We start from the raw sequence: 144,179 nt of genomic DNA, 5'->3' as shown, positions 1-144,179 counted from the left end.
TTATATAACGGATTGATGTAAGTAAAGGTCCAGAAATATGTCCAGTCAGTTTAGACAGGTGTTATGTTTGGCCATAACATACATTGTTTGATCTTTAACTAAATAAAAAAATTACGTTGCTCCTTTAACCATGTTAACCTTTCCAAATTTTTCTTTCTTACATGTCTTATATTAAGTTATTCAGCTAAAGATTGAATGTTTACCTACATAACTCTTCATATTATTATGGTTATACACCTACATACCTTTAACAAAAAAAAATGTGGAACGAATAATTGACTAGTTTATCTTCACAGTACACATCATATATATCTAAATAATATTCAAAAATTTCATGTGAAAAATGTTACTGTGCATAACTTGTCCACAGTCATGTCAATTGTCTTTCTCAATTGTTTAAAATGGAATTTGAAAACAAACCAAAAATCAGGATCATTGATAATTTTGAATACAAAAGTTTGATTTTGTTTCTGAATACAAGTTTGATTTTGTTTCAACTTTTGCTCTTACATTAACATTTTCCCAAATGTCATAAACTATCAGTCAAACTTTAGTCTTACAGATCATGCCAATAGGCATGTACAAGATAAATATATAAGATGAAATTAACTACCAACAAACACTGATTAGTCTAGAGGAAAGAACTTTTAACAGTACTGTACTTTGAAAATCAGCGGTTGAAAATCTTACAAATATTAACCCTTTCTCAGCACTACATGTACATGTATATTGATTTTACAAATAATAAGTCTGCCCTACGTCAATGCACTGTAGAAACACGACTGATGAAGTTAATTAAACACTTCTGATCAATCTTATCATTGTTGTATGATTATTTTCTGTAGTATATATCTTAATAATGATTTACATGTATCTTATCATACAAGTACTTTATTACTCAAGTTTTTTATAATGTCTTGAAAACTATATGCTTCCTTATCCTGAAATAGGTATATATACCGAGATAGCTGGCATTGTTCAATCATACAAACATAATGATCTACATGTATGTATAGTATACAAATGTTCTTTAAAAAAAAACATATACATGTATACCCTTTTTCAAATCTGACACATGAAATGAGTTAAAGAACTGCTGAGAATTGCAAAATATAAATTATCCTTGTTCAACCAATTCACATTTTAAATTTCAAACCAAACAATATCTCAGACATTGTACCTGAAAATACATAAGTCACAATATGTTTCTATTAAAATTTTGATATGAACATAATCAGAACTGCCAATCAGTTAAGTGCTAATTCTGAATTAATAAACTGTTTCAGTCGATCTAGATACTGTCCATACAGCTCAACATCATTGTGTCCAGCTCCTTCCACCCACAATGGTTCAACAGCTCGTGGACATCGTTCATGTATTTGTAAACCATGTGAGAAATCTATGACCTCATCTTCTGTTCCATGAATCACAAGCACTGGAGAGGTTATCTTTGGAACTTTTTCTATACTGAAATATAGAATTAAAAAAAAACCTGTAACTTAAATTTAAAAAAAAATGAGATGTACAATGTCCAAGAAACAGGCCGATGGATATCCAGTAAAAATTGAACAAAAGAAATGGAACTCTTCGATAGAGAAGGTAAAGAAGTCAAAAACAGTTTAATAAATCATTTGCTAAAATTTATGACTTTATGTGTCTTCTACATGTAAAATTATAGGCATTTATATTATGGAGATTTTAGATAGTTGTAAATTATAAACAATTTTTTTCATAAAACAGTCGATTGTTGTACCAAAAGGTGCAAATACAAGTAACAGACTTTTATTTAAACTTGGAACTATTTTTAATTATGGAATTTGCATAATTTCTTGTGTTTAAAATTTTTAATAAATTCCATGTTTATTTGGTATTATAATCTTTTGAGTGGTTAATAACACTTTCCATACAACAATGTACAATGTATTTTGGTTATATAGTGTTGTGCGCGGCACAGTACATTCTATTGAAAATATGCTATTTTCTTTGTAAAAGAAAGTGTTGTGCGCAGCACAGAACATTTCAGTACAGAATAAACATGGAAATTATTCAAAATTTCAATAACAAGAAATCAAGCAAATTCCATAATTAAAAATAATTCCAAGTTCAAATAATAGCCTATTAAGTGGATTTTTTTTTTTTGCATACATGTATATGTCATGTATATAAAATATGTGTGATTCTGCTGAAAAACAAATTACATTAAGATAATTATATGCAATAGATTGATCTTTTTAAAAAGTATTAATTTGCATCCCTGCTCCCAGACCAGTGACAGTGTTTTTTTGTTTTTTTTAAAACCTAAAAATGGGCAATAATTTCATCAAAACAAAAAAAGTTAAATGCACGTTTACAATGTATATATATATATTTATGTTCAGGCTTGTTTGAGTTGACTATCTGTCTTGAAAACATTTAAATTATACATATTCACTTCAGATTCTGTTATTCTATATTTATGCAACATTTTGTTTTAAAAACATTTAACTGTACAAAAATTGAAATACGTGTATAAATGAGTCACAACAGAGTTGCATGGGCCTTCATGTAGGTGTGTTTGAATAAAAAAAAATCTTAAAGTACTTGACAACAGTCAGGTGGATCTAAAAATACAAATTACTTCAAACTTTCAATGATAAGTGTGTGTTGTCTAAAGTTATTTATAAGTCTTCAACCTCTGAATTTTTTTTAACAAGTACAGGAAAAAGTAATAAGATTGTCTTTATGAAATACATTGTAACATGCAACCAACTTTAAAGTCAATGCATTAATTATAACCTCTTTTCTAAAGTTCTTAAGAAAACACATTGTTTACATAGTAAATTTCTTTATTTGTAAATGATAAAATTGCTGTTTCAATGACTTGGTGAAAATTGCTGATGAAGAAAGTGACTGAAAGAAAGCCAATTTTTTAACATCAGTGACATCACTTCTGATGGTCGGAAAAGCACAAAGAAAAGACAGGAAATGGACTTTATAGACAGTTGTCTACTAGAGTAAGCCCCGGTAATGGCCGGTATTATATTTTTTTTATTTATGTATATAGCTGTTTTGAATTGATAATAATTACCGTTTGAAACTTCTCAACTCAAAAGCTTGAACAGGGTACATGTGTACCTTTTCCTAAAGCTGTGGTCACACCTAACCAAAAGCTCAAACAACCCTGAACGGATGAAAATAAAGTTTTCTGTTGACAAAATTTTATCCATTGGGAGTCTGTTGATTTACTGACCTAATAAAAAGGATGCGGAATGAATGGCTAAGGGACACACACAGCATATGCAACATACGAGATACGAAAAACGTACCCCACAGAACAGACATTAAACGTAAATTCAACCGATGAGTACTGCATAAAACGGACACATAATTGAAGCGTACCGGATAAAACAAATGTACATATCATGCATATTAGACTATACAAGATGAGCAGAAAACTAAAGGCGGCAATAATAATACATGTAAATCACACACACACATGACTAAAATAATTTAAAAGTTTTTGTTTAACTGATTTCAGTTTAATTCTTCAACATGCCACCAAAGGCATGAAAGGGTAGGGGTGGAAAAGGAAGAGGAAAAATGTGTCAGACAAAAATATCAATAATGGTGCCTGAACTGTGATTCTAAAGTCGAGCCCAAAATATCCATGACACTAACATGACAAAAGAAATCTCTGACTCATGAATTACCAATTATTTCTAAGGCAACATTTTTAACCGACATCTATTCACTAAGAACATTCGGTAATTATCCAGTAGAAGTCTGTTGGTCAATTTGTCTACCAGACTTTTAAGGTATATAATTATGGACATGTAACAGATACAAAACGGAAACATAACCGATGACTACCTTACATGTTTGTTCTACGCCAGTACAGACACTTCATCACTTCAACAGTTGGATGTCAGTTCAAAGTTTTGAACATGCTAAAAATTTTCCACTGGACTGAAAGACATAAACGGATATAACAGACGGAAATGAAACAGATATGGACGAACATCTAATGGACCTGAATGGATTGAAGAAAAAATATTCTTTTAGCTTACATGTACATTCAGGCTTCCTGGTAAGGTGTGACTGTGGTTTAAGCTTCATGTAGATATTTGATATGATTTGAGTAATGTGTTTATCTTGCAAGTCCTTAAATATTTCATTAAAATAGCGTTATATCATGTATATGAAAGGCCAAATCAGACAAACAAAATAACCAGCCAGCATCTTCAGGGAAAATGCTAAATTTTAACTTATCCTACCTTGGAAATGCATCAAAAAACCAAGTTCTTTTCGTATCAGGAAATGCAACTCTCATTCCTGACGTCAGTGGTGAATGAAGAACAGCTGCACCAACTTCATATCGGGATGCCAAATCTATTGTTGGTACAGTGCCTATACTTTGTCCATATAAAACAACATTCTGGGGGTTAATGCCAAATCTGGTTCTTAAAGCATTCCACGCTGCATCAACATCAGCATACAGGTTTTTCTCTGATGGTTTCCCAGAACTTCCACCATAACCAGAATAATCATAACTAAATATATTACAGTTTATGCGAGAACCAAGTCCTATGTAAAAGCTGCTCATCTGTCCCAAATCTACTGCATTACCATGACTGAATAATAATGTGTACTTAGCATTTGGTGAGCATTTAGCAAACATACAAGCAATACGGTTTCCTTTTGTGGTTCTAGTGTAGAACACTTCTATACAGTCTAATTCACGCTGTGAATATTGCCACTCAGCTTTTTCTGTTAAGTGTAGACTGAATTTTGAGCCTGTTTCATCAGGAACTAATGAATATGTTGGTTCAGGAGGCAAAAAAGCCAGTTTAGCTGCGATTCGTGAGGGACATGGTGGACAGCAGAACAAACAGCACAGTTCGCTTAATGACAGACTATTCATGTCTATCTGTGAACACTGGGTAATCTAATGAAGAGAGAAGTCTGTTTAGTTCACTCTGACCATGAACTCGGCTTAATTGTGTTTAAAATCGTTACTTTGTGAAGAGCAGAAAACAGATTGTCTTTCTTTCCTTTTAATTTTCGTGACGTCATTCACACCGGATATCAATAACTTTTCAGGGGAGGGTTTTTAAAAACAAGACTGCAAAAATAGATTATTATTTGTAATTTTTTATTAAAATAAAACAGGACAATCTTATGAACAAGTCGTTCACATATAATCATTATTTGTTATTTCTAATTCATTGAAATGAAATATAACTGTTTACCAAAAACACTTTGATTATACAAAGCACCACAATTTCCTTTTGACCCTTTTTAATATTATACACATGGAAAAAAGTATTGCAACACCGAATTGTCTGAAGTTCAAATTAAAAACACAGCCTTTATTGTTTTGTGATATAAATTATTGAAATAGAACTAGTTAAACATTACTTAAATATCACCTGAGTTTAATCCATAAAGCCGAACCGATAAGTTCTAATCTGCACATATGTACTGCAAAATAGTGTCCTGGGAAATTGTGTCCACATAGACACTATTTCCTAGAATTTAGGTATTCAATAATGTCCATTGCTATGGATAATTGTCCCCTAAATGGACAGATTGTCATAGCAATATCTATGAAATAGTGTCCACTTGACTTCAGAATGCTATGAAATAGACTCGGAAATAGAGGACATTATTAAATCCTACTATTATTAACAAATTATGTCCTCCAAGGGAAGTAATACAATGGTCATTATAATGTTTTATTATGCTTGAATTTTAATAAAATAAGAAAGTTAAAAGAAATTGATTATTATAAACAAAATAAAAAATGGATGGAAAGGAATACAGAGAAATTTACAACTATATAAGTTATAAGAAATATCCTGATAATACAAATCGAAATAAAAGAAGAACTATAAGAAGGAAATGTGAAAAGTTTAAAATCAAATTTGAAGAACTGTATATATGTACTATGACAAGAAGGCAAAAGAAAATGTGGAAAAACTAGTGGTACACTGTGACAAGCTAGATGCTGTTTTATTCATATGTCATAATCAAGTAATTCCTGTCAAAGTAACAAAATTAGTGTATTAAAAATTAGCAGGTATAGATTAGAATACATTTAAATTAGTAATATAACTTAGCAATGAATGTTATTTAATCATATATATAAAAAAAAGTCCAGGAGGACAAAAATGTCCTGTGAAAAAATGTCCAGGTGGACATCTTATCACTCAAGTATAGTATTTAATTATGTCCACTTTCAGGGACACTTTTTCATACCTGAGGACAGTTTTTCATAGAAAAATGTGTCCAGAACACATATAAATAACTAAATAGTGTCCCAAGACCGTATTTACTAGGAAATAATGTCCGGTGGACACTTTTTCATTGGGGACATTATTAAATCCTACACATATAGCTAATATACCCGTAAACCAGAAAACAGGTGTTTTTATCCTCATCGATTTCAACTCTTCAAATAACTAAGTTTGAAAATTTAAATTGACAACATGTAATGGATCCTTCACAGCCGGTTCGATGCAACATCCATACAATCAAAGGAAGCATCGATGACCCCCTCCCCCCCCCCCCCCCATCGATCATCATTGTTTAAAGCATGTACTATGTCACTTTACAATGTTTTGAAATACACTCAGAAATCCGTGCAAATTATTTGCATACGCCATATTGAAAACAGTTAATGAAAAACGCTACAAATGTTGTTAAAGTTTACAGGAATAATGTTTATAGCCTGTAATTAAAAGAGGTGGTGATAATTTTAGAAATGGGCGGAGTCTCAAGTAAAAATAAATAACAAGTCGTTTCCATAATTCTTGACAATTTAAATAATTTGCAGTATTTATTATAGCATTTGCACTAATTATATAGCATTTGCAAAATTTAATATAGCATTTGCAATTTGCGGTTATTCGTGTGAATGGAGGCTACACAAAGTATTGAGTCTTTGGCCTATTACGATCAACCATGACGTGAACAATCATTTTGAGGTTTATTTTGAACTGTCTGACATTCGATTACAGATAAATTTGTAAAATGCTTTTTTATAGTGCAAAAAAATACTTCATTTTGTGATCAAAATTGTTGTTGATTAAAATCTTTTTTTTATACATTTTTTAATTTGTTTTATTCACAATGTTATCATTAACAATGTTTCAATATCATTATACAAATAGTTTATAATATTCTATTCAAAAAATGAAGCTCATTTTCCAAGGTTTAAAAAATCCAGGTGTTGCAATACTTTTTTTCCATGTGTATATATAATAATAATAATTCTTTATTCCGTAAGCAAATATACAGCTCATAGGATTAAATACATACACAAATTATACAGTTTACATAAACATATACATAAACATATACAGCATTACTATATATAGCGGAGTTTGGCATATAATTTACATTGGTAATAAAGGTACAAAACAAAAATCAAGTGTTACGAATTTTCTCTGCCTCGTACAGATATTTACCCAGATTATTTAATTCTTTAATATTTCTTACAGATAGTAATTGAACTAATTTGAAGGTAGATGGGTTTCTGTAATAATATATCTTAATATATTTACTTCTGACATTTACATATTTATCACACTCTAATATAAAATGATATTCGTCTTCGATGACTTTCTTATTACACATATTACAAACACGCTCATTTCTGGAAATATTAAAGTATCTTCCAGTTTCTACATTAAGTGAATGTGAATTTATTCTATATTTAGTTACATATGACTGATATAAACTGTTCAATGGTCGATTCAAATAAAATTGCAAAGTATGTCCATCATGTATATATTGATATAAATAACATTTTGAAGTGTTTTCAAAAAATGACAAGGCTTCGGCTATATAATTATCAACAATTCTTTTTTTAAATTCATGCAAAAATAATTGACTATTTCCAACACTTTGTGCTAACCATATATCATTAAATCCATACCTGTTTAGTATGTCTCTTATTTTACAACTCCAATTGAGTTTATCATTCGGTTTGACAAAACTAGATTCGTACATATCTTCATAAATACTATTCAATATACAATTATTAGATTCTAATAGCTTCAACCAATAACGTACCATTCTTACATATCTATTAACATACAATGGTAAACGACCAAGTTCAAAATACACCATATGGCTCACAGTCGTTTTTCTCACTTTCAAAATTCTTTTTAAGTAATACAAATGAAGCGTTTCTATATCAGCTCCTTTATGGAAACCCCATATTTCACAACCGTAATTCACAATACTTGTTACATATGTATCAAAAAGGGACATCAAAGTCTCAGTGTTATAACAATCATCATAAATCTTACTCAATAAACAAAATGTAGCCTTTCTACCCTGTTCAGATAGTGTTTTCTGTGTTACAGTAAAAGTACCGTTATAGTTTAATAACAAACCAAGATATACAAACTGATCACACATTTCTATCATTTTACCATTCAAATACCATTTTTCGCTCTCTTTCAGTACACCTTTGTTACGAAAAACAACTATTTTGGTTTTTCTTAAATTAATATCAAGACCATTTTTGTATGAACTATCATATACAGTGACTATCATTTTTTGTAAATCAGAAATACTTTCGCTGAAGAGAACTGTATCATCAGCATACATAAAAAGATAAAGATTTAACAATTTTACTTCATATGGTTCTATTCCTTGTTTAATTAACTCAATTTCTATGTCATTTACATAAATTGCATATAAAAATGGTGATAATGATTCGCCTTGTATTAGGCCAACATTACAATGAAAGAAATCTGAAAATTCACCATCTAATTTAACACAAGTTTTTAACTTAGAATACATTGATTTAATAAGATTCAGTAAATTTCCACTAATACCGCATTTTAACATTTTTTGCCATAAAACATAATGTGACACACTGTCGAAAGCTTTGACAAAATCAATGAAACAACAATAGAGACGCTTTCCTTTACGTAAACTTTTTGATACAATAGAATGATGGGCAAAAATCGCGTCGTGTGTACCATATCCAGGGACAAATCCAAATTGCGCATCAGTCAATATACTGTATTCTTTGCACCATTTCAATAGTCTTGTATTAATGACAGAAGTAAACAATTTCCCAACATGAGACACAAGCGAAATTCCTCTGTAATTTCCTGTATCATCAACTTGATCTTTTTTAAATAGCGGAACTAAAACACTCTTGACCCATATTTCTGGAAACCAACCGGTAATAAGTATTACGTTAAAAAGTTTACATAACAATGGCAGTAGGACTAATTTACACTCCTTCAAAAATTCATTTAATAGATTGTCATAGCCTGTTGCTTTTTCAGTTTTCAATTTTTTAACGCAAACATCAATTTCTTGTTCCGTAAAAGGTCGGCCCAATTCTTCGTAAATTACTTCATTGTTGACTTCTTCTTCCGGTCCGTCGTCAATTTCTTCTTTAGAAACTAAGTTTTTAAAATGAGTCACAAAATCGTTTAATTTTATGTTGCTTTGTTTGGCCTTTTTTCGTTTCCTGAATTTTCGATAAAAGTACTTTGGATTCGTTTTTCTCATAGAACTCAACATGTTTCCTCTCTGTTTTTTATATCGTCTTTTTAAACTATTCTCACTTCGTTTAAATCTTAGAATATATTCGTATAACCAGATGTCCATTTATACTAGTTATGGACTTCTGGTATAACCAAGGATTTGCATATAGAAACTATAAAATCCTTGGTAAAACTGACTTTTATCTCCTGATTATAAAAAATCGACACGCTCCATAGCTATGGTAGAACATCTTGAATATTATATAACCTTCTTCTTCCAGGTAAGGAACTTAGTATTCATCAAGGAGGTTATATTAGATAACCTCCTTGGTATTCATATACAAGTATAAAACATTTTTATTTATGGTCAGCTGTAGCGGTATTGGGTCCGTTCGTCCGGCTGCGGGATTTTTCATCTGCATTGAAGACCCATTTGTGGACTTCGACTGTTATCTATTCTTTGATAGCTATTAGGGTTGTTGTCTCTTTGACACATCCCCTCATTTACATCCTCAATTTTATTTCAAAACCAATATTCACAAATCTATAGCTATTGGTTAGAATATTTCAACAAAAAGCGTTAGTAATAAACGGAAACTACATTGGGTAAATAACCAATTGAAAAACTGGTCAACAAACAAAACAAACTCACGGTATAAAAAGAATAAAGGGAAATCTCCAGTTTAAAAAAAATAATACCAAGAAATTAAACTCGAAACTTCAGAAAGGAATGAGAAACTCGTACTGGCAGTATATAGAAAATATGATTTTTTTTTATATTAAAATAAAGGGGCCACAATTTCACTCTATATTCTTATATCAAAAGCCATAAAAATGAAAACATCGACATAGATTCTGTATGAAGTAAATGTACACTACACTCAAGTTCATCTGAGAAGGCGAACATACTACGACAAACAATTCCTGTCGGATTTTACATCTGAAGCAAATGCTAACATAAGAATCCATGTTGTATTTTAAAATTCCAAAATGAAACCCATTACAACACATAGGGATGGTGTTTTTAAATTTATCAAAAACATAAATCCTAAAATAAATGCTACTGGTCTTGGCACCATCGCAGGCAGGGTACTAAAACAAAACATTGAAATATGTACAAACATCCTCACCTTAATATTCATCAGATCATTAGAAACAGACAAAGTATCATCTGATATCACCACACAAACGTCACGCCTGTATTCAAAATAGGGGATACACATAAACCAGGTATAACAGACCTTTAGGTCATAGGTATATCTTTTAGATTCTTGAGAAAGAATTTCATTAAACTTAGCCAAAATGAAGATTTACTATGCTTTTTTTTAATATAATAAAAAGTATGGGTCACTGTGCTATTTTCCAAGCCATGAATCGTTGAGAAATACCTAAATTTGGTTAGATTGTTCATGAAAAAAACACATATATGTGCTTAAAAAAATCTATGTGATAGAATTTGAGCTAAATTGTAATACTAGGTTTTATAATAAGTTTTAAGGAAATAAAAATAAAAAATGGTGACACCGAACTAGTTTTCTTGCTACAAGTAAAAATTAAAAATTTCCATATTAGACCAGTATATAATATTTACTAAAAGAGTTATATCCCCTTAAATGACTTATTTGAAAATAATAAGTAAAAAAAAGGCATATTTCCAAAACTTATAAAATTCTTTTTATTTTTTATAGTTTTTTTTAAACAAAACAAAAAACGTGCCAATGTTAAATAAATGTAAGAAAAATCTAGACAGAATTATTTCCCGCCAAATTTTCAACGCCTCATATCTCGAAAACAAGCACACGGACCCATCATTTATTTCTGCTTTTATATTTTCTTTATTTATGTACTATCAATTTATAGATGTCTTTTAAAAAGCTTGTTATTTTTAAACAGAGTAGCGAACCTCCTTAAAACAATTATAGGTAGGTGTTAATATAAGAAATTTTTAGATCACCATGCAAGTCTAACCAATATATTGGTAAACACGGATGTGTATTTTTGTAATATATCCGTTTTTATTCTGTAGCTTAGACTTACTACAATTCCCTTTCTATTATTTTTCTCTTACTAATTTATATGTTTACTGATAAGTACCAGCCTACTGATTGTCCTTGGAGAATTTAGTTCAAATTCTATCACATAGATTTTTTAAGCACACATATGTGTTTTTTCATGAACAATCTAACCAAATTTAGGTAATTTTCACACCTTCCTCCTGCAGATGTCAGTATAATTGTAATCTCCTAGTTATAGCAGTAAAATTATTAAAGGGGCAAAATAGAAAAAAAAGAGAAAAAACATAATTAGGAAGGGACATGTAGCAAGTCTATCTGTAATTAGTCACCAGTTCATTTTAATCATGTATATAGATATAGGAAGATGTGGTGTGAGTGCCAATGAGACAACTCTCCATCCAAACAACAATTCAAAAATTAAACCATTATAGGTTAAAGTACGGCCTTCAACACGGAGCCTTGGCTCACACCGAACAACAAGCTATAAAGGGCCCCAAAATAACTAGTGTAAAACCATTCAAACGGGAAAACCAACGGTCTAATCAATATAAACAAAACGAGAAACGAGAAACACGTATATATTACATAAACAAACGACAACTACTGTACATCAGATTCCTGACTTAGGACAGGTGCAAACATTTGCAGCGGGATTAAACGTTTTAATGGGCCCAAACCTTCTCCCTTTTTCTGAAACAATAGCATAACATCACAACATATAAAAACATATCTATTATATTGTCATTTAATAAAATTTATAAGGATGTCCTTGTCCCAGGCGGATCACCTTGGCCGTATTGGTCACAACTTTTTGGAACTTTTGGTACTCGGTTATGATCAACTTTGTTTTTGTTTTTGGCTTTCAAACTTTTTTTCATTTGAACGTCGTTGGTTAGTCTTATCGTGTTGACGTGGCGGCTCGTCCTCAGTCAATAAACTTCTTTCATGTCAAAATATCCTTGTATCGACCTCATACAAAGGCTATATTTGTATAATGTTGTGTTTCTATTGTGTCGTAGTTCGCTTGTATAATTTGATATCTTCCCTCAGTTTTAGTTTGTAACCCGGATTTGTTTTTTCTCTTTCGAACAGCGGTATACTACTGTTGCCTTCATTTCTTCTTCTTCTTCTTCCAGGTAAGGAACCGGATTCATTGCTGAATGTTAATGGTTCCGCGCGAAAACTTTACGCAGTGTCGGGCAACACAGAAAGATTTCTCTTGGCTATTTACAAATTACATTTAAAACGTTCGCAAAAAAATATACAATTAAAATTATTTACAACTGGTTTTCCTACTTCCTTTCAGAGCATGCCTTCAGGGCAGCTCTGAATCCCTCAACGGTGTTGGTCGCTGTAACTGATGTTGGTAGGTTGTTCCAGTCCCTGATTGTCCTCGGGAAGAAAGATTGGCCGTAGGTGTCTGTACTTGTTCTTTCTTGGAAGAAGCGGTTTTTACCTCTGGTCCGGTTATCATTCGGGGTCAAATATTGGTGACGGTCTATATCTATAAGTTCATGCTGGATCTTAAATAGCATGCACAATCTATTTGTTTTCCTCCGTTCTTCGAGGCTTTCCCACTTTAGATTTTTAACCATATTTGTGACACAGCCAGGTGTTCGGTCTGTGTAGTTGTTATTCACAAATCGTGCTGCTCTTTTCTGCACCTGTTCAATTGCCTTGATTTTAGTTTGGGCGGTTGGGTCCCATACTGTGCTTGCATATTCCACTGCAGGTCTTACCATGGACACATATGCAGCTGCTTTTACAGGTTTTGTACAGCCTTTGATGTTTCTACGTATAAACCCCAACGTTCTGTTTCCTTTGCCTACTGTATTGTCTATGTGTTTATCCCATGTAAGGTTGTTGCTGATGGTTACTCCAAGATATTTACTTGCTTCCTCTGTGTCTAGAGTATGACCGTGAAGATGGTACGATGTTTGTATCACTGGTCTATTTTTGGGGGATATTCTAATGACAAGGCATTTTTTGGCATTAAAACTCATCTGCCATTTGTTTTCCCAGTCTTCCAATGCTGTTAAGTCCTTTTGTAGAAGTTCACTGTCAGCTTGGTTGGTGATGGTACGAAAGAGAAGGCTGTCATCCGCGAACAATTTGGTCTCTGATGTAGATGCTGGCATGTCATTAATGTAGGCCAGGAACAGTAATGGACCAATGACTGTGCCTTGGGGTACACCAGAGAGTACTGGTACTTGTGAAGAGACGGCACCCTCTAATATCACACTCTGCTTTCTGTTATGTAGGAAGGAGCGAATCCATTTATTGGTTTTGGGGTTGACGCCGTAGTATTCCAACTTGTGTAGGAGGCGGTGATGTGGTACCTTGTCAAATGCTTTTGCAAAGTCAAGCAGGATGATGTCTACTTGGCCGCTACTTTTTAATTTCGATGCAATGTCGTTGATGGTTACGATTAGTTGGGATTCGCATGATCGTCTTTTGCGGAATCCGTGTTGTGCATCAGTTAGTATTTTATTTTTGTCAAAGTGGTCCATGATGTTGCTATGTACAATATGTTCTAAGACCTTACATGTGATGGAAGTTAGAGATCATATGTTGATGCTTTTTCATGTCAAATTTATCATGCTGTCAATTTTGTTTTATGATATATCTCTGTTTTAAGAACACAATGCATATTATTGCAACCGCTTTGTTAAAACAATCATCGGATTGAAAAATACATATCTAAGAAATTGGACTGAAAGGAAAATGTGATATGGATGCATCATGTTTCTGGTAAAACAATTTCTCTTATTCTCTTACCCTTCATCCATTTTCTCAAATTTTGGCTAAAAAGACTGATTTGATTAATAATAACATTTGAAAATGTAAAGCTTGCAAATTACTTGAACCAGAGACGTATAGTATATGTCTTTGCTTGAACATATCTTTGCGAGCAGCATGATGATATGGAAATCAATAACACACCATTTATGATTTACACATGATTTTAGGGCAAAGCGATCATGTGCAATATGAAATACTTTAACATATCAAAGTTTGTGTGGCACCAAGGATTTGTATAGTTAGACTATACAAATCCTTGGTGGCACTGACTTCAACTTTTATTATAAACTATCTTGACCTGATACGTGGTGGCGTATTTTTTCCTTTCTTTCTTACCGGTTTTAAGACATAATTTGCTCCGTAGCGCCAAATTTCACAACATTTCCGGTCGTGCCACATTTGTGTTGTAAATAACATATCGTAAATAATGAGCACGCAACGAGGGAATCACAAGAAAGGCACACAAAAACATCAGAATAGAACTGTTTTTAAAAATAACTTACATGACACTTCCAAACGAACAAAAGAAATAAATGAATTAGACCGAAATGGATTATGTGAAAGATGTAAAGAAATTATAGACTGGAAAGTAAAATACAAAAAGTATAAACCTCTAACAACTCCGAAGAAGTGGTAAGAAAAACACATAAAAGATATTGGAAACAAACATTCTGGTCTCTTTTAAGTTCACCTTAACAAATGGACAAATATGTCTGTATTTTCACTACTCAGTGTACAAACTAGTCCAAATAATTATGACGTCTTGAAAGGCTATTATAATTTTTTTCTTTGACGCCTTACATCGACGATTTTTCTTTGACGCCTTACATCGACGATTTTTCTTTGACGCCTTACATCTTAAATCGTTGATGTAAGGCTTCAAAGAAAAAAATTATAATAGCCTTTCAAGACGTCATAATTATTTGGACTATGTACAAACTTACCTATGATGTTTGGAAGTTTTAACAGGTCAGGAATAACCACCAATTTGTGGATAATACCTCAATTGACATATATGGGTATAGACCAATTGACGTATAATGCAGGTTTTTTTGTAATAAAATGCTAGTGTGAGACAGGAGCATGATTTTGCAACTTGCAATCTATTTTATGGCCCTTATTGAGTCCTCCAAAAGTTTCGGTTTTGTCAAAGCCTGCTGCATCTCTTGAGAATGCATGTGTACAACAATTCTTTTGTTGAAACATTTGTATTATTGACCATGATTGACTTTTGATAATGAAAAAAGAGCTCCATTCACCTGTGGAGTTGTACTCATGATCACATGAGTGCACACAGTATTGGTGTCCATTGACAGGTGATAAGTGGTTAATTTACCAATCAAGAATTGACAAGATAACAATAGAAGAAACTGCAAATACAATTATTGATTAAATGCAATATGTTATGGAACTATACTAAACTAGGAATGTTTGACAAGTTTTCATACCATAATATGGTTTTAAGAAAACAATGCTCCATTTTGGTGGAATAATTTGCTTTGAAAAACATAGAATTATACATACACCAATTGGTCTATATCAATCATTATATGTCAATCGGTGGATTATACGTCAAATTGAGGTTCAATGTATAATCCACCAATATACCACTTTCGAGTTCATCCGTCACCGGCAAAAACTCGTCAATTATACACGCCTTTATGACGTCATTTACCAGATAGAGGGGCTCGCCTGTATCCCTGCACAATTTACGTTCATCAAGCGTCTTAGTGATCATCTTTTTGCAGGATTAACTAGAAATAATGGTTGCTCTGTAGGTACTTACTGACATTTCCCTAATGACAGCAGTGTTGATTGTCAATTTTGAGAATTCAATTTGCCGAATAATTCGTACAATATAGAATTATAGTTTTCCAACCACTCGCTCAACATTGGAAGGAAGTGACGACGCCCCTAAATGCACAAATGACGATGATAAAGGCGCGTATAATTGACGAGTTTTTTCCGGTGACGGATGAACTCGAAATTGGTCTATTGGTGGTTATTCCTGACCTGGAACTGGACTTCAGACTGAATATATGTATTAAATACTGCTTAATAAATCAAAACTGCATTGAAAAATAAAACCTTTATCATATATTCATGCCAAAATACTTTTAGGCTTTCCGAATGTAAGTGTCAGAGTAAATTCATTTGAAATACTTTTGTCCTATTAAAAACCGTTTTTTTTTAAAAGAAAATCAACTGACTTTATGAGCAATTTAAGTGTGCCAACTCTTTATCTTTATTGTTGTTTTTTTTAAATTATAGAATCTTAGCACATTTCAGTTTGAAAATGTATGTTATTCTATTTCAGCACTAGATGTGAACAGAAAACTGTAAAGAAAGCCTATTACATAGTGTGTATGCCTTGTATTAGTGCACTGAATGTATGTGGAAAATGTGGAAGTAAAAAAGAACTTGTGGCACAGTGAGTACAATAGAAAATGAAAAAATAAATCTTTAAAAATCATGTGTCTGAAGCTTTGCCAAGAGTTGAGATATTTTATTAATTACCAGCAAAGCCATGAGTCATTTTTTTATCATAAAAATATCTGCATTTTTCAGGAAGCCAAGAGCTAACTACATGTACATGCTATTTTGCCACAGAAATATGAAAAAATGTAATTATTATTGCATGATAGTCATGTCACTTTTAAGTTTAAAAATGTCATTGGATATGACACTGACTTCTTTTAAACATGTACATGTATTGTACATGTCAAATTAACATATATGACCTAAAATGTAATTATAATTAGTTGAAAACTTTTTCGTCGTATATTGCTATCACTTCTGCGTTGTCGTCGTCATCCGAATACTTTTAGTTTTCGCACTCTAACTTTGGTAAAAGTGAATAGAAATCTATGAAATTTTAACACAAGGTTTATGACCACAAAAGGAAGGTTGGGACCAATTTTGGGAGTTTTGATCCCAACAGTTTAGGAATTAGGGGCCAAAAAAGGGCCCAAATAAGCATTATTCTTGGTTTTGCACAATAACTTCAGTTTAAGGTAATAGAAATCAATGAAATTTAAACACAAGGTTTATGACCACAAAGGGAAGGTTGGTATTGATTTTGGGAGTTAAGGTCCCAACAGTTTAGGAATTAGGGGCCAAAAAGGGACCCAAATAAGCATTTTTCTTGGTTTTCGCTATTAACTTTAGTATAAGTAAATAGAAATCTATGAAATTAAAGCACAAGGTTTATGACCATAAAAGGAAGGTTGGTATTGATTTTGGGAGTTTTGGTCCCAACAGTTTAGGAATAAGTGGCCCAAAGGGTCCAAAATTAAACTTTGTTTGATTTCATCGAAGATTGAAAAAAATGGGGTTTTGATATGCTAAATCTAACTGTGTATGTAGATACATTTAAGTCTAAAGGGTACAAAATTAAACTTAGTTTGATTTTAACAAAAATTGAATTCTTGGGGTTCTTTGATATGCTGAATCCAAACATGTAATTAGAATTTGATTATGGGCCCAGTTTTCAAGTTGGTCCAAATCAGGATCCAAAATTATTATGTTAAGTATTGTGCAATAGCAAGAAATTTTCAATAGCACAGTACTCAGCTATAACAGGAAATCTTCAATTTTTCAGTATTGTGCAATAGCAAGTATTTTCCATTGCACAGTATTGCGCAATAGCAAGAAATATCTAATTGCACAATATTGTGCAATAACAAGAAATTTCAATTGGAGTTATCTTTCTTTGTCCAGAATAGTAGTTGAATAAACTTAAATCATTGTTTTATACAATAAACAATATATATTCACTTTTACTACCAACTGATAAATTAAAACAATCTTTACCATTCAGTGATAACAAGCACTTTTTTTACATTTTAATATTTTAGGATGTATTTAAATGAGTAGTTATTGTTGCAAACTCCATTGGAAATTGGAATTGAGATTGGTTTTGGATTAAAGGAAAGGGGGATGTGAAAAAAAATTGAGGGGGGGGGGGTCAATTTTTTTCATTTGAAATTTCATAAATAAAAAGAAAAATTTCTTCAAACATTTTTTTGAGAGGATTAATATTCAACAGCATAGTAAATTGCTCAAAGGCAAGACAAAAAATTTAAGTTCATGAGACCACATTCATTCTGTGTCAGAAACCTATGCTGTGTCAACTATTTAATCACAATCCAAATTTAGAGCTGAATCCAGCTTGAATGTTGTGTCCATACTTGTCCCAACCGTTCAGGGTTCAACCTCTGCAGTCGTATAAAACTGCGCCCTGCGGAGCATCTGGTTGTTAAAACTGTTTTGGTAAAATTTAAATGAGTAACAGTCTTACACAAATATACAAGTTTACACACATCAACATCATTATAGCTGTTAATGTAAATAAAATCATCTAAGACACCAGGATTAAATTGTGTACACCAGACATTGATTGAATTTACAAAAGACTCATCAGTGCTGCTTCAATAAAAAAGATAATAAAAAGTTGAAGAACAATTGAAGACCCAAACAAAATTCTGAAAGTTTTTGCCAAAATATCATTTTATTCCAGACATTTTTAAATAAGATAATATTTGCAGTGTTTCATTTACAGCAAAAATGTAAAATCTAGATGCAAATTTTATACAAATGTTAAAGCTAGAACTGAAAAGGAAGATATGACTTAAATGTTTACTTATACAGATATTGTTATGAGGATACTCTGATAATGTTCATGATAATAAGTTTTATAGTAAAATAACTTGGATGAAGGCTTTACTTAACAATAATCATGATAATATACATGTATGTGGGCTTCATTGTGAAATTGTGAATCAATTCAATGGACCCTCAAGGAAATACTGATTTAGAAAAGAAACATGCTTATGTTTTACACATTTTTTCTAACTTTTTTCAGACCAGGTCCCTCTGCTTCAGAACAGATGTCTTTAGACAACCAGCTTAAACAAGACTTGGAAATGTTATCTGAAAGAAAGAGGAGTATGTTTATATAATTTGTAAATCAGAATACTAAGAAGGATTTGGCCTACATTAAAGTTGTAATATTTTGTTCAATCTGTGTTGTAAACATTCTTCCATCGTCAGAAGTACATGTAGATTCAAAACATATCAATATTTTTTCTTCATCCGGGGTAGATGCATATGTGGCAGCCATGTTCCGCACTATAACCTAACTGAACAAACATCTAAAAAAACACATTTCCATTGAATGAAACTATAACAGACATGTCAGTTTTTACTCCCCTTTCAAGGATTTGCAGCCAATTTAAGCTCTTACCAAAACATTAATTCCTGATCTTTTCTTAATATCAGATTCCGTTGTTGTAACTATTTAATGTATAACCATTAATCTTCATTTCTGCATTTCACTGAAACCAGTTTGTTTTGTACAGATATAATACAATGATCAACTGCAATGATGTTAAAGAGTTTAAATCGATAAATTAAGAATCTCAGCGCATTTTAACCCAGTCTTACTTTTGCAGCGATATCCTTGTCTTTTTGCAAAACCTATCCTATTACATATTGGTAGTAATAAAAACAATTTGAAATTTCTGAATTTACATTTTAGAAAGATGTATTTTATATATGTCACTTGACTTCAGCTAACTAATGAGTTTCTGTTTTAGGATCATTTCTCAGACTTCAAGCTCAAGGCAAACTTACAGCTGAAGAAATAGAAGAAAAAATGAAGGAAGAATTAACTAAATTTGATGATGATTCATTTGGAGAATCAAGTGAAGAAGATGAAGAAGAATTAAGTGATAACAATGCTGATGAGAAAACATGTACAACAGTTAATAAGGACATTATTGAACGGGTTTCAAAAGTAACATTTAGTACTACTGATGTTAAAGCATCTTAATAATAAAGCAGTTTCTCATTTACATATATCTTTGTTTTTCAAAACTATTATGATTTAATTTTATGGGAATAATGTTGTTACCCTTGAAAGTTTATTTGGTGTGTTCAAGAACTATCAAGTTATTACATATTTCAATATTTGTCTTGTAAGAATAATCCTAGTCTTTCCCATTGATCAACCAATTTGGTGTGTTCAAGAATTATCAAGCTATTACATATTTCCAGATTGCCCCCAAAGAATATTCCTTGCAAAGTTATCTGATTTGTTATGTTCACTGCAAGCAATGCCAGTCACAGATCTTCATTCATAAATGTGAGGATGGTTTGTCCTTTTATGTTGTTTGTTACAAAATAATTACCAGTACTTTTAACAAAAGTGCACAAGCTTAAATGTCTCACCCTCTTGACTAACCATTGATTTCAAGTTGATAGTCCTAAATATAAACGCTTTACTTCAACTATCACACAAACTTAACATGATCCAAGAAAATGAGATCAAGGTCATATAAACCAAACAAGAAATACAAGTACACCTAACAATCATTCAATACACTTAATATAGTTGACCTTTTGCTTATAGTTTCTAAGAGATAGACTTAACTTAGAAAAGTAAACATTGAGCACTGAACAATGAAAACGAGGTCAAGGTCAGATGATTTATGAACCGTGCCAGACAGACATGTACACCTTAAATCAATCTGCATTAAATAAAGTTGCCCTATTGCTTATAGTATCTAAGAGACAAACTTTACAATGAAAACTAAACCTTGACCAATGAACCATGAAATGAGGTTAAGGTGAGATGATACATTTCAGACAGACATATACTGTGGATTCATTAATATACGTTGGATACCAATTTTCAGGATTTCATGGGTACAGGAGAACAACGAATTCAAATGTTCAACGAATAACAAATGTTCTAAAGGAATGAGTGTAGACTTTGCCAAAACCACAAAATTAAATATCCACAAATATGTAAATTTTCCACAAACCAGGAAAATTTGTATCCACGAAAATAAATGAATCCACAGTACACCTTACAATCATACCATACAACAAATATATATGACCTAAAAAAGGAGACAAAATCACAAAAACTGAACGGACGCTTGAGTAATGAACTGAAAATAATGTTAAGGTCAAATAAAACCTGTGCAACTGAAAAATAACTGACATGTACATCATAAAAAATTTCCAGACGGTTAAATATAGTTGACCTATTGCATATAGTATTAGAACAAGAGTTCACACGCTGAAATGTCTCTACTTCTTTACTTACCCTTTATATTATGTTGATAAATATAAAGCTTTACTACAACTATCACATTTATAAATTTAACATGATTTAAAAAGATGAGGTCATGGAGCTTACAATCATTTAATAAACTAAATATAGAACTATTACCTTTATTTTCTAAGAAAGAGACTTAAACAAAAAAACTAAACATTGACCAATGAACCATGAAAATGAGGTCAGGGTCAGATGAACCATACTAGGCAGACATGTACACCTTATACTATCCCAAGAAACAAAATGAGGCCAAAGTCAGATGATACATACCAGACAGACACATCCAGCTTACACTCCTTCTATACAACAAATATAGTTGACCTATTGCTTATAGTTGAAGAAAAACAGACCAAAACACAAAAACTTAACACTGAGCAATGAACCATGAAAAGGAGGTCAAGGACATATAAAACCTGTGAGACTGACTTGTACATCATAAAATATTACCATACACCAAATATAGTAGACCTATTACATACAGTATAAGAAAAACAGACTAATACACAAAAAGTTAAACTAATCCCTGACAGGGCCGTAGCGTAATGGAGGCAAATGAGGCAAATGCCTCACTTTTGAAACGACGATCAAACTTTAGAAGTGTCATTTTTTTTTTAATTTCATGTATTTTACATTATCAATATGCGAGTTTCGAGTTTCAAACTATCTACCGACACACTTCATACAGTGTTTCCAATCCGCAGCACCGATTTTGAATATAATTATTTTACCATAGCGGTGACGGTAAAAAAAAAATAAGTGTCCCGATTACAAATCAAAATACAAAAATTGAAACATTTTTATGTCGTTACAAAACTGGTTGAAGACGGGTTATTTAAAGAGAAAAAAGATGAAAAGGGAAACTCATGAGTATGCTGGCTTATAACTTTCTTGGTTTATTTTTGAATCTACCAATGTTTACACACTGAACAACAAACATGCTGCAAATGCAAATCGATAAAATAATTCATTGAGGTGTAATACCACCAAATCATGGTACGTCACATCCAGTTACATACGAAAGTAGGTCTTAAAAAAATATTCCCTTGAATTTGACCGTTGCAGGTAATTAATCCTACATTTTATTGCAGTAAAACTATTTCTGTGTCATAAACATATGTCTTGGGTATTTTAAAACACCATTATTTTTTTTTTGTGATTTCTATAGAAAAGTTTGTAATCTTGAGGTTACATGGTGACTAAACCTTGTACACAGATAGAATAAGGGGAGAAATTTGTTTGGTTAACTTTCAATGATGGTTATTTTCTTATATGCAATGAAATGTTATGTGAAACTTTTTCTATAGAACTGGACAGGATAAAACTTTATTCATGCCAAGTATTTCTTTATTTGAAACAAAGATAAATTCGCACAATTTTTTGAAAAGTGCAAATTTAACAAAGACTAATAGGGGAAAATCAATGGTGGTATTACACCTTGACCAAAAAATATAATGATTATTTATAATTGATTTACTGAACAAAATCATGAAGCGCCATTTTCATACATATGGAAGTCTGTAATGTATAAGGCAATTCATGATTTTTATTTATCTTTAATAAAAGTATGAAATATATTTTTGGTATTGTTTGAAAATATTGTTTTCGTGTTTCTTTTTTTTCTATTATTATTATTAACATTGTTTGGTTGTATGCTAGCGTGTTCCATTGATTCTATTGTGGTAGTCCGTGGGTTCGAACCCCGAAACGGTAGGTCAGACCAATGACTTAAAAATTGGTAGAATATTAATGTGTCCAGGTAGGTTGACATGTCTTCCAGCGGAATGTTTACATTTTTACAGATAACTTGTGATCACTTGTGACATTAGAACGTCAAACATCTGGTTTAGTAACAATGTTGGTCTAGTCTTCTCTGTACCTATTCTTATGGTTAATGATTATGTATAATAAATGTATCCTAATTGATGCTTATAATATGTTCTCGTCTTTTAGAAGCTTATAACTTGCTGTTGGAGATAAATATATAATGTATATACATTAGAAGGTGTGTTGAAGCTGTTTAATAGTACAAATCACAGGAGAATCTTAAAGTTTTTGTTGACTAACAGATATTAACTTTAATATTGAAACTCGTTTTGTTACTTACTAGGCTAGCTAATAAAAAAAATCCGCATTTCTGTTATATTTTTTTTTTTTTTTTTTTATTATAGACAGTAATGCTGAAATAAGCTTCTTCCGTTTCATGCATCCGAACCCCCCTAAAAAAAAAGGGCCCAAAAATTTTTCGCCTCGCTCCGCTCGGCAGAATGCCTCACTTTAAAAGGACATGCGCTACGGCCTTGCCTGAACAATGAAAATGAGTTCAAGGTCATATGACACCTGCCAGTTGTACATGTTCACCTTACCATCATTCCATACACCAAATATACTAGACATATTGTTTACAGTATCTGAGATATGGACTTGACCACCAAAACTTAACCTTGTTCACTGATCCATGAAATGAAGTTAAAGTCAAGAGAACACTGACAGCCATAAGGACCTTGCAAGGTATGCACATACCAAATATAACCAGTTGCTTCGCAGGGCGCAGCATTATACGACCGCAGATGTAGAACCCTGAACAGATGGGACAAGTATGGACACAACTTTTAAGTTTGATACAGCTTTAAATGTGGATTGTGATTAAATAGTTGACACAACATAGGTTTATGTCACATTATGATTTGGACCCTTTGGACCTTAATGTAGACCAATTTGAAAACTGGACCAAAAATTAAGAATCTACATACACAGTTAGATTTGGAATATCAAAGAACCCCATTTATTCAATTTTTGGACCCCGATTTGGACCAACTTGAAAACTGGGCCAATAATTAAAAATCTAAGTACATTTTTAGATTCAGCATATTAAAGAACCCCAAGGATTCAATTTTTGTCAAAATCAAACAAAGTTTAAGTTTGGACCCTTTGGACCTTAATGTAAACCAATTTGAAAACGGGACCAAAAATTAAGAATCTACATACACAGTTAGATTTGGCATATCAAAGAACCCCAATTATTCATTTTTTGATGAAATCAAACAAAGTTTAATTTTGGACCCTTTGGGCCGGGCCCCAAGTTCCTAAACTGTTGGGACAAAAACTCCCAAAATCAATACCAACCTTCCTTTTATGGTCATAAACCTTGTGTTTAAATTTCATAGATTTCTATTCACTTATACTAAAGTTATAATGTACTGATTTCAATTCAAAATTCTAATGAAGTTTGCAACAATAACTGCTGATTTAAATACATCATACAATATTAAAATGTAATAAAAAGTGCTTGTTATCACTGAATGGTAAAGATTGTTTTAATTTATTAGTTGGTAGTAAAAATGAAAATACATTGTATATTGTATAAAACTATGATTAAAGTTGATTCAACTACTATTCTATACAAAGAAAGATAACTCCAATTGAAAAAATTAATTGCTATTTCACAATATTGTGCAATTAGATATTTCTTGCTATTGTGCAATACTGTGCAATTGAAAATTTCTTGCTATTGCACAATACTTAATATGATAATTTTGAATCCTGATTTGGACCAACTTGAAAACTGGGCCCATAATCAAAAATCAAAGTACATATTTAGATAAAGCATATCAAAGAAGCCAAAGAATTTAATTTTGTTAAAATCAAACTTAGTTTAATTTTGGACCCTTTGGACCTTAATGTAGACCAATTTGAAAACTGGACCAAAAATTAAGAATCTACATACACAGTTAGATTTGGAATATCAAAGAACCCCATTTATTCAATTTTTGATGAAATCAAACAAAGTTTAATTTTGGACCCCAATTTGGACCAACTTGAAAACTGGGCCAATAATTAAAAATCTAAGTACATTTTTAGATTCAGCATATCAACAAACCCCAAGGATTCAATTCTTGTCAAAATCAAACAAAGTTTAAGTTTGGACCCTTTGGACCTTAATGTAAACCAATTTGAAAACGGGACCAAAAATTAAGAATCTACATACACAGTTAGATTCGGCATATCAAAGAACCCCAATTATTCAATTTTTGATGAAATTAAACAAAGTTTAATTTTGGACCCTTTGGGCCCCAAATTCCTAAACTGTTGGGACCAAAACTCCCAAAATCAATACCAACCTTCTTTTTATGGTCATAAACCTTTTGTTTAAATTTCATAGATTTCTATTCACTTATACTAAAGTTATAATGAGAAGACCAAGAAAAATGTTTATTTAGGCCCCTTTTTGGCCCCAAATTCCTAAACTGTTGGGATCTCAACTCCCCAAATCAATACCAACCTTCCTTTTGTGGTCATAAACCTTGTGTTTAAATTTCATAGATTTCTATTTACTTAAACTAAAGTTATTGTGCAAAAACCAAGAATAATGCTTATTTTGGTCCTTTTGTGGCCCCTAATTCCTAAACTGTTAGAACCAAAACTCCCAAAATCAATCCCAACCTTCCTTTTGTGGTCATAAACCTTGTGTCAAAATTTCATAGATTTCTATTTACTTAAACTAAAGTTACTGTGCGAAAACCAAGAAAAAGCTTATTTGGGCCCTTTTTGGCCCCTAATTCCTAAAATGTTGGGATCAAAACTCCCAAAATCAATCCCAACCTTCCTTTTGTTGTCATAAACCTTGCGTTAAAATTTCATAGATTTCTATACATTTTTACTAAAGTTAGAGTGGGAAAACTAAAAGTATTCGGACGACGACGACGCCAAAGTGATAGCAATATACGACGAAAAAAATTTCAAATTTTGCGGTCATATAATTATCCTATAAATCATTATAAGAGAGAAATTTACATACCAAACAATCTTTACTTTTTTTAAAGTGAGGTCTAGGACAATGGAAACATGACAGACTGAAACTTAGTAACATATGACATCTATATATAAAGTATGAAGCATCCAAGTCTTCCACCTTCTAAAATATAAAGTTTTTTAATAAGAGGTGAACTGATTTTTATACAGAAGTTGAAAGAACAGAAAAGAAAAAAAATCAGCAATATTTCCATTTGTGTAAAGGGGCATAACCCTAGAATGGTAATCAAAGTGCTTGAAAGCACTGAATGGTTTCTTCAATTTATCAGTTGGTAGTAAAATTGAATATGGCATTGTATAAAGCATTGGTTTTAGTTGATTCAAGGAGGTTATATTAGAAGGAGAGTGAACACTCTGCTTGATACAAAATTAGCATCCCAAGGATAGCAGTTGGATCAGAGAAAAATGATGAAATTATAAAGAAACCGACATGTTTATCACCCACTTGACATGGCCTCTGATGTACCGGGCTGTTACCGCAAGTAGTTCAGGCTATTAGATAAATCCCATATGTCACGTTTGATCAGCAACTGGGTTATTAAAGTTCAGGTGTATTTTCGGTAAAAATGCAGTGTATAATTATGTGTTTGTGATATGTAAAAAGATCAGACGCGCAATTTCAAAATCAATCGTCTGTCTACGGTGAAAAAAGATAAAGAAATGACAAAGTTATGAGGGTTCAAAGGAATGTTAGTGAGAGATTTTTATTCAACACTACATTGTTTTAAACAAAGATTTTCGCTTCACCTGTCAATTTCTGCTTATGAGAATTGGCAGGTAACAATCATAGAAAAAAACATAGCCCCCCCCCCCCCCGAAAATCAAATGATTGCTGCCTAAGTTTACTTTTAACATAAAATTTTAATTTTTAATTACTTAATAAAAAATATCACAAAAAATCTGATTAACATTTCAATAATTGTATATTCGGTCAGTTTATGACACCTCGGATGTTTCTGTTCTTACTCGGGTATGTAATTAGGACAAAATCTCCCTCTGTGAGTCACAGTTAATAGCAATATGTATTCGGGTTTAGTTTTCTGTAATTAGTTTTTACTTCAGTTTCATTATGTTTATCTCTTTCATATTCATTTGTTAAAATTTACTGTTTGCAATAGTGTGAATTGTTTTATATAATATGAATGTTCTTATCCTGGTCATACAAACAATGCCGTATTTGGCAAAACCTTTTCAACTTTTGATCTTCAGTGCTGTACAATTTTGTATTTTTTTCGTCACTGGTGAGTAGACACGTTTTTGGCGTATTGAATTTTAAACCTGATGCTTTTTGTTATCTATTAATCATGCTTTTCTTTGTCTAATATGTTCTGCTTTTTATTTGTATTGTAGTCCTGTAATATTTTGTTTTCATTTCAATGTTATATTTAACTGTGCCATTAAAGTGCGAGGTTTGGCATGCCTTAAAACCAGGTTCAACCCACCACTTTTATTCCCCTTTAAAAGTGTCCTGTACCAAGTCAGGAAGAATGGCCATTGTTATAATATTGTTCGTTTCTGTGTGTGTGTTGCATTTTAACGTTGAGTCATTTCTGTTTTCTCTTATTTTTGAGATAAGACGTGGCAAGGTACTTGTCTATCCCATATTCATGTATTTGGTTATGATGTTATATTTGTTATTCTCGTGGTGTATTGTCTGTTGCTTGGTCCGTTTTTGTGTGCTGTTGCGTTTCGGTGTTGTGTCGTTGTTCTCCTCTTATATTTAATGCGTTTTCCGTCGGTTTTGGTTTGTTGCCCCGATTTTGTTTTTTGTCCATGGATTAATGAGTTTTGAACAGCGGTATACTACTGTTGCCTTTATTTAATATAATTATCCTAATTATATTAACTGTTTAATATAATTATCCTAATTTTTAATTACTTAATAAAAAATATCACAAAAAATCTGATTAACATTTCAATAATTGTATATTCGGTCAGTTTATGACACCTCGGGTGTTTCCGTTCTTACTGGGGTATGTAATTAGGACAAAATCTCCCTCTGTGACCAGAGATGGGTCCGATTGCTTTCAATGTAATTGATTAAATTACAATTACTTTGTCATTTGTACGATTAAATTAAATCAATGATTACATCATTTCTGAAAGTGTCTGATTAAATTAATGATTGCATTGGCAAAGTAATCATGATTACATTTGATTACAATGAATTAAAAAAAAAAAATTTTGCATGACAATGCATGATGTGAATGAATAAACGTTTAATATATAACTATATCATTTTTTCGAAAGTATTGTGTTTGCTTAGTATAATATGATAACTTCAAACTTCATCTATTTAATAAACCTCAAAAGTTCACTTCATACATACATGAACATTGTGTCACTGGTTATGACCCATTGCACTTTATCATCATCATCTGTGACAGAGTCGATCTCAACTAATTAACACCTACTTACAGAAAAGTCGATAACATTTTATGTGTAATTATCGTCTTTCGTCATTTCCCCTTCTAATATAACCTCCTTGGTTGATTCAACTACAATCATGGACAAAGGAATCTGTATTTAGTGATAATAAGCATTGTTCATAAGTTTCATAACATTTGGTTGAGGTAAACTAAATTTAGAGAACGAAAACCAACTATGAGATGTACGTATGTACAGGTGGATAAGGGTAAAACTTTGATGCTCCCTCCTCAATGGCGGGGGCATAAAAAAGAAGCACAATCCACCACTTATCATTACACAGTAAATTCAATATTGGGGAATACTTTTAAACCAGGGATAATATGCTCTGGTATTCAATACCGGTACTACAAATATCACAGCAAAAGCCTCCAGATCTGTTGGATCTACGTAGGAACCTCAGGAGTTATCCTCAGGAAGTTAAAAGTCAAGCCTACACAACTTTAGTGAGGCCTGTCCTTGCGTATGCCAGTGCTGTATTGGATCCCTACCATCAACAGCAAATCCAACGACTCGAAAATGTACAACGCCAGGCTGTCATATTTGCAATGGGGGACTACTTCTCAAGGTAATCTGGTTGCATAACGAAAATGACCCAGCAACTAGGTTGGAAACCACTGGAACACAGAAGAGCCAGGAACAGAGTTATCATGTTCTACAAATTTATAAATCATGTTGAAGAAGTATCTGTTCACACACCTGCTCAACCACTGTGGTTCCTAGTCCTAATTACATCAGGCAGATCAGGGCCAAACTGGATTGCTTCAAGTACTCATTCATTCCTGCCACCATCATATCCTGGAATAACATACCTCCAGACAGCCAAGCTTCCCAGCCTGGGGATCATTTTTGACACGCTATCCAATGTCAGCGTGTCGACACAGATCTCATTTTAACTAAATACTTGAAGGTTTTAGCTGTTCACTCACACTGCAGTATTTACACTCAAAAATAAGTCCACTCATTGACTAGAAGATAGATAAATATACTATTAAACCTTTCATTGACACATGCTGAAATTGCCTTTGAAGTAGTTACCCGCTTATTGTTACTCCAAGCAAACAAGTTTTTTGCTCTTTTTCCATGTTTTGTGCTTGGGTGTAGAACAGCATATACCAATAGTAAAATTTGACAATTGAGGTAAGCACACATCATTAAAGCATTTAGCTTTCATGTACTTATATAAAACTTCTCATGATTATTTTTCAAACAATGAACAAAAAATACATTTTCCTTACAAAAGTACATAGTATGAACTGATATCTTCTCCATGTGAATTGTTTTCAAACTGTTACTATGATACACTCACAAAATTTAGTGGATACAAACTTGGTCAATCATATTAATTTTATTTGTTGCATTTCTATATTTCATATAATAGTACATACATAAATACATCATTATTGTTTTAGTTATCACAGCACAGACTATAAAATAATTCCTAGATTGAATCAATGCTATAAAAATTGTGAACCAGTTACGGCAGAAATGTCTAATAGTTTCCATGCTGCTCTTGGATTGAATTCTTCTTGATCTCTACATAAAGCCCAAACATAGGTTACTCTCATTATTTTGTCCTGAAAAAAGAATTGTAAAGGAAAATTAATACATCATCAAGTTTATCAAGTTCTACGAATTTCATATTACAAGTTTTATTACTTCTAGTTCTACTTTTTAGTGACCGCCTTCAACACGTTGAAGTTTATGTCACTTGGACTTGACCTTAACTTCAAAGTTCAATTAACTTAAGAATAACTGTAATAATAAAGTCTTGAACGATCAACCAATCTATTAAGTGCCATAAAGATGTTGAAAATTGCAGCAGCAGAGTCGTGTTAATATTTCATCTCATATCTACTGTAATGTGTATAAATAGAAGAGAACAAAATTTAAATTAAACAATTGTTTGTTGTACAACTTAAAAACATGTTTGTATTTTATGAAGAAAGTACCTTCTATCTCCAGTTTATAAAAACTAGGATCTAATTATCAAATCAAGTTTTATTTTGTTATGTTTTAACCCTAAGCCAGTTTTGTTTTCTCTTAAATCTACAGGAAACGATTTATATTTGTCCCTATGTCTGTTCAACTTCACTAAATATTATGTTATACCAATTATTTATTCTACAGGTCAACAGTGAGTTCCTGCTTATACCAGTATCCTTCACACAATTTTCAATTCAATTATGTAAATGCTTAATAATATTTCAATACCATATTTATCCTTGGACTCAGATGTAAACCAATCATAATACTGAATTTGATGTTTCGAGCTAAAATTAAGTACTCTGACAGCGTACTGTTTTATGAAGGGCAGGCAAGATTTCTGTCATTTTCGGGATATGAAGGCAGTTTCAGGTCTGAAGTATGGTAAAATTTTGGTGTTTTTCTGTCTGGTTGTAGAATCACAAATGTACTTACTGGATCCCCTTCAACAACATTGCCTTTCTGATCTTTAACTACTATAATCTGTTGTGATTGAAACATTATAACTAATACTGGTCCTTGTTCCATCATCTTTCCAGCAGCTAACTACAAAACAAACTTTAGATTATATAAGGATCAATATCTCTTTATTCTAGCATAACAATTGCTTTTTCTCTCAGCTTCTTTTAGATGTATATCAATAATTTATAGAAGACATACTACAACTGACTTTTCTTTACTTGTAACTAAATTTGTTTGAATGCAACCCTTGATATTCTTTCCTTGCTTGCTATGAAATCTTTTTTGTATGTCTCTGAATTTGCTTTCAGGCCCCAAAACAACAACACGTTTGTTTATCATAAAGCATGACTGAAAATTTTCAGAATTTCTCCACCATCTACTGTCATTTTAAAATTCAAATGCTGCCAAAGATTTCACATATTTTTCTCTAGAACAGGCATATATTTCAATACAAAACATAAAGTGCCATTTTCTTTTTGTCAATGGTCAATCCCGAAATCCTGAGCTTAAAAACATTCGATCCTGACGTCCCAAAAAAGGTCCTGTCGTTCTTATCAATAATTGTATATCACTTAGGTCTGTCTAATACTTTCTAATGTGATGCTTAATAAAATACAGAAAATGCTTCATTTCCTGCAAAGGCAGACAATCTAAAATTAGTGTACTGATGAGGGCTACTTACATCAAGGTTATTTATATCTAATACTCTAGAACACATTACATATTTAGCTTTCTTTACTTCTTTAATTGGTGCTGCTAATGCATTGAATGGCTGAAAAAAAAAGCAGGGTTAAATTTATAAATATTACAAACACATTCCTTTCATTACCTTTTCATATCAAAGAAGCTAACTTCAACTTTTTACATGGATATCACTTTCTCAAATCTCTCTACATCTACATACTTAAACACATTATAAATTACTAAACTAAATTGTTTCTTGAACATATGCAAATGACCTTTAACTTGATGACAAACAGTAATGGACTTTTTCAGTTAAGGAGGTTCGAGATCTTACAAAACATGTTTAACCCTGCCACTGTTTTGTGTCTGTCCCAAGTCCAGAGCCTCTGGCCTTTGTTAGTCTTGTATGTTCTTTAAATTTAGTTCATTTTTATGTTTAGGAGTTTGGTGTTCAAGATCTTCTCTGTATAAACTTTAGAATGGAAATGGGGAATATGTCAAAGAGACAACAACCCGACCAAAGAGCAGACAACAGCAGAAGGTCAGCAGTAGGCACCAACCCAGAAAGAAAATCCAGCACCCAGAGGTGGTCCTCAGCTGGCCCCATAATAAAATTGTATACTAGTCGCTCAATTAATGTGAAAAGAAATAAATGTCAATTTTGTTTTGAACTAGTATACAATTTTATTATGGGGCCAGCTGAGGACCACCTCTGGGTGCTGGATTTTCTTTCTGGGTTGGTGCCTACTGGTGATCTTCTGCTGTTGTCTGCTCTTTGGTCGGGTTATTGACTCTTTGACATATTCCCCATTTCCATTCTAAAGTTTATACAGAGAAGATCTTGAAAGGGGTTGCTTGTCGGTCAATTAATATGAAAAGAAATAATCAAAAATAGGTAAAAAATAGTTCTAGCTAAAATTTTCAGGTGGTAATGGAATGCATTTTAGAAGGGTAAACAAAAGTGATATCAACTATTTAATGAAAAGAAAATAGATCATTTAATGTTATAACATACTGTAGCTTATAATAAAATACCAGCATACTTACTGCTTCATAGCACCAATCTTTTAATATTGTTAAGTCACCTCTGACAATTGCCTACAATGAACAGGATATTATTAGAACTTAGAATTATCAATACCAAGGCAAGTTACATTGTTCTTCAGCCAAAAAAATAATAATACAGTATTGATTTAGTAACAACAAAATTAGAGTGCTTTGAGCTAACTCTCATCATTTTGTGGGTAATCTGTTGCATTAAACACATTTATTTCCTTAGTGTGTCTTAAATATCAATGGAATAAAGTGCTTTTTCTTGGCTGACTTTTATTGTATGTATTTCTTGTATTTTTTTGTCTATTGATAATTCAAAAGATGTCACAACTATACAGTACTCATAGAAAGTTTTAAGAGTTAGTCATACCTTGTCCATCATTTAGGACAGTAGGATGACCCATATAAAAGTTCACTTTTGTTGACTTCTGTTGCTGTAAGTCTGTGTCAGAGATGTTTACAATAAATCTCCTTAATTCAAACTTACCTCTAAAATATTAGGAATTATTTCTTTTTCACACATTTTTAAAAATCTTTCTTTATCAAAATCTTGTTCAACTTTACAAATTTCTGTTAATACATCAGACAGTTCTGTTTTACTAAATACACCACCTAGAACAACAACAAAAAAGATAAATCAAATTACTGGTTGACAACATCTGTAAGGTGCACATGTAATGTAACTTCACTCTGACATTTAACCTGACAAATGGGAGAGCAACATTTAGGTGGTGGCCAGGTGACAATGACCTGCTGACAAATGGGAGAGCAACATTTAGGTGGTGGCCAGGTGACAATGACCTGCTGACAAATGGGAGAGCAACATTTAGGTGGTGGCCAGGTGACAATGACCTGCTATATACCCTGTTATATTTTGGTTTCTAGAACAATATGCTGACATAGCGTTAAAAGGACAATACACAAAAAAAACAAGTTTTCTGCATATATGCTATTGAAAAGTATATATGAGTACATATTTCGGGTTATAGGTGGATTTCTAGCTATTTCAATAAACTAAAACTTACCAAATAATTGACCCATTTTATCTGTAAAAAATCTTGTTCCTCTGACTAATAAATGATCACTTTCATCATATTTCATCTTTAAATCAAACACCTCTGTGAAAAGAAAAGAAAAACAGTTTAATACATTATAAAATTAATACATGTTGAATATATCTCAAACACTTATGAGCAAATATAACTATTTTGGTTCTATGGTTCTTCTAAAAATTGTGACAAAACTTTTTTTTTAAAAACATATATTAAAATAAGAATGTGTCCATAGTACATGGATGCCACAATTATCAATTTTTATATTCCATGGACTGTAAAATTGGATTTATTTGGCATTAAAAATTAGAAAGATCATATCATAGGGAACATGTGTACTACGATTCAAGTTGATTGGACTTCAACTTCATAAAAAACTACATTTACCTAAAACTTTAACCAAAAGTTTTAACCTGAAGTGGGACAGGCGGACAAACGTAATGGACGCAAAGACCAATACATAATTCCACTAGGTAAGGCATAAAAAATACATATAAATATCTTTAAACAGGAAGGAGATGGAGTCTGGTTGAAATATATTTGAATTATCTGCTTCACCCAGCGCAAATGGATACCACCACAGAGGTCCAATCCTGAACAGTTGAGGCCAAAATTGACACAATATTTGCACTTGATACAGGTCTGAATTTGAATTGTAATTAAAAATATATGACACTTTACAGTTTTCTGACACAGATTGAGAATAAATTTAGTCTGTTTAACTGTTTCAACAATTTTCAATACATACTATTCATATAAGCATTATTATCTTTAAAATTCTCCCAACTTTGATACCATTTAGAATCTTTATGGAGAACCACACCAGTTGACTCACTGAAATTATAATAAATGGTGGCCACAGTTAGGGTTTATTTTCTAGCATTCAGCAGTAAATAATGACAAAAACACAAAAGATTACAAAAAGATTCCATTACTCACCTCACTTTGTTTACCTTGAACTCGTGAGGGACAATTCAGGTAGGAATGAATTGATGAAATGTCTCAAAGGTGAAACTACTTTATTTTTCTGTTCTGGTCTGCATTATTTTTAAGATATTTCTGGATTTTTTTTTTTGGATATTCATATGTAAATGTATCAAAAGTTGATGGGTTATTTCAAGAACATGAGCCTAAAAAATGCTGTAAAATCCATTTTCCAACTGTTTCCCAAACACAGCTAATCTATGGAGAAAATGTCATTCTCTCAACAGTACAGCCTTTGATGTTGTAATTCTAATGCCAATTGCCAAAATTAAGTTCCTTTATAACTAAAAATATCGAAAAATGAAATAAATTATATTGCCCAAAGTGTGACCCCTTAAAATTCTGGTAAAGAAATCTCTCTCTCCTGCCCCAAAAATGTTGAAAGGGTGAAGCACCCTCTAACTTCAAATCCTAGATCCATGCCTGTTCTGATCATGGTAATTACATCAACTAAAATTGGTACTTGTTACCTTACACACAGTGTAATCAAAACAATTGATGCTATAGTGAAAATAAGTCTTTCTCCTGGTTGATAAGTGTTTCTTGTTTCTTGTTTTTTTATATAGATTAGACTGTTGGTTTTCCAGTTTTTTGTGGGTCTTTTATAGCTTGCCATTTGGTGTGAGACAAGGCTCAGTGTTGAAAACCCTTTGAGCCATAATAGTTTACTTTTACAAATTGTGACTTGGATAGATAGTGGTCTCATTGGCACTCATATCAGATCTTATATCTACTTACTCATCAGCATCTACATGTCTGTCGTCTCTTGATGACATGGCAAACTCTGATCTCATCCGCAACTTAGCTGGAAAAAACAATAATACCATAGTTAAGTGTTACCAATAATAGCATAGCTTAGTGCTATATAATACATTTAAGCAAAAATGTGATGTCAGTGAATCTAAACAACAAGAGTGCACACGCTGAAATGTTTCGCCTTCTTTAAGCTTTTAAGAAGTTAGCTAACGCCGCCACCGCCAGATCGCTATCCCTGTGTCGAGCTTTTTGCGACAAAATTCGCCGGCTTGACAAAAGAACTTTTAGATCATAAAATCAAATTTCCGTTCAGTGTAGTTTGATAAAACTTTCATTATCTTTCTAGGAGGTACAAAACTCTTCCATGTCTTGAAAGCACGCTGTCAATAAAAAGAATATTTCTATATATAATATAGCTACTGCTTTATGCATATATTAAAATTATAATTTCTCCTACAATTTGGAAACATTTCCTTTTGACTTTAAGAGTCATATATTGGAAATAGACACTTTAAAAAATTTCTACTTGTAGGGTATGAAACAAACTAAAATTTTATTTTGTTGTTTATAAGTAGTTTTCTTAAGTAACTTATAGAAACATCTAGAGTAGCATACGGTTGACTGCTGGTTTCAATGCAACAATAAATGGAAAACCCTGTTGAAATGTTGCTTATATTCACAAGATCTTCAGCTTACTTTAAATTGACATCAAGTTTTAAAAGCTTAATTCATAATGAACATGTCTAATTTTTCAACTGATCTGACTTAACATCCTAAAGCATAAAACTTAAACCTGAGAATGACATGGTTTCACACTATCACTTTTCCATGTTGAATGGACCATGAAATTGGGGTCATAACTGTAATTTAGTATAAAACTTAGAAAGTTCAAATCATATTGGTCAAGTGAACTAAGTTTCAAGTTGATGTGACTATAACTTCACTACCTTGACCGAAACTTTTAACCTAATATAGGGACACCTAATATAGGGACACACAAACAGACACACAGAAACCAGAAATCATAATGGTCCTCCACATAGCCTCATAGGATGGGAATATATAACTTGTGTCAAATACCCCAGTGTTAGTTTAATGAAACTCCACAATAACAGACCTGCCAACTATCTCGATTTTCGCGGTATCATCCCGATTTTTACCCCTCAACCCGAATCCCGATATCGGGATTGTAAAATTAGTCAGAATCCCGATTTTCAACAAATATACCCGAAAAAATTATTGTTTACCGATTTTGAAGTTTTTCTGATCAATTTTAAAAAATCAATCATTTTACCTGGGGACATATTATGACAAGTTAATGACACTTCGCTAACAGTCACAACAGGTGTCATAATTAGTGGTTGTATGTAATCAGATTACCTAATGGGTCGTAACAGTCCTCAACATTAATTTGTATACACAAATTTGGTCAAACAGCCTTTCAATTTTAATCAATTCATCATTCAAGCACAATTTGCAACATTTGCCGTAGTTCCACAGCAAAATCATAATTAATTGAAAGATGAGAACTGTAAAGAACTCTCAAGAAAACATCGTTTATCTTGAAATTTGTTTAATTTTTGAAACCAGACATCGTGTGTCTGTTGATTTAAAATCGACGCCATTTTGTATACACTTCTACTGTGTTACTGTATAAGCCTCCGCCGATAAGAGCACCTCTGAATACAAAGAAAGATAACTCAAATTTTATCCATTTTCTCATTGATACTGATAAGCCCATAAGTAAGACTAAATCAAAATCTGTCTTCATCCTTCTTACTTTAGGACATGTAGTTTTAGGTGTTTTGAGTCAAGGTTCATAGATGAGAAGGTCTTTGGAGGGGGGAAAGGGTGGTCTCTACTTTGAATCCTTTATTTTTAATGCCATTTTCTCTATTCCTCAGTTATTTTGTCAATTTTATAATTTAATAGTACAAGAATCATGCAAATAAAAGCCTACAAGCTCATCATTAGTATACCAAAAGAAAAAAGAAGAGAACTTAAACTATTTTAGGAGTAAAAAACAATGCTCACAGAAAAGTCGCTTAAATTGTAACCCTTAAAAATCTTGTCGCGCGCTAAATCCCCCATAGAGATTTTCAAAAGTTGGCAGGTCTGCAATAACTGGAAACAAATTATTTACACTAACCTGGTGGTTTATAATGTGTTGCTCCTGATAAAGTGGTTTCATCAAATTCATCTTTTACAGCTTTAACACCCTGTTACAAAGAAATTATTATTACATGTACTAAGTTTGAAATCTGCTGCTCTTATTAACAATTTTCCTAAAAGACCAATCGTCCACTTTCATCTTAACCATTACATGTAAACAGAACCTAAATTCACACTGTTGGATAACTAACTGATATTATTTTAAACTCTGAGTGTTCAGACAACATTTAAAAAAAATTTAAAATACTGTAAATTCAGAAATTAATGCGAGGTTTTTATTATTGCCAAAAAATGTGACTGAGTTGTAAACTCATTCATTTAAACTTGCATTTTCAAATATTTTATATGAATTTAACAGGATTTTTCTCAAATTTGTAAAAAATAAAATCGCATTTAAGTCTAAAATGACAAAATCGCAATAATAATAAATGCACGCAATATTTTCTGAATTTACAGTACCAGTATAATCTGAAGTTATTTTCAAATGTTCTAATGTTGAAACATACATTTATACTTTAGAATTTGAATTGCATAGCTGCTATTTTACATATCCATCATACAATAAATGTTCTTTGTAACCTCGTAATAACTTAACAATAGCTGATAAAACAGAGCAAATAAGATTGAACAAATGTATTCTCCAGTCCCATTTCACTTTTTTGGCAAAATTGACTCCTATCTTAATATCATTTTAGCTAAAAAGAAAAAAGAAATAAATGAACCATGAACACTGATTTTGTATGAAAAAAGAATTGTTGTGTTCTATTCCTAAATTGAATGGACCATCTAAATGATTAAAGTTTGAAATCTACTGCTTTTGAAACAGTATTCCTAAAGAGACCAATAGCTCTGCTTCAAATTAATCATTATACATTTGTACATATAAACAGAAACAATATTCACACTATCATATTATTAACAGATAAAACTTCAAAACTGTCAGACAAGATTTTTTACAAACATGACAAACCTGTGATATAGTTTTATATGATGCTGTTTTAGATATATGTTGTGTAGATTGTGATATTTTCTCTGCAGCTTTACCAGCAGTCTTGCCTAATTCTTCAGTAATCTCCCCTGCCTTCTTACCAATATCGGATTTCTGCACTTCTTCAAATGTCTAAATCAAACATAAACAGATATCAGTGATCACATTTTGAGGTATATCAAAAATGGTCTATTTGGTTGAAGGCAAAACACAAATTTGATTGAAATTTAAATTCATTATTTAAATGAATGTACTTAATTTAACTGCTAAAATTTTCTAATATTCATAGATCTTGTGGTATGAAATTGTTTAATTTCTGATGTGAGGTTTCATTAAATACTGTAAAACTGACCCTTTTAAGTACATATCGTCGCTGTTATGCAAAAACCTCGTATCTCAATTTTTTGCGGAAATCTTTTTATCGATTATTAAGAATTAAATATGTATGTTCCACTGAATGCGAAAATATCTGATCTTCTAACCAATCATTAACCCGAATTCTGACAAGTGACGAAAAAAGTGTAGTCGGATTGGTGAGACATTTTGTTGTGCGAAAATATCATATCTCAAAAGAAAAAAAAGATGGCACTAGCAGCTGAGATTATAACAGGTACAGTTTTGTCAATTTTTTGTCTAATATATTATGTATAGCTTAGAAATAATGAAAAGCTTTGAAAATACAATATAGGTGCAGAAATTTTTGCTCGCCTTGGTAATTGATTGGTTAGAAGATCAGATATTTTTGCATACATTGGAACATAAATATTTAATTCTAAATAATCGATAAAAAAAAATCAGTTTTTATTGCCTGGTGTAAAATTATGAAAACCTTAGATACGAGGTTTTTGCATAACAGCGACGATATAACATATTTATCTTTTTTGTTAATATTTGAAACATCATATGACTGATGTTTTTGAAAATGTCATTCCATGTATTTGTCTTACCTCTGACACCTTTTCTCTAACTCCTTTCAAGCTCTCTTTTAGACCAGATGTTTCTTTCTCTATATTTTCCTTTAATACAAATAATATAATATAAAGAGTGATGATGACAGAACCACAAGAAAACCTGGACCAAAACACAAAAATATAATATAAAGAGTGATGATGACAGAACCACAAGAAAACCTGGACCAAAACACAAAAACTTAACACTGAGCAATGAACCATGAAAATGATGTCAAGGTCAAATTCAATCTGAGAGACTAACATATGGATCATAAAATATTTCCATACACCAATGTAGTTTACTTATTGCATATACATATGTAGTAATAAAAAAAAGACCAACACTCAAAAACTTAACTTTGACCACTGAACCATGAAAATGAGGTCAAGGTTAGATGACACATAATCCTTTTGGTCCCCAATTCCTAAACTGTTTGGACCAAATCTCCCAAAATCAATCACAATCTTCCTTTTGTAGTCATTAACCCTATATTAAAATTTCATAGATTTCTGTTTACTTATACGAAAGTTTTTGAACGAAAACCAAGAAAAATGCCTATTTGGGCCCTTTTTGGCCCCTAATTCCTAAACTATTGGGACCAAAACTCCCAAAATCAATCCCAACCTTCCTTTTATGGTCATAAACCTTGTATTTAAATTTTATAGATTTCTATTTACTTATACTAAAGTTATAGTGCGAAAACGACACCAACGTCATACCATTATACATCAAAATATTTTCAAGTTTTGCGATCGTATAAAAAGTTATTGTCTGGAAACTAGAAAAATGCTTGTTTTTTTACCCTTTTATGGCCTCGTATTCCTGAATAAATGGAACAATAACCCCAAAACTCAATCATAGCCTTCTTTTTGTGATATGGAACTTTGTGGTACAATGTCAGAGAGAACCATACACACACGTAAGCTATAGTACATAAACTACAAAAAATGATTCTTTTTTTTTGCCCTTAATTCCTAAACAGTTGGCACGATAACCCCCAAAATGAATACCAAATTTCTATTTGTGGTATTAAACATTGTAAAACAATTTAAGAGCAATTGAAATAATTATTCACAAGTTTATATCCTGAAAGTAGAAAAATGCTTATTTTGGGCCCCTTATTCCTTAACGGTTTGGACAATCATCCTCAAAATCAATCCCAACCTTTCTTTTGAGGTATTTACCTTTCTTATTTAATTTCAAAGAGATTCATTAATGTAAATGAAAGTTATTGTCTGGACACCAAATGTGTCTTCGGACAACACAGACGACATCATACCATTATACAACACAAATATTTTTTTCCTGGTCATATAATAAAATAACTGTACTCAAAGTCAAAACATTTTTCAATACATACAAATTTTTTTCTTGCTTGTTTCAGTGCATCTGACTGTTCTAGTTTCTCTCTTTCCTCCCTAAATTTCTTCAGGTTTTCCTATAAAATAAGATGAACCAATATCAATATAAATAGCTTTCCAACAATTTGAGTTCATCTTGGGATTGAAAGTTCAAGAACTTTCTTTAAGCAAATAAAATGCCTATTTCTAAAAGTATCTTGATATATATTTGTTTATTCAGATAAAATGCCAACATGGCCAATAGATATGAAAATTTTATTCTTTTATACCATTCTCCTGCAATATTCATATTATTTTTACTATATACATTGTATAAATAACTTTATAATTTACTTGTTATATGTATTTTAACTTGCAAAAATTATCAAATATATAATGGTTCAAGCTTGATATTATACTGATTTAAACAGATATCTTATTGTAATACAATGATATAAATCCACAATATTGTTTGAAACCTACTTTCATTTCTTTGTTCTTTTCAAAGTCCTTTTTAATGTTTTCAAAAATATTCTGAAAAAAGTTTTTCCCACCTCCAGAATTATATCTGATCTGCAAAAAAATAAAATAAAATAATAAAATATATTTCAAAAATGACAGAACTTGAATCTGACATTTGAAACACTCAAACATTAAGTGGATATTTTAAAACATATTTTTGCTATGTCTTCTCAAAAATATGAAAAATTTGAATACAATCTGTGAGACATTGGTCATTATACTTGTTGACTTATTGAAACAAACAAAATTTTTGTAACAATGATTACCATAGACAGGGACGTATATAAGTATATAAGTCCTTGCCATAGACAACTATTTTTCTATTTCAATTTCTGTGTTAAGAGAAGTGCTGATTTTTTATTTTAAATAAGCTGCCTACCATATTTTTTGTAAAGGCAGTACAAAATAAATATTAAGCATCTGAACAAATTTCTTTTACAAAATAATTGGCCAAAATAAACTTTATACTTGACACAAGGAACAGCAAATTCTAAGACTGTGTGACTTTTCAAAACTAAACCATCCTTAATTCATGCTTGTAAAATGTAGCGAAACTCTAATTTTTTTCTATGCGTTACTTTTAATATTAACATGTGTACAATGTATTTACCTGTGAGAACCTAATATCATGTTTTCCATTCTGTGTATATGAAGAAGGTAAATGTTGTGCATATAACTGTGCACTTTGGAAAGATACTGTGTGTAATCTTCTTTCTTTATATATATTATGTTTACACATACAACATCTTACAACCTAGTAAAAAATAACAAAATAATCTTAGATATTTAATAAAACATTATATATTGGTGTCTAATATGACGCTCTCCCATTAATATGTCTGTCTTAGGTTCATAATGAAATTATGTAATTATCTGTTCCTTAATTGGCATAGCTTCACTATATTAGAGGATGATGTAGAATGGCTGCTTAATGTCCAGTGGCAAATTAATAACATTCTCAGGCAGAGAACATGTTAATGTTATGTGTATATTAACCTTGCTTTGTACTAGACTAACACCCTTTTGAAGCCTGCTAGTTAACAAGGTAACAGTTTGATGGAAGTAATGTCACATTACCCTGACGCTATATGGACTTGCTGACAAGTCTTTTGTAATCTTCACAAGCAGAACAATCGGTTTGTAATGAGAAATAAAGTCTTAAATATTAAGGAAAAAAGTACAAGAAGTTATTGTTCAGGAGTTTTTGGAGATCATGCAGTCATTATTAATGGACATGAATACACAGTGACTGTAACATTTTAATTTATTATACTTCATGTCAAAATGCCAGACTTTGATTGGCTAATACGAGGGTGTCAATTTACTCTATTACCCTTCATGGAGACGCTTGATCAAGTGTGCGCTTGATTAAATATTATACGACTCTATCCTATGACAAATACTCTATCACCCTTCACAGAGACGCTTGATCAAGTGTGCGCTTTATTAAATACGACTCTATCCTATGGCAAATACTCTATTACCCTTCACAGAGACGTTTGATCAAGTGTTTGCTTTATTTAATACGGATGGTTATGTACAAGATGTCACAGTTTATTACTTTGAATTTAAAAAAATCGAAAGTAATAACAGAACATTCAGTATAATAAATTAAATAACACATAGTTGAGAGGGTGATAGACCAGTTTGGAACCCCTCGAAAAGGCATTGTCAACCTTGGCTTCGCCGCGGTTGACAATGTTTTCTCGGGGTACCAATCTGCTCTATCACCCTCTCAGCTATGTGTTATTTATATAATGTTAGGTCAAGTGTGTTATCTGATTGTATCAGGTAAACATACATCTGTCTTTTCACTAGAAAATGTATGTAAGGAGCACGGAGCATTAGGAGCCCGGATCACCAAGGTGCATTAGAGATATTGTCCCATGTAGGGAATCACTGAAGCATGACCCGAACGGCCCACTCTAAAGCAGTCATTGGGCCCCGCATTTATGCCACTGCCTGTGCATGATTAGAGTCAATTCGTCAAGTCAGTGCATACATCTACAAATTGCAAGATCTCATAGGCAGATTGAGGGGGGGGAGGCCCCCCCTTTTTCATGTGTAAAATTTGGTTGATTATATAGGGAATCATTGAAACATGACTGGAGCGGGCAGGCCCCCCTCACTTTTAGATCAGTTACATTGTATCAGCCCCACCCCCACCCCACCCCCCACCCCCTTTAGGAAAAGTTCTGGATCCACCACTGGATCTAATCCGACAATTGATATTGTTGTCATTCCTATATTGACGGTTAAATAGCCAGCCTTATGAATTATAAGGTGACCATCAAAATATCACATCTCTATTTATCTTATGCAATGACTTTTGCAGGGTCAAAACTGTCAGAAAACGAAGGGCACACATCAACAAATTAAACGGGTTGTCGATTTGAGAATGCCTTCAATCATCTAAAGACTAATTTAAGATATTAACACTCAATATAATAAAAGCTGTGGCATACATTTACCTGGGATAAATTAGAATTCTTGGAAACTTTGAAAGCATGGCTAAAAGTTGCCATATTTATTTATTTCCGGTAAAATGGGTATGCTTGATTTGTGTGGGTTTTTTTATAGACCGGACCAAATCCTTGATCGGGACGTATCACTATTACAATATATAGCGACTAAATAAATGTCTGCATGAACATTATCATAATTCAGTATTGTATGAATTTAAGTGTCAAGTTTAGCACTAGTTCAAACAGATGCATAGTATGTCAGGAGAAAAGTAATTTCTTTGAGCAAAAGAAGCGTAGCCAAACTGGTACAAAAATGTAACAAAATTTGCTAAAAGAACCAGACGAAAATATAAAAACACAAAAATGTCATCACTAGGAGCCAAGTTGCTTGTCAATTGTTTAAGAAAACTGGTACATAATGTTATAAATTTAAAGACCTTAATTTCAAATGAGATGTCACGGAATGTCATAAAAAAATTAATGCACTCTCTGCAAAAAAACACTCTTAGATAATTTACTCTCCCCATCCCGTCATGTCCCCTGTTGTACCGGCTGATATGTCGATCAGTTCTTATACTTTTTTAAATTACTTAATCATTACATAAAATAAACAATCTTCCTTCCCTTTCCTTATATCTCTCTGCCTAATAAAATAAGAGGATAGCAGTGACCTTACTGTCAGTCGTCAAATGGTCATTTTTGGCTACAATCAAATTGGTTAAAATTTTATAATTTCTTCTTCTTTTATATACAGAAACACATCAACTGGTTGATGTTGACTTTCAGGCCCATGCCTGGTTTAAAAATTTTGTTAATGATAAAAAATATATTTTTGATTTCATAATAATTTCATGAATTTTATCTTGATTTGTCAAAATATACTCATCATGATTCGTCAAAGGTCTCCTTTTATTATCATGACTAGAACACACCCGCGAAATCGCGGGCATATACAGCTTGTGAACTGTTGTAGGATGATTTTTTGTAAAAGATATTATGTATGGAGAATTACATAAAAGGTATCTCCCTTTTTCCAAAGTCCAATATTTGTTTCCTTTCTGTTAAATTCAGTTATTATATGTTCGTGTTTCTGGCCTACGACCACACTTCTTCTCTTGCAACAATGCTTCTTTTGGTAAAAGTCAAATCAAATTAAAAATTTGCACCGTTTCAAACATGAAATAAATGTAACTGCTTATATATTTACCCTTAATTATTAGTCTAAAAAATATGTTCTATGACAATCCATGAGTACTTTTTTTTTGGAGAGCCCTATTAACATGCCAATGGTAGGATTTGAATCATGTATAAATGACTGATACCGACTAAGGCTAATTTGAGGGGTCCTGATCCCGAAATCCCGGACTTAAAACCATGTAATCCCGAGATGCAGAATTTAAAGAATTTAATATCCCGAAATCGAAAAATATATTCCTGAATCTTGTAATGATCAATCCCCAAATCCCGAGCTTAAAAACACCTGATCCCGATGCCCCGAAAAAGGTCCTGCCTCCCTCTAATCTCTACCTTACTTTCATTTTTGCCAAATCACTATATTCTCTTTTAACAATAAACTGTTATGCCCAAATTATGGGCATTATGTTTTCTAGTCTGTGCATCCATGCGTTCGTTTTCTTTTGTTGGGTCGTCCGTCAGTCTGTCCCACGTTAGGTAAAAGTTTTTGGTCGAGGTAGTTTAAGATGAAGTTTAGCATGTTTTATTTATTTTGATATATATGCAAGTGGTATGACCCCTTAAATAGTAGACATTTCAAAGAAAACAGTAAACAGAATCAGGGACTTTCTATACTAACATAGAAATTCCCTGAGAGAATACAGAGAGTCTCTATATATTAAAGTAGTATAATCGTAGTTTACATGTAAATAAACGCGAAAAATATTTGTCCTCTCTAAGGAAGTATTTTTGCGATCTAAACACCATGATATGGAGAACGCTGTACGATTTGTTGTACTTGTGTCACATGTTTTACTTTTTTTAATATAAATGCAACTGGTATGACCCCTTAAATATTTAATAAACATTTAAAAAAAAAAAACAGTAGACAGAATACAGAGAGCCTCTATATATTAAAGAAGTATACATCGTAGTTTACATGTAGGTAAATGCGAAAAAATAATTGTCCTCTCTAAGGAGGTATAATAGTTCTGGTTCTTTCGATCTAAACACCATGATATGGAGAACGCTCTGATTGGCTTATTTATTTTTCATTTTTGTTATCTATCATACGATTGGTTGTAGTTGTGAATGTTTTAAACAGGAAGTCTTATCTATGACTAAAAGTCAGTCTGATGACGGAATCATATCCGGACTCCTTTTTTGTCGTTTTTCTCCCAAAATAACTCAATCTGAATAATCAGAAGAATAGATGACAAATGCGACTATACATGTTACCTATTGGACACAGAGGCATGATGATTGATTTATTGTTGAAGGAAGAGAAGCGACACCAAAAATGAGGTCTTCTCGTTTAATAGTATAGATAGATTATCGTTACCTTTATTTATTGGAGAAAAAAATATTAAAATGATTCGTCTGAATCACAAGATCTACAGATAAGGAGGGAGGGAAGGAGGGTCCTGATCCAGAAATCCTGAGCTTAAACATGACCAAAGTTGTCATTTTATAGGAGTTATTGCCCTTTATAGTATTTTTTTTAACAATTTTCATAAATTTTTTGTAAATTTATTGTATTTTTTTTGTAAATTTATTGTAAATTTTTGTAAATTTTTTGAAAATATTTTCCACTGTAATTACTGGGCCAAGTTCATTATAGTTAAAGATAATTGTTGCAACAAGAATGTTCAGTAAAGTAAGATCTACAAACACATCACGATCACCAAAATACAATTTTGTCATAAATTTATCTGTGTCCAATGATTAATATGCACCAAGGTGAGTGACACAGTCTCTTGAGAGCCTCTTATTTTATAAGATATCTTATTAAGTTTGTAAATTATCTTGAAAATTTATAAAAACTGCTTTCCGTATTATCCCTTGAAGTTATGTATCAGTATGTATGGTCGAATTATGGCCAGTATCTTGTATTTATGCTTGTGACGTCATATATTTGTCTGATTAAAATGTAGAAATGGAAGCTGATGTGTTTTAATGTGTCCATATGTAATTGCCTCCATCCATGCTAACAGAGCTATTCCCCTAGTCTGTAATAATTATGTGCTATATCTTTGTGAATATAAAAATATTTTACCAACATAAAGCTTTTGAAATATTTGCATGGAATTTTTAATGAGAAATTGTTAGGGTTGAAAATCCATACATGTAAAAATTGAGTGTTGAATGATGCTGATTTACATGTTTGTAGCAATTTATTTAACTACTTCTTAATGACTAAATTTATATTTTCAGTCTTATTCACAAGCCAGACATATTCACAGAACATTACCAAAGTCTACTAAGGTAAGGTTAGGACAGACTTTTAAGAAACATAACCCCTGTTACCCTGTATATTTAGGCAAAATGTTGGTCTCAAATATCCACCGATGTTTACCTAGGTGAGATGTATACTTACTTAATCCTCTTCGTGCTTTGATGCACATAAGGACGATACTAGTGTGGTTTCTTTAGCGTAGTTTTTTTTACATGATAGGGGTGCTGGCCCTATGCATAACTCTCCTCCCTTTCTCATCCGTGCTTGAGACCTGCAATGCCAATGGCAGAGGACCTGTGGCTTTTCTGTTGGGGATTCCATCCCTTAGACGATTGCTGTTGCTAACGAGTTCCATCTACCCGGATTTTCTGTCTGGATTTACTTCCATAGCCTTTGATTCAAAAATCCAATCACAAGGCAGTGATGCTATTTAACCCATAGCTGGGTCAAAAATATCCCTCAATGTCTTCTAAGGTTAAATGTAGGTCATGCAAATTTAAAAAAAAAAGTAACTTTGACCTGTAATGGTTTACTTTTACAAATTGTGACTTGGATGGAGAGTTGTCTCATTGGCACTCATTCAATATCTTCTTATATATCTACAAAAGTATCCTCTTTGTTTTCTATGGTAAAATGTCAGTCAGACATATCCTTCCGTGCCTATTAAGTTTAAATGTAGGTCATACATATCTCTCAATGTCTATTCAGGGGTACAATGTATGTGAATCTTTTTGATTTTGCAGACAAATAGTGACAAAAAATTACCTTTCATTGACCATTGCTTCACTTAGATACAGGGGTCAACTTTAAGCCTTTTTTCTATTTAGGCCAGCCTGACCAGAGGACTGAAACATCTACTGGTTCAGCTCTTAAACTACTGGTCCTTCAAAATTAACATATATAAATGATAGATGAGTTTCCTGATTGTTCATGAGCAAGTACAAATAAAAAACAAATCTATTAGAGGTCCTCCACTGAAAATGTGTAGAAACTGGAATGTTTACATTAATTCTCATTTATTTAGGTCAGTTTGAGACATTGTGATATATATACATATGTTTATCTAATATTCATTAAAAATAGAAAGTGCGTGCAGTTTTGACTTATGCTAAAAAGTTTTAAACAATATAATATCCAATTATTGTATTTCTCATGTAATTTGGAACACAGGAGTTTGAAATCGTACCAATAACGGGGAAAAAATAAACCAAACTCGACTATCACAGTAGAGCTTTGAACAAGGCATATTTATAGAGGAACAGGAATGAAGAAGTAATGGAATATATTTTATTATCCTCCCTAGAAATGGAACATTGGAAAGATAAATCATGTAGCTATGGCAACACCAGACATAGAGAAAGCTACCAGTCTTTTTAGAGATGTCCTTGGTGCTAAAGTCAGTGAGAAGCATGTAAGTTGAATTGAGGAAACTTTTTTTTCTTCAAAATTTTATTTCAAGCTTTTACTAAGCTTATAGAAAATTTGTACTTTGAACATTTAAATTTATGGTTCACCTATACCCACAAAATTACAAAAATTTGTATCTATTGAATAATAATGAATCCACAGTACCATAAGAGATTGGATGTGAAATACCTGAACATATAAGATGTCATCTTGTTGATTTATGTTTATACCCCATGTAATAATGATATTGAAGAATAATTTGGTTAGTGTCTTATTCAAAACTAAGATATTTACTTTAGCTTGAAACTATAGAAAAATTTAGATATGGTGTTACAAAACAAGGTAACTGAATTATGGTGCACATTTTGTGTCTTATATGGGAAAATTGAACATATAGATACTAAATACATAAATATTTGAATTTAAATTTGAATTAATTAATAAGTGAACAAATTCCTTTGGTGAAATATGTTTTGCCATATATATGATATGTTAATTCAAAATTTGATAATATGATACTGGACATTATTGCATATACATCTTGTTTTTGTTTTTTTTTATAAATAATTGATTTCTATAATTTTAATAGCCGCAGCCAGACCATGGAGTATACACTGTATTTGTTGAACTAGGAGACACGAAAATTGAGGTAATCTTTTGCATGACCTTTTTTAGAAGTGATATTGTTAAATCAAACCTAGAAATATAAATTATTTAATGGGTACAAAACAATGATATGTAGAACTCATTTAGTCTTTAGCCAATTCCAAAGGAATTTTAATTAAAAAAAACTGTTCCATGTTTTGCTAATGTTCATACACTATTTCATGATGATTTATAAGAATCCACTTTGTTTAATATGATGAATTTTAGGTAAATTTGTGCATAATTTATAGCCTTTGTACATCTGTTAATAAGTTATATTGTTTTTAAAACAACACTAGTTGCGGATCCAGAGGGGGGGTTCCGAGGGTTGGAACCCCCCTTTTTTTGGCAGATCAATGCTTTCATTGTTTAATCATACGTTTTTTGATTGAGTTAAGTCTGCCAATTAATATTTTATCGTATGTTTTTCTTTGTTGTGATGTTATGCTATTGTTTCAGAAAAAGGGAGAAGGTTTGGATCCATTAAATCATTTAATCCCGCTGCAAATAATTGCACCTGTCCTAAGTCAGGAATCTGATGTACAGTAGTTGTCATTTGTTTATGTAATATATACGTGTTTCTCATTTCTCGTTTTGTTTATATAGATTAGACCGTTGGTTTTCCCGTTTGAATGGTTTTACAATAGTAATTTTGGGGCCCTTTATAGCTTGTTGTTCGGTGTGAGCCAAGGCTCCGTGTTGAAGGCCTTACTTTAACCTATAATGGTTTACTTTTTGAATTGTTATTTGTATGGAGAGTTGTCTCATTGGCACTCACACCACATCTACCTATATCTATTTGAATGGGGACATGAAGTTGGAACCCCCCCTTTGTCCTGGGTTAGGAACCCCCCTTTTTAAAATGGCTGGATCCGCCCCTGAACATACAATTGCTGTTCTAATAATGATTGTGTTGGGAGGAGTGGGAGGCACTCAATTAAATCAATTGTTGGCGGTTTCATTGTTTTCTTTTATTTCAATAAGAATTATGTGTTTTATGAAAATTTAATACTATGGGTGTTTGTTGGTGAAAAAGTCCGTCCCATGCAGTCAATTCTAAAATAGCTAAAAGTCATACTGATACTGATGAAATTTCACACAAATATTTTACCTGGTCATATTCTTATTAGTCCTCATTGTATGTTTATTATTTTTAGTTACTTAATCCATTAGGAGATAAAAGCCCAATTCAGAACTTTTTGGACAAGAATAAAAGTGGTGGTATGCATCACATATGTATTGAGGTAAGATAAAAAATAGATTGTCTCAAACAAAGTCCAAATATTGTAAATGATATTATTTTGTAACTTAAGCAACAACATGGGTCTCAAGAGACTAAAATCCTTGCTATACAATCGAAAGCTTTTAGGTGGTACATTATTTTAAGAACTTTCTAATATTGTTTTGAGTTTGTCAAATTGTAACCTAATCTGTGTATAAGTTGCTTTTATTTTAAATTACTTTTCTAAGTAAGAGTAGAAACACAGCCATTAAAATGTGGTCTAAATTTGATGCTTAATTCAATATATGCTAATAACGCTGAATGTCTCTTATATTACAGGTTGACAATATAGAAGAGGCCATGAAGGATTTGAAAGCAAAGAAAATCAGATTGTTAAGTGATGAAGCTAAAATAGGAGCACATGGCAAGCCCGTAGTATTTCTGCACCCAAAAGACTGTAATGGTGTCCTAGTTGAATTAGAGCAACAGTGAAGAAGGCTTTAAATAATTATATAGATGACTGCTGGCAATAAAACATCAGCTTTAGAGTGTGTTTACTGAAAAACTATTTGAGATTGACTTAAAATGTCACAATAACTGTCATTTATATAGTGCTATTCCATGTATAATGATAAATTGTCGTTTTAAGATTATATTGGTCCTTTGCATTGTTTGTTTTTTTGAAATATTAGGTGTTTTGAAACTTTTGTCCCTCCCCCTCTCTTTGATGATAAATTTTTGTATTATTGAAAATGAAAAAAAAAATTGATATAAAAGGGCACTGACCTACTTCAATACTATTAGATTAAAGATATGTGTGGGGTGTTTTGTTTGCTTGTTATTAATTCATTTGAGGCTATTCCACTACATTCTAAACATTTATAGGCTTTTTTGATAAATTTTAATTGATTGTATTACTAAATGTATAAATGCTACATATCTTTCTTTTTAATTGTTAATTGAGTTCCAAGCGCAAACCAAATTTAACATAAATACTTGCCAATTACTTATACTGAGTGTGTGATATTGTTGAATGGGCATCATTGACATTGAAGATGACAGAAGTTCTTCAGAATCACTAGTCTTCCTTCAAAATTTGATAAAATGGCTAAGCCATCATAAAGAATTACAATATGACATTGTGTATATTGATTGTATATTTATGTAGCTTAAAAAGCACTGAGGTATTTTCACTTATAAACAATCATAAATGAGTTATTCATTCTTTTTCCTGTTTATTTGGATATCCTAGGAAAACTATCATTTTATTTAGACTACATTAGTGATTTTGTTTTAATTTTTTTAAACTAATTAAACCTTTTTCTTTTTTTTCATCTGTAGTTTGGGACAAATAAAACTATAGGTATCATTTGCACCAATAAAATAACCAATTTTATTTATATTAATAACTAAATGGTATGAGACCACAATTAATTTGTAGTGCATTTCTTTTAGAACATAAATGAAAATTAAAAAAATCCCACCTGCGCTTTCTCAATGAAATTTTTACAGTGTGTTGTACTACTTTTGGGTCAAGTTATATCAAAATTATAGAAAACTTCATCGTCTCTAACTCAAAATATGGACAGCTTTGTGTTTAGGGTGTCTTGAAATCTTTTGACGGCTAATTTTAAACCTTTTTCAGCTGGACCAAATCACTACTTTCCTGTAAAATTCTGGACCCAAATTTTTTATAATGTAATTTCACCCCCTACTTACAATTTGAGGCATTAAACATGGAGAAATAAATTTGGAAAGGGTATAAAAAAATTTGGCAAGTAACCCACTGTTAACACTAGGGACTATATTCGTGAACAACAAAAATCAAGGGACAACAATTGTGGTCCCGGACCAAATAGTTGACTTCCCTCCTCCTTAATCCAGGTTTGGGATTGGTCGTTTAAAAGTCGCTCTGACAACATATTGGTTGCTTTTCTTTTGCACACAGTTCTCAAAATTTAACTTTCTAATTTCTGGACATTTGTTTCATGAATATGATAAAATTCTCCATTTAAAATAATTGTACATGATTCATCTGTGAATAACCTAGCGCAACACAACTTAACTGTACATCTCCACCTTATTTCTCCAGTTTTCTTTACAAATGCCTGATGGAATTTGTGTTCTTCAACAATGATGACTGGTTTTCCTCTATCAGACTCTTTTTATTTGAATGGTAACATCTTGACTCGTGAAAAAATATTCTATTACTAAACCATTTATTTTTTGGTGAGTTAAGTGGAACGGTTAATTATAGTACAGATATAATATAAGTAAAACATGTACAGGTATGATTTAGGTAAAAATTATTTACAGGAAAATGTGGCGCAATTTCATTCCATTTATTTGTTTAATTAATACCATCAAAATAAAAGAGAGTGGCTCAATTAATACCTTTCAAAACTGCAATTGATCCTGCCCTTTTATTTAGTGTTTTTTTTTTTCTATGATAGAATCCACCATTAAGGATGTTATCATTTAATTTAATCAATGGATGTTCTTGTTTCTAAGCTCAAATTCTTACTTTTCTTTGTAGATTTTCAAAAAAAGTTTTATAGGTTGAACTGATTAAGTGTAAATGTAATTAGAACTAAAGGCTCTAAAGAGCCTGTGTCGCTCACCTTGGTCTATGTGAATATTACACAAAGGACGCAGATGGATTCATGACAAAATTATGTTTTGGTGATGGTGATGTGTTTGTACATCTTACTTTACTGAACATTCTTGCTGCTTACAATTATTTCTATCTTTAATGAAATTGGCCCAGTTGTTTCAGTGGAAAATGATAGTAAAAATTTACAAATTTTATAAAAATTGTTAAATTGACTATAAAGGCCAATTACTCCTTAGGGGGTCAACTGACCATTTTGGTCATGTGACTTATTTCTAGGTCTTACTTTGCTGTACATTATTGCTGTTTACAGTTTATCTCTATCTATAATAACATTCAAGATAATAACAAAAAACGGCAAAATTTCCTTAAAATAACCAATTCAGGGGCAGCAACCTAACAACAGGTTGTCCGATCTATCTGAAAATTTCAAGGCAGATAGCTCTTCACCTAATAAACAATTTAACACCATGTCAGATTTGCTCTATATGCTTTGGTTTTTGAGTTATAAGCCAAAAACTACATTTTACCCCTATGTTCTATTTTTAGCTGTGGCAGCCATCTTGTTTGGTTGGCCGGGTCACGAAACACATTTTTAAAATTTGATACCCCAAAGATGATTGTGGCCAGGTTTAATTTAATTTGGCCCAGTGGTTTCAGAGGAGAAGATTTTTGTAAAAGTTAACGACGACGGACGACGACGACGGACGCCAAGTGATGAGAAAAGCTCACTTGGCCCTTTGGGTCAGGTGAGCTAAAAAAAACAAAAAAAAAACTAATAACGTGTCTAAATAAATGTGAAATATTCAGCTCTGTGAATCGGTCTAGTGCACTTCAGTCAGACCGACACTAGTTAGCCAATAATATGGATATGCAACGTTTAAACCAAATGTTTTGTTATCCATCAAACAAAAAATCATAGCAAGAAAAGCACATTTCATGTGTAATTTTGGATTGAACGATAACCAACATTTTGTGCAGCAATACTTTTTTAAGTTCTTTATAAACAACGCAGAAAAGGAATGATTTAACTATATAGGACATACTATAGAATACCAAAGCGCAAATGCTGTAATGTCTTGTTTGCTTTACTTATGATAGTATATTTGTTGAACGTCTATAATATCAAGGATTTTACTAGAAATGTCAAATGCGCTTAAGATTGTCAAAGTTTCATAACAAAGGTCATGGTCAGATGAACCATGCCATACAGATCTCTACAAATATCCTGTACACCAAATAAATGTGTTCCGATCCTTACAATGACTTAGAAACTGACAATTGTAAAAGTTATGCTAGGCCAATTAATTCGGAACATAAGGTCAAAAGTGTATGAACCCTAACCGACAGCCAGGCATAGACATGTTACTATCATTCAAAAAATCAAACACAATTGAAGTCATCATGGTCATATAAGAAACATGCAGACAAACATGTACACCATACACGAAACACCTTGTCGCTATAGCATACAGGTACAAAATGTATATATTCAAAAGGACAAACAACATAAAACAAACATTGCCGAATGATGCATGATAATGAGTAAATTGAGTTCAATGTAAGTTGAAACCTTGCACAAGTCGAAAATATACACCCTACAATCATAAAAACAGGCAGTTATCCTAAAGCTTAACGAATCATCGATACGGACTTGACCACTAAAACGAATCTTCATCCATGGAATGAGGCAAATTCAAGGTCAGGTGAATCCTGTCTGACGGACATTTAGTATAGGATCCAATATACAAAATATGGGTATCCTATAACTCATGATAAGTGAGTACTTCACATGACAATAAAAAACTTCATCCTACAATCATCCAACTATTTTACAAACAACACCGTTCACAAATGCCCAAAATAATTTTTATGTATTTGCGCGTCTGGCGTACTAAATTATAATCCTAGTACCTTTGATAACTATTAACACCACTGGGTCGATGCCATTTCTGGTGGATGTTTCGTCCCCGAGGGTATCATCAGCCCAGCACGGTATTCAACACTTCGATGTTGACATGAATATCAATGATATGGTCATTTGATACAAATTTCTTGTTTACAAAACTTTGAATGTTTCGAAAAACTAAGGATTACCCTAGTCGTATTTGGTACAACTTTTTGGAATTTTGGACTCTCCTACTCTTCAACATTTTACTTGTTTGGCTTAAACCTATTGAGGATGTTGACCTATCTAGCCTTTTTAAATATCAATAACAAATATCAATTATCATATAATTGAAGAAGATTAATGTGAACGTCTTCGTCGCATCAAATCGTTCACGATCCTTTACACGATCTTCAAAAATGCGGTACATGATCTTTCACGATCCAAAAAATCAATTTTGTGTAGATAGTTCTTTATTTACCAAGTTTCAGATTATATTTATACAAACTAACTATGAAAACCGTTTAATTAATTCAAATAAAATGCCCTTATTCTGATCAACATAGTTTATCTAGTCGAATTTGTGAAAAAAATCGTGTTTGTTTATATGTTTTATGTCATTGAAATGTCAAGAAGCAATCTGCCTTTTCTCGATTTGTAATAACTATGTACTTTTTAAAACTGGATATTCTGACATACTGATCATAATGTTGAACCATTTTGACAGACAATTTTATTTTGTCGTAAATGTGTCTGTGTAATTAATTAAATTAGAATATTTACTGAACTTTCATTTGTCTTCTCGATTAAATGTCTTTCACGATCCGTTACCAGAACTTTCACGATCGTCTCTCAATACTTGATCGCCGTTAGATATTCTTTCACGATCTTTTCTCTCGATAAACCGAATGACACCCGTGATAAAGGCCACACACAGCAGGCAGGTTTCAGCCGGGCCTTGGACAAAGTATCCAAAATATAAGTTCGGCGAAACAGACACTCCCATCATATATGGGATTCACACGCAACTCCCAGTCCCCAATAAATTACACCGTTTTTTTGGTTATTCATCATGTATATATATATTCTAAATAACTCTGTTGGAAAGTTTTGTTTCTAAAAGCAGAAGAAGTGGACAAGATTATTGTTTTTAATCCAGATACGACCAGTATTTTTGTTCAGACTGGGATTCGGACAGAGGTCATTATACTTGCTCTGCATCATGGTCATTAACAACTTTGGTCCGTGCAAGAGGTAAGACCATCATATATATAAAAAAAATGGTACTACAGGAAACTATATCTTTTTGGCGAAGAAGCATTTGCACTAGACATATCTACGTCTTATCATAGATATAAGAAGATGTGGTATGAGTGCCAACGAAACAACTCTCCATTAAAGTCACAATTTGTAAAAGTAAACCATTATAGGTCAAAGTACGGTCTTCAACACTGAGCCTTGGCTCACACCGAACAACAAGCTATAAAGGCCCCAAATGACTAGTGTAAAACCATTCAAACGGGAACGTAATTAAATGCCTACAAAGATTTTTTCTTTAATTTTGCAACAGTAAAAACTAAATATAATTAAATCTTGGAAATTCGATTAAACTGAAAAAAATGTGTATCTTTTTTACAGAATTGACTATACTGATGTAAAGATCCTTGACCAAAATTAATTCCAAAGACTTGTCTCAGAAAATAAAATTCCTTTATACCGTTATATAAAGGTATATATAGGGGGGGGGGAATTCGGAAACGAGTGCCTGTGGGAATACATGATTGAATATGTAAAATTGACCGTGTTGCACAACAAACTTACTAAATTAAAGCAACCATTTCAATGTCTAGATCCAATAGGTTGTATATGGTACATGTATAAATATGGTGCTTGAACTCAGTGATGGCAAAATGAAGGTCCCCCTGGATCTGCCTATGGTTGAGCAACTTTCGTGGGAAAAAATTGGTTGATTATTTAGGGAATCACTGAAGCATGACTAAAGCCCCCCCCCCTTTTTTAGGTCAGTCAGCGCCCCCCCCCCCCCCCTTAAGGTCAGTCAGCTATATGAAAAGTTATGGATCAGCCACTGCTCACTAATAGATAATTCAGGGGCGTAGCTGTCGATATGCACTTTAGGCACGTGCCTTCACATAATTTTCACAAATATTTTTTTTTATCAGTAAAAAAATGATAAACAACGTTATCTGTAGATGAAAGCCGGTGAAGTTGTCAAAACTCTTAAATTATCGAATGTCATGTGTACACTAGTTTCTCGTTCTTAGTGAGTGAAATATTAGATAGAAATGGATGTTTTTATGATTTTACCGTATATAGAATCTATAAACTAGAACTTTGGTTGGTTCAGATTATTTCACTTCTATCAACACAAACTTGAATGAACCTCAACTAATTAGACGCATGAGTGTTTTATTTTAATTATTTGTTGCTAGTTTTCAACTATAGCTAGCTTTACACTTTGCCTTTTTTTATTTTATTTTAAAGGGGGCGTACGCCCATTATGTCCGTACCTGCACCCGCCCCTGCAAATTGCTATTGTTCTGCAAACGAAAAATCAAAATGAAACAAAATAATCCTCATTTAATTTTTCAAGTGTCTTTGCACCTTAAAAATCACAATGAATTAGATGTTGGCGGTTTTTTTTATATGTCTTTTTAAGAAAGGTTAAACTTGTGTTTTGAACTTGAACAGATTTTACAATACGGTATTTAGGCTTTATGGTCCCTTCATGGTTCATTATATACCTCGCGGCTATTTTTTGGGCACTATGATTCGGTGGAATAGTTCTATTGTTCTAATTTGTCACGTAAAAGTTTGATTTGCGTTACATGCCGTGTGTTCACAATAATAAAAGGAGATAATAAGCAAATAGTACTACCTATGGAGCGCAGTCAACATTTACGGCAGAAAAGTTGCCAGAACAGTCTCTGTTTATAGTTTAATGTAAACACATGATCATCTAGGGATAAGATAGTTGGCTGTGACACAAAGAGATGGGTGTAAGCAATCTTAACTACCCATGGGGGTCTTGCACAGTCGTACTGCATTTATAAGAATGATATGTATTTTAGTATATTACTTTTTACTTTATAGTTCTTTCAAAATGACAAACCAATTTAATATATCAATTTCAATTAATGAAGTAAAATAAATAAGCTTTGCAATGGATTATGATGCGTTCATATAAAATTATCTTTTGCTACTCGCTACTCACCTTTTATAACTCGCTACTCACTTTTTATAACTTGATACTCGCTTTTTGTTACTCGCTACTCACTTTTTATAACTCGCTACTCACTTTTTATAACTCGCTACTCACTTTTTATAACTCGCTACTCACTTTTTGGTCTTACTCTGACCTTGTCTTGAATTGGCTTTATTTTCATAATGCTAGGTCATTCTGTAGTAATTTTTAGTTGTAAGATCAGTTGGTAAGATACTATTAGCAAAATGTTGACTATACTTAGTATTTGAAATTACTATAAAGTGTACATTTTTGGTCTGGCAACGTAATCTGACCTTTACCTTGTTTTCATAGTACACTATCAAGGACGTTTACTTTACCTAACATACTAGGCACTAGTTTCTCAAGTTTTCATCATTTCATGTTCAGAGTCGTACCTCAGAAGCTAATGTCAACTAATTTAAGTGTGCAGTTTATTTTATGATATCCGTATGTGTCTTAGCTGGGTTCATCTAACCGATAAAACCTTCTTTTCATGAAATTAACAACTATACGTCACCATACGGGGTTCAAAAACGACCAATGCCTATACTACAGTCCCCTATAAAAGACCCCAAAATGACAATATAATATAGTAGTCTCAGTCTTTATTTAGCAGCTTAATAAACGTTTCCAGTTTGTAGTTTTAAATGTAGGGAATATCTCATTCTGTATCGCATATGACATCGGATATGTTTTAATGTCATAGCCTCTATTCCGTCAATATATTACTCTCGCCGTTTTCTGGTGACATCACCCAGTGTGTACTTGCCATGAGCACAGCACTCTTGCTTTAAGTGGGATTCCTGTTGCTCAGTCGTTAGTTTTGGATGTAGTGTTTTGTATTTAAAATACTGGTTGTCTTTTTGTCGGTTTTTGTCTTGTTTTTGTTGATTTTCCTTCGACTTGCGTCTTTTTTTAATCATCCGCCTCTTTTTTTTTATCATGACGAAGACATCAAGATGATAAACTTTGCGATAACCATGTGCTTAAATTAGATTAAAGATTTTCAGATGCAATTTTCCTCTAAGTTTAAAAATTGCTAATCGATTTTCCGAGGTATACCAAAGTGAACTTATCAATAAGGTCGTCAAAATATCCTTCAGAAGGATTGTCAAGTGACTACAGAAGATGATCACTTGAAAGCGACATGATCATAGGCATTCCTGGCCTTGTCAGTGATAAGACATAGAGTTACTGACTTGCATCGCAAAACAAATACGACCGAATTTTCAACTTGAAGTACATATGAGAATCCCGATGTATTTATAGTCAAACGTGATCCAAGGTTTGTAACTTGATAATCCGTTGTCAATTACGTAACAAGAAACCTCTGTGGTGCTATATATATTGTGTATATAATTGTCAATGTACGTCACTGAAATTTTAAAATTTTACTTATATCATTGACATTATAAACTATAAAGGTAGCAGGATTGACAGTAGCTTTAAAATCAGCGAGACCATACTATGAATTCAATATAATGCATTGAATTCAGTAAAACCATAATATAAAGATACAATACAGCTTCTTTGTTGTGTTTATGGCTCATGTTTATTAGAGACCTATATTGACTTATAATTCTGAAATAACATATTTGGACTATATAACATATTTCAAAGCTAAAAAAAGAGCTTTGGTTTCTGGAAAAATTGTGGACCCATTTAATTTTATTGACAAGACTCCAATAGAAAACTTGCATCTTGGTTATTGCAAGTTTACCCTTGGCACTAACAAGAGTGCCTCAAATTTTGTTACAAGGAACGAATTGGGAAGACTGCCTTTTGAATGTCATATAAAAACCCAAACTATTATATATTTAGCAAGGCTTTTCACCTCAAATTTGAATCCCTTATTACATGAATCTTTTCAATTAACTAAAACTTTGGATTCTAGTGGCACCTATTCATGGTTCACTTTTGCAAAAGATATTCTTTCTGAATCTAACATTGATATAGATAGACTAAAAACCTGTGATAATTTAAAACAATTAAAAAATATTAAAAGCTATATTAAACCCCAAATAAACTCATACTACAACAACCTGTTGATAAATAAGTTAACATCTATTGATGATAAAAATAAATTAAATTTTTATAAAGCACTTGAGCCAAATCTATTGATCAAACCTTACCTCTCTAACCCAAACTTTGAATTTAGAAAATTAATTACAAAACTTAGAATCAGTGACCATTCATTATTAATTGAAAAAGGGAGGCATTTTAAAATTCCTCGCGAAGAGAGACTTTGCAAAAAATGTAAAGTACTAGATGATGAGAAACATTTCTTAATAAATTGTTTTCATAATTCAAATATTAGATTAACATATTTTGATTGCATTAATAGAGAAAGTAATTTATTTGCTAATCTCACTGACAATGACAAAGTTATATATATACTTAACCCATCAACACCAACACAAGTGAATAAACTAGGATCCTTTATAAAAAAAAGTCAATGGAACTGAGGACAGGGGACCCTTTAATATTTACCTGAATTTGTGTATATATATTGAGTTACTTAGTTATTGTCTTTATTTGTTTTTGTTGTTGTTATATGTCACAAACTGTAAAGTTTATATGGCAATAAAACTTTGAATTGAATTGAATTGAATTGAATTAAAATGCGTGCCGGCATTCCAATGGGATACACATGTGCTCCCATCCTCATCGGTTTCCTTTATTCAATTTTCAACGGTTTGAGTACGTTTCTGAAAAAGAATGAAAGGAGCTTACAATAATTGTAATTTCTCTCTACTCCACTTTACAGAGTATATATATATATAAATGTATGACGCTGATTATTCTAACTATCATACTTTGTAAATATATGTATAGCATCTACCACCTTGAAATGAAATAAAGGACACTCAAGTTGAGTCTGCTTAATAACTTGATTATTATCTAAATTTAGGGTCGGCTGTATGACGAAAGAGAGAACTTCAAATATCGCATTGTGAACTTTAAAACATATATTGTAGTATTCCAGAAGCGCCTACATGGTCCGAGACCACCATTATCGTCCCTTGATTTATAGTCCCTAGCGTTGACAGTGGTTTTTTAGGGCTTTTCCACCTCAGGCGTGGATTGCCTTGGCTGTATTTGGTAAAAAATGGGGAATTTTGGTCCTCAATGCTCTTCAACTTTATTTGGCCTTTTATTTAAACTTTTTTGGATTCGAGCGTAACTGATGAGTCTTTTGTAGACGAAACGCGCGTCTAGCGTATATACTAAATTTGGTCCTGGTATCTATGATGAGTTTATTTACTTGCCATTAATTTTTATACCCCTTCCAAATTCATTTCTCCATGTTTAATGCCTCAAATTGCAAGTAGGGGGATGAAATTACACTGTAAAAAAAATTGGGTCCAGAATTTTAAAGGAAAGTAGTGATTTGGTCAGCTGAAAAAGGTTGAAAATTAGCACTTCAGAGGCTGTCTTTTCTGTGATCGGGTTGTTGTCTCTTTGACACATTCCTCATTAACATCCTTAATTTTATACAAAACTAACAAAGGACTTGGATCGTGTGATGAAAGTTATCAACCGGTGGAGACGCCACGAAACCTGTTCAGCTTATCTGACATCATTTCATAAAATTGTCACAGCCCCCTAGCCCTTGTAGAATTCCGTTTATTAACGACAAGACGCAAACATATGTAAAGATCATTGTTTAAGGGTGATAACTCCATTACGGAGTCAACTGTCAGAGTATTTCGGTGATTAAAGTGCGTTGTAGATCTCGTTTTAATAATCATTGTTTTTTTCTTCTTTTTTATGTGATCTTTGTGTCTATTTGTTTCCCCCAAAAATAAACATAAAACATATGGGAAAAATACTCTTTCTTAAAAAAAGAGAAAAAAAAACTACTCATGGAACATCTTGTCCTGGTCATCATTTTTGCTATTTTCAGTTTCTCTGACATTACTATATGTTTCGAAATAAAATCCCCAAAATACGGGAAAAGTTCGTGATTCAAGAGTCGAAGATGAAAGGTACAGGTATCTCTCAAAGGGATTACAAATATACTACATGTTAAACAAATATCAAGTTTAGGAACGTGACACATTCGTATCACTATTTACAATATTTGAAGGCAAATACGTACAGAAAACAGGCTCAGTGAAAATGGATGTCAAACTTTACTCCATATAAAAATATAAATGAACTAAAATAAAAAAAAATAAAAAAACAAACCATACAAGACTTACAAAGGCCAGGGGTTTCAGACTTGGGACAGGCGGGGAAAAGCGGCGAGGTTAATATAAAAAAGAAGATGTGGTATAATTGCAAATGAGACAACTCTTCACAAAGAGACTAAATGTTTTGTGAGATTTCAACCTCCCTATAACTCTAGCCAATATTATAGAATAAAGAAACCCACAGCAATACGCACAGTAAAATTCAGGTTAAAAGAAGTCCGAGTCCAATGTTAGAAAAGGTTACAAAAGATGCAGATGCTAAGCAAGATAACAATGATGACATAAATTGAAAAGGACTACTATAGCAGTTACTAACATGCCAGCTCCAGAGAGTCTCCAGAGAGTCCAGACCTCACTTTAACTGTTTAAAAGATTGTGTCTTCATCATATGAAAATCAATCACAATCCCTCTCGTTAGGGGTTTAGTATCATACCATCATAAAATATATGATAACAAAATAACACGTGTCGTTCCAACGGCTCAGTGGCTTTAGAATAAATGTTTCATTTCCGATGCAAAGACCTCATCAGTGAATCAATATAAATACCAAAATATGCAATCCTTAATAACTTGAAAACAGAATCGTAACGGCTACATGTATATCCTTTCTGAATAAGACTGTTTAAATAATTTGTTATAAATATATATATTTAGCTTTTGAGGTGAATGCCGACATTTTTGTGCTTTGTAAAATCTATTACCACAAAAGATTGGGTGTGAAATACCTGATTGATAAGATGTTTGCATGTTGATTTATTTTCACGAATGGTTTTCTTGTCTACCGATGATCAAGTTAATTAAATGTTTTGACAAGTGATATCGAAAACCCTCGTGTGAATAATTTTCCAGTAATACCGATGATTGTTTCCCCTGTTAAAATCAGATGTGAACACTTCCACATACACGAGCGAATCGAAAAAGTTAAGATAAGTAAACACCATAAGATGATGACAAGGGGACGTCAACAATAGGAAATGAAAAATCATCTTTTTTATCATAAATTTTTCAAGCTTCCTTTTAAAGATATAGATATCAAGATCTGTGAAGGGCAGTTTTCATTGTTAGTACGTTATTGAATATCTATATCTTTAAAAGGAAGCTTGAAAAATTGTTGGTTGATTCTGCATGGTTCTGTTCTTTTTGTGATGTCATTTATCATAAATTACCTCAAGTTGTGGTAATCTATTTAATAATGTTGACTCTTTAAGTTATATCACATAAACATGCAGTACTGTCGCAAGTAATATAGGAACGAAAAATGGGACGGAAGTACATGTATACGGTTTTCCATAAATAAATTATTTTTGTACAAAACTTTTATTTAACTTGTTTAACTTTCATGGTGCATATCATCTGTCATTGTAAAATTTCTACATCTTAATTCAACACCTGGATCGTCCGTAAAAACGGCTAGTTTAATCTCGGGTTTTATTAATTCAATGAAACGGTTTTCGTCACTGTTTGTGATTAGTCTTTCAATACCTCCATTTCATGCACAAGTTTATATATTGAGGAAAGGTCCCTGCTTCGCTAGTACAGGAATTACTTTCATCACGACAGTTATAACAAGAATAGCAGGACAAATCGCCAAGAAAAACATTTCGTAGACTTTTACTACGGCTTTTAGTATTGGTGAACGCACCTTACTGAAATGACTACTTAAAATGATCTATTTCGGAGTACTGCCACAACATAAATAAGAATTCGCATTTTATATTTAGAGGACTGTCTTGGTGTCTTCAAATTGTCTTTACAAAATTTTAACGAAGTTCATGTAATGAGATTTTTTTTCTATTTCACAATTCTTTTAATGATAAATCGTTGAATCCCCAGTCCCACTAGACCATGATCGCACCACGCTAACCGCGATCTAAAACAAAATCAGATCGTGGTGATGTCGTAGTATGAGCGGCATTAAAAAATGTAAATTTTCGTTGCTTTCACAATACTACTACGTCCTCATTATGCGTATATAACGATAGTGCTATACGATTATAACATGTTTATTCTGCGACCTCACTGCGATTATCACGATCTTATTACGCGTCGCTCATCACGTCCTCACTACGATCATACCACGATTTATCCGATTGCAACACTATTTTATCACGCTTCTACTGCGATTATAGCACGCTCTGACCACAACCATATTACTACGCTCCCAGTAATATATCGTCAACACCGTGTTCCATATAAATACCGTGTCATTCCTTCTATTCCTCATTGATGCGAAGCGTTTCTCGGAAACTTCGATGTCATGCAACCAAAATCTACCAGAACTCGTGGGCGTAGTGGTAGGGTTAGAGGCAGAGAGAGATCTAATCCAGAAGAGATGTCGTATCAACCAAACAAACCACAACTTATTGCTGGTCGTTGGAGATCTAGAAAGATGTAAAAATTACATACATACAAACAAAACCTAGAGAGCTTTTATGTTTTTCATGTGAAAATGATAATGTGCATTATGGTCGTAGTATGAACGTTGTCAGGTCGTAAGAAGAGCGTGATGAAGACGACATGGGCGTGATAGAATCGTACTATGGTCTTTAACAGCGTGGTGTAAACCTTTAACAGCGTGGTGTAAACGTGGTATAACCGTAGTGAAAGCGTAGATGGGTCGCGGTGAGAACGTGACGGTCGTAGTGAGGTCGTAGTAACGTCGCTGTGAGATCGTATCGAAGTCTCTCCGAATAGAATCACGCTTTCCCTTAAACTGGTCCGCCGTTCCATCTATAGCTTCGTATCGAAGGTCAGTGTAGCGATAAGTGAACACAACAGGGGTCCAGTTTAGCTTTCCCTACGCTCTCGCTACGATGGTACAGCGACCTTTGATATCTTATCACGACCCAACTGCGTTCTCACTACGCTTCTACTACGACCTGATTTCGCCACGACCGCACCACGATAATTGTTTTGAACATGTTCAAAGTTGACCAAGCTTATCACGATCTTAAATACCTCATCATGACCGTACTACGATCTTACTGCGATCTGCACGATCGCACTACGATCATCAATTTTTTTTATTTTTTCACAGATCGTAGTGCGATCGTGGCCTAGTGGGACTGTGGTATAATACCCTAGTCCCACTAGGCCACGATCGCACTACGCTCTGTGAAAAAAATGCAAATATTGATGATCATGGTACGATCGTGTAGGTCGCAGTAAGGTCGTACCACGGTCGTGGTGAGGTCTTCCAGATCGTGAAGAGCGTGGACAACTTTGAACATGTTCAAAACAATCGTGGTACGGTCTTGGCGAAATCAGGTCGTAGTAAAAGCGTAGTGAGAGCGCACTAAGATCGTAGTAAGATCGCAAAGATCGCTGTACAATTGTAGCGAGAGCGTCATGCCAACAACTGTTTTTAGAATAAATGTGTTTAGTTCCGACGCAAAGACCTTATCAGTGACTCAATATTAACGCCAAAATATGCAATCTTTAATGACTTGACAACAGTATCGTAATTATATCCCTTCTTAATAAGTCTATTCAAAGGTTTTGTAAGTTTATGAGGTGAATACTGACACCTTTGTGCTTTATAAAGAATATTTCCATAAAAAATTGGATGTGAAATACCTGAACGTATAAAAAGTCTGCATGTTGAGCTATATTTACGAATGATGTCTTTATACCGATGATAAAATTTAGTAAATGTTTTGGCTAGTTTGTGATATCGAAAACCCTGGTGTAATAATTTTTCAGTAATACATAAATTTCTCTCGTTAAAATCTAAAACATTGTTACATACACGAGCGAATCGTACAAGTTGAGATATATAAACACCGTAAGATGGTGACAAGGGAACGTCACCATCTAAAAACGGATAATTAACGATAGGAAATGAAAAATCATCCCTTTTATCATAAATTTTAGTATTCAGCTTTCCGTTAGTGATATAGATATCAAGATCGAGGAAAGGGCAGTGGTCATTGTTAGTATTAGCTTTATTTAAAGTAAGTTCACCAGGATAAATTTCATTAATATACATACTGAAGTCGTCATTATTGAGAGCCAAAATATCATCCAAATATCTAAAAGTATTATTAAATTTGTTTATCAGATGTTGTTTTGATGGGTCTTTGCTTATTTTTGTCATAAATTGTAACTCGTAACAATACAAAAAGAGGTCCGCAATAAGTGGTGCACAGTTAGTCCCCATTGGAATTCCGATAATCTGACGATATACGGAATCCCCAAAGCGAACAAAAATGTTATCTATTAAAAATTCAAGGGCATATATAGTATCAAAGTATGTCCAATTAACATAGTTTTTTTGTTTATTGCTACTAAAAAATGACCTAAAAGAGTTTGAACATATATATTCACATTCTGATTTTTTGAATGCCCATTTAATTAGGTGTGTGAATTTTTTCTTAATGAGAATGTGAGGCAATGTGGTATACAAGGTAGAAAAATCAAAACTTTGAACAGATTCAAAATCACCAATATAAGCATGCAATTTATCAAGTACTTCCAACGAGTTCTTGACACTCCAAAAGTAATTTATTCCACTATTTTCGAAGGCCTTATTTGAACAATTTATTATAAGGTTTTTAATTGTACCAAGTGTGCTGGTAAGAATAATAGACAATTTAGTAGTTGAACAATGGCTTGAAGACGAAATAAATCTATATTTGTAAGGGATTTGGGGAGCTTCGGAAGCAAATACATAGTTGGGACTTTCATTGTATTTGGCTCTGCTTGTAAAGCGGTGGCTAAAAGTTTATGTTTGTATCAGTTTAATTGGAGTCTGGAGCTGACATGTCAGTTAACTGCTAGTAGTCTGTTGTTATTTATGTATTATTGTCATTTTGTTTAATATTTTCTTTATTCACATCTTCTGACATCAGACTCGGACTTCTCTTGAACTGAATTTTAATGTGCGTATTGTTATGCGTTTACTTTTCTTCATTGGCTAGAGGTATAGGGGGAGGGTTGAGATCTCACAAACATGTTTAACCCCACTAATGTTGCGCCTGTCCCAAGTCAGGAGTCTTGTACTATTTTTAATTTTAATTTCTTGGAGTTTAGTATGGCGTTCATACTTTGCTCCCTCTGCCTCTACATCAACCCCTACCACCACGCCCATGTTTTCTAGTAGATTTTGGTGGCATGACTGTATTGTTTCCGAGAAATCTCCGTTTTAATCAGAAATAGAAGGAATGGAACTATATTGATATGAAACACGATGTTGACGGTATTGCTGAGAACGTAGTAAGATCGCGGTATGAACGTAGTATAATCGTGGTAAGAACGTGCTATTATCGCAGTAAGATCGTGTTGCAATCGGATAACTCGTGGTATGGTCGTAGTGCGAGCGTGAAGAACGTAGAAAGATCTTTATAAGCGTAGTGAGGTCGCACAATAAGCGCAGTGAGAACGTGGTTTAATCGTAGCGGGATCGTTGTAGAAGCGTAATTAGGACGTAGTAGCATCGTGAAAGCAACGAAAATTAACATTTTCGTGCCGTTCATACCGCGACCTCACCACGATCTAAATTTATTTTAGATCGCGGTGAGCGTGGTGCGATCGTGGTCCAGTCCCACTAGAACACGATCGCACCACGCTCACCACGCTCACCGCGATCTAAAATAAATTTTGATCGTGGTGAGGTCGCGGTATGAGCGGCATGAAAATGTAAATTTTCGTTGCTTTCACGATGCTATTACGTCCTCATTACGCTTCTCCAACGATCACGCTACGAATATACCACGTTCTCACCGCGCTTTTTTCTGTGCTTATTCTGCGACCTCGTTACGCTTATCAAGATCTTTCTACGGTCTTCACGTTCTCACTACGACCACACCACGAGTTATCCGATTGCAACACGATCTTACTGCGATTATAGCACGTTCTTACCACGATCATACTACGTTCATACCGCGATCTTACTACGTTCTCAGCAATAGCGTCAACATCGTGTTCCATATCAATACAGTTCCATTCCTTTTATTTCTGATTAAAACGTAGATTTTTCGGAACCAATACAGTCATGCCACCAAAATCTACTAGAACACGTGGGCGTGGTGGTAGGGTTGATGTAGAGGCAGAGGGAGCAAAGTGACGAATCCTGATCAAGCAGAGATGTAGGACCGACCAATCCAAACTAAATTGCAACCTATATATTGCTGGTTCATTAAGCTCAAATGACGATATTTTAGTGAACGATAGCAGAGATAACACAGATGTGTCAATAGAAATAAGAAGATGTGGTATGAGTGCCAATGACACAACTCACCATTTAAGTACCAATTTATAAAAGTAAACCATTATAGATCAATGTACGGGCGGCCTTCAACACGGAGCCTTGAATCACACCGAACAGCATGCTATAAAGGGCCCAAAAAATTTCTAGTGTAAAACTATTTAAACAGGAATACCAATGGGCTTATCTATATAACAACGAGAAGCATGGTTGAGCCGTTAGAGCAAATGGATAATTACATTCAGACAGACAAAATCGAGGGAGCTTTTTATATATCTTATGTGAAAATGACAATGAGAATGATGGTCGTAGTATGAACGTAGTCAGGTCGTAAGAAGAGCCTGGGGACGGCATGGGCGTGCTAGAATCGTACTTTGGTCGTGAACAGCGTGGTATACTAGTAGTCGTAGTGGAAGCGTAGTTTGGTTGCGGTGAGAACGCGTGATAGTCGTAGTAAGGTCGCGATACCGTTGCTGTGAGATCGTAGCGCAGAAAAGAATCACGTTTTCGCTACGCTCTCGCTACGATTGTACAGCGACCTTTGTGATCCTTCTACGATCTAAGTGCCATCTCACTACGCTTCTACTACGACCTGATTTCGCCACGACCGCACCATGATTGTTTTGAACATGTTCAAAGTTGACCACGCTCTTCATGATCTTGAAAACCTCACCACGACCTTACTGCGATTTACACGATCGTAAAGTTACGATCATCAAAATTTTCATTTTTTTACAGATCGTATAGTGCGATCGTGGCCTAGTGGGACTGCGGTATAATCTATAAAATTGCAAAATTTAATCTGTGTCGATCTATGTATCCGGTCGAAGTCTATAGCAAACATGCACTTGTCTATTCTTTTTTTTTCGACAGCCATGGCAATCAATATCTTTTTTAAATTGCACCACACGATTTGTTTAAATTATCGAAACTTTAGCACATGTAACGTCGGAAATTGAGCGTTTTTCAGATTTTTCGGCATTTCAGACGTTTGGACAAACTGACGACCATTTTGTGTGGAAGCACTTTATTTCTTTAAGACCCAAACATGTACTAGTAGTTAATAAGAAAAGAATCTTGGCATTTTGTATTCTTCGTGTATCTTACTTTTGTTTTGATCAATTATGAATAACTTATTGAAATATCAGTTAAAAAATACGCGTTAACTGTTTTGAAAATATGAAATAACAACTTGGAAAAAATGGCTACCGCTTGAAAAACGAATGTGTAGAGAAGATTTTATAGAATCTGCATTTGAACTCACGAACAATGAGGCAAATGTTTGTACTTTATTTAGATGTTATTATTGTCTTACTATTTCCTGTGTCCAGTATTTCAGTGTGTTTTGCCTCATATGATAAAAGTTATAACACTATGGGTTCATTTATTTTCGTGGATACCAATTTTCGTGGATTATAAGAAAAACTTACCTGTACCCACGAAATCCACGAAAATTAGTATCTAACGAATAACAATTATTACACAGGAGTTAATTAGACACTTTAAATCACAAAAATGATCAGCAGGGTAATATGCTTGAAGGTGCTCAAGACGGTCTCACAATGAGTTATTGGTATCCTGAACCGAACTTTCCTATGCTTGAAGGTGCTCAAGACGGTCTCACAATGAGTTATTGGTATCCTGAACCGAACTTTCCTATGCTTGAAGGTGCTCAAGACGGTCTCACAATGAGTTATTGGTATCCTGAACCGAACTTTCCTATGCTTGAAGGTGCTCAAGACGGTCTCACAATGAGTTATTGGTATCCTGAACCGAACTTTCCTATCAAACAGGATACGTATCAGTTTTTCAGTGCCAAAACAAGAAAAAAAGTTGAGGGTTGGGGGAATGGGGAGGGGGAGACACTGGCGGCAATACGAGAGGGCCTCGGACTATCAATCACATCAGCCTCTTATCTTGTAATGTTTAACCCCGCCGCAATTTTGCGCCTGTCCCAAGTCAGGAGCCTCTGGCTTATGTTAGTCTTGTATGATTTTAAATTTTAGTTTCTTGTGTATAATTCGGAGTTTAGTATGACGTCCATTATCACTGTACTATTATGTATATTTTTAGGGGCCAGCTGAAGGACACCTACGGGTGCGGGAATTCTCGCTACATTGAAGACCCATTGGTTGCCTTCGGCTGTTGTCTGCTCTATATGGTTGGGTGGTTGTCGCTTTGACATATTCACCATTTCCTTTCTCAATTTTATGAGTACTGTCGCAAATTATTTGTTAATTTGATTATTTGGGTAAAACTATACAGTTAGACTTTGAACTTGTATGGAGGAGGATATATTTTGTTCTCCAGATTATTCAAGCTGTACATTTTTTTTGTCATATCCAATCGCTGCTTTTTTCATAAAACTGTTGCTTCTAACGATAAGCGTTGGCGTGCGTTCCATGAAGTGCATGTACGTAGACTGAGAAATCAACAAAACAGAATTTGCTTTCATTTGAATTAAGAAAGTATAGTCCTTCAAAAAAGGATTCGATACTCGCATGAAATATGGTATGAATGTTTTTCCCTATCCAATGACATTTTCAATTCACAGAAAAAATAATTAATAAGCTGAGAAATTTCAAAAGAATGTTATCGATTTTTATATTGGTTTCTTTTTGTAAGATGCACTTGTCAATACCGTTACCCTTTCTCTAGTTAAACTAAGATAATAGAAACTATAAAATATGCAACTTTACAATATAATTAAAAATTAATTTGCAGTTTCCTTTAAGTTCACATGTTTACGTGTCAAAACAGAAACACTGTACGAGCCCATCCTAGTTGGTTAAAGAGTGAGATACTGAGTACTAAGTAAAGATCGGTAAAATTTGCCAGTTCTTAGATGTTTAAATTTTTTTCAAAACTCAGATCTCATAAAGAATTTTGCATTATTCTATTGCTTAGAGAAGTTTTCAAAGATATACGCAGTTTTATCAATTAAAGTTGCGTTCTCATCTTCGCTAGCCAATCCGTTTTGCTGTGGAAATTCTATGCACTGCAAATTATAAATCTCAGATATGTTTTATGCAAAAAATTGTAATTTTCAATGTTTATAAACTATAATACTACCATTTGAATTTTTCACATACAAAAGAAGCTAGTTAATACCGAAAAGGTCGTGCTGTTTTACTCTATATCTAAATACATTTTAATAGATATGAGAAGATGGTGTATGAGTGCACATGAGACAACTCGATATCCATCCAAGTCTCAATTTAGAAAAGAAAACCATTATAGGTCAAATTACAGTCTTCAACACGGAGCTTTGGTTCACACCGAACAGCAAGCTATGTAGGACCCCCAAAATAACTAGTTCAAAATCCTTCAAACGAGAAAACCAACGGTCTAATCTTTATAAAAAACGAGAAACAAGAAACACTTATAAACCACATCAACAAACGAAACTACTGAACACCAGATTCCTGACTTAGGACAGATGCAAACAATTGCAGCGGGTTTAAACGTTTTAATGGTACCAAACCTTCATCCTTATCTGAAAAGTAGTGTAACATCACAATATAGAAAGACACACTATAAAATATCAATTGAAATGGCTGAACTCAATCAATAGGCATATTAACACAAGTGACTGAATATACACTGAACGAATACAATTTCAGAAAAAATAACAAAACCTTGAAAAAAAATCCGCCATTTAGTTGTGTTTATGTTGCTCATTCTTCTCGGTTTCGATGTTGACAGTGTTTTATATACTGTTATTCTTCTTTTGGTCGTTTTTTCTGACATGGCGATCAAAGTTTGTCACTGACTTTTGGGTTTGAATGTGACGCAACGTTAGATATTGCTACTACCACGAAAAATAGCGCTTAGTAAATATTTGATAATATCTGATAATTTTTTATACCTATTAAAATTAAGGACTAATGAAAATGTCTTGCAAGGTTGTCCGTTAACATTATTTGACGTCGCCACAAGCGTAATATGGGATGGCATGAACTGCATTCATGTGTTCCTTCCTCCACTTAATGTAAATGTCCTACTTTCAACAAAACGAAATGATGCACATATTACAAAAATACACATCTATAAGACGATCAAAAAGTTAAGAAAACTGCAGTGCCATAACTATAAGCCATTTAATTGTCTCTTGTTCCACTGCGTGAATAAAATCATCATAGTATTCGTTTTTTTCATATTTTTATGCAGCAATATTCCCCCGAAAAAACACATTATTACTAGAAGTTAAATGTAATATCCTATGTAAATTATAAAATCATATTAGAATGGAATATCTCGCCAATTCTACTTGTGTGCTATACTTTGCATTTACCCAACAAGGAAAGCAGGAAAAACTTGATAGTGCGCGTTTCTAATTTAACGTTATTTTTCTGTTACACTAAATGGTAGCAATATCTGACGTTGCGTAATGTCCCTTAGTTATCTCAGGCCTGGATTGTTTCAGTCACAAAATTGCATCTAGCTGTATATAAATCAGCTCAATCGCATAAATGTAAGTGTGACATAAAACTCAAATTATGAAAAAAATATCATATATCCTAGTTAATTTTTTGTGTGGGATAAAATTTATCAACAACTTATGTTGTTTTTTTTTCAAATCGGAAGTTAACAAACTCTATTTGTTTGTTTGGTCGATGTTAGTTAAAAACTACTTAGCTCAGTATGTTTTCAAGAAAAAAATACCGAAAAAAAGAAAGTGGACAGAAAATTCTTTTATTTTTTATTTTTATTTTCACTATTATAAGTTAGCCCTCCTCTCATATTTCAGTCTACTCCTTCACCATTCTGTATATGAGGCTGATTTTTTGCAGAAAACTACAATAAACGAAATGGGTATACCTTTTGCTACCTTATACTGAGTTTCACCTTTTCAGGTAACAATATACAAACTTTGAATCAACATATAATTTTGGTCACAATTATCAATGGTTGAATTTCACTTGTTAGTTAACCTTGTGTTATCTCATCAAAATGCAATAAACTTTAATGTTTATTTCATAATTAAATCGTTTGTTTCAACACTATGTGATATTTGTACTATAGATACAGCCACAATGAGTGTTTTAGATACGCAACAATGAGTTTTTTAGATGAAGCATAATTCCTCATTTTGATAAAAATCATAAAATTCTTTCACCTTCTTAAATTCTTTGAAATCATTTTATTTATTTATTTCTGAAAAAAAATATTTAGTAAAATAAAAATGTGTGTAAAAAAAAATCGCTATACAAAATCAGTTATATATCTTTTTAATCATTTTAGTTATGCAAGTTACCGTTGAAATAAAAATAATATAAAAATTGCAGACCTTCATAAATTAAGATATTTGAATTATTGTGTCAAGACAACGCAAAAAAGAGAATTGAATGACAACTTCATAAGGAAATTACGGTAATGAAGATCGTCCCACTCTGCCAATCTACAATCATTCAACTTCAATTTCATATATGTTTTTGTCAATATCAATGCATATATAATATTCAAATTCAAATATTTTATTGGACAAAGCACATATGATACAATGCGTATTCCAAGATATAAACACATTAAAAATGACAATTTATGCAAATACATCATAAAGAAAATATAGCAATCATGCCACAGTCGAGGGGTTAGACAAATCAGGAACATATAGAAATACTATTCCCTAGAAAAATACATGTAGCAGACATTTTTTTAAGAAGGAAATGCTCCCAGAAACAGCCCGGCAGATGCTTTTACAGGTAAAGTTTGCAGAGCAATGAAATTGAAAAGTGTTCAGTCAGATACAAACTTGTCAGTAGGATTGCATTTTGTAGAGAGAAAAAAAAACTTCCGACTAAAATTGCTCGTAATTTACATTTTGAATATGGACCCAGCAGCTGAAATATTAAAAGTGTTATGATGATAGATTTTGAAAGTTTAAAATACGATCACAAAGAGGGGTCTAAAATTAACTTAAAAATGTTAAAAAGTGTGCATTTGATAAATAATTGCTGACTGTCACATTTGTTTGTGTAAAATTCCCAATCAATGTTTGATTATTTTGGATATTATATGTTGTAATTTACCTTTTTTCGGAATAAAACATTTCACTAAAATAACATGTCTGCATTTTTATAAATATATCATAGAAGCACCACAATTGACAAAACCATGACTGCCTTTATTTTTTTCTGTTCATTACATTGCCCCTATTGACTTGAACAAATACCAAACACATTTTTTCTGCAATTTATAGTCTTTATCTACTTTAATTGCTTGGTTTTCAAATGCTTAAACATTATGAAATTATATATTTTAGTAAATTATGTGTAAAAAACTGAAGGAAACCAGTGTTAAATTCCACAATATATCTTTGACGTCATTGGCAATATTTTGGAAATAAGACAAAATGACCACAAGCGGTTGTCTACAATACTACAAAATAGACTTTAGGTGGTGACCTTGATCGTTTTGGATACGAAACTACAGCATTGATCATGGTTGTAGCTCTGAATGACTAATTGACCAATCATCTAACGAGGTTGTTTACGTCTTGTTTTCCGCTATGTACATTGAAATGGAGGTAAAAAATAAGTATTAATTTATCAAATACACATTGGAATTCTTTTTTTGTGATGTAAAAATCGGTCAAGGTGATACTGGAATACATGTGAGATTAATTCGGATGCTCGGTTTTACTGTGGACTGTGAAAATGATGGACATTTCCGGGCTTGTTTTGCATGGTTTTTCAACAAACAATACAGAAGTTCAAGGCCTATTTCATGGATAGTTGTACTGAACAAATTATGAAACATTCAAAACGAGAATTTCATCAAAATGTAAAACCAAATCATCAATATTGTATTGGATTCATGTCTTTATCTTCATCGCAACATGCACATTTACATTTCTATTTCTCACGGCCCAGGTTGCTGCCGTCATCACCATGTGTGAAATCATTCATCCAGATTCATTGATAAAATGACGATCAACAAAAACAACAGTGTGTACTTACTAAATATTTGCATTACCAAATTCTGTGATATTGTATAAACGTTTATTTTTAACATTTGATAGACTAAGATGAGATTTTCAATGGCTTCATCATGTATTATTATTTTCGTTTGTTGTGTATTGATGTCATTTGTGACAGGCAAGCGTTTGAGTGAAGGTTTCAACTCTCCACCAGCAACTGAACGGGAAGGAACTAGTAAGTTTACTTAAACACTTAATTTATCACTTAATTCATTTATTCATAAGAATCAACACAATCATGTTGAATTGTATTATATGTCTGCATGATCATGTTTACTTGTCTTTATAGATTTATTTTTGTACTTTAATTAATGTTTTTTCTTTGACTCTTTAATGAGTTTTAATCGCTATAAATTAATTAAATCTGCACAGTTAGCCACTAGTCCGATGATGCAGACTAGAGAAATATTATATGGACTAGTAAGTTATTGCAAAACTTTGTTTGGACTAATCAGAAAAAAATGTTGGAATATTGGTCTTCGGACTAGAAGGTGAAAAAGTTTTTGGTGTAGACTACAGTATTTATATAATCTCGTTTTTTGCATGTTTATCTGCTCTTTTCCAATTGATTTTAATACTTGCAAGTCTTTTGATTCCACAAAAGAAATCCTATGGGTGAGCAGAGTGGACAAGCTAGAAATTTTGCCACCCGGTGCCCACTCCCACTGTGGAAGGGTGGGCAAAGCAAAATATTTAAACCTGTATTATACAAATGTACATGTGATATAAATATATAAGAGGATGTGGTATGAGTGCCAATGACACAACTCTTCATCCAAGTCAATATGTATAAAATGTTAACAATTACAGTGAATTATAGGCCAGCATACAGTACAATTGTACGGCCATTAACACAAAGCCTTGGCTCACACAAACAGAAAGCTATCACTTTACATGTAATAAGGCCCCAAAATAAGGAAAAGGATATCGGGATCGTTCGCCCTGATTACATGTTCGCCCTAGGTTCTTTCGCACTGAGTTTGTTCGCCCTGGTGTCCCGTTCGCCCTGAGTTCGTTCGCCCTATTCTCATTAATGATATATATGTCAAATACTTTGTAGTCTGAAATTAGACTGAATCCACAGAACCTTATCCTGGTAGCAGAAAGACAACATAATAACTTAGTATTCAGTTGTTATACATAACAGCAACACGTAATGCATCATAAATAAATATTCGGTGAATTTAAACAGACTTCAACATATGCCTTTACATACAAATAGTTAAGTCTTCATGATCAGTTGTTTTACATTTAAAAATACAATGTAGTGCTGATATTTCCAGACACTTATTTCCCAGAAGCAGCAACAGGTAATACATCATAAATAAATATTCTGTGAATTGAAACAGACTTCAAAATATGCCATTAAATACAAATAGTTTAGTCTTCAGTTGTTTTACATTTAAAAATACAATGTACATGTAGTGCTGAAATTCACAAAAACTAATTTCCTAGTAACGTATTTACATACAGATACTAACTTAGTTCCCAATACCTTGAAGTCAAAATATCTTGTAGTCCTGAAATTTACAAGAACTTATAACCTAGTAGCAGCTAGCTGTAGACAACACAATACATCGTAAATATTCGGCGAAATTGTAGACTGACTTCAACATATTCAATTAAATACACACAACACAACACAGTAATAAAAAATAAAAAACAGGGCGAATATACCCAGGGCGAAAACAGATATCAGGGCGAACGGTCTCAGGGCGAAACGGAATTAAGGCAAACAGTTACTAGGGCGAACTGAAATCAGGGCGGACGGACCCAGATTCCCAAAATAACTAGTGTAAAACAATATAATCTGCAGGAAAACCTTTCGTCTTATCTCTATAAAAAAACCAAAGACACAAGAAACATTTATGGACCACTGTCCACACCAGCAAACAAAAATTACTGAACAACAGGCTCATGACTTAGGGCAGGTCCTTACAAATGTCTTTCTTATTCTCTGTGTTGATAATGACAATAGATGGGGATATGATCTTATTCTAAATATTTCATAAGCTGGAGCTAAAAAAATCCATTTCAGGGAGAATTGAAGGGAAGAAAAACAACATTTGGTGAATCTAAATCTTGCAAAACTTAGTTACTTTATAATATAATTTATAATTTAAATATAAATAGGTAGAAAATGTATCTTAATTTGAGAAAGGGGATGGGGAATATGTGAAAGAGACAACAATCCAACTATAGAGAAGAAAACACTTACTATTTTACTGATATGTGTGTGTTTGATGTAAAATTTTTCAGAGAGTGTTCCTATGTTACCTTTAAAAAAGAAGCATTTTTCATTTTAAATGATGAATTATGCACTTACAGTACCATTTACTAACAGTGGAAGAATTTATACATGTTTATGTGTTGAAATGAAAAGGATTTAAATTGTGCTTTTTCACTTTTTTTTCAATTCTATTTACTGGTAGCATGTATATACATACATGTACATGTACAGTGTGTGTGTGCACATTTATGTGATACTATAGTTGTTTAAAGTGATGTTTATCAGACAAAGTGGCATAACTCAGACAAAAATTTCAATATTCAGCATGGTTGTTTTGATAGTTGGCTGAACAAAATTACATTCAATATCAAATATATACAAAAATTGAAAAAAAGTGAACGTCTTTCTGATAGCGATATTCAAAATCTCTTTAACTTGCTTATTATAATTGGAAGAAAATGAGACAGTTTGAATAGTCATTTTAAGTTTAATGCCATAGTGAATGGGGCATATAGTTATACCCTCGTCCGTCTGTACGTACGAACATACATTTGTATGCATTTGTACGTCCATACATACATGTACATGTACATCCTTAAGTTGGTTTCTGTTCTCTAACTTTAGTTTGCTTCAATCAAATGATTATAAACTTATACAAAAGGCTTATAACCATAAAACACAGATCAAGTTTGAATTTTGGTGGTGTCACATTTACTGTTCTAGAGTTAGGCCCCTTTACAAATGAAAAAAATGCTGGTTTTTTTTGTTTTTGTTCGCTAACTTTAGTTTGCCTTAATTAACCAAATGTTATTAAACTAATATACAATGCTTATTAGTTTTACCTCAAAATACATATCAAGTTTGAATTTTGGTGGTTTCACTTCAAATGTTCTAGAGTTATGCTCCTTTAATTTACAAAGGGAAAAATATGAGTCTAATATCTGTTCTAAAAATATCAATGATGTAATTTTTAAAATAATTTTTTAAATTGCAGTTATTTTCCTTTGTCCATAATTGTAGATGAATCTACTACAACCAATGCTTTTAATACAATGCAATGTTCCTTGAAGAAATTAAAACAACTTTTATCCTTCGGTGCTTACAAGCATTTTGATTAATGTTCTTCAGTATTGTACCTTTATAACTTTATATAATATGCGAGTGGGGGCAAAGGACACAACCCCATTTATAAACGTTATTTTGCTATCAAAATTTTATATTTGTGAATTGGTTTTCCCGTTTAAATGGTTTTACACTAGTAATTTTGGGGCCCTTTATAGCTTGTTGTTCGGTGTGAGCCAAGGCTCCGTGTTGAAGGCCGTACTTTAACCTGTAATGGTTTAATTTTTAAATTGTTATTTGGATGGAGAGTTGTCTCATTGGCACTCACACCACATCTTCCTATATCTATTTACATTTGTAGGTGGAATGCCTATGTTATACGACAATGTACAAATGTATAAACTAAACCATTACTCCACATACTGACAAAAGATTTCTCTTATAAGATAAAAATAAGATACAATGAATAAGGTGATTTTTTTTTTTTCATCAATAGGGAACTAAACATGTTTTGTACATGTACAAGCTTCTGATAATATACAAGTATTGCTTATTGTAATTATTTTTTATCTCTGAACTGGCCCAATGCAGACTGAATATTAAATACAAATTATAGAAATATTTTGCATGTGACTGCGTCAAACAAAAACGTATGCATATAGCTGTTCTTTTTGTGACAGAAGAAAAAAAAAATACTGCACAAAACTGAAATACCAACATGCAAGACATATAAAGATTATTTAAAATTGAATTTGGCTTAGAGCATGCATTTTAAACGTGTACCTGTACAAGCATACATGTACATGTACAAAAATGTACCTACATGTACAGTACAATGTACATATATATATAAGTACTGTAGTCTCCCTTTAAATGAAAGAGGTGTATAAGTTGATTTGAATTTAGACTTACATGTATACATGTATATATGTCTTTATACATTTTGTAAATTAAAAATTGGAAACTAAAGCACTGACATTTTAATGATCGATAGACTTGAAGATTAGATTAGCAGATTAATTTATGCTGAAATAGAAGATGAGATGCGGGATATGGGTCCAAAGTTTGGGAATAAAGAACCAAAAAGTGGCCAAAAACGCATTTTTCTAGTTTCAAGACTATGTATAACTTGTGTGTAATTGTATGGATCTCTCTAAAATTATACCACAATGTTTCAATGCTTTTGACAGCAAATGCATAGTGAGCGATAAGAAAAGCTCTGTTAATGTGCGTTGTTTGAAGCTTCTTAATCTATTTATTCCTACATGTATGATGTACATGTATACATGTGGTATTCAAATAACACTTCCTTCTTTAAGATATGTATCATTGCCCCGAACTTGGGGAAAAGGCTCTACACTTATTGTTTATTGTTTTCATTTCTGCTGCAGATGCTATTATAATGTTTATTTATTATTCTATTGATTTACCATTATTATTTCTTCAATGAGTACATCAATATCTTAGGTCATATGCTGCAAAAGATGTGAGAAGCCTACTACAAATTGTATGGTAACCAGTTCTTCATTTGGGGTGTTTACCGACCTTGACTCCCCTTGAGGGTCTCACATGGTGTAGATCTGCTACTCTACATTACCATGAATACTGGTACATTTAAAAATATGTTCAGATTTTTGTCAAAATTTAATGCAAAATGTTGATCAAAACAATACATTGATATTTATTTTCTAGCAAAAATATATTTGTTTTAATTTTATTCAAAACCTTAAAATAATTTATAGATCTATATTATCACCACAAGAAGATATAAAAGAAATGGGCGATTTTTTTTTATTGTGAAAACACAACCATTGAAAGAATGTGCAAAGCTAATTCACATACAAGTAACTCTATAACAATCTTTTAATATCAGTCTTATTTATTTTTTTTATATTAAAAGTATTTAAGAGTATTTATTTTTTTTATATTAAAAGTATTTAAGAGTATCATTTTCTGTTATTTTTTCTCTGATTTTTTTTAAAACTTTTTTTCTATTCTGGTTACAAGTGTGTGTTTCACCTTTCATGTGAATTTAATTAATAGCTTACTTAAAATTGTTTTCTTATTACTTTTTAAAATTTCAGCTGAATTACATGTATAAATGTAAATGGTCAAACATCATATGATGTCTTATGATGAGGTTGATATATAATGAATCAGCAATGCAAGGATTATCTTGAAAATTTGAACATTTTCCAAAAGAGATTTTTTTTAATGCAAAAATGATCAGGAAGACCCTACTTAGGCTGGTTTCTAACACCTTGACTTAAATTAATTTGGCTCTTTTAATGTTTATAAAATTTTAACAGAAAAGAGGGGGAGGACAGGGGTAAAAGAGACAGGGAGAAAGGGGGTAGGATAAAGGAGAAAAGGGGTGGGAGAAAGGAGAAAGGGGAAAGGGGGTAGGAGAAAGGAGAGGAAGGCTGGGAGAAGAGGAAAAGTTGGAAAAAAAAAAAAATATCTCTCTTTTTTCCGGTAAATTAAAACAAAAAAAATAAGGAGAAGAGGGGTAGGAGAAAGGAGAAGAGGGTTGGGAGAAGGGAGAAGGGTACCCCCTGTCCTCCCCCTCAGAAAATATATTTGTATTTGACAAAAATATAAAAATTTCAAAAAACTTGAACCTGGCATACACTTTGTCTGAAAAATATCATTGGATACATAGCAATTTGGAAAACACTAATTTTGATCATCAAGAAGCTTAGTATTTCCTAATTAAAAGGTTGTGTTTAAATGTTCAGCTGATTTTACAGAGTTATCTCCCTGTAGTATTATGTTCCACCTTAACAATATTGGTCTGTTTAAGGATAACATGTTCAGTTCTGGTTCATGTTAAAGTGTTGCCATTTCAATTTCAGCATTTGTATTTAAAAATATTAATTACAAACCAGCGACACATGTACATGTCTCAGTTTGATTTAGATATATTTATAAGTTTTTAGTATCTACTCAAAACAGTGGTATGTCACACTCAGAGTGAGGTGGTCCTTAAACCTATGATCTGTGTATTTATCCTAAAAGAGAATTTGTAATTTATCCGATGCTTCAAATCAGATTAAACTTTACTTGAAAAAAAAATATGGCTTTATTGAATATTCCTTTTTGTTTGCAGAATTAATGTGCAAGGATTGGCATAAGCAATTACCAAATTTAGAATGGTAGTTAATTTTTATGCAAAACTCAATTTGAATTTTGAAATTTTTGTCTTGTTTCATTAAAAAGATATTAAAAATATTCCCATGGGTCCAGATAAGATGATGTCATCATTTTGTCTGCTTTAGGTTGTTAAATTTATAAGTTATTTTTTATCATCTCTTCTAAAAATAATTGTTCTCATTTGGTGCAAATCAAATGAGAAATAATGTATAAAGAAGCAATTTTTCACTCTGATTGGCTAATTTAAAGAAATCTTTTTGAAACCAGTACTATATTCAGCGAATTTGTCATCAAAGGCCAGTGCACATAAAGTTAAAGGGGACTATCAAAAATGCACAAACCTAGGAACAGGGGATCAACCTGTTCAAGGCTGTTGCAAGACTTCAACGACTACAGGCATAACTATTAAGCGAGCAGTGAATTTAACAGTTTTATATATATACTAACAGATTGGCAATAATGATGCAGGAACAGTTAAAAAAAATAGAGTTCAAATGATCAAACTTAATTTCGAGTTGAATATGATCAAGTTGAGTCATGAGTAGCCCGAAGCCTGGTTGGGTTTGGATGTCCTTTCTGGATATGCCTACAAGACTTTCTAGTAACTGCATCAGGACTGAGTTCAAAAAGTTGAATGCAGTATTAATAGTACATATAAAGAGCTCAATTTATTATGACAAGTATTACAAATTTAAAATTTATTTAATTGAGATATTTAAATTTTATACTACAAAACTGCCAATGGAAAATCATATGAATGGTGCAAATTTAATTTTGTTATTAAGATCAAACAAACATTAAATTTTTCATGAAATAATTAGTGACATGCTGACAGAGACATTATAGTTATACAATTTTCTAATTTAAAATAAAAATAAAATCTTCAAAAATTTTGAAAAATTTGAAAAAAATACACCATATATTTATTATAAAAACCCTCTAATTCTAACAAAAAACATTATAATTTTACACAATTTTTAGGGCCCAGCTGAAGGACACCTCAGGGTGTGGGAATTTCTTGCTACATTGAAGACCTGTTGGTGACCTTCTGCTGTTGTTTTTTCTATGGTCGGGTTGTTGTCTCGTTGACACATTCCCAATTTCCATTCTCAATTTAACTGAATTACATTTTGGTGATTGTTAAACCCTCATTAAGGTATTCTCATATATCTTCTTGATTAGGTAGGCCCTGGCAGATTAAACATGTGCTCTTCTAGGATTTTATCATGATGATAGCACCAGGGGCAGGGCTACTATTTAGTCTATTATAATTGAACCCTCTTTAATACTTGGAATTTTATTATTTACATGTACATATTTTGAATTTTGTCATCTATAAATACATGTACATGTATGGGGATATTGTAGAATTCAGTGCTTCTGTTTAATCCTACAATACAAAATGCTGTTTCAGGAATTTGTGCTTTTTTTTTTATATACCTGTAGAACTATTATCTTTATATTTGATGTTTTTGAAGAAAGCCTTGTAAATATTTTTTATAATTTTGAAAAATGATAGGGTACTTCTGAAATTTTTTAGTTGAAATTTAATTTTACTTAGAAAAAAATAGGGATAGATGTGTAACAAAACGAAATAGATTTTGTTTTCAATATAACAATATACATGATATATTTAGACGTACCACCCACAATTACATGGATTTTTGTATGGTACTAGATTTTTTTTTTTTTTTTATAAAGTTAAGTCATGTAATTGGAAGTACCAGTACCTAATTGTTTACACAGTTTACACAGTTTAACTGACATTTTTTCACTAGTGACTGAGTACATTGAATTGAAAAAACAACCATAGAAATTCCAAATATAGAATATTGTTGACAAGAGATAAAAATTGATTTTTCTTTGGATTGTAAGGTATGTTTCCAGACAAAACATGTCTAGGTGACCTGGCTTCAAGGACTTTCAAATACTAGTACAATCTGTCTTTTCACCAGCAAGTATGTTTTTGAAAATCTTTTGATATTTAGTGTTTAAATGAATTACCGAACAATAATTATTAATAAAAAAACCCAGAGATTATAATATGAGAAATAGTATAAAGATAGAGTGATTTGCATGAAATAAAATTGCCTAAATAATATATGTAGATATAGGAAGATGTGGTGTGAGTGCCAATGAGACAAATGCAACGCTCCATCCAAATAACAATTTAAAAAAAAGTAAACCATTATAGGTCAATGTACGGCCTTCAACACAGAGCTTTGGCGCACACCAAACAACAAGCTATAAAGGGCCCCAAAATTACTAGTGTAAAACCAACGGTCTAATCTATATAAAAAAACCAGAAACGAGAAACACATATATATTGCATAAACAAACAACAACTACTGTACATCAGATTCCTGACTTAGGACAGGTGCAAACATTTGCAGTGGGATTAAAATGTGTACATATTTGGTTATTAGACTGAAGAAAATTCAGATGCATACATCTATTATTGAGATTATAAAGAATGGACAAAAATGAGAGACAAATTATTGCGATTTCAGCAAAAGCTGCATACAGATATATATATACGTGTATCAGATACTTAAATGTGAGGTTCTTGTTATTGCCTTACTGACCCAGTCGCATTAATTATTTTAATAACGACTCGAAATAATTTGTGAATTTACAGTACTGTCTTGTAACATTATCATGCTTTGCGTAATATAAAAGAGAAAAATAAATGAATTGAATTAAATTAACAAAGCTGTTACATAACTCAGGCTGTTGGTTTTTCTCCAATGAATGGTTTCACATTTTGTCATGCTGTGATCTTTTTTAAGCTGTTACTTTACAGTATAGGTTTTGCTCACTATTAATGGATGTATGGTGACCTATCATTGTTTATATCTCCACCCTTAAGTTTCTGGTGGATTGTTGTCTCATTGGTAATCATTCCACATCTTCACCCTTTGGTTTCTGGTGGATTGTTGTCTCATTGGTAATCATACCACATCTTCACCCTTTGGTTTCTTGTGGATTGTTTTCTCACTGGTGATCATACCACATCTTTTTTTCATTTTATACTGTTGCTGTAGTGAATGAAATGTCGAAGAACAAAAAATAGTATTCTGTCAAAATATGACCAATGAAAAAGGTGGATTTCAAATTGATTTTGACTCCATGTTCATGTCGTTTTAAGTATTAATAACTGAACTCAATATGAGCCAATCGAAATCCTGTAAACAAAGGAGTAACCAAATGACAATAGATTGATATGATAAAATGCTATTATGTTCTATGATCAATATACAGGTATAGCCTTGACTGATAAAATTCTTTATATATCGGACTTTCAGAAATCATTCATAAGTTCAATGATCTTATTTAAACACTGCACTAGTATTTGTCCTTGCTATTTATATAATTCTTGCTAGTCACGATGACCTTGGGAACCGCAATGTTTTAATAGACTCCCACTTATACATATTTGTGAATACAACCTGGAGACCAATCAAAAAGTTGTTTGTATCAAGCGAACATAATAAGCTTGCTTGCACATGCTCTCTCAAAATAACAGACATAATATCCATGGATAAATATTCATTTTTCGGGAATTTTTAGATATATAATTACTGTAAATATCCGGGTTCACATTACGGGACATTAGGAGTCTGTTGATTAAAATAAATGCACAATTTGTTTTTCCAAAATGAACTGTGTTAAACGGGAGTGGTATGGCAATGATTCGGTTTCGGGGGAATCCTCACACAAAAAACCTTAATGGTAACATGATCATTCATTGATTCACAATAATAACAATTTACCTTTATCATGATGTTTATCTTGGTCTTTTCTATTTTGTTTGTTTGCTGTTTAACCGAGTTTTTTCCCTAAAAAAGTATAGTTCATGTAGAGAAATGATAAATAAAAAACAAGGTTTATACTCATATGTTCCAGAGTAAATGTAAAATTTATCACATGAATGATTCCAATTTCCAGGTATGCTAAAGGAAGGAAATGCTTCGCGTTAATTTATCCATGTTTAACATAGAACTAATTAAGAAGATTCATAGAAAATATAAATCGTGAATTTAAATAGTTCTTTGAAATTGAAAATATCATGTGCATGTACTCTCAAATGTATATAAAACGTCATGCTGGTATCATATTAATTAAAAATGTTTTCATAAATTTTATAAGAATTCAATGGTACTTTTTGTGTACAAACAGTACAAGAAATTTAATGCTCTGCTCTGTATAATGTGGTTTTTTTTAACAGAAATTCTCTTTTTTATGTTTTTTTTAACAAGGCTGGGATGTACAAGTACCCGGCTACGTCCACTTGTTTTTTTGTCCATCTGATGAGTTAAGCCTTTTTGAAATGATTTTTATAGTTCATTCTTATGTTGTACTGTTAAAACCACTGTCCCAGGTTAGGGGAGGGTTGGGATCCTGCTAACATGTTTAACCCCGCCACATTATTTAGGTATGTGCCTGTCCCAAGTCAGGAGCCTGTAATTCAGTGGTTGTTTGTTTAATTATTTTTTTTATAAAATAAGGCTGTTAGTTTTCTCTTTTGAATTGTTTTACATTGTCATTTCTGGGCCTTTTAAAGTTGACCATGTGGTAAGGGCTTTGCTCATTGTTGAAGGCTGTATATACCTATAGTTGTTAATTTCTGTGTCATTTTGGTCTTGTGGAGAGTTGTCTCATTGGCAATCATACCACATCTTTTTATTTTATATTTGCTTTGTTAATGTTGATTATAATACCTTACATTTATAATGACAGTTCTTTTGGGTAGTATGTTATCACATGATTTTCATTTAAATCCAAAGAAAGATGAATAACTTTATAAAACAGCAGTAAATAGGCCTATTTCCCAACAATGCCCTTTAAGCTTCTTGAATTGTCCACAATTTATCTTTTATCCCAAAATTTGTGCAGATTAGTGGAGAGGATGACCAACCCTTGCAAATGACCTTTTTCAGTACCGTCAATTGCAATTATTAACAGAAAGCTGTACATACTAGAAGTTGCAAGTTTCTGATGTAGGTTTGTTACTGGATGTACTTCTTCAACAGGTATCTTCAATGGTTTGAAATAAAGGTCTTTCTTTAGTTATTTCTGGTATAAAATTACAATTGTGGTATGTCACTAAGAAAGGGGTTTATAACCAAAATTGTCAACCCTTATTAAAGTAATTTCTTTTTTGCTGTGCCCTAAGGGAAGTAAACTTTTAGAGTTGACATTTTTGGATATTCACCTTTCTATGGAGATTATGGACCATAATTGTTAATGTTATACATGAAGAGCTATAATTTTAAAGAAAGAAAAAAAATATATTAACAGTATGATGTTTTTTGTCCTTCAAAATTTATTTACATTCATGTTCATATACTGTAATTGAATAGAGAGAATACAACTATGTACATAATACATACGTACCTCCTTTGGAGTGGGACTTTTCTTTGATTTATATTATTATGATAAGTATTACATATAATAGTTTGTACATGGCCTGTAAAAAGAAAAGAATATGTATATAAACATACTCAGTGGACTGACATCAAGGTTTCAATTGTGGGTAACATTCAGTAAAGTACCAAGTATACTGACTTAGTGTACTGGATATAAATCAGAACCAGGTGACATTCTTGTATATATTTCAAGTGGTGGTATACATATACAAGTATCATATGTACATAAGTGTTATCATTGTCAATTGCAATTGTACCTTCTGTCCTGGGGGCATTAAAGTAAAGATATAATAAAAAGTAAACAAAAAATAACATCTGCATTTACCTAATGATTTGCTCACCATTATTAAAACAATAAGTAAAAATTACGAGAAAAAAAATGCTTGAAGGGCATCATATTTATTTATTGTCTGTGCATCACTGCATCTGTCTTTAAGTTTAAAATTCCAGTGTGTATGTTGTCCTTAACAAAAGCATTGGAATTATAAGTTTTCAAGTTGGTTATTCTGAATTGAAAACTGTTCCAATACGAATAACAAAATTGATCAAATTTTGGTAACAACGCTTTTTTCCCAGTAATGTAAACATAAATTCCTCATGAAATCATTAGAAATTTTAATATTATAGTTCTAATGTTGCGGCCGCTGCACTCACAGTATTCTACTTTTGTGGGTCCAGAGTTAGTACATGTAGTGCCTATTAATGCTTATCATAGACAAATCACCATGTTCAATGTTAGCAACCTCATCAGTTACGTTGTCCTTTAGTTATATCTCATTGGTGTTTGTCCATACCAATTTGGTGTTGAAGGCAGATCTTTGATAATGCCTCTGTTATACAAGTATTCAGATGATTGAGGAAGCACTTCTGGGTCAAATGTTAAGGTCACTTTTACTAAAAAAAGAAGAATGGCTTCCTGATGGTAATACTTGAGATTGGAATTTAATAAATAGGTGCAAAATCTACAGAATGGGAAGATGCTCATTGTAATTGTGGGAACAGCCAAGGTCAATGTTACTAATAATAGAAGAAAACATGCGAAATTATTACTTGAGTTCTCTTGCTTGATTTAGATAAAATATACATGTACTAATGGAAGATATTGTGCAGGGGAAGAGCAATATTTTTAGTTGTGTCTTTTATATTAAAGTTTAAATTGTTGTTAACCTTTCTGATTTTTTTTCCATTTTAGATAATTTTAATAAATTGTGTAAATTGGATGTAGGTGTGATTTTAATGTTAAACTAGATAACACAAAAACAAGGAGTAGACAAAAGCTGAATTACCAATTCTCATCTACTTTGATTTTATTGCTGGGTTGCTGTTTCCTTTTATCTGTGTTATTTCCCGTCAAATTGTTTATAACCAAATTCTTGTTCTTTATAAATATTTTATATTTTGGGACAAGGTCGTCCATTGTATTTCATTGATTGAGTGCTAACATTGTCTGTAGAGCAAATCAACCTTGAGAAAAACTTGTTTGTTTAACAAACATAGCTCCAGTTACCAGTCATTTACATGTATGTATACTAATATATCCCTATTTCATATTGAGGAAATCTAATTAAGCATACAGTTTAGTTATGTTGGTATTGTCTCCGTGTAGAAATAATGTTTTTTTTTCTGGTTATTTTAATCAGATTATGTCACTGTAGCTATGGGAAGGAACAATTATTACCTAAATGTGTATCATGGAAAATGATTCCATTTGTATGAAATTTAAATCTTTGCTTCACTTGTGTTAAAACAGTATCAGATTTTTATTGCCTTTATACAATTATGATGACACTTAATCCTTGTAAAAAAGAAACAAAATTAGATAACAAAAAACTTAATGGTAACTTAATTCAGTTTTGTGTAATGATTAATTCTTAAAAACACATGATCGTGTATACATATTTATGTTCTTAGTTAAAGATCCACAACTTTGATGGGGGAGTAATTTTAAGTGAAAAAGAAGTGATTATTGTACATATATATTTATGTATATATGTGTGTCATAGTTATCTCTTACAATGAGAACATCTGTCATATCATGTATCTGTTATGCAAATTCTGGAAAACAATTTACAGTAAAAAAGAAAAGAAAAAGTAAAACCAGGAAATTGACTTTCACTGTTGATGTATGACATTACACCTCGTCAAACTATGGTGGAAAATTTTGAAGACATTCTTTTAAGAATTCAATTTTCAGGGTCACTTCTCAATTAGGCATTGTCATTGTAAAATGGGGTAGGGGAAATGAATATACATTTGTAGTTAGTATATAAAAGGCTCCAAATGTGATATAAAAAAAAAACTCAATATAGTCCCAGTGTTTAAGCTTTATTGTGTTGGTTGTAATTAATGTAAATGGATTATATCGAAAAAATAAATAGAAGCAGAATTTTCTGTTGATCATGGATAGCAATCAACCAGTTCCCATAAGATAATTTAACAGTTATTTGAGTTACTCTTTAAACTTTATTGTCTACAAATCTTGTGGTAGTATGCTTGCCTCTGTAGTAGTAGGTAGCAGATTTGACCCCTGGTCAGGTCATTCTTATAATCTGAATATATCTACATCAGTATTAACAGGCATGTCTAAGAACATTTAGACTTCTCGGAGTGAGAATGATGTGTCTAGATAGAGTGATGTCTGTCAGTCCTCTTACCTTCATTCAGCTAGCATGTGAAAAATCTCATTCAACTTTTGGGCCTATTACAAAATTAAATATCGATCAACATGAATATATTATTGTCCTAAATTTCTATGTAAAATTTGCTGCTGTATGGTAAACAGCTATCAACCAACCAATTGATAGGGGGAAAAACCAATATCCCTTAATTTATGGTTTAATCTTCAACTATGTATTAAAAAAATTATGTATAATACTATTTATCTTCTTTCCAAGATTAGTATGGAATAATTGGAATAAAGGCTTTATATGTTGTGCTTTTGCTATTCTTGCTGAAGACATTTAAATGTTTTTGTTTTTTCTATTTCAGTTTGTAAGAATATTGACATACGGAACAAAGTAGAGAACTTTGACAAATTAGAAAATTGTACAGTGATTGAGGGATCATTAAGTATTCTGTTGATAGAAGGTGCAAACGAAGAGCAATATCGCCAACTGTCATTTCCAAATCTAGTCGAAATTACTGATTATCTTCTGCTTTACCGAGTTTATGGATTAAAAACTTTAAGCAATATCTTTCCAAATCTTTCTGTTATTAGAGGCCAGCGCCTTTTTTTCAATTTCGCCTTTGTTGCATTTGAAATGATGGATTTGGAGGAATTAGGATTAATTGGATTAACTGTGATTGAAAGAGGAGCTGTGCGTCTTGAAAAGAACCCCATGTTATGTTACATTGATACCATTGATTGGACGAGAATTGCCAAAGGAGTCGATCGTAAAGACCATTTCATCAAGGACAACAAAAAGACAGCTGAATGTGTTGACATGTGCCCAGCTTACTGTGCTGCAACTCCAAAAAGTGAATTTGAAAACCACAGAGAAATTAAACGATGCTGGACATATAATCATTGTCAAAAAAATCTTGGTAAGTTTTTATAATAGGATGAGTTTGACTGTCCCTCTCAGTCTCTCACCCCTCTTTTATTTGAAAGAAAGAAAGATGTGAAAATGTAAAGCAGGGTAATTTCTGATTATCGTCAGTATTATAAGTCTTCTTCATAGGCCAGGGAATTTTTATTTTATAAAATTTTACTTGTATGCAACTGAAATATAACAATTTCACAAATTGAGAATAGAAGAATGATTGCAGTTTATATTGCATTTATCTAAGGTTAGTATAGGGTTAAGAAAAAGCAAAAATGACCATCAAGACCATATTGGAAACCATGTGCATTTTCAACACAGCATTGATTCTGTCAAGTGCATACAACAGTTTTAAGGAAGTTCCCTACTCAGTTTCAAAATAACAAGCTGTAAATGGATAGGGAATTCATAAAGGAATCAAAAGAGCAAAAATAAAATAAACAGTCAATGTGCTTGTTTTTTTTAGATATAAGCAATTGAAATTTTGGTGGGAAAATGATTTTTCATAACTTTATCAAGTATAAGGTCTAAAAATATTATTTTTTAAGACTTTAATAGATGGCTTATAATTTATAATGAAACATATGAAAGATTTATATAAAGAACAATGAAGAAAATGGGCAAATTTTTTTAAGGCATTCAAATGGATAAAACCTGTGGATTCCGAAAATCTGACAAAAATTTCTAAGCATGACAAGCGAACTTCCTTAACTATGTAAGAACAATTTTAAGCCATTATTTTGACATACATGTATTCAGGGAAGCTTTCTTATAAAGAAAAATCTGTATTTCGGACGTATTTAAAGGCAAACAAAATCACTACCTTCCAGACCCTTTCGTCGAGTATTACTGCAGTACATGTGATCGTTTCTGTCAGGTTTCAAGGAAAAATGATATGGGTCTATTGTATGGTGTGTAACTTCTAAAAATGTACATGTATTATGATCATGCTGGTTTATCTTACTACTAAAATATAAATGTGTTGTTAAAACTCCATATTAATAAATTAAAGCTGTGTGACATATATGGTAATGAAATAGAATTGATGGAGATTTATTTAATGTTTGGTTTGCTAGAGTGATTTAGGTGTATCAGTTGTTTACTGTAGATAATGTCTGTCCAGGATAATGTTGTCTGCCATAAAGCCTTACGATCAATCAGTTTCCTATTGTCCGGATGTTATTTTAATACTGTAGTAAAATATTGTACTTTTATAGAATCGTCAGTACAAAAAGGACAAATAGATATTAATCCTGGCACATGCATGTGACTGTATTTTATTGATTTAGGTACAGTGACACTATTGCATGGCTGCACAGGGAATGTTTAAACTAAAAAAACAACAATAAAAACAAAATCGGGATGTTATACTGGGGATTTATAATGGTTTACAAGCTGTATATTGCCATTCATACCTAAAACTTATTCTTTGTTACATTACTTGCATAAATTTCGAATGAATAGACCAAAAAATGGAAACGGGATGTGTCAAAGAGACAACAACCCGACCAAAGAGCAGAAAGTACATTTGCACTGTAAATTTAGATTTCAATGTGTACATAGTTTCATGATTAATAATGTTTATAATATTGTATATATCCTCAACAACATTTTTTACTGACAGTATGTGCATGCTGTATTTTAATTATCTTACAAAACAAAAATGAAAATGTATCCTGTCACATTTTTTCACAATTAACAAAAACATTGCAATAATTTTCCAATTTACTATTACCTGGAAAAACCATGAAGATTATCACATCTTGCAGCTAATTTTAAAGTGGGTGGAGTTCAAAACTATCTGAAATTCAGGGAATTTAATTCAATTACTATAGTTACTCCTTGTTTATAATGTTAATGGTTCATCCTTATAATAAGATGACCTTCACCCGTCCAACTTTTTTTTTATCAAACTTTACAATGCTGTTATTACTGATGTTGCTTTGTTTTTTGGGGAATTATAAACATTTCATATGAATCATATACTGTTTATAATCAACTTATTTTTGTGGATGCTTAATTTCACGTTTAACCCTTTCAAGACAACTACAGCGATTTGATTTCGCTATTAACAAATTTACAGAATATATCTAAAAGATGGAAGAACCATTTTTGTCCCGCCTTGAAGTAGTCAAAAAGCAAGACATACATGTAGGTATGGGGTTTCCGGTGTCAGCCTCAGCTACAAATGTTTTTAAAGGCCAATATCAGCATTGAAATGATGACATCCAAAATACAAATAGAACTCACTTAAATTAAGAAAATAAAAATTAAAAAAAATGTACACTATAAATCTCTCTTCTAAAATATAAATTATACAAAATTGGAGGAGTATAAATTAATTCACAAGGTAAATCATTTGACACAAACTTACCAACCTACATGTACATGTAGTTTTGGCTGTTCTACAAGTGTGTGGTTTTGCACCCACATCCCAGCAGATGAAAGAAATAATTTATAAAACATTTTCAGTACAACCAGTTTTACAGATGATTATATATATAAAGATGATTACAATCCTTAAACAAATATTTGTGGCATCTAAAAATATGTCTGTGGCAATCCTGAAACAAATATTTTGTGGCATTGGATGTATGAATACTGAATGTAATGACTGACAATATATGCAAACTGAACTTGCAGGAAGTTATAGAAAAAAATATTTTATCTTTAATTTGTAAATCATTAATTTATAATACATGTAAATCAAAAATTTCATTTATTATTTAATCGGAAAAAAAACCCCATGAAACTAGAAGAATAGAATGTTATAAAATCTGTGGGAAGATATGTATTTTGTCAGTTAAAAGGTAATAGAGTTTCTAGAATTTTGCCTCTAAATTATATAGCAGGTTTTATAAAAGATGATACAATGATTTATCTATTGTTACAGAGATTTAACTACAGGTATTGCGTCTTTGAGATATTATATTTCTGTGAGCTTGTAGCAGTTCATTGTACGTAGATACAAATGTATCTATTAGTATTTGTAAAAAAATGGTTTAAATTACAAATCCTTTTATTGCTTAAAATCATTGAAACAAAAGCAGCATTAATAGCTTGTTGTTTTGCATCATGGTTTGTTCGTTTGTACCATCGGTCATTGTCCTCACTCCGAACTCCTACAGATTCTTGTTAAGGAAGTAAAATGTCTTTTCCCTTTTTTAACTTCATGGATTGGTAGCATTGATCACATATGATTTTGGGTGTTTCACAATCTGATTGAACCACAGATCTAGTGTCCATGCTTTGCTTACATGATCTGTATATGAATCAGATTGAATGTTTCACATGATATTCAAATAGGTATTTGTTTAAAAGGAACATTTTGTTAACATGCAACTAAGTCTTAAACTGTTTGACATTCAATGGAAATACATGTATAAACCTAACAAACTCATAATGATCTCCACCTTCCTACCTTATTTAGAATTACAAAGATATGAAATGAGTGCCAATGAGACACCTCTCCATTCAAGTCACAATGTGTAAAAAGTAAACAATTATAGGTCAAAGTACAGCCTTCAACACAGAGCCTTGGCTCACTCTGAACAGCAAGCTATAATTAAGAGCCCAAAAATGACTAATTAAAGTGAAATAATTCAAACAGGAGAACCATAATAAAGGTCTAGTATATTTAAAAAAAAAAACGAGAAACAAAAAGCAATAATATATAATTATAATTATGAACCACATCAACAAAGGACAACCACTAAACAACAGGCTCCTTTTACTATTTTTTCATACCAGGCCTAAATTAAAATATTGTTTGTTTCCCCAATCCCGACTCTGCCAAGCCAGGTGTTGGTAGGTACATGTAGGTAGGGAAATAATTTTGTTTTTCCAAAAAGCTTGAACATTATTGGACGATCTGGAAAGCCTGAAAATCCAAAATGAATAAAATAATATTTGACTTAGTTTTGACAATAAAATTTTATGAGTAGCATCAATTTTGCAGGTTCGGTCGGGATTGGGGAAACAAACAATATTTTATTTTAGGCCCCAGCATGATCATGATCACTGATTCTGGTTCTGTAGACAAAATGTGTGTCTATGGTACAATATTTTTTATTCTTCGTATAATGAGTTTATTGACAGTTTAAAAAATTACAAGTAGACTACTAACTATATAACATGCACACATATAAATATTGCGGTTTTTATCCAACACAATCATAGGTTTGAATGTAGTTTACAATTTAGACTCGTTTATATATATGTATATATGTAGCTGAGTCCTTCTTGGTTAAATCAAATTTATTTCTGGGTTTTCCATATCAAATACAAACAGGAGTTTGTGGTAATACAATTAGTGTGCCATTTATTGTGAATGCCTGTGGCAAATGACACATATACATGTACATGTATGTTTAAATAGAAGATTCTGGTTTAGCTATTACACATGTACATCTTATTTAAAATCAGTGCAATTTTTTTTTCAAGATTTAGATTTTTGTCCTTTGGGGAAATCTTAAACTAAACTGGTTGACATCTAAATATAAGCCATTAGCTAGATATAGTGTAACAGTACTTGTTAATAACTATTATTTTAGTAAAGGGTACAGGTAAATTTTGTACATGTATGTTTAAGGTTTACAAATGAAGTATTTCTTTCAATAAAAAACACCATTTAAGTGGATTATGTTGAAAAGTATTATCCAGGGTTAAAATATAATCAACAGCTTATTTATGAAAAGATCATAGTGTTGTAGAGGTGTAATAAATTAATCTTTCACCCCAATGAATTCAATCACAGAATATTTCCTCAACATTATTTTTACAAGACAGCAGCTTACAATATTACGTGAGATATCCACAATTCACTGCTATCACTCTTTTCAAACAGTTTACATGTAGTTTTCCCCTTTTTTTGCCTCATTTGAAAGAATTACTTTTTTTTTTACTTATTTGTAAATATCAAAATCACAGAAAATTTATTTCTTTTAATATCACAAACCTACATGTACATGTACCCAAAATTTGTTTATCAAATTGTTTTGCCTATATTTAGATTGTTGTCAATGTTTTCTATAACTATCTATGGTTATTTTGGACACATAAACAGGCCAAGGTCATAACTCTTGAACTTACACAACTATTTTGTTCCTAAGTGTCATATATACATCAAAAGGGATTGCTGTTCTTTAGTTTTGGGGATTATTGGACATCACTTAAAATGAGCAACATCAAAAACTGTTTCAACAGCTTAAAAACAGTTTGCAAATATGTAACAAAGTAGGATATCATTGACATCTCTCAACATGCTCTTAATTTGTTTTTCAAATTAATTTAAATTTGAATGCTTTCCAGAAGAGAACTGATTATAGAAATTGTTGACATATATATTATATACAAGTACATGTATGTCATGTATGTATGAAATTTATGATATAGATGATAAGTTTTGTAATAAAATGAAGATCTCATAACTTTCAAAGTAAATTAATAAGTTTTTTCAGCTATAATTCAATGTATCTGAAGGTTGCCTCAAATATGAATATAATTATGATGGGGAAAAAAATTGTTTAAAACAGAAACAATTTTCAAATATTTATTACAAATGCTCACAGATTGCAGTGACTTCTGAATGGTTGTGATTTGCAACAGCTGGGATTTAAAAAAGGTGTTTTGAAATGTAAATTTGTAATTTATTTTGAGTAAATTTTTATCACAACACTTTCAGGTCTATCAGTCCTCTGTGTGTTAGAGGATGTGGGTTCAATCTTTCAGGTCTATCAATCCTCTTTTTGTGTTAGAGGATGTGGGTTCAATCTTTCAGGTCTATCAGTCCTCTTTGTGTGCTAGAGGATGTGGGTTCAATCTTTCAGGTCTCAGTCCTCTTTGTGTGTTAGAGAATGTGAGTTCAATCTTTCAGGTGTATCAATCCTCTTTGTGTGTTAGAGGATGTAAGTTCAATCTTTCATGTCTCAGTCCTCTTTGTGTGTTAGAGAATGTGAGTTCAATCTTTCAGGTGTATCAATCCTCTTTGTGTGCTAGAGGATGTGGGTTCAATATTTCAGGTCTATCAGTCCTCTTTGTGTGTTAGAGGATGTGGGTTCAATTTTTCAGGTCTATCAGTCCTCTTTGTGTGTTAGAGGATGTGGGTTCAATCTTTCAGGTCTATCAGTCCTCTTTGTGTGTTAGAGGATGTGGGTTCAATTTTTCAGGTCTATCAGTCCTCTTTGTGTGTTAGAGGATGTGGGTTCAATCTTTCAGGTGTATCAGTCCTCTTTGTGTGTTAGGGGATGTGGGTTCAATCTTTCAGGTCTATCCGTCCTCTTTGTGCTCTAGAGGATGTGGGTTCAATCCAAGAAGGGGTTAAACTCAATACTTGTTTAAATTGATGTTGGCTATATATATATATTATATAAAGCTAGTAATGTCATCACATGATTTTCCAAGAAGTTAGTGCAAGATGTACTGGTTATCTCACTGAAAATAATGTATCTGAAAAGCTATCTCTCTATGGATTTGTGATATATGTACTTTGTGAACTTAGCATGTTGAAATTTAAATTAGTGCTTTGTTCTTGTACATTAAGCAAGGTATATCCATCTCTCGTCAATAACCATGTTTACATTCTGAAAATGCTTGTAATATTTGCTGCTGGACACTATCCATTCAATATATATATAAATTAACAAGCTCTACACCTTGAATTCATGAAAAGTTAGTTATTAATGTGATATTCATCATTTAATATGCATAAAATGTACAACACTAATGGATTTGTACATTTTACGCATCATTGAATCATTTTAGTAATCTAACATTTTGAATTCAGAAGGACATAACAGAAAAATGACTTAATCAATAGTAGTTTGAGTGTTGTTTATTGTTGGATCAAGCTATCATCTGTTAGAGTTATACAATCTGGTGCAGTTCATTGAAGTACGCTACATTATCGATATATATATACAGTTGTACTGACATGTAAATCGACCACTGTTTAACATTGTAAACAACTCCTGGAGACTTATTATTACACTACTTTGAAAATAGATTGTCAATTAATACACAGTTATCACAATTCATGTGACTAATGGAGATTAGAAGTTATTTTTTGGTTCCTATGCTTGGTTGATCATGCGTTGTTACCTTGTATTTAACCTTAAGGATTGTTTACTTGGGAAAACAAGTCACACATTTAAGTGTTGATTTTATTATCCTGTAGAAAAACAAATTACTGGTTGGGACATTCCATCTTTTATTAGATCTGCATAGAATGTCATGTTAATTCATATGTTGTGGTCGAGAATGGAAAGTTTTGAATTTTCTAAAAGGTGTTAATAATTAATTTTTAGTTTGATTACGGTATATTTATACCATGATTTTTTTTATAAATTTATGTGAACATTAATTAAAAATTATTCCATATTAAGGAGATGTGGTAGGATTGCCAATGAAACAACTCTCCTCAAGAGACCAAATTACACAAAGATTAATTAATTATATATGACATTAAGAAATTAAGGTCATTCCTCTGTATTGAACTATCCTTTTTAGAAATCAGTCAATCACAATGACCTGTATGTAATAATAGAATGCCTTTAATTAATGCATTTTTTAATTTTTTTTTATAAAAAAACACTGTAATAGAGCTGAAGAGGCAGACACCATAGACATTGTGAATGATAAGCAATTATATTAGTGTGATTATTTAGCAGTCTCATTTACTGAAGTTTGAAAAACAACTCCATATCAGACTGGAAACCATCTTCACTAGCCAAGGGTTCCTACCCAGTCTGCTCTCTAGGAGAGGATGGGACTGGATCATAACCATTGATTAGCGAAGAAGCTCTAGAGGAGAGGACTGTAACCCTTGGGTAGCAAAGATAGCTTGAAACATTTAATTACAGGAATAAAAATTCCCTGACTTGATCTGTAGTTGTGAATGGCATCTATATCAATTTCACATGCATGTCTCTGTAATGTTAACAACTAGGACTCCCCACAAATCAGGACCTTCTAGTTGAGAATTCATTATTAGGAAATGTTGGATCAGAATTGATGCATTTTCTACATACTTTTGTTGGTTAATTTTTTTTTACTATAAATACATGGACATGAATAACTGATAGATTTATTTTTGTTTTCTTGTAGACTGTCTCTGTGGGAAAGATAGATTCTGTATCCACAACAGAACAGGATGTTGCAGTGAGAACTGTTTAGGAGGATGTTCTGGTGAATCGAGTATGGACTGTGATGCTTGTAAGAATGTCATCTTCACAGATCAAAGGGAATCTAGATGTCGCAATAGTTGCCCTGGTGGAACTTATATGGTACGATAATATGTGATAGTGATAGAAGTTTAACATACATGCTGTAACATTATAAAAAAATATTGGGGTGAAATTTGAAAATAGTGCGAATATAAGCCTAGAAAATGTGTGAAACACAGTGCATAAAAAGAAAAAAAACCCACCTTTATAAAAGACATAATCATGGGAAAACATTATCTTTGAGTTTGAAATATATGTAAGGTAAAGATACTTTAGTCCAAGGGGAACTTACTTGTTTAATTGTTTATTTTAATAAACTTGTAAGTGCAGTTATTACATTCTATTTAAAAAATATAATGAATCATGTGCATCTAACAGACAAAACTGGATAGTAGAAGTGCACACAACTCACTTAGGCCATTGTTATTATATTTTTAGTTTTACGAAATTTTTTGACAAAACCAATGGGTAGGAGGACGAAAAAAAAACAAAAAAAAAACTGCTGCTGCTGATTTTTTTTTTAATACCAACCGTCAATATCAAAAAAAAATTTTTTTATTTCACCAGGTTTGATTGATTGATTGTTGGTTGCTTAACGTCCAGTGTCAAATATTTCATGCATATTTAGGACGATATATTTCACCAGGAGATTTTCTACTAGTGTAACAACTATTTTTTTTTCTTGACAAGGTTTGAATTGAAAATCAATGTGCAACAACTTACTAAATCACCAAGAGCATAAATTTAGATTCTTTCATGCAGTTATGAACTAAAAATATATTTTTTTTGCATGAAAAACACTGGGTCGGAGGAGAAAAAAAATAAAAAAATCAACATTTTTAATTTAATTTTTTTTCCTATTTGGCAAAAATTAGGGTAGGAGGGTGCGTAAAACTAAAAATAAAAAAACTACGGCCTTATGGCTCACACATTTAAATGTGCAAACTTTTGTCTAGTGTAACTGAAAATAATTATGAAATCACTTGCATAGTATTAGTTTATCTCATTTCCCAATTATAATTTTTTCAGTACAAGAACAGAAGATGTTTATTGGAAAAGGAATGTTTGGATTTGAAATTAAAATTGTTAAACGACCCAGCACTTGGAAATGATTATCCCGGGAGGTGTGTGGCTGAATGTCCAGCAGGATTTACCAGAGATAGCATGGACAATACACTAAATAGATGTATAAAATGTAAAGATACCTGTCCAAAAGGTGGGTGGTAGATCATATTGGAAATATCAAACTCTTGGACCAAAGAGTGCAGAGTTTATTTCTACATTATATAGAAATATCTATACAAGAAGATGTGGTATGAGTACCAATGAGACAACTCTCCATCATGAAAATGTTTTTCAGCATATTTTATATCATTTTATCTTTTACTTTTTCTTGTCAAGAACTACCATTTAATACTGGGTAAGCTCTTACAATTTTTTTGCTTATACACAAAATACTATCTTTCATATTTTAAATCTGAATTTATGTTTTTATTTATTTTTTACTTTTTTAATTTTTCATGAGAAACTTCACTATACTTGTTACCTGTACTTTCATGAGTTTCTGAGACTTATTACATTGGTTGCAATGAATTACATTGATTTCCCAGTGAAATAAAAACTGATAGTTTCTCATGTGAAATAAACATGGTTATTTTACTCCTCTAATGTCATACAACAAAAGGCGCAGTCAAGATGTGGATAACGTCCGATCAAAACAAATTGTGAATGCATAGAAAAAGATATAGTTCCCTGTATTTGTCAATGTAATAAAAAGAATAAATAATCAAAAAATTCAAATATTGAAAAATATTCAACTTGTGACTGAACAACACTGATAATTAACAGTGTTCCAGCTAGGATTTCAAAAGGGCAGGGTGCCAATCCTGAAAAAGGGCATTTAACGCGTGATATGATAATATGAAAAGGGCATATTTTAATAAAAGATGTTAATCAAACAGTGTTTATTCCTTGAATCACAGGTTATACAAGAACAACATCATTAGCCCATATAGAACTCTATCTTTCTACTTTTAAGGCTGAAAAACTTGTCAAGCAGCTTGTCACACAAGTTTTTTTATCATTGCTTGGCACAGTTGAACTTTATATGCAGTATGTTTTGAAAGGTGACCTGTTTCATACTGTTTCTATGGTCTGCCACATTTTACCAGTTTCACCTTTCTACCTCTGCTGTGCCTAAATTGTAAAACTTTTTATTGATAATTAAAGAAATTCAGACTTAAACAATTTATTATCTTAAGAAAAGACATTGAAGCATTGTTTTTATACGACCGCAAATTTTGAAAAAATTTTCGTCGTATATTGCTATCACGTTGGCGTCGTCGTCGTCGTCGTCGTCGTCGTCGTCGTCGTCCGAATACTTTTAGTTTTCGCACTCTAACTTTAGTAAAAGTGAATAGAAATCTATGAAATTTTAACACAAGGTTTATGACCATAAAAGGAAGGCTGGTATTGATTTTGGGAGTTTTGGTCCCAACATTTTAGGCATTAGGGGCCAAAAAGGGCCCAAATAAGCATTTTCTTGGTTTTCGCACTATAACTTTAGTTTAAGTTAATAGAAATCTATGAAATTTTGACACAAGGTTTATAACCACAAAATAAAGGTTGGGATTGATTTTGGGAGTTACAGTCCCAACAGTTGAGGAATTAGGGGCCAAAAAGGGACCCAAATAAGCATTTTTCTTGGTTTTCGCACCATAGCCTTAGTATAAGTAAATAGAAATCTATGAAATTTAAACACAAGGTTTATGACTATAAAAGGAAGGTTGGTATTGATTTTGGAAGTTTTGGTCCCAACAGTTAAGGAAAAAGGGGCCCAAAGGGTCCAAAATTAAACTTTGTTTGATTTCATCAAAATTGAATAATTGGGGTTCTTTAATATGCCGAATCTAACTGTGTATGTAGATTCTTAATTTTTGGTCCCGTTTTCAAATTGGTCTACATTAAGGTCCAAAGGGTCCAAAATTAAACTTAGTTTGATTTTAACAAAAATTGAAACCTTGGGGTTCTTTGATATGCTGAATCTAAAAATGTACTTAGATTTTTGATTATTGGCCCAGTTTTCAAGTTGGCCCAAATCAGGGTCCAAAATTAAACATTGTTTGATTTCATCAAAAATTGAATAATTGGGGTTCTTTGATATGCCAAATCTAACTGTGTATGTAGATTCTTAATTTTTGGTCCAGTTTTAAAATTGGTCTAAATTAAAGTGCAAAGGGTCAAAAATTAAACTAAGTTTGATTTTAACAAAAATTAAATTCTTGGGCCTCTTTGATATGCTGAATCTAAACATGTACTTAGATTTTTGATTATGGGCCCAGTTTTCAAGTTGGTCCAAATCAGGATCTAAAATTATTATATTAAGTATTGTGCAATAGCAAGTCTTTTCAATTGCACAGTATTGTGCAATGGCAAGAAATATCTAATTTCACAATATTGTGAAATAGCAAATTTTTTTTTAATTAAGAGTTATCTTTCTTTGTCCAGTATAGTAAGCAAGAAATATCTGCAAGAATTTTTTTCAATTGGAGTTATCTTTCTTTGTCCAGAATCAACTTAAATCTTTGTTATATACAATATACAATGTATATTCACTTTTTACTACCAACTGATAAATTTAAATAATCTTTACCATTCAGTGATAACAAGCAGTTTTTTTACATCATGTATTTAAATGAGTAGTAATTGTTGCAAACTCCATTAGAATATTTTAATTGAAATTAGTTTTGGAATAAGGGAAAGGGGGATGTGAATAAAAAATTGGGTTAAATTTTTCTCATTTGAAATTTCATAAATAAAAAGAAAATTTCTTCAAACATTTTTTTGAGAGGATTAATATTCAACAGCATAGTGAAGAAAACAAAAATTTTAAGTTCATTTGAATACATTCATTCTGTGTCAGAAACCTATGCTGTGTCAACTATTTAATCACAATCCAAATTTAGAGCGGAATCCAGCTTGAATGTTGTGTCCATACTTGCCCCAACCGCTCAGGGTTCAACCTCTGCGGTCGTATAAAGCTACGCCCTGCGGAGCATCTGGTTGCAAAGTGTAGCAAGTTATTTTATATTTTATCACTTCGTGCACTTCCGTAAGTTCCGGTGCTTGTTACTCGAAAATGTACATCAACCTAACTTTCGGCTGCAAAATAAGTTTGTTACTTCATTTAAACGTGATACAAGTTGCCTCCAGTAAATGTTCAATCCATTTATTGCATTAAAAACGTCATTATCCTTTCCAAATAACTTGTCAAACATCGTTTATTTTTGTAAATTTTCTTGCATTGTCTGCCATTGTTGACCGATTTCTACACTACGGATCGGAAACTGACCAGCTATGACCGAAATCCGTATTTTTACAAAAATTACTACGGATATACGGATGGAACAGCTGACAGAAGAATATTGATCCCAAAAGGAAAAATTACGAATTCCACACGCATTATTACACTTTTGGTTACATCTAAATAAACTCATCATTGATTGGTGTATAGAAATCCCAATAATTTATATGGATTGTTGTAAACTATTGTAAAGTTGCTTAACTCTTAGACTATTACACTAATCAGCTAATATCAATATATTATGGCCCAGCTTACCTTTATATATCTTTTGATGAGAAACACTGAATTTCACACACAAGATAGTTTTTAATTAAATTGCAATTGATATATTATAATTTCTTTACCTTTAAAAAAAATTTAAAAACAATTTAGTGCTAGATATTTAGTTGGTAGTTTCTCACAAGGACCTTAGTAAATTTTAAAAATTTTGAAATGTGACTTTAATTATATACTCAGTCAGATATGAATTGAACAATATAAAAAGAACATTATTTACAAATGACTGTTTATACTAAAGTAAAATCCAAACATTGTAGCGCACCGCACGAATGAGCACTTCTCTTTCAAATCTCACCACTTCTCCCTATCAGTTTCAAAAAGAGAAGTCACTTCTCCCTATAATTCTGAAGTAGTGTGAGCCCTGTAAACAGTACGTAAATAAGATGTTAATATGATCACAATATGGTGGCCGATTTTGTTATTTTCGTATAAAAAATGAAGGCAGTCAATGACAAATACGTCTGAATTTTCTGTTTATTTTACGGAAAACAAGTAAAATACTGTCTTCAACGAATTTATTATGGTTTTCAACTTTCTGTCATTACGTTTCCTCCATGAAACTACGGTAAACATCGCAAATTGTGACCAAGTTGTTGTATGCACATTTCTTCAAAGATAATTGCCGACTGACCGATTCTATTTGAATGAATTAATGTTGATGATCATTTATGACCCATCCGATAAATGGATCACCTATCACAACAGATTATGACACCAGTTGTAACCGTTGATTAGCTTGGGGTCGTAAACAAAGTCATAAACTTTTCCCCAGGTAAAATTTAGTAAATAGCGTATCATATCAATACGAACAAATTAATATGCAATCGATCTTTAAAAAAGGCAGGGCGCCCTGGAAACTGTAAAAAGGGCACAGGGCGCCACTCAGGAAAGGGCGGGCGCCGCGCCCTCTGAAAACGGCCTAGCTGGAACACTGATAAACTCATGCGCTACGCGCATTCATGAATTAAATTTGTTCGGTCACTCGTTGAATAATTTTCCCTTTTTAAATGCTAGATTAGTTATTCTATAAATGTTTAATTACATATATTTTGATATATTGTAGAATGTTCTGGTAAGAAAGTAGATAGTGTACAGGCAGCACAAGATCTCAGTGGTTGTACTAAGATATACGGGGCATTAGAAATCAGGATCATGAAAGGAAGTAAGTTTAGTTGTCATAGTATTCTTCTACGTTGATATATTAGATTATTTACTAAGTAATGAAGTTATGTTAGTATTCATTGTTTGAAGTTGTTGCCACAAAAGTTAGGCTATTGGAGTAGAATCTCACAAGGCCTATGTAGACATATCAAAGTCAGGTTGCTCTGACCTTACATTTGACCTTTGACCCCTGTGATAGTAAAATGTCTGATTTGTGTTAGGTGCACTTTTATACTGCAGCATTTAGCATGTTTAGATTGACAAAACTTTGGATGCAGAAGCATCATGCTTACCTTTAATTCATCTATACAGTTTACAAACTGCAGACTTTGTTCATGGGTCAATATAATTCTTTCAGATTGACCTAACAGTAACTATGTGCCAATTTAACGCAGGCTATACAAAAGGAAGGGCTATAAACCCAAAATATCAAAATGTCATTTCCTCAATCTTGAATTCTCAGCAACAGTTAAAATGGGGGAATTAGTCTAGTTTATCATATGATATTTGCCATTCAAAATACAAGCAAACTCCAGATAAGGCACTATACAATCTGAACTCAAGAGACAAACAAACTCCAGATAAGGCACTATACAATCTGAACTCAAGAGACAAACAAACTCCAGATAAGGCACTATACAATCTGAACTCAAGAGACAAACAAACTCCAGATAAGGCACTATACAATCTGAACTCAAGAGACAAACAAACTCCAGATAAGGCACTATACAATCTGAACTCAAGAGACAAACAAACTCCAGATAAGGCACTATACAATCTGAACTCAAGAGACAAACAAACTCCAGATAAGGCACTATACAATCTGAACTCAAGAGACAACCAAACTCCAGATAAGGCACTATACAATCTGAACTCAAGAGACAAACAAACTCCAGATAAGGCACTATACAAACTGAACTCAAGAGACAAACAAACTCCAGATAAGGCACTATACAAACTGAACATACTCAAAATAAAAATTTATAAGCTTGCTTTGTTATATGTTTAATTTGATTGATTCAAGTAAATAACAATCATGAAAATTATCATGTTGTTGCATATCACCATAATTAGCGATTTAACTTGTACGCTTATAAATGACCAGCATATATATTCATCTTTAACCTATTTTTTCAGGCAATATACAACAAGAACTTGAGACAAATTTAGGACAAATTACAGAAATCAATGAATATTTATGGATTCATAATTCTCATGCATTATTGTCACTAAACTTCTTTAAAAAATTACGGGTAATTGGTGGAGAAAGTTTAGTTAATGGGTAAGTTCCATAACTATAAGAGAAAAAAAAATCCTGCCTTTAAAGTAGTACATGTAATAGATTGGAGTGAATTTTTAACAATTGAATAATTTTATGTTTATGTATTATATTTTATGAAAAAATGTGACATTTACCTCAGAAGACCCATGTTATACTGTTAATTCTAGTGTGATATGTCCGACAGTTGCCAGATTCAAAAGAGGAAATAAAATAAAAGCTATTAATTGTAAAAAATCAAATAAAGAACACACACACCCTGAACTTTAGAAAATTAGGTGATAATTACATGTGTCATAGCAGTTATTTTTATGGTACTGATAAAACATTTAACATTATAAACTCTTAAAATTGATGTAGTTATTCAATATTATATGTATTAGATACAAATATATCTCATTAAAATAACAAAAAAAGAACAAAAATACATAGTGCAGAAAACAGGCAAGCAAAATATTGAAACTGTTAATGTTTGTAAATTACTTATATCAATATCTATTGTCATTTCAAACTTTTTTTTTGTTCCTTATAGGTATGCCTTATTAGTGAATGATAATGAAAAACTACAGACATTGTTTCCTAAAGATGTCGAGAACAATTTAACAATCAAAAGTGGGAATTTGACCTTTCACTACAACAGAAAGCTATGTGTTCGTCTGATTAATACCTTTGAGAAAAATATAAAGATGTCAAAAACTGCCCCCATTCTGAATGATATCAGCAATTCAACCAATGGAGATCAAGCACCATGTAAGTATTGTAATTGACCTTCACCTTTCTTTTTCAATTTAATTCAATTAGATACAAGAAGATGTGGTAAGAATGCCAATGAGACAACACTCCATCCAAGTCACAATTTGTAAAAGTAAACCATTATAGGTCAAAGTACAGCATTCATCATAGAACCTTGGCTCCCACCAAACAGCTATAAAGGGCCCCCAAAAATGACTAATGAAAAAACATTCAAACGGGAAAACAAACCGTCCAATTTATTTAAAAAAAAGGAGAATACTTATAAACAAGCGACAATCACTGAACATCAGGTTCATTACTTTAAATAGGTGTAAACAAATGAAGTGGTTTTAAACATTTTAACAGGCGCCAACCTTCACCCTAACTTGATACATAGCAGTCTTATATCACAGCATAGAAAGACACACTATCAAAAGTTTTATATACATAACCAATGAGCTTTTCAAATGTACTGAATAACAACATATATACACACAAAACTCCCTTAGTTTACACAACCAATATTCATTATTCTTATGAAAGAAATAAGCTGAAGGATCTTTTTTTACATATTTTACACAGACTTTATATCTTATTTACAGGTCATGTATCAACGTTAAATTTAACTGTGTTCCAAGTAACTGGACATGTAGCTTTCCTGAAATGGGATAGATACAAAATGGGAGATACAAGGGCCCTGATTAGTTATGTTATCAAGTATAAAGAAGCGTAAGTATAACTCTATTGTCAAATTGGTAGTATTTTACATTAATATTTTGGCTTGGTGCTTTTTTGTCACATAAACAAAATTATCTGAAGCCCATATTTAGCATATTTGACTGTTTAGTATCTTCTCCAAGCAAATTAATTTGAAAAATCTCAAGTGATTGATGCTACTTGGTTAGTTTACTTTTTTATTAAGATATGAAGTACATGAGGTATAAAAGTAAGTAAAAACATAGGTAGATATATAACTAGGTTTAAAGTTTGAGATCAGCATTATAAAAAGTGTTATTCATAATAAGGAACTATAACTTGAATTGCTATCTCATTGATACATGCCATGTTAACCTCAAAATTAATTTTATTCATAGAAGATAAAAAAAATATTAAATCTTGTGTTTTCTTTTTCAGTCCATTCCAAAATGTCTCAATTTTCGAAGGCAGAGATGCATGCAGTGATGATATGTAAGTCTGCAGTATATAATATTTTAGAAACAATTACTGTAAAACAACTCATTTTTGCAAGGGATTTATTTTTGTGACTTTCATGAGTTAAAAAATTACATGAATATAAATTGTTGTGAATACGTAAAACTTGTCCGTATCTTCCTTTATTTAAATGCATCAAGTAAATTTGAAAATGTGAAATTAAGATGTGGGGAAGTGTACTAGAAAGGACTAAATGCAAAATAAGGTATCTGCCAACATAAGTTGGTTTATAGAGTTGTTGATTGGACACTTGATTGAAATACATCTTACAGATTGTTCAAGTCAGAAGACATTGAAATACATCTTACAGATTGTTCAAGTCAGAAGACATTGAAATACATCTTACAGATTGTTCAAGTCAGAAGACATTGAAATGCATCTTACAGATTGTTCAAGTCAGAAGACATTGAAATGCATCTTACAGATTGTTCAAGTCAGAAGACATTGAAATACATCTTACAGATTGTTCAAGTCAGAAGACATTGAAATACATCTTACAGATTGTTCAAGTCAGAAGACATTGAAATACATCTTACAGATTGTTCAAGTCAGAAGACATTGAAATGCATCTTACAGATTGTTCAAGTCAGAAGACATTGAAATGCATCTTACAGATTGTTCAAGTCAGAAGACATTGAAATACATCTTACAGATTGTTCAAGTCAGAAGACATTGAAATACATCTTACAGATTGTTCATGTCAGAAGACATTGAAATGCATCTTACAGATTGTTCGAGTCAGAAGACATTGAAATACATCTTACAGATTGTTCAAGTCAGAAGACATTGAAATACATCTTATAGATTGTTCTCAAGTCAGAAGACATGACTAGATAAACACAATGATCTATAACACATATTGTGTCACTTAGAAATTGTAGTGATCACCTGTTTTCTCTTTTACCGTTGACCTGGTTGTAGTCCCTACTTTATCTGCATAACAACTTTACATAATCGGACCACACTTCCACAGATATCCTGCAAGACATAAAGTTATTCACCTTTTAAATTGAATTCAAATGCTTCCATTTGATGATGTTCACATTCTTCTCCAAACATATTTAACTTGTGCAGGTTACATTGTGTTTAACCATAGATATATAGATTCCGTTTTGATACATTTTCTAGTTGGAAGACACGTGATATCTTAAACAAGAACACAATGAAGAATAGTAAGACTATCCCAGCCTTATTGGTACAGTTGAGACCGTGGACCCAGTATGCAGTGTTTGTCCAGACATACATGACATCTAGTACCCAGTATGGAGCCATGAGTAAACTTATCTACTTCAGAACAGCTGCCAGTAGTAAGTATAAAATCATCCTAGAATTTGCACATATCAAGCTGTTGTACATGTGAAATTAATTGCAATTATTACATTGTAACCTGTGTTATTTGACACACTGGGGAACCAGACAAAAATGTCAGTTTAAACAGGGTGTGGAAATACTCAGGTTTTTTTCATGCTAAGCTTGGCATATTTTGGGACAATGAAAAATGTGTCGGTTAAAGCAGGATGTTGGAAAACTAAGGTGTTGGATGAAGCAGGTTTCACTGTATTCGTTTTTTTGTTTGTAAAATCAGCTGCTATCTGCAAGTTGGACTTGCGTTACTTGTCATAATAAGAATTTTTTACTTTATGGTATTGAAACATGACTGGAGACTGCATTGACCACAGTCAGCACCAAAATATTTTCGTACCACTTGTCTGAAAACCAATATTCCTACATTTTTCTTATCAGTGTAAACAACATGCAAATACTTACTGTCTGAATAAAACTTGACTTGTCTGAGGCTAGTGGCTAAAGACGCAGACTTGAACATAGGAAGGCCAACCTCAAACAATCTGTATATTTGATGTTGATTAATTTTAAAACATTAGGTTTACAAGAAAAGTAGCTATTTTTCTGAATCTGGTTTGCTATAATGCTAAACATATGAATCATGAGCAATGGACATATCTATCTGTGTTAATATTCTCTCGTGCAATAAAAAATATATGAGTGGAAGAAGAGGTTCAAGAAGAGTTAACATTGGCCTTAGATTTTTCAGGTTTGCAAATTTTGTTGTAATGAGTGTGTCTTATACAAAGTCTGGAAGATTTTCTGTTTTAGTTCAATTATTATGTAGCCTTGAATAAAAGTCAGGTGACATATTGTTATTGTACATTTCTTTTTTATATGTCACTCAAAATTGAAAGTTGAATAACATATTGTTTTTACGAAGAAAAATTTTTCTCTCAAAGATTTTTTTATGTTAAGGAATGAATATTCCAGGTCTTAATATGTGCTTTTATATGCATATATATTTTATGTGTTGTTATTAATATAATTAAATGTGTATTATAGTGCCAACTGTCCCTGCTAATTTAAAAGCCAGAGCTGTTCAACCTGGAGAGTTGCATGTTACATGGGATCCACCTAACCAACCCAATGGAAATGTTACTCATTATGAAGTTTACTGGAGACGTAGAGAGTTGGATCCAAGATCATATGCTCCAAGAGATTACTGTCATAATCGTGAGTTTATCATTCAAAATAAAGTAATACATAGGATTGTCATAAATCTTATGGCAGCATTTGTATGGGACTCAGTTGAAAAGATTTGGTAAAATTTAGATAGCTTAATTCCAATTTGATGGTAGTTTTATTGATTTGAAATGATTTATCTTCAAAAAGCATCATTGAACACATCATCATTTTAGCAGCACCTACTTATTAGATTGAAGTCAGTCTAGTAATAATAGTAGAAAACTAGCATGGTTTACAAAAGGGGTGTAGTATATTAAGCTTGTTATAAGTTTTAAATGTTGAATATTTTAGCACTGGCGACTTACAGTAGAGAGGAAGAAGATAGAGAGAAGGAAGAAGAAGAAAAGGAAAACAATGCAGAGTTACCTAAACAAGGAACTTGTGCCTGTGAGATCAGTAAAGAAGAGTTAGAGGAGGAGGTCAGGGAGCGTAACTTGCAAATTCAGTTTGAAAATTTCTTACATAACAGCGTTTATCTGAAAAGGTAGTTTAAACATTTATTCTTATTGTAAGTTAAGAAATATAATTAATTTGAATATCAATTTCATAATGACTGAGTATTATTCTGGCCTACAAAGAAATTCAGTTCAATTTCAATTTCTGTTTCAAGGGCAGTTTAAAAGATTTTTGGAGTATATTATAAAATGTTATTTCCTCTAGAAAAATAGGATTACTTTTCTCTGACCGTGTAACCTGAAGTAGGGTTGTGATTTGGAAGTAGTAAGACTGTTTTGGAGAACAAATTGATAAGTTGGTTGTAGTTTGTAGTTAAGTGTTTACAAATATATAATTTAAAATAACTCAGCATTGACTGTCAGCGTCAATTTGGCTGGTGACGATAGATATCCAAACATCTGTGGCTATTGTTTTAATGAAATCCAAACTATATAAAGTGTGCATCCAGCCTCTTATTAATTGTTAAGGAGTCCAATACTCTCCAGTTTTGGAATTCATGAATAGTTCAAAAATTTCAGATTAAAATTACAAGACCTTTTAGAAGATTTGATTTTAATTGATTTCTAGTAATTATTTGACAGTATTTTGACTAACGATAACTTTTCCCTCCCTAACTGTCAAGAGATGATAGGAAAGAGTAAGTACTCTTGGTTCACACTGCATGATAGAAAGTCCATTGGTTGTTTTAGAACATTGATGGAATGATCTTCGGACCTTTTTAATGTTGTCTGCATCCAGATTATATTTTCTATATGTTTCTAAAAGAATATAGGATTTCATGCATCAGACTGAAATAACTTGTTGTTATAAAAAATTCTAGAAATGATAAAATATGCTAGAGTTTTAATAGGTAGGATCTTATATCATATGTTTAAAAGATATGATTATATAAACCTTCCAGAAACTTTTTAAGTCTGATGTTATTGATGTATTGTACTTGTTAAAAACATAGATAATTGTTAAAAGTACATCAGATCAACTAAGGAATATGTTAGAATTCTATTATTTTTGGGTTTCTTATTAAGTCGGTAAGCCCAAAATGTGTCCCTGAAAAAAATTTCAATTTGCATTAATTTTGATTTTTCTTTGAAAAATATATAATATAACGAACTAATTAAGACCGTTTGGTGGCCTATAATTGCTTACTACCACTTCATTTTAACTCTAGTAGATAGTTGTCTCATTGGCAATCATACCACATTTTCTCATTTTAATATTTATCTGGGTTTTTATTTATGATAAATGCATTTTGCAGCTTATGTTTTGAGTGAAGTTACAGGATTGAAACTGTTCTGAATTTCCATGTTTATTATTGATAATAACTAGATGGGGTTCTTACTGGTTTATATTTACTAACATCTTTGACCTACATCAACTTTTTGTTTGATTAGATAGAGAGGTTTTGGGATTACTAAACAATTCAGAATTGTGGTGAAAGGAAAAATCGTTTAACACTGTTCCTCTTTAAAATCATTTTGTAGTTGATTGTGACAACTCAATCTCTCCCCTTTAAAAAAAACCTTATAAAGCAAGTGTGAAGCTTAGCTATAGATGGATATCAGTCCTTATGGGTATTGTAAATTAAGCATGATATCAACATTAGTTAAGGCTTTGACAATAAGAGGAACAGTGTTATGATTTTTTGGAATGAAAGAGAGTATAAAACAATATTATGACAAAGTTTTTATTGAGAACGAACGTCATGCTTGGTGTTGAATGCAAAGTAATTTTAACTTAGCTTTGCAATAAGTTAACGAGAAATTAAGCTATCAATAAACATTCATTTTCATTATAGCTGACTTTAACCCTCTGATATAATGCAAGGATCATCAAACTTTTGTGTCATATATATATATATGTTAATTGTAAGATCGCAGTAACCTACTTACTAAAACATTGATGTTATCATATTCTTCATTGTTTTGTCTCATTGAAACTATTTTCATTTTAGGTGCTCTATGTTTTTGCAAACTACCAAGATTTGTATATAAAAGGTTTTTTTGTTTTTTTTTATTCAATAACTGGCATATACTCTTAGAATACATGCAACTTTCATTACCCATGCCTGTTTTGATAATTACAAAAAACCCTATAGTAACCTACCTTTTCCAACAGAATTTGATATTTTAAAATACTTAAATGTGGAACAATATTTTGTATAAATGAATTATCACATTTAAAATGCTTAATGAATGGGTGGGCCACTGTCAATAGAGCTAAAGCTGATAAATTTAGAATCTCTTTCTGTTAATAACTTATTATTGGATATAAATGAAATGATGTCTCTTCAATAATTATAATTATTTTAGATGTTCACCCACCAGTATAAGGTATAATTTCAGTACATATCAAAAACTATCTATTGCATTTAACACAGCTTCAAGTTATCTTGCATTTAAAGGAATGGGTTGAAAGGATATGCATGTGTCAAAATAAACCCTAAAATGTTTAAATGCAAGTAACTATGTAATGCTTCCTAAAATAACAAAATGAATAGTTAATAGAGTATTTTACACGGAATTTACAAGATTTTATATCCTATTTTCCACAGATTTTTATATCTGACTTGTATGACTACGTCAGTTTGACAAATCAGCTGATGTCAACTGTCAGTACTTGATTACATGTAGCTTGCATATAATTCATAGAGAGGTAGTACCTATCCCCCTACTCAGCTTATGCCTGAAATCATATTAAAAGGAGATTTCTAACAAATACACTGTTGTAGATTTTATTATAAATATTAATTGTAGGTTTATTTAATTATGGTCAGTGTTGATTCGTGTGTTATTTGTTCTGCTTCAGTATACAGCCAGAGACAAGCGTCTTCAGTCATGACAATTGCCTTCAATGTTTTGTTGAGTGACTTGTCTATGTCTTATGCTGTGTGGCTAGAGTTCCTTTGGCAAATCAAAGGCCTTGCAGCGATCACAGACTTAGATGCTGAGGTTAAGATTTAGGACAAAAGCTTATAGTTCTAACTGTATTGACAGTTATTTGCCCGGATATTGCATGTGTACATATATTTGGTTCTAATACTATTTTAAAAATGACTATTTTCCTGAAGAAATATAATTTGGCTTGAACTTAATAGATTATAAGTAGCCAAGTATATGTATATGTTAACATACTGCCATGCAAGGCAGAAAGCACAATATTTATTGCTGAACAAATGCATACAGATTTGTAATTTATTGCTCTTTTTGCATACAACAGGGATCAATATCGGTGAGTAGCGAGTGCGATACACAAATCGTTTGCAACTTTTAGCTGCACAATCATTCTATTTGTCTTCTTTTTCTGCTGCCAAACCAAAAGCTCGCCTGATAGTTCCTCTTTAACATTTTGAGTTATAAAGCTGTGTTATACCAGTAAGCTATGACTAAATACATGATTTGTAGAATTAACATTGGATTGGAGAATAAGTAGATAGTCTTACAATTATTTCATTTATTTGTTTTGGTCTGACTACTCCTTATTTACAGTTGGGAATTAAGTATTTATTTGGCGTAGATAAATGTTCATATTTCATTTACGTTGATTATATTAATCCTAGTCTACCAGTATTCAATGTATGCAATGGGCTGTCTGGTTATTTTAATCAAATAGTTCATTTTGTATAATAGAATTGTTCATCAATTCATACAATGTTATTTCCATGCTTTTAGATTTATTTTAGTTATGTTATTGAAAAGTTGATAAGTTTGAATTGTTTTGTGTGTTGATAGATACATGTAGAAGATGAATGTTTTAGTCATAGCTTGTTTGGTTTTTGTCCATAATACCACAAGTAACCGTCTATTTTGTTGTTCATTCACCATCAACCCATCTCAAATATTCAAATTCATTCAATATATGTTTGAAAAAAAGTATATAATTCATCTGCAACAATAATCCCTGCTTTAGCATTGATAACGTTTCTGTAAATATTAAAATCCATTAAAATAACTTACGATCTTTGCTAATTTAATTTTTAATCAAATTGTGAACCTTTCTGAGTTTTTTTGAAAAAATAAGCAGCATGCCAATCATTCCAAAATCTGCAATAAAAACTAAGATTAATGAAAATTCTCCATTAAAGCATAAATGGTAACCAGAAAATAATTTGTGAATGAGTGCTTTTAAATTTCTTTTGATATTTTTATCAGAAATGAAAAAAAACATGTACATGTACATTTCAACTATACCATTTATGCTAATTTCCTGCTTTGAAACATGGTAAAATTTGTCCTTAATCACAACATGCTTTTATAACGTCATTGACTGAATTCCAATACAGTATTCCCCTTTCTTTCTTCTCTTTTTCTTGAATCCGTACTATCCTCAGTTTTCTTGCTTGAATTCCTGCTCGAAGTATTTCCTTCCATGTCCAAATTGTATATAAAGAAGCTTATAACTGAATGAACAGAATCATTTAAGATCCATTCTTGTTTTATAGATGAAAATTGATATCATTTTTCAAAAGATGTTTGAAATTTAAAATTTATGTGAATATTCTTTTTAATTTTTTCACATTAGAATAAACTGTTTGAGATAGGTTTTCACCAATGTTGACATTCTTAACATCACTTTGACCATTAGTAATTTGACTCTTGATGAATACTACTAAACATCCAACAACCCGGCTATCCATCTTTAGGAAAATGATAATCATTTCAAGTGGCGTATTTTCATTTTTAATTTAATTTGATTTTGAGCATGTTCAGGAAATTTAATTTAATAACAAGAGATGATAATTGCTTTATTTTATTTTTTGAATATTATTCAGGAAGAGACAGAAAATTCAGTATGATGTGGGATTTTGATACTCCCTTATTTTTCCTTTTAATATCCATGAGCACCCTTTAACAATGTTAATGTTGTAGTATAGTTCCAAAAGAATTTAGTTTGAGAAATTATCTTGTAGAAAAAACCTCCTTCTTTTTTAATTAGTTGTGTTTGGTGACCCAATAGTTATGTTATTTTTTCACAGCAAGGATAAGTCTAAGAGACGTCCAAGACAGGCAATGTATGTTCATAGTCTGGTTTCCTGTTTCAATCTTCCTGATACCTGCCATGTACAAAAATGATACAGGCATTTGCCATTTTGAAAATGATTTTCAAGTTGTGATGTTTGTGTTGTGAATAAGAAATCATTTTCATTATGACAGCTCTGTTTTAGCGTTATGTACAAGCAGATACCAGGAAATTCACAACAGAACTCAGTCTATTTGTTTTGTAACTTGACTGTTGAAATTTTTTCTATATATAGGGCAAATTCAGGAATAGTATTTTTGCTATTTATATTTAAAATCAGATTAATTACAGTTTTTCTTTTTTGCCTATTAAGAAAAATAAAAAGTTTTACAGATCACAAGCGCATTTGTGACTTTTAAGTTTGGATACTTGAATCTGCCCTTAGCAACCTTAGATATCTTCATTGTAACAATTATCTTGAATTGAACATGAGAATGACTACCTGTATCCCTGCTAGTATTTATACCCTCTCTGGTACCCTTTATCATAAACAGGAACTTTGCCAGGACCTTTGTGATGGAATTATGCATACATACATAAACAGATTTTTATGATTCAGGCATGGATATTTTTAGTAAAAATCATTTTTGCACTTTTTCTCAATTTTCTATTAAGCTAGACATAGTGTTTTTTGTATTATTCTGTGAAGGAACATTTTTTTCATGATTAATTTGGATAAGGATTTTTAAATTGATATAATTTGGTCATGGGGTATATCTCTAGTCAAATAATTTTAAGAACTGCCTTTTGTAATTTTATTTTAAACTTTGAATTTCAGGGGTTATAATAATAATAGTAGGAATGAAAATTTTCATGTTTAGTTCAAAATAAAGTTTGGGAAATATATTGGTATTAAGATTTAACAAATGCTTAAAATAACTTCTATCATGAGTTTCAATATTGCGGCAGATGCTTGCATTGAACCTTTCATTCTGTTGCAGTGAATTGAATGGGTTTAACTATACATTGTGAGTGAAAAACACCAAACTATATTCTTTGTTTACTTCTTTAGCGCGAATATGCACATAATGGTATTGTTGTCCTTGCTCTGTAGCAACAAGACATGTCCTATCTATCTTGTTTGTATGTCATGGTATTTGTCTGTGAGTGTGTTGTCCAAAATGTTTGTACTGTGTAAATTGTTATGCCATAAAAAACAACAACAAAAAAACAAATTAAGATGCTAAAAAATTGCATACAAAAAGGAACTTTTTGACATGATATAAAACTTTCTGTTAAATGTATTTGAAAACATATTATTAGACTTTTTAGATATATATTTATATCGTGACATGTCAGTGTCTATTATGGATGGATTACACTATTCTATTAATTTTGTATGTAGATCATATTTAATTTGTGTAGGAAAGTGTATTACATGCAACACAATATGCTAACATGCTTTAAGGTAAAATGGGATATCTATAAATTGTGAAAAAAATGGAAATTGCAGAAATTTTTATATCCATGTCACATATAGCTTTATCTGCTTTGTATTTTATTGTTTAAATATTTATTTTTTATTTTACCTGATCCCATCGATAGTATTTTTATTTTCAAATGTATTTTAAGTATTTTAGTAGACTATTTATAATTAAATTATATTGATAGATATTTATTAATGGTACCACAACAAAAAATATGTAACCATACCAAAATATTTATTTCTCGTTGACTTATACGATGTGTATGATTTTAAAACTAACAGCATGCCCGTAGAATAGAAATTATTTGTATATGTATGATTTTATTCCTGTTTCAGTTTTAAGGGTGGCTTCCATTATATTGATATTCGATTCTTTTCTGTTGGTTCACAATTTACCTTAAAATAGTGTTCACTCAGCAGGCCCGTAGCCAGGAATTTCCAAGGAGGGGTTCGTTTGACTCACAAACTCGACTTTAACAGTCACAATTCGAACAGAACATTGACTTTAACAGTGCATATTTGTTTTCAAGGGGGGGTTCGTCCAAACCCCACGAACCCCCCTGGCTACGGGTATGCTCAGGACCGCTAATTTTTGTATTCAGGAAATTTCTATTATTAGTATTGCCTTGATAGATGCAGCGTAAATCAGTCATCATTCTATCAGTATATAAATTATGAATGAAATATTTATAATGGAAAACACCCTTGCTATGAATGTTACTCTGCATGCATATTCAATCCTATAATTTGATTGTGTATTTTAAACTTGCTTAGAACAATTGTTTCAAAAATTTAATTGTTGATTTATTTGCTTGTAGAAACATGATGACGAATAATATTTCTGTTGATATTAACAAAGAATTAACATTTGATATTGAGCTGTATGTCTTAAGTTCCATCCAAGCTTTTGTTCAGTTGCTCCCCTTCATTATTTCAGTATTAGTAGAAATTCAGGCATTATAATCTGTTCAGTCACTCCCCTAGCCTCCTGGTATCACACACTGGCAGTTTTATTTGTAGATTTTGAATTCAAAATAGGCAATCCAATGTTGACGACCCATTTCTGGCCTTGGTCTATTTTGTCTCTATGGCACATTTACATTCTCAATTTTAATCCATTTTTAACCGTATTTTTCAACGAAAATGTTGGTTATTGTTTTTTTTAAAATTTGAATTCTACAAAGCACACAATTTTTTTCACGGAGACTTTAAAGGAAAAGTGTAATTGCTTCTTTAGACGTAACGAAAATGTAATACTGTGACTCTGGTATAAGTACTGGTATCTCTCATTTGAAGTTTAATATATGAAAAAAAGAAGGAAAAAATTGCTGTTTATACCATATAATCAAGCTTATCAGAACTTATTAAATATAATAATCAAACTGCTATACAAAGATTCACAGTTACATGAAATTGTACTCGCACAAAGTTTTAGTTAAGACACCTGTTACAGTCATTCAGATACATTCTTTGTTTTGTTTTGTACCAATTACCTGGTCATCACTGACAATTTCCTTTATTATTGCTGTTTTTTTTACTTTTCTGCATTATATTTAGCGAAACGGTTAAGCGACTAAAATAGATTTTAATATTTCAACAGGGCTTAACTGTGCACTGCAACAAAGTTGGTATAATAAAAATAACATACGTTTGTTACTTGTAAAAGATCTTCCTCAAACTAGACACAACTATTTTGGGCATGGTCGTGTCAAAGGTTTTAAAGTTTCAAGGTCAAGGATCAGAGCTAAAGCATAAGACAACATGGCTTGGTACACTTGTTGAAGCAGCACTTTAATGCTGCAGTTCCCTTTGCTCATAGCATGATCTAAAATAAGTTCAGAGGTCAAGGTAGCTGGATGTTTGTATGAAAACTAAAGCTGTTAACCAATTTTAGAGGATACAAGCTAGAAAAGGATAGAGATAGAAAATGGCATTGAAAGCTAGTCAGATTTGAAACAATGTCATTAACCTATTTTAAGTTGTTCTTTTTGTGGGGATGTTAAAAATCCATATATCCAAGTTTCAAAGGTTGTGCACATTTTATTGGAAGAGTTGTCAGAATCCATGTAATTGGTACAAAATAGTGAATAATATACCTTTAACGTTCCAAACCTTACCCAGTAGTTTCGATTATTTTACATTGATTTTAATGATTTTGAATGACAATAGTTATAAATTATTGCCTAGTTTACTGCATGAACAAGTTCTGTTGCAGGCTGTTCACAAATAATTCTCGCATACATGTTTTTGCTGTAGATGTTATAACTGTCAGTCTCTGAAAATGAAAAAAAGAAGCTATGTGCAACATATTATATTGAATTGGACTCTTCTGAAAACTTAGGCTGTATAAATGTTTATGCTTACATTGTTCTATATATATTTAAATGTTTGAAGCTTTCTTCAGAATTTTAGAGTGCATGAGTTAATTGAAAATCTTTCTTTTGTTGATATATAGACCTGATAGGGTAACTCGACAGAAATCCTCGAGAGGCAATAAAACAAAACAAACAAAGAAAATAAAGAGGAATAAACGTAATGTATATAAGGAGATTGTGGATCCAAGAGAATTTGAAAAGTACAAAAGAAAGCGAGAGGTACCTCCTGACACAATATCCTATAATACTACGGAAACCATTGGACCAGTGAATGTAACAGAAGATGAGAAGGAGGACATTCATCCCCAGGGGACCACAGAACACACAGTGTTGAGGGCTGTCGTATATTCCAGAGAGTTTATCATATCTAATCTGGGACATTTTGAAGATTATAACATAGAGGTATGTGGAATTGTAATCAAATAAAAAGGAATGATGTTTTAAATGTTGCTGAATTAAAAAATTAGAATTACAGAATCTGCATGTAGTTTTAAGTATTTACTACCTTTATATTAAATTTTATTTTTTATTGTATTCATAAGAGCACTATTGTATTAATAAGTGCACTTTTACTTGTTGACAAGTTTCACTGTAAGTTCAATTTTTTTCAGGTAATTGCTTGTCAGGAACGTGACCACAGAGACCCAGATAAAGTCAAGTACTGCAGTAGCAGGGCACTTACTGTTGGTCGAACTAAAAAATCTAGTAAGTTGTATTTTCACATTCCAGTTTTTATAACTTTAATTATTAAGGCAGAGACTTGTAAAATTTTGAATTTCATTATTCTTCGGGTATAGAAATTAGAAAGTAATAATCAATATTTGTCAATTCCATAATTACTCATTACCATTACTTTACATAATGCATTTACAGAAAAAGGGATAACATTAATCACACATTACCACAAAGCACATTGACCACCAAACTCTTCAGTCATTGTAGTTTTATCACATGCTGAGCACATTTATTGTTGAGCCTGCGACTTTTGTCGCAGAAAGCTCGACATACGGATAGTGATCCGGCGGCGGCGGCAACAGTGTTAGCTCACTTCTTAAAAGCTTTATTATTTAGAAGGTGGGAGACCTGGATGCTTCATACTTTGTATATGGATGCCTCATGTTACGAAGTTTTCGTCAGTCACATGTCCAATGTCCTTGACCTCATTTTCATGGTTCAGTGACTACTTGAAAAAAAGTTTAGATTTTTTATAATGTTAAATTCTCTCTTATTATAAGTAATAGGATAACTATATTTGGTATGTGCGTACCTTGCAAGGTCCTCTTGCCCATCAGACAGTTTTCACTTGACCTCGACCTCATTTCATGGATCAGTAAACAAGGTTAAGTTTTGGTGGTCAAGTCCATATCTGAGATACTATAAACAATTGGTCTAGTATATTATATGGAAGCACTGTAAGATGTACTTGTCCAACTGGTAGGTGTCATCTGACCTTGACCTCATTTTCATGGTTCAGTTGTTATAGTTAAGTTTTTGTCTTTTGGTCTGTTTTTTCTTATAATGTATGCAATAGGTCTTCTATATTTTGTGTATGGAATGGTTGTAAGGTTTACAGGTCTACCTGGCAGGTGTCATATGACCTTGACCTCATTTTCATGGTTCAGTGGTCAAAGTTAAGTTTTTGAGTTTTGGCCTTTTTTTTTTATACTATATGCAATAGGTCAACTATATTTGGTGTACGGAAATATTTCATGATCTACATGTCAGTTGCGCAGGTTTTATTTGACCATGACCTCATTTTTTACGGTTCATTGCTCAGTGTTCAGCTTTTGTGTTTTGGTCTGTTTTTCTTAAACTATAAGCAATAAGTCAATTTTATTTGTTGTATGAAAGAATTGTTAGCTGTACATGCCTACCTGGCATGGTTCATCTGACCATTTTCATGGTTCAAAGGTCAATGTTTAGTTTTCTTGGTTTATCTTTAAAGCTTTATTATTAGGACTATCAACATAATATCAATGATTAGTAAAGAAGGCGAGACATTTCAGTGTGTGCACTCTTGTATCCAATAATGACTTGTCAGCAAATAATACATTGGCATTGTGATTTTAATTTATTTTGACAAAGAAAACGGACTGCCACTAGCAAATTATCTTTTCAAAAATCTGCTTTTATAAATGTTTGAAACATCAGAAATTTTGTCTCATTATAGCTCATGCCCCTACGAACATTGATAACATTAATTTCATTTTGTATTTCTTGAAATTGTATTTGTTAAACTCACATTGCCATACCTGACACAAAATGTGGTGTAAAATTATTGAAGAGACATTGGTTTACTGTCTTTATTTGTATGGACGAAATTATAAAGAATGGATTATGATTATTTGATACTGACCTTTCTTTGTAGAAACTGCTGACAACCTAAAATCTGACAACATTGTGGCAGAAGCCCAACAAAATAAAACACAAACTGTGCTCATTAAATGGAAAGATCCTCTGAGTCCTAACGGTCCAATTATTAAATATGTGGTGGAGTACAGTAAAGGGGGACTAGGAGAGGTGAGTGGAATGAGGAGTAATAGGCAGTTTCACCACAACATCTCTGTGTGGCAAATTTTGGCACTTTGGATTAATTTTGTACTTTAAATTTTGTCAAAAGAAATTCTTTGCTCCATCTTTGTTATAAATCTTCCATTGATCATTTTGATGAAAAAATTATCGTATAGTGGGTTATTTTCACGGGTGTAAAATTTCACAATTTTCATTGATTAAGGTAAACGAAATATTTTGGCGGTAATTATTTTGGCGGATTCTAAACTTTGATCAATACCTTTGCATGTGCACTTTTAAATTGGCGGATTTTAATTTGGCGATTTTGTTCTATCCGTGAAAATAAGCGAAAATTAACACCCCGCGAAAATAACCCGCTATACGGTATGACTACATCTAACATATCCCATAATAAGGTTTAATTGGTATCAATGCTGTATTTGTTAACTGTATAAACTGTGTATCTGTTTGATCCTATGGGCTGTATTTGCTTACGGAATAAATTATTATTATGTCTAATAACAAATAATGGTAAAACTGATAATGAACAAATTGGACAATCAAAATAGTAGTAATAATCCAGTTGTCAGCATTGCTAATGAGAAAATGTCATTACTACGTTTGGATTAATATCTCCTGTATAGATAAATCTTACTGTTTACTTTATTGATTAGTTGGCTGGGCTGATTAGTCAATGATGTCATTAAGTCATGTCTAATTGGAAAAACAAAATCTGATGACAAGTATAATATGAAATTTCTCTATGGCACATATGGGACTTTCTTTTGTTGACCTTGAGATTTTCTGCAGATTCAGCTATTGTTTGTTATTAGCCTCAAAAGACATATGTTTTGCTTTACTGACAAGTTGGGAGTATCAACAATTTTAAAGTTTTCTGCTGTGGTTAGTTTGATAGGATCTACTTGTGAAAGATCAATGATATTAGCTATAAAGTTGCAAAACTACCATTACATTCAGTGGCGGATCCAGAACTTTTTCTAAGGGGGGCCCGCTCCATTCATGCTTCCATGATTCCCTATATAATCAACCAAATTTTTCCCACGAAAGGGGGGGGGGCCCCTGGATCCGCCTATGACATTTCAGTTTGTCAACCATTTTAAGACCCTGTCCCTTAGGTCATGGTCCAGTAACTTTGAATTGATTAGCAATGTCCAATGTTAAGTTTTCTGCTGTGGTTAGTTTGATAGGATCAAATTGTGATAGATCAATGATATTAGCTATAAAGTTTTCTGTTGTGGTTAGTTTGATACTTGTGATAGATCAATTCTATTAGCTAGTTTTCTGCTGTGGTTAGTTTGATACTTGTGATAGATCAATTCTATTAGCTAGTTTTCTGCTGTGGTTAGTTTGATACTTGTGATAGATCAATTCTAATAATTAGTTTTCTGCTGTGGTTAGTTTGATACTTGTGATAGATCAATTCTATTAGCTAGTTTTCTGCTGTGGTTAGTTTGATACTTGTGATAGATCAATTCTATTAGCTAGTTTTCTGCTGTGGTTAGTTTGATACTTGTGATAGATCAATTCTATTAGCTAGTTTTCTGCTGTGGTTAGTTTGATACTTGTGATAGATCAATTCTATTAGCTAGTTTTCTGCTGTGGTTAGTTTGATACTTGTGATAGATCAATTCTATTAGCTAGTTTTCTGCTGTGGTTAGTTTGATACTTGTGATAGATCAATTATATTAGCTAGTTTTCTGCTGTGGTTAGTTTGATACTTGTGATAGATCAATTCTATTAGCTAGTTTTCTGCTGTGGTTAGTTTGATACTTGTGATAGATCAATTCTATTAGCTAGTTTTCTGCTGTGGTTAGTTTGATACTTGTGATAGATCAATTCTATTAGCTAGTTTTCTGCTGTGGTTAGTTTGATACTTGTGATAGATCAATTCTATTAGCTAGTTTTCTACTGTGGTTAGTTTGATAGGATTTACTTGTGATAGATCAATGTATTAGCTATAAAGTTGCATTACCATCAGTTCATATCAGTTTGATAACTATTCTGAGTCCCTGTCCCCTGGCTCATGGTCCAGTGACTGAATAAATTAGGAAACTTTCAATGTTGAGTTTTCTGTTGTTTAGCTGATTAATCCAGTGTGTGGTAGGAATTACTTGGTATAGATCAATGATATTTACGTTAAAATTGCACATTACTAGCAGTACATCACAGTTTCTAGATTAGTTTGATGTCCTACTCTCTAGGTCATGGTTCAGCAACTTTGAATTAGCATTGTTTGCTGTCCATCAGATATTCTATTTCCGACAGGCTAGACATATCTCTGCGTCCAAGTTGTGGACAGATGTGATGGGCGAATAAGAGAATAGAGAATAGAAGGTTTATTAGATGGAAATTAGTATTATTGTGGATTCATTTATTTTCTTGTAAAATTGAGAATGGAAATGGGGAATGTGTCAAAGAGACAACAACCCGACCAAATAAAAAAACAACAGCAGAAGGTCACCAACAGCTCTTCAATGTAGCGAGAAATTCCCGCACCCGGAGGCGTCCTTCAGCTGGCCACCTAAACAAATATATAATAGTTCAGTGATAATGAACACCATACTAATTTCCTAATTGTACACAAGAAACTAAAATTAGAATAATACAAGACTAACAAAGGCCAGAGGCTCCTGACTTGGGACAGGCGCAAAAATGCAATGCGGCGGGGTTAAACATGTTTGTGAGATCTCAACCCTCCCCCTATATCTCTAACCAATGTAGAAAAGTAAACGCATAACAATACACACATTAAATTTCAGTTAAAAAGAAGTCAGAGTCTGATGTCAGAAGATGTAACCAAAGAAAATAAACAAAATGACAATAATAACAACAGACTGTATCAATTTTGGTGAATTTGATATTTGATTTCCTGGTTTTACCATTTGTTGGACATTGGAACTCATGGTACCTAGGTAGACACAAAATACATGAAATCCAATGAATCATAATGAATCCATAGTATAAAAAAAGCTAAACAGAAATGTTGGTATGGAAAAGAAGTGAGGAACTTCTCTTAGAATTGTATGCTGTTTTAGTGTTTAAAACATATATAAACTATTATGCAATGCACGATCGAATGCCTCCCAATCCCTAAGAAATATCCGGAATAGCCCTAAATGGCATGTTTTTAACAGCACTGTAATCAAACACTGTTTCTGTTTCAGAATCCAATCTCCCTCTGTCGTACATATCAGGAGTACAGGAAACACAACGGTACAATAATTCCTACATTACCTCCAGGGAATTACTCCTACAGAGTACAAGCTTACTCACTGGCTGGTAATGGATCATGGTCAGAGGTTAGATGGTTTTACATCTCAGATAAACAAGGTTAGTCAAATACTAAACACCTTGAAATTAGTTTTAATTTTTAATATAAAAATTTTAGTCTGCACCATAAGCTACGAGTCCAAAGCCCAGACTACAGCAGTAAAATTTTATTCAGACTTGTAACTATTTTCCAAAGTTTGTGAAGACACGTATATAAAATATCTCAGATAGGTCTTTATGACTAGAAGATGGAAAAGACTGTTAAATAGGGTGTTGTATTATGGCAATGAGACAACTTAAAAAAAAACCACACCTAAATGACACATATCGTTAGGGATACAGAACATCAATATAATGGAATATGTAGACAACTCTCTCTCAGGCAAAAAACCCGAACTGTAAAATACAAGGGCATTCAGTACAGGCAAGGGAACACATTTTACTGCATCGATAGGAAATAAACATTCTTTGTCATCCCAGGGCCTTATATAACTGACTATAAGGTATGTGTTTTGCCCATTGAAGGAGGTTCAGGGACTTATTGTTGCTTAAATATGATTCATATGGATCCTGTTGACTAGTCGTCTGAATTATTATTTTATATTGGTCACTGTACCAATATTAGGGAAAACATGATGTTGGTTTATTGTTAATACTTTTATAATGTTTGTAGAAACGTCCTGGTCAAGCTCCACCATTATAGCAGTGTCTGTAACTTCAGTACTGCTGATCATATTATTGGGTGTAATAGTGGTCTGGTTAATAGCTAGGAGCAGGACAGATAAAATACCAGTAGAATGGCATGTATCTACTGTCAATCCAGATTATATGCAGGATTATGATGGTAAGTTGGTGTTAATCAAATATTTGGGGACCATTCCTTTAAATCTCTACTTTTTCATCAAGAAAGTTAGAGTGAATTATCAGAGGAAGAGCAACTATATTCTGTGTAGACTTCTGTTATAAATTTGAATTTTAGAGAAGTCAGAAGTGATTTTTGTATGCCTCACATGATGTGTCTTAGAAGGTTAGAGACTGGAGTGTTCCTATGTATATTTATAAGATTTAATGAGATTTGTACAAAAATAGTCCATCTTCATTTTCAATGTTCATATAAAGATTTTGATATTGTATATAAAATGACAGAAGTTTACATTGTGTAGAAAATAACAGAGGTTTACATTGTGTAGAAAATAACAGAGGTTTACATTGTGTAGAAAATAACAGAAGTTTACATTGTGTAGAAATAGCAGAAGTTTACATTGTGTAGAAAATAACAGAAGTTTACATTGTGTAGAAAATAACAGAAGTTTACATTGTGTAGAAAATAAAGTTTACATGATTGGAAGAAAATAACAGAAGTTTACATTGTGTAGAAAATAACAGAAGTTGATTATGTGCAGAAAATAACAAAAGATAATATTTTGATGTAACAAAATCTACAGAATTGCAATTCTTATATTATTTTAAATTGTAGCTTATATACCAGATGAATGGGAAGTAGAAAGAGAAAAAGTGTGTTTGTTACGAGAATTAGGGCAAGGGTCATTTGGTATGGTATGGGAAGGTAGAACCAAGGATCTGGTAGAAAATGGAAAGGAAACATTAGTAGCTGTTAAGGTAAACATGTTGGAGATAGTTGTAAATAAAAACCAATGTAGCTTATATTGATAATGATTACAAGTTTCATAGCCAAGTCATGAAAGAGCTTCATTACTGTATAACTCAGTAAAAAGTAAAATCACAAAAACTCTGAACGTCATGTAAAATTCAAAACAGAATGTCAAACACATCAAACAAATGGATAAGAACTGTCACATTCCTGACTTGGTAAAAGGTCTTACATGTAGATATTTAAAACTTAATGTATTATTTGTATTTTTTTTTGCAAAATCTCTTTAGATTTCAAGTTTTCAATAAAAGTGAAAGGATATGGAGTAACCATTCATGAAACAAAATCAGCACCTGCATTAAAATACCCAAGAAGCAAAGGAACACTGTTTAAGCATTTATTAATTCTTTTGGTATTCTTTTTTCAGACTGTCAATGAAAAGGCAGATTATCATCAAAGAGGAGCATTCTTAAAAGAAGCATCAATAATGAAGTAAGTTTGAAGAAGTCAGTCTGAGATAATTAGCTCTCTAACAGCCTGTTGTTTGGTGTCAGTCACAAAAAGTCCCAAAAAAGACAATTATTACCTAGGACAAAATGGTGTTAAACAAACAACACTATCAATAGTTTCACAAACATTCTCATGCGTATATGCTGCTATAATTTAATTTTGGATGTAACACGTCTCCTGATTGGCTGACGTTATTTTGTTATGAGCCTATAGACATAATTCAGTCATGTGACCCTGACGTCAACATTTTTTCATGGTTTTCTACGGTTTAAAATGGAATTTAGAATTAAATTATAAGAAATCACTGTAATATTTTTTCTGTCTATTCGAAATAACATAAAAAATGTGGTGAACACTTAAGAAATAATCCACGGGTTGGCCCTTTATGACAAATATTTTACCCTGAGCGATAGCGAGGGGTAAAATATCGGCATAAAGGGACAACCCGTGGTAAAATCTAGATATATTCAAGCCCCCATGAATTATTTCGATTCTAATAGGACAAATACGGCAATTGTTTTGGATCGAAGCGCTCTAGGTGGAGGCCATTATTTGCCGTTCTCATAAATTAACGCACTTTTAAATTGGCGAAAAAGAACGGAGCAAACAGAAAAGGTGACATGCTCAAACTATTCACAAAAACTTATTTAGATAGATTTGGATGAATTTTAATGATAATTAACTTATATGTCTTCTATGTTTAAAAAAACGGGCTTATTCCACATTTTAGCATCGTTTGTTGACGTTTCCTTGTGATGATTTTCGGTATCAGAAGCGTGTATTTTCCCGTAAAATGCTTAAATTATAACGTCATCATTCTATGACGTCGGGTACTTCATTCATGAAAAACCATATGACGTGGGAGTACGATCGGAACAGCCAATGCAATATATTCATATTTTACCACGGGTATGTACTCAAAGCGTTTGAAGGACGTCATGTTAGAATGTTAAATAACCCACTACGCGCGTTATTCAGTGTGCACCAAACTTTTTATGTTATTTCTTCATAGACAGAACAAATATTACAGTTATTCCTTAAGTAAGTATCAGGAGATTACCAGTTCAGTGTCTGAAAGTTTGAATTCAAAACCATAAAACTTGATTCTTTTCTTCCACAGGAAACATGAAATTTGAATTCATTTTAATATTGATGTGCACATTGTGCTTGTTTAGTAATCAAAAAGATAAGTAAAATTTGGATCCTTTTAACACTTGTAATATTTTGTAGGGGATTTAAATGTCATCATGTTGTGCGGTTGCTAGGAATTGTCTCCCAGAGTCAGCCTGCACTGGTCATAATGGAACTCATGACTAATGGAGATCTGAAAAATTATTTACGAATGAGGAGACCTGATAATGAGGTAAGTCAAATAATGTCAAATAGGTATTAAGTATACCAACACATTTATTGAGATAGAATTGTAGATTCATATATATATATATATATAAAGTCTAAAAAGTGTACAAAACAACACCAATATTAGAAAAAAAGGAAACATTAAAAATGTTGCTATCTATAAATATTTCGGATAACAGATATCCTTCATTAGAATGATTATGATGAAAAATGAATCCTATCAATCAATTTTGATTCAAGTAGATTGTGATACAAATTTTTGATTTGGAAACTTTTATTAAAAATGCTGAAACATTAACAACATTTATAATGAGTCTTTGATGTTTACCATTCCAGGAAGGATTAGTGCCACCAGCATTACAACAGATATGGCAGATGGCGGGGGAAATAGCAGACGGCATGGCATATCTCTCAGATAAAAAGTTTGTCCATCGAGATTTGGCGGCTAGAAATTGTATGGTAGCTGTAGATCTGACTGTAAAAATAGGAGGTCAGTATAAGCTCTCAAAATGTGTCGGAATCCTACTTCTTAGCTCTCAACTTCCAAACATTTTGATATTTGTTAGACTGATTGTTCATCAGTTTGTCTAGTTATAGTTTTGGTATAAGATACCGTACCATGAAGTTAGTATCACATCAACTTAAAACACATCTATAATACTAAAATAACGAGGTCCAATTTGTCAGCCGTCATCGGGTAAAAACGAGAAATCAAAGAATTCAACTTTATATATAACTAATATAGGACAATGGTGTAGATTAAAAATTACACCACTCCAGACCCTTTTGTTTTCCACATAATTAATTATGCCAATAATTAACAAGTTCCGGGTCGAATCCAATACCAATACCAATAGTATATTCACCTGTGACCTATTGCCTTATCTGTACGTTTCTCATCTGACAGGCGCACCAACAAACAATATATTTAAGATTTTGCTATATACACGGCTCATAATCACAGGGTTGACACTACTAAATTCAATCATTGTCAAATTGTTCCCTATTGTAGTATTTTGATAAGTAAGACTTTCTAAGATAACAATACGAATACTGAAAATCTGGACTTAAAATAAGACGTATAGGTACAGTTTTCAATTTGTTAGAGGGCATGACATAAAACAGCAGAATAAAGAACTCAACTTTATTTACAATGCTGTTGATTGAAAAAAAAATCCATTTCGGGCCCTTTTGTTTTCCAAATAATTAATATTACCAATAATTGATAAGTTCCAGGTCAAAGGGTTCAAACAGAAAGATTTTGAAAGCAGAGAATACCAATACTAAAATAAGGCTTACGCATAGTTATATATTAATTGAGTCACGGACCTGCGATATCACGGGTGTGTTCTAGTGTTTATTATAATGTGAGCTTTTCAAAATTATGTTCATAATTTTTTAGCTGAATACAAGGCTGATGCACTCCCTTCTAGTGTCTTGAATTTTTGAAGTATATATATATTTCAGTTATTGTTTTTGTAGATTTTGGTATGACTCGAGATGTGTATGAGACAGATTATTATAGAAAGGGTGGTAAAGGATTACTGCCTGTAAGATGGATGGCACCTGAATCATTAAAAGATGGTGTATTTACAAGCTATTCTGATGTATGGTAAGGTTACCAATAAAATTGAGAAAGGAAATGGGGAATGTGTCAAAGAGACAACAACTCAACCAAAGTGCAGACAACAGCCGAAGGCCACCAATTGGTCTTCAACACAGAGAGGAAATCGTGAACTTTCTCCTGCTTTAGTATTGATACATTTACTTGTATAAATCTGGATTTGAAAGATCAAGGTGGAGATAACAATTCCATGTAATAAATTTTGTACTGACTACCAGTGCCTTATCATAGACGCACTTGAAATATTGTATATAACTTTTGGGCTCATGTATATGAATTATTGAAAACATTTTAGGGCTATTCATTACCATCTTTGTGTATGTATTATTTACTGCCCAGATGTCTGTTGCCTTTTCATGCTTTCTTCTTGTTTAGTTGTTAGCTCTTCATAAAGCAAACAATCAATCAAATTTTTAAATATGCTGTTATTACCTTTGGAATCTTTGAAAGTAAATATTCCTTCTATTAAACTAATGTTTGCTCTCTGTTAATGATGCTGATATTAAAAGTATGGATAATAAATGTAACTCCTCATGTTGACCCAAAGATTATTTACTAAGAGCAGTTAAGCGAGGAAATATTGAGTATATTAAAATTGTAGATATGTGCATGATCTATCTGAAAAAAAAGTATAGTCTAGGTTTATCATGAGATGAAAAGTTTCAAATGGCTTGTATCACTTTATTTTACCTGAAAATAACTTTCTTATTTAGGTCCTATGGTGTAGTACTCTGGGAAATGGTAACATTAGCAGAACTGCCGTATATTGGGTTATCCCATGAACAAGTTATAAAATATGTAGGCAGTGGGAGGACAATGGAAAAGCCAGAAGGCTGTCCTGACAGATTGTAAGTATTAGTATTCTATGTTTCACAACACAAATCAAGATGGTATACATTTTCACAACACAAACCAAGATGTGTACACACATATTTGGATTAGATAAGTATGACAACAACATGAAGAAAGTTTATAAAGACATAGATTAGGTGAGGTAGATGATTGTGAGACAATATTCAAATGAGCAGTCCAAAAATCAACATGTTTACTACGTATGTTATGCAATTAATGGAAAATTGTTGGATTCATTTATAATGGTACATTTTGACAAATTATATTTCTTGTTTTAATGCAAAAAAACTTATAAAAGTTTCATTTAAATTTTTTTGATTTACAGCTTGTCACTTTTTTTGTATTAATGCCAACAACAATACATTTTCTTTGTTTTGCATTTATTAAAGATTAAAAGTTGTTGACCTATTGATGATGAATGGAGGGTTGTCAGCACTATAAAGCTGTTGTACAGATATAATATTTAAGACATTGGATGACTAAAGACAATATGTTCAAGTAATGAGTTTGTTTTATTTTATTTGTAGACATCAGTTAATGCTTCAATGTTGGAGATTTAAAGACAAACAAAGACCTACATTTCAAGGAATAATAGAAATTTTAGTGCCTGTATTGGACCGTTCATTTAGGGAAAAGTCGTATTTCTTTAGTGTAGAAAATCATACTGAAGACAATCACGATGTTGATTACCCAGACGAAGATTATCCTGATGATCTATGGGATGATTCAAATAAACCATTTATCGCCGGTGCCGAGGGCGACTCGTCTCATCATAGTCAAAGTCATCATAGCAGTCATGGTTTTGAGGATCAAGATGAAGAACTTAAATTCTCGGACTATAATTATCATGGTCAATACGGGACAGAACCGTGTGACTGTATCATGTTAGAGGAAACAGACCATCGGAACCGTAATCATGTGGACAGCAGTTATCGTAATAGTTCGTGCTCAAATCCCAATAGTGCAATAGATACAAGTGATGGGAGTAAAGACAGTAGTACGAGTAAAAGTTCCAACAGTAGTTATCCTATCAATGGAATCAATTTAAATATAGTTAATGGCCATGTGCCGGTTCACATGCGAACAACACCATGCTAGCTATTATTTTGTTGTCATTTGCCAATTAATGTCAAGGCCATATTGGACATCAGACTTATCAAAATGGATGCCATTGGTCAATCTGTTCATGTGATCTCTACACTTTGTTCAAGTGCTTCTTTTTTTGTATGTTCTATTCTTATCTAGCTACGGGATATATTTTTTATGTGGGATGCTGTTTTAGTTGCTCACTCAACAGGAAAAAAAGGCTTTTTAAAAAGAATTTGTGATTTTATCTGTACTTGATAATTCTTTTGAGCTTTTAGAGGACAGCTTTTAACAAAACAACTCTGTTAAATACCGTTGGATTTCATGATTTTCTTGTCATCTTGTCATTCATACTTATTTATGAATGGAATAGCATTCTAAACATTGTGATAAATGTTCATTGTAACACTTCATCAAATCTGTTATGTATATAGATATATTTATATATATACATTGTATATTTTGGTTCATTTCTCTCCCTTTCTCCTGATAAGTGCAAGATTTCATTATTCATTATTTCTTAAAAGCATATAAGTATTTTCACGATTGATGATTTTAATGTTTTTAAAAAAGATCTTTTAATCATGATAACATTGCAAGATTTTTTTTAATAGAAAAAGGAATCGTTTTAATCAAAAGTTGTCAACCATCCTGAGTTTTGCACTGAATTTTATATCTTCTTTTTTAAAGTTTTTTCTTGTTCCATCAAAATTAATGCAAAAAGATGTGTGTCTCTAGGGTCAAACTTCAAAAAATAAAAATGTTTTGATTGTTTTTTGTTGTTGTTCAATTCCATTTGTGAGTCCTTATTTTGGCAAAAATATTTCAGTGTTATAATATAATATCTAGATAAAAAATGATAATTTCTTGAAATTTTTGACTGTAGTAAATTATAAAATCCTCTTTATATGACTTGTTTTTTTATGATTGATTTTAAGAACAAAGGATAGTTGACATTTAACATATATTTTATTCTGTCAAAGTTCAAAGTACTCCTAACAGAAATATGACAGTTCATCAGAATATTTTATAACATGACAGTCTTGCATTTTATCATCATCATATGTATAGATATATTCCTTCTCATTTTACTGCTGTGCTTTGAATGTGACGAAAGGCCAAAAAAACATGAATATTCATAATTTATTTGTTGTGTTTCTGTTGGTGAATGTAGAGAATGACTTGTTGATTTGTTAATATCTGAATTTACCGGTGGATTTTTATATGAATACTATTGATGATGTTAAGATTTGTGAATGATGTTTAAATGTTGGGTACTTTAATCAAACTTAATGTGAGATCATGTAACAGACAGAATGAGAAACTGATTATGATTTTAAAAATATATATTTGACCAAACTGTGATAAAGAATACTGGACATTTAACAGTCGAGGCATTCATTTTATATTTTGTTTGTTTGATTTATGTTTTTAAATTTTTTTTATAAACAATAATTATGAAATTTCAAGTACATGTAGTAGGATTGACATACTTTTAACTTGAATATTCAAATCTTTGAAATTGAGATAAAAATTATACTGTTACTGTCATGACTGTGATTGGGGAAGATGAATTGAATAGAAAACTTTTTTTAATCTTTTTTATGATATAAGGACATTAAATATAGGTTGTGTAGGAGTAGAAAGGTAAACATATCCGTTACTATCTGTATCTCTCAGGAATTCCTGACTATTTATAGACTTTAATCTAATTGGCCAGTATATATATAGAAATGATCTGATAATTTCTACTCCTATTTTATTTTTGGTTGTGAATTCTTATATCTTAATGAGAAAATAATGATTTTTATGACTGGTAATTTTTCTTCTTAAAAGATAATTCAAAATAGTGGGTATTTGTATCTTCAATAGTACCCTAAGATTTATATCTTTGTGAAAGTTCATAAATGTATAAAACTGATTGTGCTAGACCCTCAAGGGTAGTTGATAAATAATACTTTTGGTTTTATAGAAATCAATTTCTCTCTGAAATAGACATTTGTACAAAAAAGGATGACAGGATTTCCATAAATATTTGACTACACCATTGACCAATCGTTCAGTAAGATCAAAGGAAAATTTCGTAAAATAGCAATAATTACTATTATTATACATTTTGTATAACGTTTAAAATGATGTCTGATTCATTGTGTACATTGATCCTTATAAGATGGGCCAAAACAATCTTAAATAATCTTTTTCTTCTATAACTCTAAAACAAAATAATATAGGGTTATTGGGGAATATTGTCCTGAGTAGAATTTTATATTGCACAAGCTTGCGAGTGCAATATATGTTCTACGAGGGACAATATTCATGCAATAACCCTTTTATTGTATAGAAATATAATATTTGAAAGTAAAAATTGGTTTAAACTAAGATTTTATCGTTGATGACGTCATGAATTTGAAGTGTAATAATGGAATGTATTGCACAATAACTTTTGGTTACTTTCTGTGAGAAAAATTATATTGCTATGCAATAATATGAAATCTTGGGTGAACAACACATTAAAAGGAATCAATTTTTGTTAACTAAATATAAATATAGGTATAACTTTATACAAATTATTAGATGTATTTAATTAAGATATAAAGTGGAAATGTTAAAAAATTACAAAATTTGGGAATCAAACAATTTCATCTTAATTTTGTTTTTAAATTTAAGGTTTACATCTTATAAATAACTTTTTTTTTTAAGATTTCTTTCTTTTAACTAATAACATGTCAGGTCTTCCTCAAAAATAAGTAGCAGTTGTGCAGAAGTGCATAAACCAATATTTACATGTTATGTTGTTCTCACAGTTAAGGTATACCAAACCTGTTGACATTGTTTTAGATACAGGATTATAATAATTATTAGTTTTAAATCAAGTAATGAGGCATTAAAAGCTTGAATCAAACAAACCAAGTTGATGGTTAAAACAGGTACAGTTTTGCTTAGAAGAGTAAATTTCTCAAGGAATTGGATGAATCAGGAACAAGATATATTTTAATGATGAGTGTTATTTGTTATGTTTGAATTTTTACTTGTTTATTTATTGTTATATTTTTTTTATTCAGATGCTGCAGAATAACTGATTTTGTTTGAAACACTTCTTCATTATAGAACAGTTTGATATGATTATACTTTTTGTGCAAGCATGGGTTGACTCAAATTAGTGTTACTTGTGTTTTACTGGTCCTTTACCAATTACGTCTCTTGGCTATTTATGCAAGGAAGTGTTGCATATCTTTAGAATACTGGTTTTATATTCAAACATGTAATTTTATTTTTATTTTTGAAAACTTGTGTTTGTTAGACTTATTTAGACAATGTCTTTTTGAACACAGTATTGGAAGATTTGTATTTGGAGACATAACATGATCATATTATAATATCTTTGATTTAAGAAAAGTGACTGTTTTCATACAAAGTAATATCAAAGTTTGCTGTTAATTTAACACAAAATCCTTTGAAAAAGGATGAAAAAAGGTTTAGATTGAGACATTAAAACTACAGTGTAAATTTTTGAATTAGATTGTAATAAAAAAGTGTTTCTAAGAAAATCAGTATATTATATTTTGTGGAAATGAATGAAAGTATTGTGTCAAGTGCCAGATGAAAAAAATGTGTATTGGATGAGGTGAGAAGTTTGTATGAGTATTTGCATGTTGTTAAGATGGGGTGAATGATTATATTTGTCACTGTGTGATGCATGTTGATGAGATAGTGTGAATGAATATATTTGTCACTGTGTGATGAATGTTTAAATGTCTACATCTTCATCATCAGTTTTGTAGCTCTGCCTTTCAAACCAAAGCAAAAAAATAAATGTAAATATAGACTATAGGAAATCTTCTCTTAGTTTGTCTGCCATATAAAAAAAAGAAGATGTGGTATGATTGCCAATGAGACAACTATCCACAAAAGACCAAAATGACACAAACATTAACAACTATAGGTCACTGTATGGCCTTCAACAATGAGCAAAGCCCATACCTCCATAGACTGGAAATCATACAGATTCTGATCAAATTTGAAAACTTAAAGACTGGACACCATATTTGGGGAACTGGACATGTATAAACATGACACTTAGTATACTCCCAACTCGTGAGATTGGTAGGTATACTGCATCAGAAAGGGGTCACCACACTTTACAATTTTAGGGAAAAGTGAACTAGTACTGTCTTCCTATGGTATTGCGAAATTTCCTACCTTAGGACAATACCATAGAAATTTTACAGTAAGATTGAAATTAAAAAGAGAAAAAAATATTGAAAAATGTATGATCAGACTAGCTATGAATATGGCTGGATCATAACATAGACGATGCTGTGATTTTAAAAGATTATGAATATCGGGCTGAAATTATATCAGTAAAAAATACTGCTCATACATTTTAAATTCCATAGGGCTCTCCAGTTTTTGTCTAGCCTGAGAGTTTTATTGCAGAAAGCTTGATATAGGGGCAGTGATAATGCAGCGGCAGTGTTAGCTAATTACTTAAAAGATTCATAGTAAGAAGACCTGGATGCTTCATACTTTGTATATATATGCCTTATATGATGAAAGTTAAGTCTGACATATGTCCATTGCCCTTGACCTCATTTTTGTGGTTCAATGATTACCGGTACTTGAAAAAAAAGTAAAGATTTTGTGTATGGTTAATTTCTCTCTTATGAGTAATAGGATAACTATATTTAGCATGTGGGTAACTTGCAAGCAGGGGTCGAAATAAGCGCTAGTCCGGTAGTCCGGGACTAGTAAAATTTGCGTCAGACCAGTAGATTTTGTCAGCTGGTGGTCCGGCCGAACAGTAGAAATTTGTCGATAAAAATCACTGATTGCATTGCAATCTCAGTTTGTTTACAAAATGTTCCTGTGAAATCAATGACACGGTACTTGGGGGTATTTCAATTGATCAAGTTAAGTAATATCTCGGGTGAGCGTCATTCACAACAATATAAAATGTGGAAATTTTTGGAAGGAGTTAAACCGCCGGACAAAACAATTAAGATAATTTAATCCTGTCCCTTCCTGCTCATTCTGCTGATGCAGAAAGGGGGTTTTCTGAGATGAAACTTGTAAAGAATGATTGGCGATCAAAATTGCGTCCAATTTTTATCAGATCTTTTATTCATTATGTTTCACACTGAAGATATAGCATCATTTGATCCAGTCTCGGCAATTTAAATGTGAAATATTTCTGGACAACTATATTTGGTGTATTGAATGATTGCCAGGTGGACATGTATTTCCGGTTTGGTCTACCTGACCTTGACCTCATTTTCTTGGATCATGTTAAGTTTATGTGATACTTGAAGTAAAGCTTTATAATGGCCAGCAAAAAAAGTGAGACATTTCGGGGTGTGTGCTCTTATCAAACAATAACTTCAAAATACTTTGAATAATTTTCATGAAACTTTTTTGAATAATTTATATCTTTTAAAGGAAATTCCCTTTCGGGGTTTTTTTAGGTGGTGAAGCTGCCTAATGCCAGCACCCTAGATTTATGCTCTTCCTAATGAATGCTGACAAAAATGCCCTTGTTATTATATAGCAGGCTAATATGTTATTTATAACTAATTGGACACTTTTTTCATGGTTTTAATTCTGGCATACAAATAATATGACCAGAATAACCTTAGAACAGTATAATAATAAACCATTGATTAAAATCAATTCCTGGGTATTAAATGATGCTGCAAACCTTGTTTGCCTCCAGGACTGATGAGGATAAATGTGTATATTCCCTGCAAATAGAGTTTAAAGGCATACGATACAGTTACAGGGAAGGTAATGACGTTGCTAACGTAATTTGTTATTTTTGCAATGTCAAACTGTGACATATCGGGAAAAGATGCATTTTTCGACTGATTTTCATCATTCAAACTGATTTAATTTGAAAACGAGTTCATGGAATAACCGTTTCACAAATGATATCGGATATGTTTCTTACAGCGTAACTAGAATCCCCTTCCCTTTCATGAATTTGTCCTACCGAATTAGACAATTTACCGGATTTGTAATCACATAAGCAACATGACGGGTGCCGCATGTGGAGCAGGATCTGCTTACCCTTCCGGAGCACCTGAGATCACCCCCAGTTTTTGGTGGGGTTAGTGTTGTTTATTCTTTAGTTTTCTATGTTGTGTCATGTGTACTTTTGTTTTTCTGTTTGTCTTTTTCATTTTTAGCCATGGCGTTGTCAGTTTGTTTTAGATTTACGAGTTTGACTGTCCCTTTGGTATCTTTCGTTCCTCTTTCATGGACCCCTATTTTTCCAAACGGCATTTGGTTTCATTTTGCAGGGAGATTATGTGACCCAAATTTTATAAAACTGTAAATAGAGGATTTTTTTTAATTGTGATAAAAATGCAGTAAAAAATTACGTTTTTTCCTCAATTCATGAACATTTGATAAATATGAGTTATTTCTGATTAAAAAAATGCATATTTTTTAAAGATATTTATAAAACACTGAAATTACCGATTATTTAACAAAAAACAAATTGTTTTTATCTTTTATAACAAGAAAGTTATGTCTTTCTTTCGAAAAAGAAATTACGGCCACAAATCCAAATTTCGAGCAAATATACAAAATTTCGACCTCATTTTACTCAAAAAGTAGTACATGAAGGTGTATTTTTTATTACATATTTGATTTAATCAGTTAAAAAATAGCCTATATGCAATTTTTCATGAACTTGTAAATACAGGATCAAAACTGTATCATATGCCCTAAATGGCACTTTTAGCATTGTTGGTCAATTTTTATAAGTGGAGGAAGCTGGGATGACCAGTGAGAATCACTTACCTATAGTAGGACCAGATGATCCACAGGGCACAGCTTTATACGACTGCAGAGGTCCAAACCTGAACAGTTGGAGCAAGTATGGACACAACATTCAAGCTTGATACAGCTCTGAATTCGGATTGTGATTAAATAGTTGACACAGCAAAGGTTTCGGACACAGAAATAACATAATGGGGTTTGCAACAATAACTACTCAAATAAATACATCATAAAATGACATACAGTCTTGGTTAAAATTAATATTAATTAACAGTAACTTCTAAAAATAAATTTACAGCTACTCATCTAATATTCTAATTTTTTGCTGGTTTTTTTATACCTGCATCCGCAGGTTTTCCTCAAACCACAAAAATTGATACCCTTGAAAATAAATGAATGAACAGTATACCTCAAGAACTGTACAAAAACCATCAAAATTTGTACTTTTTCTGAATTTTGTGGCAATAAGCACTGTTCATAGGTTTCATAACATTTGGTGGAGGCAAACTTAAGTTGGAGAACAGAAACAAGAATGTGTCCACAGTACAGATACCCCACTCGCACTCTAATTTTTAATGTTCAGTGGACCGTGAAATTGGGGTCAAAAATCTAATTTGGTATTACAATTAGAAAGATAATATCATGAGGAACATGTGTACTAAGTTTGAAGTTGATTGAACTTCAACTTCATCAAAAACTACCCTAACCAAAAACTTTAACCTGAAGCTGGACAGATGGACAAAAGGCGAATACCAGAAAAGATGATACTGCTCCTCTTCTATCGTAGGTGGGACATAAAAAAGAAGCAACAAACAAAGCACATAAAAAGATCTTTTCTTATCTCTTCAACAAAAACTACCTTGACCTAAAAGTTTAACCTGAAACGGAACCTGAAACTTGCACCATCATTTTCCATGTTCAGTCGACTGTGAAGTTGGGGTCAAAATTTGATTTGGTATTAAAATTAGAAAGATCAAAATCATAAGAAATATGTGTAGTAAGTTTGAAGTTGATTGGACTTCGACTTCATCAAAAACTACCGTGACCAAAAAAATCAACCTGAAACAGGTCAAACGGACGCAGTTTCGAAAACATTATGCCCCTCTGCTATCATAGGTGGGGCATAAAATTTTCCATTTGTAAATGAACAAGAGTGCACACACTGAAATGTCTCACCTTCTTTACTAATTATTGATATTATGTTGATAGTCCTAATAATAAAGCTTTATTACAACTGTCACATAAACTTAACATAAAACAAGAAACCTAAACATTGACTTTTGAACCATGAAAATGAGGTCAAGGTCAGATGATCCATGCCAGGTAGGCATGTACAGCTAACAATTCTTCCATACAACAAATAAAATTTACTTATTACTTATAGTTTAAGAAAAACAGACCAAAACACAGAAACTTAACACTGAGCAATGAACCCTAAAAAAGGAGGTCAAGGTCAAATAAAACCTGCGCGACTGACATGTAGATCATGAAATATTTCCATACATCAAATATAATTGACCTATGTCATATAGTATAAGAAAAAAAGGCCAAAACTCAAAAAGTTAACTTTGAACACTGAACCATGAAAATGAGGTCATGGTCATATGAAACCTGCCAGGTAGGCCTGTACACCTTACAACCATTCCATACACAAAATATAGAAGACCTATTGCATACAGTATAAGAAAAACAGACCAAAACACAAAAACTTAACTATAACCACTGAACCATGAAAATGAGGTCAAGGTCAAGGACACCTGCCAGTTGGACATGTACACCTAACAGTGCTTCCATACACCGAATATACTAGACCTATTGCTTATAGTATCTCAGATATGGACTTGACCACCAAAACTTAACCTTGTTCACCGATCCCTGAAATGAGGTTGAGGTCAAGTGAAAACTGTCTGACGGCATGAGGACCTTGCAAGGTACGCACATACCAAATATAGTTATCCTATTACATATAATAAGTGAGAATTTAACATTACAATATTTTAACTTTTTTTCAAGTAGTCACTGAACCATGAAAATGAGGTCAAGGACATGAGGCATCCATATACCAAGTATGAAGCATCCAGGTCTCCCACCTTCAAAAATATAAAGCTTTTAAGAAATGAGCTAACACTACCGCCACCGGATCACTATTCCTATGTCCAGCTTTCTGCGACAAAAGTCGCAGGCTCGACAACAAAACTAGAAAAGTGAAAGAGATGCCACCAAAATTCAAACTTGATCTGTGTTTTATGGTAATAATCATTGTGTTTAAATTTCATAACGTTTTATTGTGGCAAACTAAAGTTATAAAGAAAACAAGAATGTGTCCATAGTACACTGATGCCCCACTCACACTATCACTTTCCATGTTCAGTGGACCGTGAAATTGGGGTCAAAACTTTAATTTGGTATTAAAATTAGAAAGATCATATCATGAGGTACATGTGTACTAAGTTTAAAGTTGATTGGACTTCAACTTCATCAAAAACTACCTTGACCAAAAACCTGAAGCGGGACAAACAGACTAACCAACAAACAGACAAACAGACTAACAAACTAACTGACAGACACACAGACCAGAAAACATAATGCCCCTCTATGATCATAGGTGGGTATAAACCAATTTTGGAAAGTACAGATGGACAAGGGTAAAAAAAGCAAATCTTAAGCACATTCTTGTCTTATTGTCAACAGTTAACACGGGCAGTTTAAGCTTTATTGTAAACCAACTAGTTTTGCAAGCAATTTATTTTCGCAACATTCGCGATTGAATAAAAAATAAATGGAAAATTAATCACCGCGAATATGTAAAAAACCGATCTTTTATTTTTTGTTGTTGGAAAAAATCGAGAAATTTTATTGTCGTGTAGTGGACTAGAATAGGCTAAACGCGAAATAAAGTATCTGCGAAAATAAGTTGGTTTACAGTAACTAAATTCCAACACAACATTGGTAGGTTAGATAAAGCGAAAAACTATCAATTCCAGGAATATTCTAAAAACAACAAAATACTATTTTGATTTTATTTTCATTCTTATCTTAATATGCAACATTACAAAACATCATACAAACATACATATTCCCTTGATAATAAGGTGATATTGTAACAACTTCATGTTCACATGTTTCAATTGCCATCACAATTTACAAAGCAGTTCTAATTTAAAAAGAAATTCACATGTATTCAATCATTCTTTTTCTAGGTATTCAAATAACAATAAGCCAAACATGATATTTGTTATTTTTTTCAATATTTAGGCCTTCGAAATAAAAATTAAAATGAACAGAATGCATCTTACCTAAAACAATTTCACAGAAGTCAATAATTTGAACAATACAATGCAGAGTATGACAAAGATCTTTTTATAGATGCAGGGGAGAAATAAAGTTTTAATAATAAAGCATTATAAGAATAATGGTTGAATTTAATCAATATTTTTTTAATGGTTTTGAAGGATGAAACACAGTACGAATTATATCACCTAGCATTACAAATGTTGCTTCTTGAAAAATGTCATTTCCATATTAACCATATTAAAATTTGGTTATTGAGAATAAAGATAATGAATGGACTGATTTTACTGTTTGTTCAATTCTACATCAACTGAAAGCATTCCTTTTACAACTTTTAGAATAGAATTATGGAAGAATACAGGCAACAAAACAATACAATTGTACCAATAGAAATAAGCTCAAATTAATTGTTTTAAAAAGTTTAGGCAGTAAAAAAACAAAGCAGAGCTTCTTGTTCAGGTTTATTTTCCTTTCAAATTGCATCTAAGCTCAATTTTCAGTTACTGTGGATTCATTTATTTTCGTGGGTATCAATTTTCGTGGATTACTGAAAACTTACATGTTCCTGGATATTTGATTTCGCGGTTTCGCCACTCTCTGTATACAAAGCCTTTTGAAAATATGATATTTGTTGAACATTTGAATTAGTGGTTCACCTGTACCCACGAAACCCACGAAAATTGGTATCCAACGAATAATAATGAATCCACAGTATATCTATAAAATATATTAACTAGCAGTTATATCAGCAAATAAAAGAAAAGCCAGACAAATTAAAAATTAATAATAATGGAACAGAAGTACTTAGTAATCTAAATTCCAGAACTGACCAGACTTTTTGCTTTTGAAATGAATTTTGAGATGATTAAATTTCCTGAAAATAGTCATCATGAATC

The 144,179-nt window shown here is 32.1% G+C and overlaps 6 protein-coding genes across 14 annotated transcripts in view; 3 read left to right on the top strand and 3 right to left on the bottom strand.

Annotated features, from left to right (window-relative positions):
• Window positions 1–5,055, bottom strand: part of LOC134715203 (alpha/beta hydrolase domain-containing protein 17B-like) — a 9,156-nt gene extending 4,101 nt beyond the window's left edge. The window contains exons 1-2 of the mRNA XM_063577233.1: window positions 4,254–5,055; window positions 1–1,467 (exon numbers count right to left, since the gene is read on the bottom strand). The exon at window positions 1–1,467 is cut by the window's left edge and continues 4,101 nt beyond it. Of these exons, the coding sequence (XP_063433303.1) occupies window positions 1,248–1,467; window positions 4,254–4,900 (867 nt within the window). The 5' untranslated portion in view covers window positions 4,901–5,055 and the 3' untranslated portion in view covers window positions 1–1,247. The remainder of the gene's footprint in view (window positions 1,468–4,253) is intronic.
• A 9,627-nt stretch (window positions 5,056–14,682) lies between these two features.
• On the top strand, window positions 14,683–20,166 carry LOC134713879 (uncharacterized protein C9orf85 homolog). Its single transcript, XM_063575166.1, has 4 exons — window positions 14,683–14,944; window positions 16,629–16,742; window positions 19,176–19,258; window positions 19,909–20,166. The coding sequence occupies exons 1-4, from the start codon at window positions 14,739–14,741 to the stop codon at window positions 20,142–20,144; spliced, it is 639 nt and encodes a 212-aa protein (XP_063431236.1). The 5' UTR covers window positions 14,683–14,738; the 3' UTR covers window positions 20,145–20,166.
• Window positions 20,167–30,002: 9,836 nt separating this feature from the next.
• Window positions 30,003–44,350, bottom strand: LOC134715201 (mitochondrial import inner membrane translocase subunit TIM44-like). Its single transcript, XM_063577231.1, has 15 exons — window positions 44,095–44,350; window positions 42,234–42,377; window positions 41,585–41,674; window positions 41,122–41,199; window positions 39,758–39,826; window positions 38,793–38,942; window positions 37,800–37,869; window positions 35,633–35,699; window positions 34,659–34,744; window positions 33,884–33,976; window positions 33,346–33,470; window positions 32,853–32,903; window positions 31,804–31,893; window positions 31,095–31,205; window positions 30,003–30,250 (listed from the first exon to the last, which is right to left on the bottom strand). Exons 1-15 carry the CDS (start codon window positions 44,146–44,148, stop codon window positions 30,131–30,133), a joined length of 1,398 nt encoding a protein of 465 aa, XP_063433301.1. The 5' UTR covers window positions 44,149–44,350; the 3' UTR covers window positions 30,003–30,130.
• A 7-nt stretch (window positions 44,351–44,357) lies between these two features.
• LOC134715202 (methylmalonyl-CoA epimerase, mitochondrial-like) lies at window positions 44,358–51,989 on the top strand. The gene is made up of 6 exons (XM_063577232.1): window positions 44,358–44,499; window positions 47,476–47,526; window positions 48,801–48,908; window positions 49,494–49,553; window positions 50,707–50,793; window positions 51,111–51,989. The coding sequence occupies exons 1-6, from the start codon at window positions 44,452–44,454 to the stop codon at window positions 51,261–51,263; spliced, it is 507 nt and encodes a 168-aa protein (XP_063433302.1). The 5' UTR covers window positions 44,358–44,451; the 3' UTR covers window positions 51,264–51,989.
• A 23,385-nt stretch (window positions 51,990–75,374) lies between these two features.
• LOC134715200 (insulin-like peptide receptor) lies at window positions 75,375–137,048 on the top strand. Of its 8 annotated transcripts, none has more exons than XM_063577221.1 (27): window positions 75,375–76,073; window positions 90,761–91,315; window positions 99,418–99,596; window positions 100,566–100,752; window positions 105,242–105,340; window positions 106,477–106,621; window positions 107,151–107,368; window positions 107,953–108,079; window positions 108,485–108,538; window positions 109,691–109,869; window positions 110,912–111,082; window positions 111,386–111,578; window positions 113,860–113,880; window positions 114,767–114,778; window positions 116,523–116,558; window positions 120,448–120,769; window positions 120,979–121,072; window positions 122,736–122,887; window positions 126,064–126,229; window positions 126,843–127,013; window positions 127,647–127,789; window positions 128,209–128,273; window positions 129,522–129,654; window positions 129,987–130,140; window positions 131,133–131,262; window positions 131,988–132,122; window positions 132,654–137,048. In XM_063577221.1, the coding sequence occupies exons 1-27, from the start codon at window positions 75,947–75,949 to the stop codon at window positions 133,222–133,224; spliced, it is 4,539 nt and encodes a 1,512-aa protein (XP_063433291.1). In that variant the 5' UTR covers window positions 75,375–75,946; the 3' UTR covers window positions 133,225–137,048. The 8 variants fall into 8 exon arrangements, with proteins under 8 accessions (XP_063433291.1, XP_063433292.1, XP_063433294.1 ...); XM_063577222.1 differs by lacking the exon at window positions 116,523–116,558 and adding an exon at window positions 117,508–117,534 and having other exon boundaries at window positions 75,376–76,073; XM_063577224.1 differs by lacking the exons at window positions 113,860–113,880; window positions 116,523–116,558 and adding an exon at window positions 117,508–117,534 and having other exon boundaries at window positions 75,376–76,073.
• A 5,950-nt stretch (window positions 137,049–142,998) lies between these two features.
• Window positions 142,999–144,179, bottom strand: part of LOC134715199 (E3 ubiquitin-protein ligase arih1-like) — a 19,823-nt gene continuing 18,642 nt past the window's right edge. For both annotated transcript variants that reach the window (XM_063577219.1, XM_063577220.1), the window contains exon 14: window positions 142,999–144,179. This exon is cut by the window's right edge. The gene's annotated coding sequence lies outside the window, so the exon portion shown is untranslated.

The sequence above is a fragment of the Mytilus trossulus genome, chromosome 4 (assembly GCF_036588685.1).
Source record: "Mytilus trossulus isolate FHL-02 chromosome 4, PNRI_Mtr1.1.1.hap1, whole genome shotgun sequence".
Lineage (NCBI taxonomy): Eukaryota > Metazoa > Mollusca > Bivalvia > Mytilida > Mytilidae > Mytilus > Mytilus trossulus.
The sequence above is the reverse complement of the archived record's forward strand: the minus strand, read 5'-3'. Positions and strand labels throughout refer to the sequence as shown.

Coding starts and splice junctions, on each gene's coding strand:
- LOC134715200 (XM_063577221.1), top strand. CDS start 75,947: ATGAGATTTTCAATGGCTTCATCATGTATTATTATTTTCGTTTGTTGT. Junction 109,870..110,911: donor CTTCAGAACAGCTGCCAGTA/GTAAGTATAAAA, acceptor TGTGTATTATAG/TGCCAACTGTCCCTGCTAAT. Junction 122,888..126,063: donor GTAAAGGGGGACTAGGAGAG/GTGAGTGGAATG, acceptor TTTCTGTTTCAG/AATCCAATCTCCCTCTGTCG.
- LOC134715202 (XM_063577232.1), top strand. CDS start 44,452: ATGTCATCACTAGGAGCCAAGTTGCTTGTCAATTGTTTAAGAAAACTG. Junction 44,500..47,475: donor TCAATTGTTTAAGAAAACTG/GTACATAATGTT, acceptor TTATATTTTCAG/TCTTATTCACAAGCCAGACA. Junction 50,794..51,110: donor TGCATCACATATGTATTGAG/GTAAGATAAAAA, acceptor CTTATATTACAG/GTTGACAATATAGAAGAGGC.
- LOC134715201 (XM_063577231.1), bottom strand. CDS start 44,148: ATGGCAACTTTTAGCCATGCTTTCAAAGTTTCCAAGAATTCTAATTTA. Junction 33,977..34,658: donor TAATAATGCTTATATGAATA/GTATGTATTGAA, acceptor TTCTTTTCACAG/AGGTGTTTGATTTAAAGATG. Junction 30,251..31,094: donor ATGTTGTTGAAGGGGATCCA/GTAAGTACATTT, acceptor TTCTTTTTTCAG/GACAAAATAATGAGAGTAAC.
- LOC134713879 (XM_063575166.1), top strand. CDS start 14,739: ATGAGCACGCAACGAGGGAATCACAAGAAAGGCACACAAAAACATCAG. Junction 16,743..19,175: donor AAAAAAGAACTTGTGGCACA/GTGAGTACAATA, acceptor AACTTTTTTCAG/ACCAGGTCCCTCTGCTTCAG. Junction 19,259..19,908: donor GTTATCTGAAAGAAAGAGGA/GTATGTTTATAT, acceptor TTTCTGTTTTAG/GATCATTTCTCAGACTTCAA.